Source organism: Hyperolius riggenbachi, chromosome 6 (assembly GCF_040937935.1).
Source record: "Hyperolius riggenbachi isolate aHypRig1 chromosome 6, aHypRig1.pri, whole genome shotgun sequence".
Classification (NCBI taxonomy): domain Eukaryota; kingdom Metazoa; phylum Chordata; class Amphibia; order Anura; family Hyperoliidae; genus Hyperolius; species Hyperolius riggenbachi.
Window position 1 is genome coordinate 335,588,865 of NC_090651.1, and position 144,179 is coordinate 335,733,043.

General features: G+C 47.1%; 4 protein-coding genes across 5 annotated transcripts; all 4 read left to right on the forward strand.

Moving 5' to 3' along the window:
• Nucleotides 1-42,168: 42,168 nt before the first annotated feature.
• On the forward strand, nt 42,169-95,131 carry LOC137521788 (E3 ubiquitin/ISG15 ligase TRIM25-like). Of its 2 annotated transcripts, XM_068241521.1 has the most exons (3): nt 42,169-42,616; nt 54,111-55,130; nt 91,767-95,131. In XM_068241521.1, the coding sequence occupies exon 3, from the start codon at nt 91,931-91,933 to the stop codon at nt 93,533-93,535; it is 1,605 nt and encodes a 534-aa protein (XP_068097622.1). In that variant the 5' UTR covers nt 42,169-42,616; nt 54,111-55,130; nt 91,767-91,930; the 3' UTR covers nt 93,536-95,131. The 2 variants fall into 2 exon arrangements, with proteins under 2 accessions (XP_068097622.1, XP_068097623.1); XM_068241522.1 differs by lacking the exon at nt 54,111-55,130.
• Nucleotides 54,113-55,679, forward strand: LOC137522216 (E3 ubiquitin/ISG15 ligase TRIM25-like). Its single transcript, XM_068242247.1, has 2 exons — nt 54,113-54,386; nt 54,442-55,679. The coding sequence occupies exons 1-2, from the start codon at nt 54,113-54,115 to the stop codon at nt 55,677-55,679; spliced, it is 1,512 nt and encodes a 503-aa protein (XP_068098348.1).
• Nucleotides 95,132-112,463: 17,332 nt separating the features above from the next.
• LOC137522217 (E3 ubiquitin/ISG15 ligase TRIM25-like) lies at nt 112,464-114,026 on the forward strand. The gene has a single exon (XM_068242248.1). It carries the CDS (start codon nt 112,464-112,466, stop codon nt 114,024-114,026), a length of 1,563 nt encoding a protein of 520 aa, XP_068098349.1.
• An 18,329-nt stretch (nt 114,027-132,355) lies between these two features.
• On the forward strand, nt 132,356-134,119 carry LOC137522218 (E3 ubiquitin/ISG15 ligase TRIM25-like). The gene has a single exon (XM_068242249.1). It carries the CDS (start codon nt 132,356-132,358, stop codon nt 134,117-134,119), a length of 1,764 nt encoding a protein of 587 aa, XP_068098350.1.
• The last annotated feature ends 10,060 nt before the right edge of the window (nt 134,120-144,179 follow it).

The window sequence follows — 144,179 nt, forward strand, 5'->3', positions numbered from 1 at the left end:
CTGATGTATTCTGTCCCAAGGCTGCAGACAAGTTACCCCCACATCGCTCTTTCGATTGCCCCATTGATATACGTTCAGGTTGTATGCCCCCTCGGGGTCATTTGTACAATTTATCTGGGCCAGAGAAATTGGCTATGAAGGAATATATCCGTGACAATTTAGCCAAAGGCTTCATCCGGCCGTCCCGATCGCCTGCTGGAGCAGGTTTCTTTTTCGTTAAAAAGAAAGACGGGGGCCTGCGGCCCTGTATTGATTACCGGGGACTAAATAAGATCACGGTAAAGAATCGCTATCCGTTACCCCTGATAGACGATTTATTTACGCAGGTCACCGATGCTAAGATCTTCTCAAAGCTGGATTTACGGGGCGCGTACAACCTGGTGCGCATTAGAAAGGGCGATGAGTGGAAAACGGCCTTTAACACGCCAGACGGGCATTACGAGTATCTGGTGATGCCCTTTGGGTTATGTAATGCCCCGGCCGTTTTCCAGGAACTCATCAACGAGGTCTTCAGAGAGGTGTTGGGGAGATTTGTGCTGGTCTATCTAGACGATATACTTGTTTTCTCCAACAACCTCTCTGAGCACAGAATACATGTGAAATTTGTACTCAACAAATTAAGACAAAACTCACTTTATGCTAAGATTGAGAAGTGTATTTTTGAAGTCACATCTGTCGCCTTTCTGTCAGAAACACTGTTGCTTCCTGCTTCACCTGCTGGTGCCATCACAAGTCACCAGTAGGTGGCTCTGTTTGCTTTTCATGGTTGCCTGCAGTTAACAGGCTCACCACTAGATGGAGTATCATGGATTACACATGTCTATTCCACAGGTGTCCGGGCAGGCTGCCAGCTCCTATTTAAGCTGGCCACTCCCTTCACACTTGGCAGATCCTCGTGTCAGTGTGACTACTGCTTGTTGGTCCACTTTCTTGCTCTGCATTTTCCCTTTGTCTGACTGCCTGTGTAAGCCTTTGGCTTACAACCTATCTTGCCTTGCTCTGTGATTCTGTCTGTCTGCCTGTGTGAGCCTTTCTGCTTGCAACCTGTTCTGCCCTGCTCTATTGCTCCTCTGTGTCCCAGATCAGCTAGGGTGTAGTAGGTATTCCTGTTTATACATACATAGGCTAGCTTAGTTGCAGCTCTGTGTATGTGTGTGTGTAAACCATTGGGGTTTCTGATTCTAGCGTGTATTGACCCTGGACTGTGTTTGATGTCGCTTCTGCTTGATGATTATGTACTGCGATTGTTATATTTGTATATATGTATATAGCACTGTTCATATTAACCTCCTTGCCGGTCTAAAAAATCCGGCAAGGAGGCAGCGGCGCACATTTTTTTAATTTTTTTTTTTTTTAAATCATGTAGCGAGCCAAGGGCTCGCTACATGATAGCCGCTAAGCGGCGGCATCCCCCCACCCACTCCGATCGCCTTCGGCGATCAGAGTATGCAGGGAATCCCGTTGAGAACGGGATTTCCTGCAGGGCTTCCCCGGTCGCCATGGCGACGGGGCGGGATGACGTCACCGACGTCATGGACGTCGGGACGTCATAGGGAATCCCGATCCGCCCCTCAACGCTGCCTGGCACTGATTGGCCAGGCAGCGCAGGGCTCTGGGGCGGGGGGGAGCGACTCGGCGCGGCGGATTGCGGCGGATCGGCGGCGAGCGGCGGCGATCGGAAGTTACAAGCAGCTAGCAAAGTGCTAGCTGCTTGTAACAAAAAAAAAATTATGCAAATCGGCCCAGCGGGGCCTGAGATATCCTCCTGCGCAGGTTACCCCGAGCTGAGCTCGGGATAACCGGCAAGGAGGTTAAACACTAATTCATTGCATATCTGTGTCCTGACCTTTTGTATACGCTACTAAATGTGATCAGCAAATACCCTGCTAGCAGGAGTCGTGACAGTAGGATCTGCCCAAACATTGATCACTGTGGCTATACAAAGGGTTCTGACAGTATCCTGTGTGCTGACTCCAGAGAATGGATCCTACTCAGGCGTATTTATATGTGCGCCTGGCTAAGAACCGCAAGGCTTGTTGTCGGAAAGTATTCTCTGGACATTCTAAAGACCAATTGCATGAGCTTTTTATTCTTATGCATAGTCATGTTGAGCAAGGAGTGTTTTGCATGGAGGAGGTCCGACCGTTGTTTGAGATATGGAGTGATTTGTTGTTTTCTGAACCTATTCCTGATGACTATGCATCACCCTTTGATCAGGATGATATAGAACTTAAAGATGAAATCTTTGCCCAGAAAATTAATCCCAATCAGGTGGATTCATTGGTGCGCCTGGCTAAGGCGCACAAGACTATTTGTCAGAAAACGTTTTCTGAATACCCTAAAGACCGATTGCTTGAGCTATATAATTGTGTGCAAAGTTTTGTTAAGCAAGGAATGTTTTGTATGGAGGAGGTTCTACCATTATTGGAGATATGGACTGAGTTGTTTTTCTCTGGTCCCATTATCCAAAATTATGCACCTCCTTTTGATCAGGATGACATAGTTTGCTTGCTGCGTTTGCTGAAGGATGATCAAGGTGAATTCTTTGAGCATTATTGTGATGAATCCAGAGAGTTAGTACAAGAATGTGTGGATGATGTACAATACCTTGTCGATATAGGAGTTTGTGTGTATGAAGAAGTTTCTCCTTTGCTGACAGCTTGGTATAAGATTTGTTCTCTCTTGCGTCCTGCTCTACAGGACTCTCAATCTTCCTCTTCTGTTTCTCACTCCTTGTCCTCAGCAGCAGTATGTCCATTAGTTTCTAAGCCAGTAAATGTAGCTGTTCCAGTTTCAAAATCCTCTTGCAGCGCAAAGTCTAAAAAGAAGAGGTTCTTTCCTACCGCTTCTATACAGCATTTGTCGCCTGTCCATACTGTACTTCCAACGTCGACTGTGGTTGTTCCAGCAATTTCTTCTTCAGCTGCTGCCTGTTCTTTGATCCAATCTGTGACCAACCAGCCTGCTAAAGATGGGGTAATACTTCAGCCTGCAGACAATTTACATGTGAAAAATTGCAATCTTGTCTTGTTCAACCTGCAAATGACCAGCATGCTACAGACTGTGTAACAATTCAGCTAACCAACATGCAGGAAACTATGTGTAACAATTCAGTTAATCAATATGCAGGGGACTATGGTAATGTTCAGCCTGTGACCAATACACATGCAATTTCATGCAACTCTGATCAATCTGCAACCAATCTGCTTACAAATAATGGTAATAATCTGTCTGCCAAGAACTCACATGCAGTTTCATGCAATCTAGATCAATCTGCAACCAGTCAGCATGTTGTAAACTCTGCTTCAATTCTGTTTGAAATTGCTCAGCATACAAATGTTTCCACAGACAATCCCTCTGCAACCAGTTCACATGCAATTCCATGCAATCTGAATCAATCTGTAACCAACCAGCATGCCATAGACTTTGCACCAGTCCAGTTTGAGTCCATTCAGCATGTTGTTTCTTCTGCTTCAATTATGTTTGAAACTGCTCAGCATACAAATGTTTCCACAGATAATCACTCTGCAACCAGTCCACATGCAATTCCATGCAATCTGAATCAATCCGTCATTAACCAGCATGCTATAGACTTTGCACCAGTCCAGTTTAAATCCAGTCAACATGTTGTGAATTCTGCCTCAACTCTGTTCGAAACCAATCAGCATACAAATGTTTTCAAAAATAATTGCTCTGAAACCAGTTCATATGCAATATCATGCAATTCAAATCAATCTGCAACCAATCTGTGTATCAAAAATTGTGTTTCTGCTCAGTCTGCAACTAATCAACATATAAATGTTTCCAAAGATAATCGCTCTGAAATCAGTTCACATACAATATCATGCAATTCAAATCAATCTGCAACCAATCTGTGTATCAAAAATTGTGTTTCTGCTCAGTCTGCAACTAATCAACATATAAATGTTTCCAAAGATAATCGCTCTGAAATCAGTTCACATACAATATCATGCAATTCAAATCAATCTGCAACCAATCTGTGTATCAAAAATTGTGTTTCTGCTCAGTCTGCAACTAATCAACATATAAATGTTTCCAAAGATAATCGCTCTGAAATCAGTTCACATACAATATCATGCAATTCCAATCTATCTGCAACCAATCTGTGTAACAAAAATGGAGTTTCTGTTCAGTCTGCAACTAATCAGCATATTGTTTATAAAGATGATAACTCTGGAACCAGTTCACACGCAATGTTATGTAATTCAAATCAGTCTGCAACCAGTCTCTATGCAAAAAATTGTACACCAATTCAGTCTGCAATCGATCCGCATACAGACGTTCACAAAGATGATCGCTTTGAAACCAGTTCTCATGCAATGTCAAACAATTCAAACCAACTTGCAACCAATTTGTGTTCTAAAAATTGTGTTTCTGTTCAGTCTGCAGCTAATCATCATATTAATGTTTTCAAAGAAAATCACTCTGGAACCTGTTCACATGCAATGTTATGTAATTCAGATCAGTCTGCAACCAGTTTGAATGCTAAAAATTGTACACCAATTCAGTCTTCAATCAATCAGTATACTGACGTTGACAAAGATGAGCACTTTGAAACCACTTCACATACAATGTCATACAATTCAAACCAATCTGCAGCCGAATTGTGCTTTGTAAGTTGTGCAACAGTTCAGCCTGAAGTTAACCAACATGTAATAAACTGTTCTACATTCCAGCTTGCAATCAGTTTGTACACAATAAATCGTGCTTTGATTCAGTTTCCAGTCAGTCAACATGATATACATTGTACTTCTGTCCAGTTTGCAACCAGTGAGTGTGCAACAGGTTGTGTTTCAAGTCCACCTATAGTTGATGGTGTATGGTCTCAGTCTTTCAGAGAGATGTTTGTTTTGGCACAACTACTTCAGCTCCTGCCAATAGTTCTGGCTCAACCATCTCAAATTCTTCCTGCTGTTCCTGTACAGTCATTACAAGCCTTGCTAGCTGTGCCAGAGCCTTCATTACAGACTTTACCAAATGTCCTTGCGCAATCACCACAAGCCTTGTCAGTAGTTCCAGATCAGTTATTGCAAAACTTGTCTGCTGGTTCAATCTCCTCACTGCAAACTGTTCTTGATCAGTCATCACAAATTTTGCCAGCAGCTTCTGCACAACTGCCATTGGAAACTTTGTTAGCTATACTTTTGGGTACTGTGTGCACTTCTGCTATACCCCCAGAGACTTTGTGCATACCTGTGGTACCCCCAGAGACTTTGTGCATACCTGTGGTACCCCCAGAGACTTTGTGCATACCTGTTGTACCCCCAGAGACTTTATGCACATCTGTTATGCCCTCAGAAACTGTGTGCATACTTGTTATGTCCTTAGAGATTGGGTGCACGCCAGTGTTACCCCCAGAGACTTTTTGCATTTTGTCTAGGTACCCAGAAATTGTGGACATCTTTTCTGTGCATTCAAAGATATTGTGTATTCCTGCCATTTATCAGGTGATACTGTTCAATTTTTTCATGTACCCAGATAATTCTTACATTATTGCTATGTATACAGAGACTATGTGTTTCCTTGCCAAACATCCAGAAAAATTGTTCATTTTTGTTCAGCAGGTTGTTGCTTCCAGTCAGCCTTTTTTCCCATGTGTTGCCTACAGGATTCAGCTGTCTGAAGATTGCTTTGGGTATACTGGGGTTTTGCTTATAGGGGTCCTCGTTTCTTGTTTTTGGAACAGAGCCATGTTTGTTACCGGCACTATCAGCAAGCTGCCGGAGCCACCTAACTCTGTCTGGATGTTTTTGATCTGCACGAGCGCTCTGTTGCTTAGTCATGTCCCTGTGTTACAGAACATTTGCTATTATGGTTCCCGCAGTCTTGGTATTCTTTCGGAACTGGGGCAAGCCTGTTCAAGGTTTCTCTCTCTTTCGGAGGAATTCACCTTACTCGGAGATTCTGGAAAGCACCCCGATGGGGTTGCCAGTGTCTTTGAGGAACCTGCATCGATACCTGTTGGCGAATGCTGTCTGGGTCAAGGCATCACTTGCAGTTTGTGGGTTTTCGGTCCAGTGCTCAAATGTGCAGTCATTAATTCCGGTGTCCTGGGGCTCTGGTTGGCAGCTGAGACGGTTGGTTATCGAAGTGGCTTAGGGGACCCTGGTGGTGGAATTCCTTGTTTTATTCAGAGTGATCCTTGGATTGGCTTGCTTCCCTCCGGATTCTATCTGGGGGGGCAGGTAACATTTTGGAGCATCCGGAGGCTGCTCTTGAAAGTGGGGGTAATGTCAGAAACACTGTTGCTTCCTGCTTCACCTGCTGGTGCCATCACAAGTCACCAGTAGGTGGCTCTGTTTGCTTTTCATGGTTGCCTGCAGTTAACAGGCTCACCACTAGATGGAGTATCATGGATTACACATGTCTATTCCACAGGTGTCCGGGCAGGCTGCCAGCTCCTATTTAAGCTGGCCACTCCCTTCACACTTGGCAGATCCTCGTGTCAGTGTGACTACTGCTTGTTGGTCCACTTTCTTGCTCTGCATTTTCCCTTTGTCTGACTGCCTGTGTAAGCCTTTGGCTTACAACCTATCTTGCCTTGCTCTGTGATTCTGTCTGTCTGCCTGTGTGAGCCTTTCTGCTTGCAACCTGTTCTGCCCTGCTCTATTGCTCCTCTGTGTCCCAGATCAGCTAGGGTGTAGTAGGTATTCCTGTTTATACATACATAGGCTAGCTTAGTTGCAGCTCTGTGTATGTGTGTGTGTAAACCATTGGGGTTTCTGATTCTAGCGTGTATTGACCCTGGACTGTGTTTGATGTCGATTCTGCTTGATGATTATGTACTGCGATTGTTATATTTGTATATATGTATATAGCACTGTTCATATTAAACACTAATTCATTGCATATCTGTGTCCTGACCTTTTGTATACGCTACTAAATGTGATCAGCAAATACCCTGCTAGCAGGAGTCGTGACACTTTCTGGGGTACATAATTTCCACCACGGGCCTGTCTATGGACCCCGCCAAAGTCTCCGCTGTTTTGGAATGGCCTCAGCCGGTTGGGTTGAAGTCTTTACAGCGGTTTTTAGGCTTTGCGAATTATTATAGAAGGTTCATAAAGGGGTATTCCACGGTTATCGCACCCCTCACCTGTCTTACGAAAAAAGGGGCAGATACCACCCACTGGTCTCCTGATGCATTAAGTGCTTTCTCCACTTTAAAAGATTTGTTTTGTTCCGCACCCATCCTGAGACATGTAGACACCTCTTATCCTTTTATTGTTGAGGTAGACGCCTCGAAGGGTTGGGGTAGGGGCTGTGCTGTCTCAGCGGTCAGGCTTGCAGGGAAGGCTACACCCTTGTGCGTATTTCTCTCGTAGGTTCTCTCCGGCAGAGAGAAACTACGATATAGGCAACAGAGAGCTCTTAGCCATTAAACTTGCCTTTGAGGAGTGGCGTCACTGGCTGGAAGGAGCAGAACATACAATTACTGTATACACGGATCACAAGAATCTAGAATACATCGAGGGGGCTAAGAGATTAAGTCCCCGTCAGGCTCGATGGTCTTTGTTTTTTTCGAGGTTCAGGTTCATAATTACGTATACCCCGGGTAGCAAGAACATTAAGGCAGATGCCCTGTCCAGATGCTTTGGGTTGGAGACAGCACAGCCTTCTGCCCCAGAGACCATTGTCCCACAAAATTTGGTGCTGGCCGTAACAGAGACTTGGGAAGACTGGACAGAGATCTTGAGTCCTTTTCAGCAGGATGTCCCTGAGGGGAAGCCTGAGGGGGTTTTATTTGTGCCTCTGCCATTCCGTCTCCGGGTGCTACAGATATTCCATTCACACAAGAATGCGGGACATCCTGGGGCATCTAGAACGCAGGATCTTGTGGCCAGGTGCGCTTGGTGGCCGTCTCTGGCAGCCGACTGCAAAGAATTTGTTAAGGATTGTGCGGTATGTGCTAAAAGCAAACCCTCCCGGCTGGCACCTGTAGGGAGGTTGCAGCCTTTACCCACCCCGAATGAACCATGGACCCACTTGTCCATGGATTTTGTGGGTGAGCTTCCCAGATCAGAGGGCATGTCGGTCATTTGGGTGGTAGTCGACCGCTTCAGCAAGATGGCCCATTTTGTGCCCTTGAAAGGACTCCCCTCGGCCCAGGAATTGGCCGACTTGTTTATCAAACACGTGTTCCGGTTACACGGCATTCCGGAAAACATAGTGTCCGATCGGGGAGTCCAATTCGTATCTAAATTCTGGAGGGCATTCTGTCATCAAATGGGCATGAAGCTGTTGTTTTCATCGGGCTACCACCCACAGACCAACGGTCAGACGGAGAGGGTCAACCAGTCGTTAGAGCAATTTTTGAGATGCTACGTTGCAGAGGCGCAGAATGACTGGGTCAAATTTCTGCCCTTTGCAGAATTTGCACAAAACAATTTGAAAAGTTCTTCCACTGGATTTTCTCCGTTCCAGGTTGTGTCTGGAAGATTGCCCAAATTTTCACCGTTACCAGTGGCCTCCACTCCGTTTCCAGCTGTGGAGGCTTGGCAAAGGTCTTTTAAAGACATTTGGCGGACGGTGAGAGACAGTTTGGAAAAGGCGTTTCTGAGTCAGAAGGGTCAAGCTGACAAGAAACGGTCTTTGGAGTGGAGATTCCAACCAGGAGACTTGGTTTGGGTATCCACACGTCACTTGGCCCTGAAACAGCCCTCAGACAAGTTGGGTCCCAGGTTTGTCGGGCCTTTCCCGATAGCCAGAAGGATCAACAACGTCACTTACGCTGTTGATCTTCCCGCTAGCATGCGTGGGGTAAGGTCCTTCCACGTATCCCTGCTTAAGCCAGCAGTCCATGTGGGTCCCACTCCTCCTCCTCCTGTGTTGGTGGATGACCAACCTGAGTACGAGGTAGAAAAGATTTTAGATTCACGTGTTGTACAAAACTCGGTACAATATCTCGTACATTGGAAAGGGTACGGCATTGAGGAGAGACAATGGGTACCGGGGAGTCGCATGCATGCGGACGAATTAAGGAGGGAATTTCACGCCTTACATCCCGAGAAACCTGGTAGGAGTTGTCCGGAGTCCACTCCTCGGGAGGGGGGTACTGTGAGGAAACGCGGAAAAGCCGCCGTCTCTCGAGGTGAGGCGGCTGTTTCCGCGTCCAGCATGGCGTCACAACGCGGAAAAAACGCCGCATGCCGCATGGGCAGTGCGGCGGAATCCGCATTGGTAACGGCGGAATACGCATCAGAGGCGGCCCCCGCACTAGATACATTGCATGACAGTACTGGTGTGGCTGGGACTGATAGTCCACCAGGATTCAGACTTACACGCGCGCGAGCACAGAGGCAGAGTTTAAATAGCAGTTAGAAGGGTGTCGGCTGACCAGCTGGGTCAGCTGACAAATTCCACTGCTCTCATTGGACCAGCAATTGGGGAGGTCCTGGAAAGGTCCTAGAGTATATATACTGCTGGTTGTTCACTTGCTCTTTGTCTGGCGTGCGATCACATATGTGGGAGCACTCAGACCTGTAGTCAGATCCTTAAGTGTGCCGGGACCAGCTGGAGCTGTAATCCTACACTTAGCTAGATTCTGTTGATAGCTAAAGTACTAGTTTGATTGTGATTATATGTTATGACTTTTGCCTGCTTTGATTATCCTCCTGAACTCTGATCTTGTACCTCGATATTTCTGATACTCTGTTGCCGAACCCCGGCTCGTTCCTTGACTCTGTTTCTGCCTCCTGATTTTGTACCCCGATATATCTGATACCTCGTTGCTGAACCCTGCCTGTACTTTGACTCCGCCTTTGCCTCCTGATCTTGTACTTTATCTGTCCGTGTGTGTACGACCTGGCTTGTCCGACCTCGAGAACCGACCTTACCGTTAGAGGCGGTTCCTCGCTCTGTTAGCGATCCTTCCTCCTGAGGGTCACTTTCAGATATACCTTCCTACTGTCAGTCTGACTCCTCCCGTCTTGGAGAGCTCAGGTCTGCGGAAGGAATCTGTGCAGTACTCCTTGCTGCATTGAGGCCTTGTCCTCTAAGTGTTACTGTTACACCAAACACTACACTCTACTCAGGTGAACAGAGGTTAGTTTGTATATCGGATTATCGGTGAGACTGCAGATCACTTATAATCTGGTATATATCTGTATTTCCGGTGATACTGCAGATCACCGGTAATCAGATACTCTCTGCGCCCACCGATCGTTACACCTGATAAATTTTCCGGCCACAAGTCTGACTTCCGGAATTTTAGGAGTAGAGTGTTGTCATACTTCGAGCTGAGACCCCGATCCTCGGGGACTGAGACCCAACGGGTCATATTTATTAAAACATTGTTAACCGGTGATTCCCAGACCTGGGCATACAATCTGCCTCCCACTGATACTGCTCTAACTTCGGTAGAGGGATTTTTTAAGGCCATGGCCGTAATATATGACGACCCCGACCTTGCGGCTACCTCTGAACGCAAGCTCAAACTTTTGCGGCAAGGCAGAGGCTCAGTCGAGGATTACGCGGCTGAGTTCCGCAGATGGTCTGTGACCGCCAGATTTGATAACTTTGCTCTGATGGATTATTTCCTGTCTGGGCTGTCGGAAGAGGTCTCTGACTTGATGTTAACCTTACCCGAGCCTAGAACAGTCGATGAGGCCATAGCATCGGCCATCCGAGTTGATCGTCGACTACGCCATCAGAGGCAGACTAGGGGCAGTCACCGTGCCAGGGGGACTTCGTATGCGGCACCTTATGCTGCGTCCTCAGTGACAGCATCTCCTCCTATCTCAACTCCTCCGGCCTTGCCTCCACCTGAGCCAATGCAAATTGGTCGATCCAAACTGACCCAGGTGGAGCGAAGGCGGAGAATATCAGAACAACTGTGCCTGTATTGTGCAGAAACAGGGCATAGGGTGCGAAACTGCCCTAATAAGCCGGGAAACGGGTCTGCCTAGGAGTAGTGGGGGGTGACACCCTAGGCACTTCATTCTCACCCCAAAAAGAGAAGAAGCTACTTCTCCCCTGTACAATTACATGGGATAATAAGTCTGTATCTACTGAGGCTTTTATTGATTCTGGCTCAGCGGCTAATTTTATGAACATTGAATTTGCTCAGGAGTTGGGTATTCCTCTCACTCCAGTAAGTCCTCCCATTCAGGTCACGGCAGTGGACGATTCCCCTCTGCAACGGGATCGTCCCCTGTTGCAGACTCCGCAGGTGAAGGTCACGATAGGGGTACTACATGGGGAACAACTACAGTTTTTTGTGTTGCACATGTCAACCTCCACTATCATCCTGGGCATGCCATGGTTACAAGTCCACTCTCCACAAATAGATTGGACTACAGGTCAGGTAACCAGATGGTCCGATCATTGTCACCAACAGTGTTTAGGGAAGGTGACATTGGGTCAGACCAAGATTTACGTGGAGGGTGTCCCCGAGGTCTATTCCGAGTTTTCTGATGTATTTTGCCCCAAGGCGGCTGATCAATTACCTCCTCATCGCCCTTTCGATTGCCCCATTGATCTCCGTGCTGGTTGTATGCCCCCTAGGGGTCATCTGTATAACTTGTCCGGTCCCGAGAAGATGGCTATGCAGGAATACATTCGTGACAACTTGGCCAAGGGGTTCATCCGGCCCTCCCGGTCTCCCGCTGGGGCCGGTTTTTTCTTCGTTAAGAAGAAAGACGAGGGTCTTCGACCCTGTATCGATTACCGGGGTCTCAATAAGATCACGGTGAAAAATCGCTATCCGTTACCATTGATAGACGATCTATTCACGCAGGTCACTACTGCAAAGATCTTCTCCAAGTTGGATTTGAGGGAGGCGTACAACCTAATCCGCATAAGAAGGGGCGATGAATGGAAGACGGCCTTTAACACACCCGATGGGCATTACGAGTATTTAGTGATGCCCTTCGGGCTGTGCAATGCGCCAGCCGTCTTCCAGGAACTAATCAATGAGGTATTCCGAGAGGTATTGGGTAGATTCGTACTAGTATATCTCGATGATATACTAATCTACTCCAATAACCTCTCTGAGCACAGAGTTCACGTGAAATTTGTCCTGAACAAACTAAGGCAAAATATGCTCTACGCTAAGGTGGAAAAGTGCATTTTTGAAGTGACCACGGTCACGTTCCTAGGTTATGTAATTTCCACCTCGGGCCTCTCAATGGATCCTGCCAAGGTCACTGCTGTGTTGGAGTGGCCGCAGCCAGTTGGGTTGAAGGCCCTACAGAGATTTTTAGGGTTCGCGAATTATTACAGGAGGTTCATTAAGGGGTACTCCACGTTAGTTGCCCCCCTTACCAGTCTCACGAAAAAAGGGGCGGATACCAACCACTGGTCTCCTGAAGCCGTGGCGGCATTTGTTCATTTAAAGAAATTATTTTGCTCAGCACCAATTTTAAGACATGTGGATACGTCCTTTGCCTTTATCGTGGAGGTAGATGCCTCTGAGGTTGGGGTGGGGGCGGTGCTGTCTCAACGGTCTGGGTTACAAGGCAGATTACATCCGTGTGCTTATTTCTTCCGCAGGTTTTCACCTGCAGAAAGAAATTACGATATAGGCAATCGGGAACTTTTGGCTATTAAATTGGCATTTGAGGAGTGGCGCCACTGGTTAGAGGGGGCAGAGCACACGATCACAGTTTACACCGACCATAAGAACTTGGAATACATCGAGGGGGCTAAGAGGCTAAGTCCCCGTCAGGCCCGGTGGTCCCTATTTTTTACGAGGTTCAGGTTTATAATCACGTACACTCCAGGCAGCAAAAACATCAAGGCAGATGCCCTCTCCAGGTGTTTTGAACCAGAGACAGCACAGTCACCCACTCCTGAGTCCATTATCCCGCAGAAACTGGTGTTGGCCGCCACGGATACTTGGGAGGATTGGACAGAGATTTTGGGTCCCTTCCAGCAGGATGTTCCTGAGGGGAAACCCGAGGGAGTAATGTTTATTCCATTGCCATTTCGTTTACAAATCCTGCAACTCTTTCACGCCCATAAGAATGCTGGTCACCCTGGGGCTGCCAGAACGCAGGATCTGATTGCCAGGTGTGCTTGGTGGCCTTCGTTGGCAACTGATTGCAAGGAATATGTCAGGGAGTGTGCGGTATGTGCCAAGAATAAACCCTCCCGGCTGGCACCTGTAGGAAGGTTGCAGCCTTTGCCCACCCCGAGTGAGCCATGGACCCACTTGTCCATGGATTTCGTAGGGGAATTGCCCAGGTCTGAAGGCATGTCTGTTATTTGGGTGGTAGTCGACCTGTTTAGCAAAATGGCCCATTTTGTGCCCCTGAAAGGACTCCCCTCGGCTCAAGAATTGGCCGAATTGTTTATCATTCACATCTTCCGGCTGCATGGCATTCCGGAAGACATTGTGTCTGATAGGGGAGTCCAATTTGTGTCTGGATTCTGGAGGGCATTTTGCCACCAAATGGGCATGAAATTGTCCTTTTCGTCAGGCTACCACCCACAGACTAATGGGCAGACTGAACGAATCAATCAGTCGTTAGAGCAATTCCTAAGGTGTTACGTTGCGGAGGCACAGAGCGACTGGGTGAAATTCCTGCCTTTCGCGGAATTCGCCCAAAATAATTTGAAGAATTCCTCGTCGGGGTTTTCTCCATTCCAGATTGTGACAGGAAGGTCACCCAAATTCTCTCCTTTTCCAGTTGTCTCGTCTCCATTTCCAGCACTAGAGGGGTGGCAGAGGTCACTCAGGGACAAGTGGGGAATTGTTAAGGGGAATTTGCAGAAGGCTTTCCAGAGTCAGAAGGGTCAAGCAGATAAGAGACGGTCCGTGGAATGGAAGTTTCAGCCAGGGGATTTAGTCTGGGTGTCCACACGTCACTTGACCCTGAAGCAGCCATCTGCCAAACTGGGTCCCAGGTTTGTGGGTCCATTTTCCGTGACTAAAAGAATTAATAACGTCACTTACACCATTGATCTTCCTGGCAGCATGCGGGGCGTAAGGTCGTTCCACGTGTCCCTGCTTAAACCAGCAGTCCAGGTGGGTCCCACTCCTTCTCCTCCCGTGTTGGTAGATGCCCAACCCGAATATGAAGTGGAAAAGATATTAGATTCACGCTTGGTACAAAACTCAGTACAATATCTTGTACATTGGAAAGGGTATGGCATTGAGGAGAGGCAATGGGTACCTGGGAACCGTATGCATGCGGATAAGTTAGTGAGGGAGTTTCATGCTTTACATCCAGAAAAACCTGGAAGGAGCTGTCCGGAGTCCACTCCTCGGGGGGGGGTACTGTGAGAAAACGCGGAAGAGCCGCCGCCATGAGCCAGCGGCAGGCGGCTCTTTCCGCGCACGGACGCGCCACACACGGAGAGGCAGCCGCCTCCCCTCAGCATGAGGCGGCTGTCTCCGTGCAAGAGTCTGCAGAGCACGGAGAAACCGCCGCGTGCTCATACCCCCACTGCGGAGACACCACAGAGCGGGGCTGCTGTGGCTGGGACTCGTAGTCCCTCAAGTTTCAGAGTGACGCGCGCGCGCGCACTCAGGCAGGATTTAATACACTTAGGAAGGAGTCAGCTGACCAGGCTGGTCAGCTGACTCTAGCTCCACTTCCCATTGGTCCAGCACTTAGGGAGGTGCTGGGAAGAGGGTTAGGTATATATACTGCTGGCTGTTCACTTGCTCCCTGTCTGGCGTTGCGATCACATATGTGGGAGCACCCAGATCTGTAGTCAGATCCGCAAGTGTGCCGGGACCAGCTGGAGCTGTAATCCTACACTTAGATTATTTGATAGCTAAAGTACTAGTTTGATTGTGATTATCTGTTATGACCTATTGCCTGCTCGACCATCCTCCTGAACTCTGATCTTGTACCTCGATATTTCTGATACTCTGTTGCCGAACCCCGGCTCGTTCCTAGACTCTGTTTCTGCCTCCTGATTCTGTACCCCGATATATCTGATACCCCGTTGCCGAACCCTGCCTGTACTTTGACTCTGACTTTGCCTGCTGTATCTGTACTTTATCTGTCCGTGTGTTACGACCTGGCTTGTCCGACCTCGAGAACCGACCTCACGATTGGAGGCGGTTCCCCATCCTGTTAGTGACACTTCTTCCTGAGTGTCACTCTCGGACTATCCTTCCTACTGTCAGTCTGACTCCTCCCGTCTTGGAGAGCTCAGGTCTGCGGAAGGAATTCGTGCAGTTCTCCTTGCTGCACTGAGGCCTAGGCCTCCTAGTGTTACTGTTACACCAATACACTACACTCTACTTAGGTGAGCAGAGGTTAGTTAGTATATCGGATTATCGGTGATACTGCAGATCACGTATAATCTGGTATACATCTGTATTTCCTGTGATACTGCAGATCACCGGTAATCAGATCCTCTCTGTGCTTCACCGATCGTTACACTTTGTATGCTGATACTAAGCATGTCAGTATTATATCAGACGCAATCACGTCATATACTTGGCAGTTCAGACAGAAATTGTGGCAGCATTGCTGTAGAGCAGTGGTTCCCAACCTTTTCCAGGTCGTGACACATCACGACAAACATTCAGATATCCGTGACACGTCACATCATGCCAAACATTCAGATATACATGACACGTCCCGTATGATAGAAAAGAGGGGCTCAGTAACAATCTGCTGATGCTGCAGGCACAATGAGGGGCTCAGTAACAATCTACTGATGCTGCAGGCACAATGAGGGGCTCAGTAACAATCTGCTGATGCTGCAGGCACAATGAGGGGCTCAGTAACAATCTGCTGATGCTGCAGGCACAATGAGGGGCTCAGTGACAATCTGCTGATACTGCAGGCACAATGAGGGGCACAGTAACCATCTGCGGATGCTGCAGGCACAATGAGGGGCTCAGTAACAATCTGCTGATGCTGCAGGCACAATGAGGGGCTCAGTAACAATCTGCTGATGCTGCAGGCACAATGAGGGGCTCAGTAACAATCTGCTGATGTTGCAGGCACAATGAGGAGCTCCGTAAAAATCTGCTGATGCTGCAGGCACAATGAGGAGCTCAGTAACAATCTGCTGATGTTGCAGGCACAATGAGGAGCTCAGTAACAATCTGCTGATGCTGCAGGCACAATGAGGGGCTCAGTAACCATCTGCTGATGCTGCAGGCACAATGAGGGGCTCAGTGACAATCTGCTGATACTGCAGGCACAATGAGGGGCACAGTAACCATCTGCGGATGCTGCAGGCACAATGAGGGGCTCAGTAACAATCTGCTGATGCTGCAGGCACAATGAGGGGCTCCGTAACAATCTGCTGATGTTGCAGGCACAATGAGGAGCTCCGTAACAATCTGCTGATGCTGCAGGCACGATGAGGAGCTCCGTAACAATCTGCTGATGCTGCAGGCACAATGAGGGTCTCAGTAACAATCTGCTGATGCTGCAGGCACAATGAGGGGCTCAGTGACAATCTGCTGATGCTGCAGGCACAATGAGGGGCTCAGTGACAATCTGCTGATGCTGCAGGCACAATGAGGGGCTCAGTAACAATCTGCTGATGCTGCAGGCACAATGAGGGTCTCAGTAACAATCTGCTGATGCTGCAGGCACAATGAGGGTCTCAGTAACAATCTGCTGATGCTGCAGGCACAATGAGGGGCTCAGTGACAATCTGCTGATGCTGCAGGCACAATGAGGGGCTCAGTGACAATCTGCTGATGCTGCAGGCACAATGAGGGGCTCAGTAACAATCTGCTGATGCTGCAGGCACAATGAGGGTCTCAGTAACAATCTGCTGATGCTGCAGGCACAATGAGGGTCTCAGTAACAATCTGCTGATGCTGCAGGCACAATGAGGGTCTCAGTAACAATCTGCTGATGCTGCAGGCACAATGAGGGGCTCAGTAACAATCTGATGATGCTGCAGGCACAATAAGAGGCTCAGTGACAATCTACTGATGCTGCAGACACAATGAGGGGCACAGTAACCATCTGCGGATGCTGCAGGCACAATGAGGGGCTCAGTAACAATCTGCTGATGCTGCAGGCACAATGAGGTGCTCAGTAACAATCTGCTGATGCTGCAGGCACAATGAGGTGCTCAGTAACAATCTGCTGATGCTGCAGGCACAATGGTGGGGAGCACAGTAACAATCTGATGATGCTGCAGGCACAATGAGGGGCTCAGTAACAATCTGCTGATGCTGCAGGCACAATGAGGGGCTCAGTAACAATCTGCTGATGCTGCAGGCACAATGAGGGGCTCAGTAACAATCTGCGGATGCTGCAGGCACAATGAGGGGCTCAGTAACAATCTGCGGATGCTGCAGGCACAATGAGGGGCTCAGTGACAATATGCTGATGCTGCAGGCACAATGAGGGGCACAGTAACCATCTGCGGATGCTGCAGGCACAATGAGGGGCTCAGTAACAATCTGCTGATGCTGCAGGCACAATGAGGTGCTCAGTAACAATCTGCTGATGCTGCAGGCACAATGGTGGGGAGCACAGTAACAATCTGCTGATGCTGCAGGCACAATGAGGGGCTCAGTAACAATCTGCTGATGCTGCAGGCACAATGAGGGGCTCAGTAACAATCTGCTGATGCTGCAGGCACAATGAGGGGCTCAGTAACAATCTGCTGATGCTGCAGGCACAATGAGGGGCTCAGTAACAATCTGCTGATGCTGCAGGCACAATGAGGGGCTCAGTAACAATCTGCTGATGTTGCAGGCACAATGAGGGGCACAGTAACCATCTGCGGATGCTGCAGGCACAATGAGGGGCTCAGTAACAATCTGATGATGCTGCAGGCATAATGAGGGGCTCAGTGACAATCTGCTGATGCTGCAGGCACAATGGTGGGGAGCTCAGTAACAATCTGCTGATGCAGCAGGCACAATGAGGGTCTCAGTAACAATCTGCTGATGCTGCAGGCACAATGAGGGGCTCAGTAACAATCTGCTGATGCTGCAGGCACAATGAGGGGCTCAGAAACAAAGACTTAGAGCATAAGTACCAAAGAGCCCCCCACCCACAGTAAGCCAGTGAGCCTCCTGACAGTTTTAGTGATAGAGAAGGAGACAGGAGCCAGGGACACCCCCAATACAGTTTGTAGGGTAGAGGAGGTTGATATATCTCACTCACCATTCTAGAGTTCTGCATTTGCAGGAAATAATTGCTCCCGTTTGGGGGCGGAGCTTCGCGGCAATTTGGGGGCGGGGCTTCGCGGCAATTTGGGGGTCGAGCTTTGCCATGATTTTGGCGGTGGTTCCTCCTGGGGTCCCTGCAATTCCCCCAGCACAGTGCATCTTCGGGCTGGGGGTGGAGTTTGGAAGCTTCAAGCCAGTGCAGCCAGCCAATGACCAATCTCGGGGCAGGCTCGGAGAGGAGCAGGAGTTCTCTCACCCAATGCCCTGGACTGCAGCCCGATATGAGTGAAGAGCTTCTGCTGGGGGCGGGGCTTTAGATTGATCGGCCACAGCACTGCAAAAGTTATTTGTGACGGCACAAATAAATAGTGCTGCGCAGCCGGCCCTGGATGCCTGAGGAGGCGGCGGCCCGGGGGGAATCCGCCCCCCGTCCTCCCGGGCCAGTCCCCCCCTGGAGACGAGCAGGGGGAGCAGAGAGCGGCGACACATAGCTGGTGCTTCCGCGACACATAAATGTGTCGCGGCACACCGGTTGGGAACCTCTGCTGTAGAGGAAAATGAGAGAAATGCAAGGAAATTGCAACACTGTTTCTCTTTCTTGTCCCGCTGTGGAAATCTATCTATCTCAGTGGCGGACACAGCCAGCAGTGGGCCCCTGTGCAAAATTGTAATTGTGGGCCCCCCTACGACCTGAAAATATGGGCGTGCTTCGCGCGCCGCGGCAAAAAATAGCGGACAGAACCTGCGGCAAAAAAAAATGGGCGTGGCAATGACCGGATGAGGGCGGAGCTAACTGTAACTTAAAGCGAACCCGGGCTGAGGGTTTATTTCCTTTTAAACAATACTAGTTGCCTGGCGGCCCTGCTGATCTATTTGGCTGCAGTAATAAACTGAATTACACCAGCAACAAGCATGCAGCTAATCTTCTCAGTTCTGACAATATTGTCAGAGACCCCTGACCTGCTGCATGCTTGTTCAGGGTCTATGGTTGAAAGAATAAGAGGCAGAGGACCAGCACGGCAGCCAGGCAACTGGTATTGCTTAAAAGGAGAGAAATATGGCAGCCTCAATATTATTCTCACCTCAGGTTCCCTTGAAAAGTGCAACGCAAAGACAGTGGGCCCAAGTTTTGGTGACCCTTTCCCCAGAAAATTCACATAATTGTGCAGGTTTTCTCAAGAAAATACACATCATGTCGGCAGATATGCCCAGAAAATACGTGCAATCATGTCAGCAGATATGCCCAGAAAATACGTGCAATCAAGTCGGCAGATATGCCCAGAAAATACGTGCAATCATGTAGGCAGATATGCCCAGAAAATACATGCAAACAAGTCGGCAGATATGCCCAGAAAATACCTGCAACCATGTCGGCAGATATGCCCAGAAAATACATGCAATCATGTCGGCAGATTTGCGCAGAAAATACATGCAATCATGTGGCAGACCTGCCCAGAACATACACCTGCTAATATAAATAAAAAAACAAAAACATTTACTCACCTGCAGCAGCAGACCTCCTGTCCCAGCCTCCATCCGGCGCGCAGCTCCCATGGGTGGTTGGGTGGATAGGTAGCCTGGTGGGTGGGTGAGTGGGTGGGTGGGTTGGTTGGTTGGTTGGTTGGTAGCCTGGTGGGTGGGTTGGTAGCCTGGTGGGTAACTAGCCCGCTAGGTAGGTAGGTAGGTAGCCTGGTGGGTGGGTGGGTAGGTAGGTAGCCTGGTGGGTGGGTTGGTAACTAGCCCGGTAGGTAGCCGGGTGGGTGGTTAGGTAGGTAGCCTGGTGGGTGGGTTGGTAACTAGCCCGGTAGGTAGCCGGGTGGGTGGTTAGGTAGGTAGCCGGGTGGGTAGGTAGGTAGCCGGGTGGGTGGTTAGGTAGGTAGCCGGGTGGGTAGGTAGGTAGGTAGCCTGGTGGGTGGGTGGGTAGCCGGGTGGGTGGGTAGGTAGCCTGGTGGGTGGGTTGGTAACTAGCCCGGTAGGTAGCCGGGTGGGTGGTTAGGTAGGTAGCCGGGTGGGTAGGTAGGTAGGAAGCCTGGTGGGTGGGTAGCCTGGTGGGTGGGTAGGTAGGTAGGTAGGTAGCCGGGTGGGTGGGTAGGTAGCCTGGTGGGTGGGTTGGTAACTAGCCCGGTAGGTAGCCAGGTGGGTGGTTAGGTAGGTAGCCGGGTGGGTAGGTAGGTAGCCGGGTGGGTAGGTAGCCGGGTGGGTAGGTAGGTAGGAAGCCTGGTGGGTGGGTAGGTAGCCGGGTGGGTAGGTAGGAAGCCTGGTGGGTGGGTGGGTAGGTAGCCGGGTGGGTAGGTAGGTAGGTAGGTAGCCGGGTGGGTAGGTAGCCGGGTGGGTGGTTAGGTAGTCGGGTGGGTGGTTAGGTAGGAAGCCGGGTGGGTGGGTAGGTAGCCGGGTGGGTAGGTAGGTAGGAAGTCCTGCTTATGGTTATATAAGGTGCTATGTGTGCAATTGATGTAGATAGTATGCACAATTTAGCAGCAAAAAAATGAGGAATGTGGTCAGTGCTGCTTATGGTGATGAGAGTTAGAAAAGTGCTCACTGCTTACATGGAATGAGTAAAAATCAGTGTGTGACCCCAAAAGGGAACACCTACTATTGTTCATTAAAAAAAAGTGCATCAAAACAACGGGCCGGTGAAAAATGGCGCCGGTTAAATAATGGCGCCCCCTTCTGCCCGATATTTGTTTAAAACGATATTTATTGTATTTTTATTTCATTTAACCATTTGTGGAAATGGATAAGGGGTACTTTGTAAAAGGGACTCCCAGATGCCACCATGAACCCCCTCCCCCCGGGAGTCATCGCCCCCCACCTCCTCCTGGGGCGCCGGAGGTGGGGAAGAGCCCCTTGTCCATGGATTGGACAAGGGCTCGGGGGGGGGGGGGAGGGGAAGGCTTTGCCGCCCCTCTCCCCTGGAGCCCCCTCATACCATGGACCATGCGGGCTGGTATAGCTCAGGGTGCGAAGCCCCAGTCGGACGGGGCTCCGCATTCTGGCTATTCCAGCCTGCATGGGGGACAAGGGGTTACAGAAGCTCGGGAAGGGGGACCCCATGCCATTTTTTTTTCATATTTCCCACACTCAGAACATTCCCCCAAAATATTTTTTTTTTTTTTTTAATATTGTTTCCCACTATCTTTTTTAACATATCCTGCAAATTTGGTGTTGCTAGGATGTAAGGGAGCTTTGCTATTAATTGCTGGGAAATATTTCCCATGATCTGTCATTGACCAGCATTTAAATGTATCGGTTTTCTCTTTGAACTTTTAAAATCGATTTTCTCAAAAAGTATAAGGTCTTTTTGAAAAAAAAAATTCCTCTTGCTCCTACTGTTCTTCTTTATATTCCCTGCAAACTTGGTGTTTTTAGCTTTTGAGGGGGCTGTGCTATTAAACGTTAAAATCGGAGGGCGGACATTTTCCAAACGCCAGCAAAGCAGGGCTTAAAACGATAAATAACGCTCAGGCAGGACAAAAAAAAACGATTTTTAAAACGATAAATACCGTTTTTAAGGTTCGGCGCCATTTTTTTTTACAGAAGAAAACGAACAATATCATTTTACAATGGTTCTCTATGTTGCGCCATTTTTATAGCTGCAGCGCCTGGCGCCATTTTTCACTGGACGCGAAAACAATGCTACATTATAATGCAGAGTGAAAAACTCATACCATAAAAAACTAGTGCTGTGACAGGGCAAATATCCTAACCAGCAATGAAGGAGTTAAGCTTGAGCTGAAGTGATAGAGGTTACAGCTCCAGTGATAGGGAGCAATCAGCACAGTTGAAAGTTACCAGAAAGAATGTCTGGAATGTGTTCAGACTTCAGAGCATCCTCATCCTGATCTGCCTGTTGTTTTCATTCTACCTGCCTGGCTGTGACTAACCAGTCAGAAGCAGCATAGCCAGGCAGCAGGTCACAGACTCACAGCATGAACTCTGGCTGGTGATTTGTGATGGAGTAAAAGCAGCATCTGTATGGGGGGGGGGGGGGGGGGGCAGGAGAGGAGAGAGAGAGCTATTCGGAGAGAGGAGGGAACCGGCTCTCCACCAATCAGGTGCCTGTAGGCTTGTGCCGCTGTACTTCAATGGTATATCCAGTGGCATAGCAATAGGGGTTGCAAAGGTAGCGACCGCATTGGGGCCCTTGGGTCAGAGGGGCCCTCTCTCAAGCACAATATTAGCTCTCTTTTGCCCCTGTGCTGTTAATATTCACTTCTATAGATGCTTTAAAGAGACTCTGAAGTCTCGGGAAAATACAGTTTTTATTATAAAAATGTGTTTAATGTTACTGTCCTACCTAAACCGCCGCATCTCCGCCGCTCTACGCTAACTAAATCCCCCCAAACTCCCCGGGGGGCAATCCGGGCAGCGCTTCAGTGTGAGGCAGGGCTAAGAGCCGCAGCCCTGCCTCACACGCGTCTATCAGCGGCCGATCTCCACCTCTCCCCCGCCCCTCACAGTCTTCCTTCGTTGAGAGGGGTGGGGGAGAGGCGGAGATCCGCAGCTGACAGACGCGTGTGAGGCAGGCCTCTCAGTGAAAGAAGACTGAGAGGGGCGGGGGAGAGGCGGTGATGCGCCGCTGACAAACGCGTGTGAGGCAGGGCTGCGGCTCACAGCACTGCCTCACTAGGAAGCTAATGCTGGCAGCAAAATCCCCGACCAAGAAAGTAGTGGATTTTGCGGGGGGTAGGGAGGGCGAGTTAGGGGGGATTTAGTCAGCGTAGAGCGGCGGGGATGCGGTGGTTTAGATAGGACAGTAACATTAAACACATTTTTATAATAAAAACTGTATTTTTCTCTTTAAATAGTAGTAATCATTAACACACTGTTTCCCATGCCCTACTTGTACCTCTGACACTGTGGAAATCCTTGGCAGATTTTGGTGCTCCGTATCAATTGTTATGTATAGAATGCTTGGGTGCCCGATGTAAAACTTGCACCAGGGCCCATAGCTCCTTAGCTACGCCACTGGGTAAATCCGGCCCTGCTGCATGTCCTGCAATTGTGATTTCCTAAATCACAATGGCTGTAGTTGAATCTGTCCCATCCATTTACAGTACATTGACAGAGTGTTTAGGGAAATCTCTAGCGATTTAAAGTGCTCCCTAATAGCTCAAAAACATGCTCTAGTCTAGTGCGTTCCAGGCCTCAAGCTGAGTACATCCATCAGTTAAAAATCTTGCAAACTTAGTAATTTATCTATCACGTAGGTTTGTCAGGGAGGTTCGAAAGACTGAAAGTTCTAAAGATGCTGTACACATGCAAAAGATCAGTTCCTGCAAAATACTTTCATAGCCAGTGGCGTAGCTAGAAACCTCTGGGCCCCGATGCGGAATCTGGATGTTATCGGGGAGCATTCACCAGAAAATAATCGCAATGTGGGAGCATTCACCAGAAAATAATCGCAATGTGGGGAGCAGTCACCAGAAAATAATCGTTAAAGGAATACTTAAGTCTAGAAAAAAAAATGACATTTACTCACCTGGGGCATCCCTCAGCCCCCCGAAGCTGGATGCTGCCCTCGCAGCCCCGCTCCGATCGTCCTGTCCCCGCCGGCGGCTACTTCCGGTTCGGCGACAGCCGCCGACAGGCTGGGAACGCGGCTGATTTTCCGCGTTCCCAGCCGCTGCTATCACTCTCTATGCTGCTATAGCGTCTATATATACGCTATAGCAGCATAGAGAGTGATAGCAGCGGCTGGGAACGCGGAAAATCAGCCGCGTTCCCAGCCTGTCGGCGGCTGTCGCCGAAACGGAAGTAGCCGCCGGCGGGGACAGGACGATCGGAGCGGGGCTGCGAGGGCACCATCCAGCTTCGGGGGGCTGAGGGATGCCCCAGGTGAGTAAATGTCATTTTTTTTCTAGACTTAAGTATTCCTTTAAGTGCGCAGCATTCACCAGAAAATGAACGCAATGTGGGGGAATTCACCAGAAAATAAACGCAATGTGGGGGCATTCACCAGAAAATAAACGCAATGTGAGGGCATTCACAAGAAAATAAACGCAATGTGGGAGCGTTAACCAGAAAATAAACGGTATGTGGGGGCATTCACCAGAAAATAAACGCAATGTGGGAGCATTCACCAGAAAATAATCGCAATATGGGAGCATTCACCAGAAAATAGACGCAATGTGGGAGCTTTCACCAGAAAATAAACGCAATTTGGGAGCATTCACCAGAAAATAAACACAATGTGAGGGCATTCACCAGAAAATAAACGCGATGGGGCATTCACTAGAAAATAGATGCAATGTGGGAGCATTCACCAGAAAATAAACGCAATGTGGGAGCTTTCACCAGAAAATAATCGTTATGTGGGAGCATTCACCAGAAAATAATTGCAATGTGGGAGCTTTCACCAGATAATAATCGCTATGTGGGAGCTTTCACCAGAAAATAATCGTTATGTAATAGCATTCACCAGAAAATAATTGCAATGTGGGAGCTTTCACCAGAAAATAATCGCTATGTGGGAGCTTTCACCAGAAAATAATAGCAATGTGGAAGATTTCACCGGAAAATAATCGCTATGTGCGCAGCATTCACCAGAAAATAATCGCAATGTGGGAGCTTTCACCAGATAATAATCGTTATGTGGGAGCATTCACCAGAAAATAATCGCAATGTGGGAGCATTCACCAGAAAATAATCGCTATGTGGGAGCTTTCACCAGAAAATAATCGCAATGTGGGAGCTTTCACCAGAAAATAAACCTGTACAAATAAAAAAAATTCACTCACCTGGCCAGCCTCTGACGTGAGCTCCCCGACGTGCAGCCATCCTCCCTCATGCAGCTCCTCCAGTGACGATCCTCCAGTTTCTCCCGCGCTGACAGGCAGAGTGCAGGGCTACGGGAAGATGGTGCTCGAAGCCCTGTACTGGGGACACAAAGGGCCATATGCAATTCACTTTTTCACCTGAGTTTTCTCCTAGGTGATATTTTTAAACTTGTCAATAAAATGCCTTTTAAGCCACCAGAAAGCAAAAAAAATACTCAAAATAATTTTGGTAGTACTTTTTAACTTGCTTTTTGGTACTTTTTTAGTTGAAAAGTGCTGAAAAGTAATTTTAAATTGAAGATGAAAACTTATCTCCTAGGAGAAAACTCAGGTGAAAAAGTGAATTGCATATGGGCCAAATAGTCTTTAGTGCAGGGCTTTGGCAGCCATCTTGCCGTAGCCCTGCTCTGCCTCCGGGAGCCAGTCCCCGCAGTGCGCTGCGGGGATTTCAACACCTGGGGGGTCCAGGCCCCCGGGCCCTTCCCCCGCCTCTTTAGGAGGCGGGCCCAGTCGCCACGGCGACCCCTGCGACTGCAGGCCCTATGCCCATGTTCATAGCCTATGATATCTGGAGATCTAATACACACCTTGTTTAACGGACAATCATCTGCAGATCAGATCCACCGAATCTTAAAGATCGAGAGATAAATACCTTTCGTCTGGATCTTTTGCAGTCTATTGTGAACTTTTTTTTTACAAAGATTATCTGCAGATTTGATTTTTGATCTTTCACGTTTCAAAGACGTAACTTGTGTGTACCCAGCTTTAATATTCAAAATCAGTTGACCCTCATACTACATGGAGATGGTGAAATTGGCCAGTCATCTGCAGATAAAAATTGGATGTGTGTATGGACCTTCAGGATAGTACCAAAAGATCCTAACCAATCTATGACCCTACTAAGCTGAGGAATTGGTTACCACAGCGACATAATTACTGAATGGGACCGTGAACAGTGATTAAAAAATGAAATTGGGACTCACTTGGGGCTTCCTCCAGCCCCCCATAGCCCACGAGGTCCCTCATTGTCCTCTGGGTCTCCACTGTGGTCCCACTGACAGCTCCAGTAGATGAGTGACCTTGGCAAAAGTCACGCATGCACATTACGGTCACCTGATCTTCCATCACCAGTGGCATCATCACACACATGGCTATAAGGCTCCCGCGCGGTACAGTCTTTCTTGTACCGCGCATGCGCCTTATGCCGACTCGTGTGATGATGCCACAGGTGATGGTCGGCCAGTTCCCTGTACTGCGTATGCGTGACTTTTAGCACAGGATATGCAGGACTGGTTTTAGACCTTCTGCTGCCTAATGCAAATTTTGACTATGGGGCTCTAGGTGGTGCCTCAGTATAGGTATCCTGGTATAGTTACCCCCAGCATACATAGCCAGCTATAGGTGGTTCCCCAATATAGGTAACCTGGTATACAGCTGAAATACATGTGTGCAGCCTGGCCGAGCGACGTCACCCAAGGGAATCAAGTCCTGACTTCCGACGGGCGACATCCGTCAGAGGTGGGTACATACCTTAGAGAATCTGTAAGAAACCCCCTTCCCCCGGGGGATACTTACCTTGGCAGGGGGAAGCCTGTGGATGCTAATGGATTCCCTATCCTCCTAACCCTCAGGGATGCAGCGATGGCTACCCCAAAACCACAGCCTATAAGGATGTCTGCTATGGTGCAGCGGCTTATGCAATACTTACCTTCCCTGCTCCAGGGACGGTGCAGTCGCGGCTTTCCGATCAAGCTCAGACAGAAATAGCTGAGCCTGATCGGGTCTGCTACTGCGCCTGTGCTGGATCATGGTAGGTAAAAATGTACCTTGCAGGTGTTTGGGGGCTTCCAGCACTGGATCGCCGAGGCTTAGGAGGACAGGTGAGGCCTCATAGCAGAGAATTCAGGTGGCAGAGGAGGACGGTGGGGGACCAATCTCTCTGGCGGCTGATGGACAGATACGCTGAGAGCGTACTTTTCTTGTGCAGACTGGCTGTGACTGGCTGAAGTTACGGGACCCGGTACCGACGATACAGAAGGCTGAGGAAGGCGGCATGGGAGTGAACCGTGCACATGGGGCTGGAGGAAACCCCAGGTATGTAAAAAACTTTTATTTTTTATTGTCTCTGGTTTCCTTTAAGCATATGATCAGCTTGAGTTGCTTTTGTTTTACAACCTTCAGGGTAGGAACACACTAGGTAGAAATGCTAGCGTTGTGCAGGGTCCCCAACCGCCCCGGATTCGGCGGGACGGTCACGGGTTGGGGGAGGGGTCCCGCTGTCCCGGGATACCCCCCCTTGTGTCCCGGCAGGCAGAGGAGAGGAAAAAAAAGACGGAGGCACCAGCCGCTGAACTACTCTGTACTAATGCGGCGGGGAGCAGAGCCGACATCACTCCTTCCTCCCTCTCCATCATGGCCCCCCTCGTGAGTCCCCATGAAATGACCCGTAGAGATCGTGCGCAGCGGGTCACAGTTTACATTACCGTTCGGTGACCGGCTTCCTACTTCCTGTTTCTGATGACGCGAAACAGGAAGTAGGAAGTCGACCGCCGGAACGGTATGTAAACTAAACACCCGCTGCGGACGATCTCTCTCTGCCTTTCATAGGGGACTCACGAGGGGGGCCATGATGTAGAGGGAGGGAGGAAGGAATGATGTCAGCTCTGCTCCCCGCCGCATTAGTACACTTTTGCGGCTGGTGCCTGCCTTGACCTTTTTTTTCCCTCTTCTGCCCCCTGATAACCACCCACCCACCCAAAGTGGCACCCTCTTACCCACCCACAGTGGAAAACACTAGCGTTAATGCACATAATGCAAGTCAATGAAGCGCATGAAAAACGAATATGTATGTGTGCTACAATGTGCTTTTTGAAAAAACGCAGCATATTTTTCCAAAATGCATCTAAAATGCACATAATAAATATTTATGGTGACGCAAAGGTATTGCATTTTAGTGGGTTTTTAATGCTTTTTTTTTTTTTTTAAACAAGTTTGATGATGTATTTCAACTTCCTGTTGACTTCCTAGTGATTAGCATAAAAAACACATATCAAAAACGCATCCAAAATGCATTCAAAACGCACATTCAACTGCTGTAGAATGTATACCCAATCCCACTGAAATAAACTATTTAACTCATGTATAATGTGAGCAATCAGTTTTTTTCAATCTGTTCCATGTCATTGTCAGGGAGGATTTCTATCACATCCTGTCCAGAAAGGATGTGAGAAAATTGTTTCAAGCGCAGCAGAGGTAGCAAGAATTAAGTCTGGTACACACTTTCAATTACGATCGGCTCATCACTGACCAATTTTATTTACCACTTACATGTAGTATGAGGGTTAAAAGACATTAAATACTATGAACAGATTGTGCAAGAAAATTCTCGTACTACATGGAGGTGGTAAAATTGGTCAGTGATTGACTAATCCTAATTGAAAGCGTGTACCAGGCTTAACAAAGCATAGAACATCCACAATTTATTATTCTCAAAAACCATTCCACTGTAGCACGCCCTGGGGTCTATTCACAATCATACATGAGGTAACGTTTTTTCACAGCAAAATTACCGGCAGCCAGGGGCATAACTAGAAATCACCGGAGCCCCTGCAAAAATTTGGATGGGCCCCGGCCCGCTCAGGGCCGTTTTGGTGGTCCGGAGGGGTCACAGGGGAGAGCTTGGCCACACATCAGCGAGGAGGGGGGACAGTCCCCCCCCCCCCCTCACCTCGGGTTCTCTTCCTTAGCGTGCTCCCCTCCTGCATCAATCATCAGCAGCAGCAGGCGTGGGCAGAAACACATACCTCTATTCACCGCGGAGGTCCATCTCTAAGTGCCTCACGCTAATTCCTGTTTAACCAGGAAGTAGCATCAGACACTTAGGGCCTGATTCACAAAGCGGTGCAAAGTGTTTGCACGCCTGTGAAAAGCCCCTTATCACGCCTAAACTCAGTTTAGGCGTGATAAAATAAAACTCGCGCGCAATCGCGCAGCGCACGGTGCAGTGCACACAATGCGCCCATTAAACGCGCGTAAAACTTTGCGCGCGGGACTTTGCACGCGATAAAGAGCACAAATCGGTGCTAACTCAGCCGTGCAAAGCTTATCACGCCTAAAGTCTTTTAGGCGTGATAACTGAGTTATCACCGCTTTGTGGATCAGGCCCTTAGAGAGAGGAACCTCTTGCGGTGGAGTGCATGAAGGTAATGTGTTCCTGCCCATCCCCTGCTGCCGCTGATAGCTTCTGGAGGGGAGAGCCCGAGGTGAGGGAGGAGGAGCACTGTCCCCCCTCCCTGCCAATGTGTGCCCATGCTCTCTCCTCATGCTGTGACCCATCCGGACCACCAAAACGGACCTGAGTGGGGGCCCTAGAGGGGCCCCAGTTTCCCCCCATGGGTGAAGGGGCTGCAGCCCAGATTGTTACGCCACTGCCTTCAGCGGTAATTTCCACATTTTTCCAAATTCTCGCATGCAGGTACATTGCATAAAAAAGTACTGAAACATGCAGAAACAGACAATAGACATGCAGGGAAAAAAGGTGCAAAAAAAAAAAAAAAAAAAAAAAGTCTAAAAAAGGTTTTAAAGTCCTGCAAAGGCTCTAGCGTCTAGCAAAATATATCACCACATACTTGTAGGTGATATAAAATTGGTAGAAATAATATACCGCTTTTTGATTATGAATTTTATTTTTTGCAGCTAATATTTCTTAAATATCGACTTTTGCTGCCTTTTTTTTACATTATTTGTGAACTTTTGTGGAAAAAACATGCAGAAAACTTTGTGAGGCTATGAACACACTTAGCAGAAACGCTAGCGTTGCGGAAAACGCAGCGTTTATGCGTATAATGTTAGTCAATGGGCCTTATACAAAAAAAAATGCATTTAAAAAATGCATGTGTTTTTTATGCGTTTTATAACATGCGTTTTTTTTAAAACACTGGTTTTGTTGCATATTTCTCAAAAATGCATCAATAACGCACATAATGAAAGTCAATGGTGATGCAATGTAATGTGTATGCATTTTTCATGTGTTTTTATATGCGTTTTTTTTATTTTTAAACTATGCTTTCTGATGTATTTCCACTTCCTGTTGATTGCATAGTGATTTGCATAAAACACAAGATAAAAACGCATGCAAAATACAAACACATTAAAACACACGCAAAACGTAAGAAATCCGCATGTGCAGGAAAAAATGCAAAACGCAAAAACACAAATACACAAAAATGCAAATGACAGAAAACTCACCCTTTTACGCGCTGACAAGTGTGCACGCAGCCTTAAATCTCAAGATGGTTTTATTTCAGTCGGGAATTTACCGCAAGTGGATTAATGGAAAATCACTGTAAATAGAGCCCACTTTATTATTATTATATTTTTTTGCTTTGCCTCTTTCTTTTATAATTGATGATTTCATTTTAAAGCATTCAGTTTTCGAATGAGTTAAAAACACATTGGGCTCTATTCTCAATCATTTTCCGCATGCGGAAATGCACTTGCGGTAAATCCCCGACTGAAAGAAGACCATTTTAACATTCACAAAATTTTACGCATTGTTTACCCGCATGCGTAAAAAGTGATTAATCAATGTGTGCCTGGGACGCATCAGCCGGGCGCACATGACAGGACGAGAGCGCCAGCACAGAGCCGGCCTAGCGTACTGCGTTAGGGTCAAAGGGCACCCTCACACATTGATTACTATGCCACCGGAGGAATTACTTGGAACAGAGGGGGACGCAGCCACAAGGGAGGTGCGGTAAGAGACCACACACCTCCCCATACACAAAGCGTCCCCCCAGCTAGGGCTTAATTTCGGAGTAGGTCTTATATTTCAAGCACGCTTGAAATATAAGGGAGGCCTTACTTTCGGGGTAGGTCTTACTTTAGGGGAAAGACGGTAGTATGTAGATATATTTTGCTTCCCACTGACTTAAATGGAGCCTGGAGCCTTGAGTGCTGTGTTTCCTGGGCTTTGGCCTAGTGCACACCAAGCGGTTTTGGTCGCGTTTTTACAGTCGCTTGCAGATGTGGATACGCTTGGGTAATGTATCTCAATGGGCTGGTGCACACCAGAGCGGTAGGCGTTTTGCAGAAACGCTTACTCCCGGGCTGCAGCATTTTTGGGATTTAGGAAGTGTTTCTGCCTCAAATGTTAAGTATAGGAAAAACGCAAAACGCTTGGTAAAACGCCAGATCAGAGCGGTTTTCCAGGCGTTTTTGTTACAGTAGGTATTCAGTAACAGCTTTACTGTGACAATATATGAAATCTGCTACACAAAAAACGCTACACAAAACCGCAAAACGCTAGCTTAAACGCTTCATGCTAATAAGAAAAACTGCTTCCGAAACCGCTAGCGTTTTGCGGATCTGCTAGGGGATTTTGGTGTGCACTAGGCCTCAAAAGTTTTTTATGCCACTTTTTTTCCGCATGGTTTCCGCATGTTTAGTATGTAATTACACGTTTGCCAAAATTTTTTACGCATTGTTCCCACATGCGGGAAACATGCGGAACATTTTAGTGAATGTGGAAAAAATGCGGAAATTATCACTGGCGGTAATACTGTATAGCGGTAAAAAAATCTCTTAGGCATGGTGCACACCAAAAACCGCTAGCAGATCCGCAAAATGCTAGCAGATTTTGAAACGCTTTTTCTTATTTTTCTGTAGCGTTTCAGCTAGCATTTTGCGGTTTTGGGAAGCGTTTTTGGTGTAGTAGATTTCATATATTGTTACAGTAAAGCTGTTACTGAACAGCTTCTGTAACGAAAATGCCTGCAAACCCGCTCTGAACTGCCGTTTTTCAGAGCAGTTTGCGTTTTTCCTATACTTTACATTGGAGGCAGAAACCCCTCACCAATACAAAAAATGCCTCACCCCGGGAGTATGCGTTTCAGCAAAACGCCTCCCGCTCTGGTGTGACCCACCCCATTGAAATACATTAACCAAGCATATCCGCAACCGCAAGCGGCTGCAAAAAAGCCTGAAAACCCGCTCTGTGTGCACCAGCCCTTAGGCCTAGTGCACACCAAAAACCGCTAGCAGATCCGCAAAATGCTAGCAGATTTTGAAACGCTTTTTCTTATTTTTCTGCAGCGTTTCAGCTAGCGTTTTGCGGTTTTGTGTAGCGGTTTTGGTGTAGTAGATTTCATGTATTGTTACAGTAAAGCTGTTACTGAACAGCTACTGTAACAAAAAACGCCTGACAAACCGCTCCTATACTTAACATTGAGGCAGAAACGCATCCGCAATCCAAAATCTGCAGCAGCCCGGGAGTATGCGTTTCTGCAAAACGCCTCCCGCTCTGGTGTGCACCAGCCCATTGAAATACATTACCCAAGCAGATCCGCTCCCGCAAGCGGATCGCAAACTGCAGCCGAAACGCTCTGGTGTGCACTAGGCCTTACTGCATGTGATTGTGAATAGAGTCCATTCAATCATTCACTGATTTGACTAATTAAAACTGAATTCTGATTGGTTAGTATGAACGTTTTGTACTCTGCACATTTGCTGGACAAGGGGTGGCTACTTATAAAGGGGTCAGAAAAAATAGTCTGATCCATGGAGGCTCCTCCTCACTGTGAATAGAGCCCATTGCATAAGTTTGCATTAATGCATTGGTTTGTGCTGTTTACCCCCATGTTTGTGTAATTATCCTTCCCAGTGAAGTGCATGACCACACTGCTTTCCAGCACGGTCAAAGCATATAATTAGGCAAGTTTGCATTTACTCCAGACCAGAGAATCCAGTTGGTAGCTGATAGAGGGATGTGGTGAGTTTAACTACAATCTATTTCTTGGGCCTTGGAAATTACTCCCATAATAAGGTCTCTTTTCCATGGACTGTTGAACTGTGTGCTCAACTAGCAGTTACCAGGCAGCAGTGAGCAGTTACCAGGCAGCATTGAGTACTTATCAGGCAGGAGCAAGCTACTACTCATAAGCCAGAGGTCCAGTGCACACCAAGTGTTTTTGGTAGCGGTTTCAAAACTGCTGCCACCTGTGAAAACGCTTGGCTAATGTATCTCAATGGGATGGTGCACACCAGTTGTTTGAGGTTTATAGCAAACCGCAAACGTGACTCCTTTAGCATTTTTGCCGTTTGCAGATGTGTTTCTGCCTCAATGTAAAGTATAGGAAAAGCTCAAACCGCTCTGAAAAAACCGCCAGATCAGAGCAGTTTTCCAGGTGTTTTTGTTACAGAAGCTGTTCAGTAACAGCTGTAACAATATATGAAATCTGCTACACAAAAAAAACTCTCAAAACCGCTAGGCATGTTTAGAAAACCTCTCTAACATACCTAGAATCGCGCTGAAAATCTGCTTCAAAAACCTTTAGCGTTTTGTGGATCTGCTAGAGGTTTTTGGTGTACACTGGGCCTAAGAGAGTGAAGATAGCAGCATTTTTGACTCTCTGTATGGGGGACACTTTGTTTTGGTGCAGTGGGTGAGCTTTTCTGCTGTGTGTTGCAACCACTTGTATCTATCTATCTATCTATCTATCTATCTATCTATCCTATCTATCTAGGAATCCAAGGATGCATGCATACATTGCAAAAGTTTGCACTAAATTAAACGCAAATGATTTATGCTGTTTACACATTGCTTTGTATGTACAGTGCTGCCTAGAATTCTACATACCCCCGGCAAATTTTGACTTCCAGAAGTGGCATCCTCCTTGGTCTGCATCTGTGGAACCCAGCAGTGTGCAGTGTCCGTTGGATAGTCTGCCTTGAAACATTGGGCTCTATTAACAATAGGCAGTTCGGTAAAAGCATTTTGGATGGTAAAATACAGGGGTGTCGCTAGCCCTATTTGGGGGGGGGCGTGACCCCAATGTATTTTCAGGGTTGCCCGCTGCCCCCTCCCGGCCACCGCTGTCCCCACTGCCAGACAGCCAGCAGCATCAGACCTTGATCAGCGGGCGACTAGATAGAGCGGGTGCTAGGACCTAGCGGACACCGCTGATATGCGGAAGTGACATCACTTCCACATATACAGCGTGGTGCAGCCGTCGCCCGCTCTTACTGGTCGGGTTGCCGACTGATCGAGGTCTGACTGGCTGCAAGGTGAGGGGGCGCCTGTCACTTACTAAATAACGGGGGGTGCCTGTCACTCAATACGTAACCTGGGAGGCACCTGCTGTCACTCACTGCCTAACTGGGGGTCCCTGTCACTCACTGCCTAACTGGGGGGCTCCTGTCAGTACCTGAGCTGGGGGGCTCCTGGTACTACCTAAACTATCCAGGCCAGCCAGCCCAGCATCACCACCAGCCAAACAGCCCAGAATCACTGTCAAAAAGGCCACAGCATCACCACCAGTCAGGCCAGCATTTACTTCAACCAGCCAAGCACAGCTCAGCATCACCGCCAGCCAACCTGGCCACAGCATCACCGCCAGCCAACCCGGCCACAGCTTCACTGCCAGGCCTTTCAGCCCACACATCATCCCCAATCCAGCCAAAAAAACCGTATTGCCAGGCACAGCAGCCAGTAGAGGAGAATTTAGAAGCCAGGTGAGAGGTGTCTACCATATTAAGGGGGCATCAGAGGCGTAACAATAGACCCTGCAAGGGATGCAGCTGCAGGGGGGCTCAGAAGCCACAGGGGGCCCCATCCTGAGAGACTGACAAGGGAGGGCAAGGAGAGAAAAACATTTCTGCTCTTTGCACAATTGTTATAATAATTGCATCTGCTCAGCCACTGATAATTAATCATACAAAGTTTTGTAGACAAAGGTGTGTGTGTGTGTGTGTGTGTGGTGTGTTTAAATTGCTGTTGGCACTTTGCGATAGATAAGTGACTTTTGGGTTGGGGTTTGGGCACTCAGCCTCCAAAAAGTTTGCCACCACTGTCCTAATCTAATGTCCCACCATTGCTAAGTTCATGTAATTTTGTCTCCACCTGTGACCACACCCACGTTCTGGTCCATGGCCACACCTATTTTTCAGCGTGGTGCACGCCGCACAACCCTCCCTTTTTTTTATTTTTTTGGCAAGCTAGCTGCAGTGTGCTGATCTCTACTGCATTGTGTGCTGATCTCTGCTGCACCGTGTGCTGATCTACCTCCAGTGTGTACAGTATAAGGTGTTACTCTGTGCCTTTACTGATTGTAAACCAGCTGTATTGTATACTGATCCCTGCTACTTTTAGTATGTACAATATTAGCTGTAAAGCCTGGTACACACAGTGGCGTAACAATAGGCCCTGCAGCCCCTGCGCCCGCGGGGGGGGGGGCCCGCTCAGGGCTGTTTTGTGGGAGCTGGAGGGATGGCAGCATGAGGGGAATGCCTTGGCCACAGTCGGTGGGGAGAGGGGAAGTTCAAGCCCCCCCCCTCTCTCCCTCACCTTGGGGCTCTCCCCTCTGTGCTCCTCTCCAGCTAGTTAGTGTGTGGGCAGCGGCGGGCAGATACAGTACATACCTTCTTCTATGCATTCCATCACAGACTTCTCGCTCTAGCGGCTGACATCACTTCCGGAAGTGACATCAGCTGCTAGAGCGAGAAGTCTGCGATGGAACGCACGGAAGAAGGTATGTATCTGCCCTCTGCCCACACACTAACTAGCTGGAGGGGAGCGCAGATGGGAGAGCCCCGAGGTGAGGGAGAGGGGGGGGGGAACTTCCCCTCTCCCCGCCGACTGTGGCCAAGGCTTTCCCCTCATGCTGCCACCCCTCCAGCTCCCACAAAACGGCCACGAGTGGGCCCCAGGGGAGGGGGGGGGGGCCCGGTGGGGCCTAGTTACGCCCCTGGGTACACACATATAATTTTGGTTAGTCAATTTTAGCTCTGTTCATCAAATTCAAAGTCTGTTGGCCCACTTATTGCACGGGGGTGGTAAAATTGGTCAGTGATTGACCTCTTTCATCTATGCCTATACTGATGGTTAATTATCTAAATAAAGGACAGAGGGCTCCATCCAGTATTTCGATAAGCAGGCCCGTTATCTGTAGCTTACACTGCTGCTAAGGTCATGTATGTTTGGCCCCACCCATGACCACGCCCACTCACTGCATGACGACGCCCGTTTTGCCACTGCGCAAGTGCCGCATGTCCCCCCCACCTAGTGCCCCCTATCTCCAAGGACCCTAGGAACGCCCCTGGTGAAATACCTTATGCAGTGTTTTACACATTTTCCAAATTCACTAAAGTTTTCCCCCACGAAGCAGAAGTTTAGTAATTTACCGAACAAACACGCCTCAGTTTACTAAGCCCTGCTCAGTAAGTGTCACTTACCAGCCTTCTAGCAGGGCAGCTGGCAGGCAGGGAGCTGTGTGTGTAACTTTGAGGTTTTCTGTCCAGTGCAGTTTGTCATCCCTTTAGATGTGCTGCAGCCACCGGGGGAGCTCTTCTGTCTGCAGGGCCGGCTCTAGACATTTTGCCACCTGAGGCAAATTTTGAAAAAATTATTGCTGCTGCCCCCGCCCCCCCCCCCCCCCCCACCTCTTCCTCGCTCGATCCAGCGTGCGCTCCACTGACGTCACTTGCTGCAACGCCGTCCACTTACAATACAGTGGGCGGCATTGCAGGAAGTGACGTCAGTGGAGCGCACGGTGGATCGAGGAAGAGGTGAGTCCTCCCCGCCCACTGCCTCTTACGAGTAGCGCTTCTGATCTATTCAAGGCCTTGTTTCCACTTTGTGCGCTTCTATCCGCTTCTGTCCGGTTTTTATCAGCACATCAATGTTACAGATTGATACATGTTGCTGAAAAGCGGACAGAAGTGCATAGATGGAAACGAGGCCTAAGGCTGGAGGGGAGCGGAGGACGGGGGACCCAGGCGAGGGAGGGGGGGTCCGACCCCCCCCCCCCCTCCCCGCCGCTAGGCCCAATACCCCCATCCTGCCCGCTACCCCTCCAGCTCGGCGGCCGGCTCCCCGCACCCACCGACGGGCGGATGCCGCCCCTACAAATGTGCTGCCTGAGGCTAAAGTTTCACCCCGCCTCATGAGCGGGCCGGCCCTGTCTGTATGCTACAATACAAATATGCAAATTTAAAGGGATGCCCACAGAATTGTCAGCTTCCTGATTTAATACAGTGAAAGACCCACCCGATACCCCATTGCATCAAATCGGTGAGAAGCAGGCTGTGTGGCTCTCCTTATTGGCTGCCTGGCTCTCCCCAAAGGCTTTCTGTCAAATCTACCGCAGGAGACAGAATGGGGAGAGCCAGTTATCAGCTGCTGGAGAAAAAAAAAACACTTTTAGCCAGTGAATTGCATGCGGAAATCTTTGTGAATTTACATTTCCCGAGGGAATTACCGTAGAAGTTGGTAATTTACCTCACTAGTCGGGAACGGTGATTTTTCTCTGCGGAGATAGTTTTAGTGAATTGTAACTTGGTAAGATCAGCTGTTTACAGCACTAGAGAATTAAGTAATTAGGGTTGCCACCCGGCCGGAATCTGGTCGGCCCGGCCGTAAAAACAGCTAAAAAGCCGGACCGGAATTTAATTATTTCCAGCTAGTGTTGTCCGGATCATGAACGATTCGGATCTTTGATCCGAATCTATTTTGTGAGTCGAATCATCCGAATCATCAAAATGAGTGATTCGGATTGCAAAAGGGGCGGGGCCAGGCAGGGTCGGACTGGGACACCAAGGGCCCACCAAGGAAGTTTCAGCCTGGGCCCCCCCCCCTCTCCTCCTTCCCCCCCCCCCCATTTTGGGCTCACATACACATGTACTCTAGAAATTTTGCATGACTTTATGGTAGGGAATAGATTGTGAGCAATTCTGAGGACAGTCTCCAATAGGGATATGTCTAAATGCGAAACTAAATGGGTGTCACCACGCACTGGAACATCGGCGTGGTCATGATGAGTCATAGGCAGACTTAAAAAAAAAATACAAAACACAAAATAAGTAGCGGCGTTATTCACAGAGATTAGGTCTGACCAGATACATTGTAGATAAAATATTCAAGTAGTTACATGCCTCATAATTCATCAAGTAGTCAAATGGCAGCAGATACCCCCACAAAATGCAATCAGGTTGACGGCAGATACCCCCACACAATGCAATCAGGTTGGTGGCAGATACCCCCACAAAATGCAATCAGGTTGACAGCAGATACCCCCACACAATGCAATCAGGTTGACGGCAGATACCCCCACAAAATGCAATCCAAAAGTCACTTATCTATTGCAAAGTGGCAACAGCAATTTAAACTAAATAAAAACGTTTTAACTCATACATGAACATTATGGAAAATCCAAGTTGAAAATAAACTGTGAAGATAAACAATTTCATCCATCCTACTCCTGAAAAATGTATTCTTTTTTTTTTATTTTAGAACCTCCTAGTTTGATTTTCTGTTTTAAAAAGCTAAAAAGTAGCTATTGTCTCATATGATGATGATTCAGCCTTTTCCATAGTCTCGCAGTTAGCAATCATGTGACCCCCAACAAGACAAATTCAGCAATCATGAGGTCCCCCGTCAAGACAAATTCAGCAATCATGAGGCCCCCAACATGACAAATTCAGCAATCATGAGGCCCCCAACAAGACAAATTCAGCAATCTTGAGGCCCCCAACAAGACAAATTCAGCAATCTTGAGGCCCCCAACAAGACAAATTCAGCAATCTTGAGGCCCCCAACAAGACAAATTCAGCAATCTTGAGGCCCCCAACAAGACAAATTCAGCAATCTTGAGGCCCCCAACAAGACAAATTCAGCAATCTTGAGGCCCCCAACAAGACAAATTCAGCAATCTTGAGGCCCCCAACAAGACAAATTCAGCAATCATGAGGCCCCCAACAAGACATTCAGTAACCATGAGGCCCCCAACAAGACAAATTCAGTAACCATGAGGCCCCCAACAAGACAAATTCAGCAGTCATGAGGCACATAAATAAACAGCATTTCACATAAATAGGCAGAATGCCCACTTAATATGGTATACACCTCTCACCTGGCTTCTGAATTCTCCTCTACTGGCTGCTGTGCCAGGCAATACTGTTTTTGGCTGGATTGGGGATGATGTGTGGGCTGAAAGGCCTGGCGGTGATGCTGTGGCCGGCCTGGCGGTGATGCTGGGCTGTACTTGGCTGGTTGAAGTAAATGTTGGCCTGACTGTTGGTGGTGATGCTGTGGCCTTTTTGACAGTGATTCTGGGCTGGTTGGCTGGTGGTGATGCTGGGCTGGCCTGGATAGTTTAGGTAGTGACAGGTGCACCCTAGTTTAGGTAGCACCAGGAGCCTCCCAGCTTAGGTAGTGACAGGACCCCCAAGTTTAGGTAGCGACAGGAGCCCCCCAGTTTAGTTAATGACAGATACCCCCCAGTTTAGGTAGTGACAGGAGCACCCTGTGTTTGTAGTGACAGGTGCCCCCCAGTTAAGGTAGTAACAGGTGCCCCCCAGGGTATGTAGTGACAGGAGCCCCCAGTTTAGGTAGTGACAGGGCCCCCCAGTTCAGGTAGTGACAGGTGCCCCCAGTTCAGGTATTGACAGGCGCCCCCCCCAGTTCAGTTAGTGACAGGTACCCCCAGTTTAGGTATGACAGGAGCCCCCAGTGTATGCAGTGACAGGGACCCCCCCCCAGTGTATGTAGTGACAGGAGCCCCCAGTTTAGGTAGTGACAGGGCCCCCCAGTTCAGGTAGTGACAGGTGCCCCAGTTCAGGTATTGACAGGCGCCCCCCCAGTTCAGTTAGTGACAGGTACCCCCAGTTTAGGTATGACAGGAGCCCCCCAGTGTATGCAGTGACAGGGACCCCCCCCCCAGTGTATGTAGTGACAGGAGCCACTAGTTTAGGTAGTGACAGGGCCCCCCAGTATAGATAGACAGGTCTATAGGTGTCCCCAGTTTAAATAGCCAGATCTATAGGTGTCCTCAGTGGCAGCGGAGAGAGAAGAGAAGCGGTGGGGAAGGGAGGACGTTTCCCCCTCCCCCTTCCCTCACCTTGGGGCTCCCCCTCTCTCGCTCCCCCCTTTAGAATTAAGTGATGCGGCAGACAGCGCCGCTGTGCCTGCCACTTCTTATCTCTCTCCGCTGCCACCCCAGGGCGGGCGGGCCAGCCACGTCCGGGTAGCTAGGGGGGGGCAGCAGCTAGCCAGGGGAGTGCGCATGCCCCATTTTGCCCTATGTAGGGACGCCCATGGCATGGTAGGCAGATAGGTAGCCGGGTAGGCAGTTATGTAGCCGGGTGGGAGGGTAGGCAGATAGGTAGCTGGGTGGGCAGTTAGGTAGCCGGGTGGGAGGGTAGGCAGTTAGGTAGCCAGGTGGGCAGATAGGTAGCTGGGTGGGCAGTTAGGTAGCCAGGTGGGAGGGTAGGCAGATAGGTAGCTGGGTGGGTAAATAGGTAGCCGGGTGGGCAGATAGGTAGCCGGGTGGGAGGGTAGGCAGATAGGTAGCTGGGTGGGTAGATAGGTAGCCGGGTGGGCAGTTAGGTAGCCGGGTGGGAGGGTAGGCAGATAGGTAGCTGGGTGGGTAGATAGGTAGCCGGGTGGGCAGCCAGTTAGGTAGCCGGGTGGGTAGATAGGTAGCCGGATGGGCAGTTAGGCAGCCGGGTGGGAGGGTAGGCAGATAGGTAGCTGGGTGGGTAGATAGGTAGCCGGATGGGTGGGTAGGCAGTTAGGTAGCCGGGTGGGCAGTTAGGTAGCCGGGTGGGAGGGTAGGCAGAAGGGTAGCCAGGTGGGAGGGTAGGCAGTTAGGTAGCCGGGTGGGCAGTTAGGTAGCCAGGTGGGAGGGTAGGCAGATAGGTAGCTGGGTGGGTAGATAGGTAGCCGGGTGGGCAGCCAGTTAGGTAGCCGGGTGGGTAGATAGGTAGCCGGATGGGCAGTTAGGCAGCCGGATGGGAGGGTAGGCAGATCGGTAGCCGGGTGGGTAGATAGGTAGCCGGGTGGGAATGTAGGCAGTTAGATAGCCGGGTGGGCAGTTAGGTAGCCGGGTGGGTAGCCAGTGGGGGCCCCGACTCCTTTGCTCCCCCTCACCTGGGTGTCCCCCCTCCTATTACAAGCTTCGGGGAGGGCAGCTCTTTTCCCCGGTGGGGCCCCCTCCTATCCTCCCCCTCCCTCACCTCGGACTCTCGGAGGGCCCACCTCCTATTACGAGCGGCGGGAGAGCGGCGGGTACAGCAAACTTCCGGCGAGGTAAAGCAGAAGATAGAGGTCCAGCTGCCTCCCAGTCGCTGTCTCCTTTGTAATTGCCGCGCACTAAACCAGGAAGCAGTGCGAGCGGCATAGAGGAGACAGCGTAGCCCGGGAGGCAGCTGGACCTCTATCTTCTGCTTTACCTCGCCGGAACTTTGCTGTAACCGCCGCTCTACCGCCGCTCGTAATAGGAGGGGGGCCCTCTGAGGTGAGGGAGGGGGAGGATAGGAGGGGGCCCCCCGGGGGGAAAGAGGTTTTTAATAAATTAAAAAAAAAACAAAAAAACCGTCACGACGCTAGTGCCCCCCTCCCTCTTAGCTCTGGGGCCCCCAGGAGGAGGGGCAGTCGGGGCCCACCGATGGGATCATCGGTGGTTCGGCGGCTCTGTCCGAGCCTGGGGCCAGGAGCAACACGCCCCCTCTCAGCGGGCGGTCCTGGAAGCAGAGCAGAGATGGATCGCTCTGTTGGAGGGGAGCCAGCCTTGCAGGGAGACAGGTAGATGAGAGAGAGGGGACATGGGTGCCACTGCCAGATATGTGTAGAGCACACATACTGGCTGAAATGTGCTGCTCATTATAGACTGTCTGTTCCTAGTTGTGCACAGTGAACACATTGGAAACTTTTGCCTCAGCTCAGCACAGCTCAGTAACTTTGCAGGCACTGTGATTGCAGCGCAATACGATCCTCCTAAACAGCTGCACTTATCTTCTGGGAATGCTTTCTTTCACTGTGCGACGTTTGCATGCAAAGTACACAGATGAGCATATAGGTGAAATACATGTAAAGCATATGATTGCAGCATGTGGGTATTGTGTGCAAGCAAACATCTCTGCTCTCTGCTTCCCTCCTCCCTTCTCTGTCCACTCCCTGCCCTCTGTCCATCTTCTCCCCTTTTCTGTGTATCCACCCCCCTCTCCTTCTCCTGCCCTGCTAGTCATTTCACCCCCCCAATGCTTCCCTTGTAAAATGATCCGAGATTCGGATCAAAGATCCGGATCTTTTCAATGATCCGATTCGAATCATCCGGATCATTGAAAAGATCCGAACTTCCCATCTCTATTTCCGGCACCTCATTTCCCGGAAAAAATAGCCCCAGGCTGATCTCCCTCACACAATTCCCTCCTTTCTTCTCTCGGATTGGCTGGTCAGGTACTGCCAGCCAATCACAGGAGTGGCTGTGTTTTCCCCACGCTGCTGAGGACTGTGGGAGGGGGAGGAGGAGCCAGGACTGCGTGTGAGTGAGAGAGAGCTGCCTCAGAGCAGCAGCCAGCAGAGCAGCACATGGCCTGACTTGCCACTGGTCTCAGCTTTCCTTGCCTCACACAAGCAGCTAGATTGTTCAGCTGAGTCACAGTCACTGGGGAGTGTATGGAGGAGTCACTTGCCAGCTGAGCCTGAGCCACGAGAGACAGAGCAACAGTCAGAGCAGCAGAGGACGACAGAGAGGCTGGAAATTTCTGCTGAGCCCAACCCCCAGGCAACTCGTGGAGAGCCAGGACTCCAGGAGAAGAGAGAGAACGAGACACAGCCAGACAAACTTCAAGAGACACTGCCCCAGCCCCCCAGGCAGCAGTCAGAAGTGTGGAGAGGAGTCCAGACGACTTGTCACAGCTTATTATGCTGTCACTGTGTGACAGCAAGGAGAAAGGAGCATCCAAATGACCTGACCCTGTCCAGCAGGTATGGTGGACACACACAGTCACTTTCTCTCTCTCTCTCCCCAAACCTCCATCAGCCCCTATCCTCCCTTTCAGACTTTTAAAGGGGAAACTAATCCGTTTGAATTAAATTTTATATTCACTTACCTGGGGCTTCTCCCAGCCCCCTGCAGCCGTCCTGTCCCACACCGGTCCTCAACAATCCTCTGTTCCCCACCGCGGGTTATTTTCGTTTTTCCTGACTGAGAATCAGCAGGCCACTGCGCCTGCGCAGCCCTGGCCACGCTTATCCTTCTTTGCGTTCCCCTTAAATTGCGGAGGAGAACGCGAAGGATACGCAGGCCAGGGCTGCGCAGGCATAGTGGCCCACTGACTCCAAGTCGGTAAAAACTAAACTAACCCGCAACGGGGTAATAGAGGACCATTGAGGACCGTCTGCAGGGGGCTGGTGGGAGGTGAGAGTCTCATTTTAGTTCAAACGGTTTAGGTACTTTTTTAAAGTGTACCTGAGATCTCAGAATAGGAAGATTTTATATTCACCCGGGGCTTCCTCCAGCCCCATAAGCACTGATGCGTCCCTCGCTGTCCTTCTGGGTGCCTCTGTTCAGCTGCAATCAGCCCAGGTAACTGGCTCAGTCGCATCAGTCGGGGTCTTCTGCGCATGTGCAGCCCCTCGGTTGTGAGCGCAGAAGAGCCGACTGATGCGACGGAGCCAGATTACCAGGGCTGATTGCGGCCAAACGGAGGCACTCGGGAGGATGTTGAGGGACGATTCGGTGCTCATGGGGCTGAAGGAAGCCCCGGGTGAGTATAAAATCTTTTTATTCCGAGTTTTCAGGTACACTTAAATGTACCAATTAATGATACAATTCTGTGGCTGATCGATCATTTCCACAGTAATCAGTCAGAAACAATTGGTCATGCCCATTAATGGCCAAATTCCTGCTAGCCAATTACCCTGGGATCAATCCGAAAAACAGGTCGATTCTATTAATCTGATCGACTTGGCTACCGGTAATTCGGCTGATAAAAGGGCACAACCGATCGATTATCATTGGAAATGATTGATCAGCTGTGGAATTGTATAATTAATGGGCACTTTTAAAGTGTGCCTGTAGGGGAAAAAAAGTGCCCCTTGGTGTATTTACCTCGTAAAGGGAAGCCTCTGGATCCTAATGGGGCTTCCCCTGTCCTCGGCAGGGGCGTTCCAGCGCTAGGACCCTCCAAGATCTCCTTCTTGACTGCTTGTTGGCATGTGTGCATGCGCACTAGCAGTTTCCCGCTCGGCTCACGCAGTAGAGCAGACCCGATCAGGCGTGGCTATTTTCGCCAGAGCCCAAGTGGGAAGCTGCCAATGCTCCTGCGCACAATGGCAACGTGGATTGTTTTTGTTTTCTTTTGTCCGGAGGTCCCAGCGCAGGATCAGGCTGCCTGAGGAGAAAGAAGGAAGCCTTAGGATTCAGAGGCCTTCCCTTCCAGAGGCAAGTACCACCTATGGCCACTTTATTTTACAGGGGTTCTTTAAACTTTTTAAAGGGATCCTAAAGGCAAGAAAAAAAATTAAGTTTCATTTATCTGGGATTTCTACCTAACCCCTGCAGCCATCCTGTGCCTTTGCCGGTCCTCAACTATCCTCCATCCCCCCCCCCCCCCCAAGGGTTAGTTTCATTTTTTGCCTGCTCAGGGTCAGCGGGCCATTGCGCCTGCACAGCTCTGTCCACGCGTATCCTTCTTCACATTCCCATCCACAATGGCGTCCTGCGCAGGATGCTATAGCAGACAGGAATGCGAAGGACCTGTTTGGACAGAGCTGTGCAGGCGCAGTGGCCCACCGACTCTGAATTGGCAAACACGAAACTGACCCACGGTGGGAAACCGGAGCATCAGTGAGTGGCTGGGCGGGCACAGGACAGCTGCAGGGGGCTGGTAGAAGCCCCAGGGATCCTTGCCTTTAGGATCCCTTTAACATTTGTTTCTATTTCTGTAAATATTCAACTTTCTTGTGCTATGTTTGAAAAAAGGTTGTAACAAACCCCTCCCACTTTTAGGCCACACCTCCAGGCCACACCCTAAAGCCGGTATTTTTTCAGGCAAAAGGTGGCAACCCTAGCAGTAATGCTTTGTGAATAGAGCCCATTGCCACCCGCAGAGCCTGAATTCACCACGATGGCCTTGTAGTAGTTGTTGTTGTCTTGCTGGGGATTGTGTGTGCCGTTGTGCGCGCATCCAAGCTTAAGTGACGGAGCTTAGCTCTGTCATAAATCTCCCAGCGTCGATTGCTGTTTATTTACATTGTGCACTGCTGCGATCTACGACAGCACTGTACTGGGGACAGCCGTGACACCTGGCTGTCCCCTAGAGAGGCTCAGAGCTATCTGCTCTCATAGGCTGATATCAGAGCTGATCGCTGTGATTGTGATCAGGGACACACAAAAGAAAAACCTGCTCATTTTTATCATACAAAAATGAATTAAATTAATAAAAGAAAAACTGCCTACAGCAGTGATCAGAGCCCACAAACAGAAATCTCTGGTGGGCAGAAAAGGTGTTTGTGTTTGAGGGGGGGGGGGTGATTAATTTGTGTGGCTCTGCAGCAATCCATTAAAGCTGCAGAACCCTAATTTGTATATTAAAAAAAAAAAAAAAGCCTGAGGTCCTTAAAGCGGATCCGAGATGAAAAACTAGCTATAACAGGTAACTTGTCTATATATCTTATCTAAAGTTTAGATGGTTTACACAGCAAAGCTAGCTGCAAACAGCTTTAATAGACTAGGGGCTTGATTCACAAAGCGGTGCTAACTGTTAGCACGCCTGTGAAGACCCCCTTAGCATGTCTAAACCAGCTTTTCGCACGCAAAACTTTACATGCGCGAAACTTTATGCGCATAAAACTACGTGCAGAGTGCTCCGCACAAAGTGCCCATTAAAGCCTATGGGACTTAGCGCGCGCATACGACTTTGCGCGTGCAAAACTTTGCACGCGGTACTTAGCACGCGATCTGATTGAGAAAACTGGTGCTAACCTACTTAGCACCCTGGTTAGCGCGCCTAAAGACTTTAGACGTGCTAAATAGGTTAGCACCGCTTTGTGAATCAAGCCCTATGATTATTTCTTTCTGTGATACAATGACAGCAGCCATGTTTGTAAACATTACACAGAGGCAGGCTTATCTGCATCTGAGCCATCAGCCTAATCCCCTCTCCTCCTCCCCTCTGCCTTTGAAATCAATGGCTAGTAACACCTCCCGCTCCTCCTGCCCAGATTGAGCTCCCATGAGCCCTTGCTACTGCTAAGGCTCTCTGAAAACCTGTGGGCGTGCCTTTTTTAGTTTATAGGGAATTGGAGTATTAAACCAAAAACAAAAAAGTATTTGGCTTCAGGAATGCCCTATAAACAATAGGAAAGGAACACAATTATGCAATGAGTAAAAGTTCTCCTCGGATCCACTTTAAAGGATACCACAACTGACATGTGACATAATGAGATAGACATGGGTATGTACAGTGCCTAGCACACAAATAACTATGCTGTGTTCCTTTTTTTCTTTCTCTGCCTGAAAGAGGTAAATATCAGGTATGTAAGTGGCTGACTCCGTCCTGACTCAGACAGGAAGTGATTACAGTGTGACCCTCACTGATAAGAAATTCCAACTATAAAACACTTTCCTAGAAGAAAATGGCTTCTGAGAGCAAGAAAGAGATAAAAAGAGGAATTTCTTATCAGTGAGGGACACACTGTAGTCACTTCCTGTCTGAGTCAGGACTGAGTCAGCCACTTACATACCTGATATTTACCTCTTTCAGGCAGAGAAAGAAAAAAAGGAACACAGCATAGTTATTTGTGTGCTAGGCACTGTACATACCCATGTCTATCTCATTATGTCACATGTCAGTTGTGGTATCCTTTAAGTGGTAAAACTTACTCAGTGTGGCCACACCCACTTCAGCTCACGGATAAAACCATCGCTGACAAAGTTTGTTTATGTTTCATTCCTACTTCAAGCCCATTCACACTGGCAAACGCAAAATGTTAGAGCCTTGAGCTAGCATTTTGTGTGGCTGATTTTTACTGTGATTAACTTGGTAAAATCTCTGTACACTCTCGTGATTTTTGAGCGATTGCGATTAGTGTTTTTTAGTATTGGCACTTGCGGCAGTTAGATCACTTCCATATAGTTAGCATTGTGCTTTAAATAGCAATATAGCTCGCTGGCAATTAGCAGCAATCTCCCCCGTGAGAACGGGCACTTATTTCTGATGGGAGTAGAGTGTTCTGTACATGCAGATAGGCACACACGGTATAACAACTCTTTACTGAAGGGAAACCTGCAGAGGTATACCATGCACAACATCAGGTAATACAGCTTACTTAGAACAAAGAGAGAATACAGAGTAAATACAAGAAATAACATTAAGATTACCATTTTACACAGTGACCTCTTGTAGTTGTTTTTACTATACTGCAGTTTAAGTTAATAGTGTTGTTAAGTCTCTAACAACCCTTCTCGACAGATTGGCCTCAAACTGCCAGCCCAATTTTCTTCATCCGTTCCAAGTGTCTTTGTGGGTAGAGACTTGAGAATGTCAGCTTTCATGTCTTCAGTTGGACAATAATGCAATTCAGCGTGTCTGTGTAAGGCTCTCAAGAAATGTATACTTCACATCTGTATGCTGGTTCTCAGATATAGGCTCAGTGCACACCATGCGGTTTTAGGAGCGATCCGCCAACCGCATTCGCCAGTGAAAACGCTTGGGTAATGTATTTCAATGAGATGGTGCACACCAGCTGTTTCAGGTTTTTAACAAACCGCAAACCTATCTCCTGCTGCATGTTTGCGGTTTGCAGAAGCGTTTCTGCCTTAAGTATAGGAAAATTGCAAACCGCTCTGAAAAAAACACTAGATCAGAGCAGTTTTCCAGGCGTTTTTGTTACAGCAGCTGTTCAGAAACAGCTTAACTGTACCAATATTTGTAATCTACTACACAAAAACGCTCCCAAAAACGCTAGGCATGTTTAGAAAACCTCTCTAAACATGCCTAGAATCGCTCTGAAATCTGCTTCAAAAACCTCTAGCGTTTTGCAGATCTGCTAGAGGTTTTTGGTGTGCACTGGGCCTTAGCCAAATTAGTTCTTGATTTGCTTGTGCAGCTGCTACATATTCAGCTTCAGTGGAAGACAGTGTTGGGCCCAGTGCATACCAAAACGCTAGTGTTTTTTTGGAGCTGATTTTAGAGCAATTCTAGGCATGTTAGAGAGGTTTTCTAAACCTGCCTAGCGTTTTTGGGAGCGTTTTTTGTGTAGCAGATTACAAATACTGTTACAGTAAAAGCTGTTACTGAACAGCTTCTGTAACAAATGCCGGGAAAACCCCTCTGATGTAGCTTTTTCCAGAGCGGTTTGCATTTTTTCCTATACTTGAGGCAGAAACGCTTCTGCAGCAGGAGGCACATTTGCAGTTTGTTAAAGAGTAACTGTCAGGCTGCAGAAGCTAATTTAAACCTCTAGTCTCCTGTGTTAAACAGTTTAGAAGGAAGCCAAAAAGACATTACTGAAGATAAAGATCTCTCTTACCTTTGATGTATGCTTATCAGCAAAGCTTAGAGCTAAGCTGGACGCAAGCCGCATAACATACTGCAAAGCATTCTGGGGCCCTCCCCTCGGCTGCTAAGGAGAAGACGGGATCAAGTTTCAGCAGCTTCTAAAACTCAGTCCAGCCACAGCACAGATAAATCTCGGGGCAGCGTACACTGCAGGAGTCCGCTATTGTTCCTAGCCACATGGCTCATTAATATTCACTGCAAACTAGTGTTATTCAGTATGAGCTGTTCTGTGATCAGAAGCAGGCAGGACATGACGACACATTTGGCTTCACAAACATGGAACCTGCCATGAGCTGTCAGGAGCATCATTCTCTGCATATACTATATACAAATTCTGTGAAATCCAAACGTGGACAGTGAAATGCATATGTAATGTAAGTACAGCCAATCTTTAGCTACTGATATATGTGTTTATTTTCTCTGAGACCCTATACCTAACAGCTCCTCTTTAAAAACCTGAAACCGCTGGTGTGCACCATCCCATTGAATTACATTAGCCAAGCGGTTACACTGGCGGATGCGGTCGGCAGATCGCTCCTAAAACCACTGTGTGCATTGGGCCTCACACTTGGCTGCTTTCTGCTTGCACAGTGGATTAGTCCATCACTGAATAGAAACCGATTACCACTGGTAGACTTTTGATCACTGGAATCGCCAGCCTAATCTGCAGCTACATTCCCAGTCAGACAATTCTTTCCAGTCAATGGTAAGTCTCAGTTTGAAGTGCATGGTGCCCTTCAATCAGCGTAGGACACAATTCCAGTCCATCTTGATTGATACACTTTTCTGCATAGGAATACTATTGCTCTAGCAATATCCGATCTTCCAATTGTGGCTATGTAGAGGCATTTTCCTACAGCTTTTCTGCACTGACAGTAGTTTGGTAGTAAATCACCTTTATTTTTCCTTCAGGTAATTTCTTTCTATTGGAGATAGAGAGCTGGCTTGGCATCCTTTATCCCTAAAGTTTCATCTTATAACTTTGGTCAAGAACTCCCATCTCCATCTCTCCCAAACAGTGGTGTAGATAGAGATCATGGAGAACCATAGCAAAACTTTCATGGAGCCCTCATATGTAGGCACTCCTAAAGAGACTCTGTAACAAAAAAAAAAGTTCCCCTGGGGAGTACTCGCCTCGGTAGGGGGAAGCCTCAGGGTCCGAATAAGGCTTCCCCCTCCGCTGTAGCTGCAGGCAGTCCAGCGCTGGCTCCCCCCAAAGCGACCCTGGCTCAACAAGCTAAATTTATTTACCTTCCCTGGCTCCAGCGGGTGGCACTATTGCGGCTCTCAGCACGGAGATAGGCGGAAATAGTCGATCTCTGTCGGGTCTGCTCTACTACGCAGGTGTAGGAGACTTGCGCCTGCGCAGTAAAGCTGGGCTGACAGCGATCAGCTATTTCCGCCTATCACCGAGCAGAGAGCTAATACTGCGCCTGCGCTGGAGCCGGGAAGGTAAATATTTACATCCCCGCTGTCCATAGGGGCACAGTGAGACTGCAGTGTCCCACAGGAGGAGGGTGGAAGCCTCGATGGGATCCGGAGGCTTCCCCTATCCGAGGTGAATACCCCCCAGGGGAACTTTATTTTTTTTTTTCTTTTTCCTTCTCCAGGTTTTCTTTAAGCAATGCCACCTGCCCCCTACCCTATGGAAAATGCATTATTTGGGCAATTTAAATTCTCATGCAATCTACACTGCGTAGTCCACGGGCAGTAAGGCAAAGTCAGAGGGTAGAGAAACGTAAAAGTTTATGTTGAATTCATTAAGTACCACATGGGCCACCTGTGCTCCAGGGCCCCATAGCAGCTGCTGTGGCCATTTCTACGCCCTTGCTCTCAATTGGCATACCAAGGAAATGCATCACATTACCTAGATCTTTTTGTTTCAGAGTTCCTATTTAGAATTTCTAAAACTCTGAAATGATCCCCCTTCTTGCTTGTAACGTAGTATCAGCTCATCCACATATATTAGTACAGAGATTCATCTGCCATTTTTCTTCTTTGTGTAGCCAGGGGTCTGCTTTACTTCTTTGAAAGTTCTCTTTTGTGAGCACATCATTTGATTTTCATGTTCCACGCTCTAGCTTTGTTTGAGACCATAGATTCCTCTCTAAAGCTTGCATGCTAGATATGGCTTTTGTGAGCCCACAAATCCTTTTGGTTGTTCCATGTAGATCTCTTCTGGTGTTGACTCGATGTTTAAGAAGGCTGTTTTGATATCAGTGTCGTGCGTGCATTTTCTTTGTTACTGCAACAGTGAGCAATGTTCTGATTGTGGTGTGCTCAACCACTGGAGCAAATATCTAGTCATAGTCTTCTCCATATTTTTGAGAATATTGCTTGGCTACTATTCTTGCTTTGTATCTCTAAAGTGTACCATCAGTGTTCTACTTTAAAGTCCACTTAGTCTATAGCTTTTGTTTGCCGGTAGTTCTGTAGCTAGTTAGTAGTTCTGTAGTTAGTTACCAGGCTTGGTTATTTACCAGAGACTTTCTTCTTCAGCTGCCTTTATCCACATGTCTTCCCTTTCTGGGAGATAAGCTATGTCATCCCAGGATGGTTCATGCTTGTGGGCTATATTCCCCTTCTATGAAAGTCTGATAGGTGGTTTTTCCTTCTATTTTAACTCGTGGAGCACCTTGATTCAGTCTCTCTCTCTCTCTCTCTCTCCCTCTCCCTCTCCCTCTCCCTCTCCCTCTCCCTCTCCCTCTCCCTCTCCCTCTCCCTCTCCCTCTCCCTCTCCCTCTCCCTCTCCCTCTCCCTCTCCCTCTCCCTCTCCCTCTCCCTCTCCCTCTCCCTCTCTCTCTCTCTCTCTCTCTCTCTCTCTCTCTCTCTCTCTCTCTCTCTCTCTCTCCTTCAACTTCCTGTTCTGTTGGTGTACTGGTTAACTGCTCAGGACCATTGTTCATTTCGATTATTAATTCATCACTGTTTCTCAGGTTTCATCCATTCAGTTCTTGTATGCTGTCAGGGTGTCTGTGACCTAGGCATCTGTGCCACACATGACTGCCATTATTATAGCCAAGTGTGCAAAGATTCGCTTGCTCCTCAACTGTATCAAGTTCATGTAGGTTCTTGCCCACGCTGGCTGTTGCATCCACTTCTTCTTCTCTGTGTTGGATAGTACAATTGTCCCCTTGGAATTTTGTGATCAATCCTTTGCTTGTCCACCATCTAATTTGGGAACATATGACAGATCTGTCACTAGTACAACTAGACTTTGAACATCTGTGTTGTGACCTATCTTACCATGACCAATGCCATCAGCAAGATGGCTAAGTCTATTTATCGTTTAGATCAAGTTCTGCAAAGAGATGTGAAGCTATATACCACTTCTGGCCTTCTGGAGTGCCTGTCACTTTAAACATTCCTTGCCACTGGTCTCTTATCATTTACTATAGCTGTCACTGACTGTTTAGAGTTTCTTGTGGGCTGAATTTACCATAAGGCACTGTAGGCATGTGCCTACAGGCGCCTGATGCTGGAAAGGTGGCTCGCCTCCCTAGGCAGAGGCACGTTAGTATATGCGAGGGGAAACTTTTCAAGATGGGTGGTGACCATGATGGCCATTTTTAAATCCAACTTTTGTTTTTTCAATAGGAAAAGGGTCATGTTAGACATCAAACTTATTGGGAATTTCACAAGAAAAACAATGGTGTTGTCAATGCAACCCTCTTCTCCCACTCTTCGCACACTGATAGCAACACCGCAGGAGAAATGCTAGCACAGGCTTCCAGTATCCGTAGTTTCAGGTGCCGCACATCACGTATCTTCACAGTACAGACAATTGTCTTCAGATGACCCCAAAGATAAAGGTCTTTAAGGGGGTTCAGATCGATAGAACTTAGGGGCCATTCAACTGGCCCACGACGACCAATCCACTTTCTAGGAAACTTTTTATCTAGGAATGCTCGGACCTGACACCCATAATGTGGTGGTGCACCATCTTGCTAGAAAAACTCAGGGAATGTGCCAGCTTCAGTGCATAAAGAGGGAAACACATCATCATGTAGCAAATTTGCATATCCAGTGGCCTTGAGGTTTCCATTGATGAAGAATGGCCCCACTATCTCTGTACCCCATATACCATACCATTGCCTCATCACTGAACAAAATCTTCTGTGTAAACTGAGGGTCCTGTTCAGGGGTTGAGTCGGGCGTGGACGAAGTCCACCTACTCTTTTCCTCAGAGTGGACGTCGTCCACCCAAGCATGGAAACAGTGGAGGGTAGGCAGTGCAGTGGAGGAGGAGTAGTGGGCACAGCGGTGCCCCCCCCCCTATACCTTGGGGCTCCTCCTCCCTCGCTCTCACCTCCAGAACTAAATATTTGTGGTGGCTGGCAGTGGGCATCAGTGGGCGGGGACTTGCCGCCTCCTCGTTCCAAGCGCCGGGAGAAGATGTACAAGCTGCTGCTCTGGTCTAGACCAGACTAGCTGCAATGCAGAGCTTTGCTGCCAGCCGCCGCAAAGGTTTAGTTCTGGAGGGGAGAGCGAGGGAAGGGGATCCACAAGGTGAGAGAAGGGGGGGGGGGGGGACGTCTCCTCCACTGCGCTGCCTATCCTCCTGGGGACACCTATAGACCTGGCTATACTGGGGGCAGCTATACACCTGGCTACCTATTCTGGGGACAACTATACACTTGGCTACTTATACTGGGGACACCGATAGACTTGACTAGCTATACTGGGCTATTTTGGGAAACCGCTGCTGCCAAATTACGTGTATTTTTGGTGAAATGCTATCAGATTGCATCTCTTTTTGGGGGATGCACTACGGCAGAACTCAAACTTCCCCGGCAGACCTTTTACACCACTGCTAAGGTCATGTACATCTGGCCCCACCCGTGACCACGCCCTTTTTTTTGGCGCGTGGTGCAGGGGGTGGACTCTCCTCTTTTCTCAGGACTAGACTCCTGGTCCAATTTTTGTTTTGCCCATTCTGCAAATTCAGTGCGCCGATATGGGTCATCCTCGTTGAGATGCTGCAGAAGCTGGAGTTTGTAGGGGTGCCATTTATGAGTAGCTAATATCCGCCGAAGGGATGTTCGACTAAGTGACATGCGGCGAGTGCTACGCTGTGGGCTCTTGCTGAATGAAGCTAGGACAGCCACTGATGTTTCACTGTAGCATGGGAGATGAGTAGTCTTGTAGGGTGTCTTGCATTGAAATCTGCTGCAATAACCCGGTTACTGCGTTCACCAGACATCAACACAATTTCTATCCGCTCCTCACGTGTTAATCTCGGTGACATGTCAATGGCTGTAAACAAAAATAAACTTTGTAAGTCATGAAAGTATAAAGTTGCGTTAAAACCAAGCCCACCATGTTTTTTTCTTGGGAAATTCCCAATAAGTTTGATGTGTCACATAACTTTCTTCCTATTGAAAAAACAAGTCGGATTCAAAATGGCCACCATGGTCACCACCATCTTGAAAAGTTTCCCCTTCACATATACTAATGTGCCACAAACTGGAAGTTAACCTTTTCACCTCCCCCAGCACGAGTATCTACGTCTCTGTATGTACACAAATACAAACAAATATAAACAGATGGTTCTGTTTCTATTTTTAGAACACACTGACTCTATATCTCCATCTTGTGGCCAAAAAGTAAAACCACATCCAAATACCTTTATTATACACCTTCCCATAGAAATATGAAATACATGTTAATTATTTTTAAAAACCCTTGGAGGTGAAAGGGTTAATTAATATCACCAACAATTCCCACTTTATTAAGGTGTATCCATATAAATGGCCCACTCTGCAGAGTGAATACAGGAAATAACAATCCCATAAAGATTGTATTTAACACACAGTGACATTTTGTGGTTTTACTATGCTGCAGTTTTTAAGGTAATAGTGTTGTTAAATCTCTAACACTACTATATACCCTTTTTTTTTTTTTTTTTTCCCCAGCAATGGCGTTTGCTAATGTCAGCGAGGAAGAGCTGAGCTGCTCCATCTGCCTGAATGTCTACCAGGACCCTGTTATGCTCCAATGTGCCCACAACTTCTGCAGCGGCTGTATTGGAGATGTGCTGGATGCACAAGAAGGATCTGGCTATTATTCCTGTCCTCAATGCCGTATGGAGTTTGCAGAGCGTCCTGCACTGCACAGAAACATCACTTTAAAGAACATTGCAGAGAGTCTCCAGCCTAATATTCCAGAGCAGGAGATACGTGGAATCCTGTGTAATTACTGCATTAACTCTTTAATGCCTGCTGTAAAGACGTGTGCATTGTGAAGCTTCTCTGTGTGAGGGTCATGTGAAAGTCCACAATAAAGCAGCAGAACATGTACTGATAGAGCCGACCACTTGCCTGGAGAACAGAAAGTGTTCCGCCCACAAGAAGATCTTGGAGTATTACTGCAATGAGGATTCTGTGTGCATCTGTGTGTCTTGCAGGCTGGATGGAGAACATAAGGGGCATCTGGTGGAGTCCATAAATGATGCTTCTGTGAAGAAGAGACAGAAGTTGAAAAACAATCTTGATGGGTTGTCCTCACAAAAAGCACAGGCCAAGAGTCATATCCAGTTGCTTCTTGATCATGAGAATACAATGAAGGAGGAGGCTACTTTTGTAAGGCAGACAATCGCCACCTTGTTCATTGAGATCAGGGGAAAGTTGGATGCTCTGGAGCAGAAAATCCTTCATGAAACTTATCTACAGGAAGGGCTGGTCTCCAGCTCTGTATCTGATCTTATCAAACATCTGGAAACAGAAGTGGACAAATTCTCCAAGACGATAATGAAAGTGGAGAAGCTTTGCAGTATGACAGATCCATTAAATGTATTGCAGGAACATGGAGAAGACAATGACCCTATAGCAGAGGAACATCAGGAGTTAGATGGGGCAGCAACTGGTGTGAAACCTTTCCATCAAGAAGAGACTTTTATAACATTGCTGCATGGCCTGTCCCATATAATGAGCGAGGTTAGTATAGATATGTTTGCCCAGACTGATACAGACATTGTACTAGACAGAGATACAGCTGGAAACACAGTGACCATCTCAGAGGATCTGAAAACTGTCTCTTATGCAAAGCAGCTTAATAATTATCCAGAGAATGCGGCACGATTCATAAATAATCAGGTTTTAAGTAAAACTGTTTTTTCATCGGGGCGACATTACTGGGAAGTGGAAACAGGTAAAACAGGGATTTGTAGGATGGGTGTCGCTTATTCCAGCATAGACAGAAGAGGAGATCAGAGAACTATTGGGAAAAATAGGAAGTCTTGGTGTTTGCGATGCTCTGGAAACCTGCTCAGTGTTCTCCATAACAATGAGGAGATCAGTGTTGCTGCACCGGCCTGCACACCCAGTTTTGGTGTATATTTGGATTATGAGGCTGGGCGACTATCGTTTTATGAGCTGTGTGATCCCATCAGACATATCCACACCTTCACCACCACCTTCACTGAGCCCCTTCATGCTGCATTTTTAATATACAGAAGCTTTGCCAGAATCAAGGACTTTAAATGAATAATCAGGCCTAGCACTATGTCCCCCATCCAGTGGCATAGCTACAAACCTCGGGGCCCCGATGGGGAATTTGGACCCCCCCCCACCCTACATTAACTAGCCAGGAGTAGGTGCTTCCAGTATAGGTAGCCAGGAATAGCTACCTCAGTATAGTTGGCCAGTATTAGGTGCCTCTGTGTAGGTAGCCAGCCAGGGGGACGCAGCAGCACGGACCAGCAGCCATCAGATACTGGCTTTGCCATGATCCATGCGCTACATCTACAAACATCTTCGTTCCATCTCACAGTAAGGGTGCCCCCCCTCAGTGGCAGCACGTAGGGAGGGTGGGGAGACGAAAGGGCCCCAGCGGACGACTGCTGCGACCCTGGCCCCTATGCCCCTGCCCCCACACCGTTCTAAAGTAATTTAACTAATTAAGTAAACATCAGAAGAAATTTTCTAGTAACTTGTACCAATATGATGCTAGTGTGGCTTTATCACACTGTTACTCTACTTTTACGGATTGGACACACTGCAGAGTGCTTTTCAAACAGTTTACTTTTTTAAAAAGGAATGTACATCCATTGATTTGCATTAAAATCGTAGTTAAATTGCAGTGATCCCAATTTAACAAAAATCCTGATGGGGCAACTTTGCAATTTTACTGAAATTTTAATGCAATCCAATGGTACGTGGTTTAAAACAAAAATGGATTGAAAAGCGCTCAGCAGTGTGTATCTGTCTTAAGAGTAAATGCAACCTCTGTGTTATGTCTGCTGTTAGCTGGTAAAATATGCATCCTTTGCCTGAGTTTAGAGCTGGATTAAGACCAAGCAGGGCCCTAGGCAGGGTGGCATATATGGGCCCCCTAAACATATACATGTAATAAGTGCATTTTTTTTTTTGTGGGGGGGCAGATTGATCCCCCTCTTACGTTTCCTGATGGTTAGTCAGTCAGCCGCCAAATCACTAGATGTGTGGTCACCTTAGGACCATGCAAACCACACTTAGACTAGATCACAGTAGGTCATAAAGGCAGTTTAGGGTACTGGAAATGTGATACTCACAGACAGTAGTAAGCTGTTTGGGAAATACCTCCTCTAAGCACTTAAAGAGACACTGAAGCGAAAAAGAATTATGATATTATGATTTGTATGTGTAGTAAAGCTAAGAAATAAAACATTAAGATCAGATACATCAGTCTAATTGTTTCCAGTACAGGAGAAGCTAAGAAACTCCAGTTGTTATCTCTATGCAAAAAAGCCATTAATCTCTATGACCAAGTTAGTCATGGAGAGGGCTGTTATCTGACTTTTATTATCTCAACTGTTTTCTTTTTATCTGCTAGAGGAGAAGTCATTACTTCAGACTGCTCTGAAAGACTCATTTTGAAAGCTTAGTGTTGTGTAATCTGCACATATTAGAGAATGATGCAATGTTAGAAAAAACACTATATACCTGAAAATAAAAGTGAGAATATTTTCTTTGCTGCTAATCTTCTAGTAATTATTCATAGTACACAACCAATTCATTATATCCTTTTTTTTTCCGCTTCAGTGTCTCTTTAAGTGGGCTTTAAAGTCTTTAACCAGTTCGGCCTATCTGGACGAGCTTCCTCGTCCAGATAGGCACTGGTGCTGCCGCCGGCTCGTGCGCGCGATCGGGCGCGCCCCCGCGCGCGCTCCCGCTGCCCGCCGCTAGCCCCCCGATCAGTGAATGGGAATATAATTCCCATTCACCGATCTAACTTCCCCGCAGAAATACCGACGCTTTCTCTCCAGAGAGCGCGGTATTTCTGCCCCCAGGAAACAACTTCTCAGCATTTTAGTTCCTAGATGCGAGCTGGTTCGCATCTAGGAATTTTTTCACTGTGGCCATCTTGTGGCCAAATAGTAAACTGCACCCACATACATTTTTGATAAAAAAAAAACATTATTTTACATTTAAAATTAGCAGTTTCCCTCCCACACCAAAAATTACCCACATACACTTTTTTTATTTAAAAAAAAAAAAAAACAACAATTAAAAAAAAAAAAAAAACAACATAAATAGTTACCCAAGGGTCTGAACTTTTTAAATATGCATGTCAAGAGAATATGTTATTATATTATTTAAAATTATAAGCTTATAAATAGTGATGGACGCAAATTGAAAAAATGCACCTTTATTTCTAAATGAAATATCGGCACCATAAATTGTGATAGGGACATCGTTTAAATGGTATAATAAGCGGGACAGATGGGCAAATAAAATACATGCGTTTTAATTACGGTAGCGTATATTAATTTCAAACTATAATGGCCAAAAACTGAGAAATAATGAATTTCTTCCGTTTTTTTTCTTATTCTTCCTGTTAAAATGCATTTACAGTAAAGTGGCTCTTAGCAAAATGTATCACCCACAGAAAGCCTAATTGGTGGCGGAAAAAACGAGCTATAGATCAATTCATTGTGATAAGTAGCAATAAAGTTATAGGCGAATGAATGGGAGGTGAACGTTGCTCGGATGCATGAGATTTTCGGACCGCGGCGCTGAACCGGTTAATTGCTCCCTCACCGCCAGACCTCAAGATCCGCGCGGCCACCCGGGGGGTAGTGCAGGACAAGATGCAATTGTGTGGAAGCTGCCAATCCTCTTGGTCATCCATAAGAAACTGAGCGCCAGGCAGCAGCGACTTCCTCTTGCACTGACTTCAGCGCTGCCCCATAGAGACAGACCCGCAGCTACCTGGTGCCCAGCATCAGTGAACAGCTCCTGCGTTTTATGAAGTGTAACTTCCTGTGTGCTAATGATGGAGCTGCAGCCGTTCGCTTCCTCTGCGCTGTACTTGTTGCCGGGCCCCACGTAGCCGCTGGGAGCTGCGGGTCGGTCTCTTATCGGGGAGCACTGAAGTCAGTGCGAGAGGAAGTTGCTGCTGCCTGGCGCTCAGTTTCTTCTGGATGACCATGGGGATTGGCAAAATGGCAACTTCAACACACTTGCATCTTGTCCTGCCCCAGTAGATGCAAATAACTTCGAGTTGATGCAAAATGTATGCAGGTTGCAAATAAACCTATCAAATTTTACCTCAGCAGGATTTGAATGGTTCATTTTTAACAACAACAAATAACATTTGTAGAGCGCTTTTCTCCCATAGGACTCAAAGCGCAGAAGCATGGCTCAGACCATTGTGGTACAGAGGAAGAATTTTATAAGTCCGGAAATGCCAGGCTAAACAGGTGGCTTTTCAGTCTGGATTTGAATAGCTCCAGGGATGGTGCTGTCTTTACTGGGTGTGGCAGGGAATTCCAAAGAGTAGGGGCAGCATGACAGAAGGCTCTATCTCCAGATTTTTTGAGGTGCACTCTGGGAGTGACCAAGTTTATAGAACTAGCTGATCTGATGTTGAGAGGTGTGGTGCAGCTTCAGCAAGTCCTTCATGTATCCAGGGCCCAGATTGTGCAGGGATTTGAATGTCAGCAGTCCAATCTTGAAGAGTATTCTCCATTCTACTGGTAGCCAGTGCAGTGAGCGAAGGATCGGTGTAATGTGACAGTGGCGAGGCTGGTTTGTTAGCAATCTGGCAGCAGCATTCTGCACTAATTGCAGGCGACGCAGGTCCTTTTTGGGGAGGCCAGCATTGCAGTAATCCAGCCGTGATGTGATGAAGGCGTGAACTAGGGTTGGAAGATCCTCTGGGGGAATCAGATGTTTAATCTTTGCAATGTTCTTCAGATGTTTAATCTTTGCAATGTTCTTCAGATGAAAGTAGGAAGATTTAACTACAGATGAAATTTGGTTTCTGAAACTTAAATCCCCATCGATTAGTACGCCAAGGCTGCGCACAAGGTTGGAGCTGTTTATGTCTGTTTTGATGGCGAGCACTGGCTTTGGACAAAGAGGACCTCAGTTTTGTCAGCATTCAGTTTCAACCAGTTATCATTCATCCATGCCTGTAGCTCAGCTAAGCAAGAGTTTATTTTTGGAGTAGGGTCTGTTCCACCAGGTTTGAAGGACAGGTATAGCTGTGTGTCATCGGCGTAGCAGTGGTACGTCAGGCCATTTTCAAGCTGCACAAATTCTCACTGGGCCCTAGGCAAGTGCTTGTGTTGCCTGGTGGTTAATCCGGCCCTGCCTGAGTCCTATCAGGAGGATATAGTGTGACTGAAAGGTTAGGGAATTGGGGGGTTTATGGTAGTTCCATGCAGCACCCACAGCAAGAATCCTCACCATTCCAAAACAGACATTGATTTTAGTAGACAAATAAAGGTTCTCATTGTGTGGCATCACATGACTGCATAACACAGACTCTAGCTCACTAACCTTTTAATCAATATCCACTATGTTCTGATATGTTCCAGGCAAGAGCTGCACATGCTGCCTTTTGTCACATTTTGGAAAAAAAAAATCCACTCTGAGCAAGTTACATTTGTTCCCCAGCCTTTAGTAAACTGCACCCTCTTGTGTTCACAAGCAGAATTGCTGCTGGCAATCTTCAAACGCAGATCATTAGGGAACCGGACGTGAGAGGAATATTGAGTAAATACACATGTATTTCTGTTTAAACAATACCAGGCTGTTCTGCTGATCCTCTGCCTCTCACTTTAGCCATAGATCCTGAACAAGTATGCAGATCTTGATTTGCTGCTTGCTTGTTTCAGGGGTGTGATTCAGACACTACTGTAGCCACAGGGATCTGCAGGAGGCCAGGTAACTGGTATTGTTTTGAAAGGAAATAAATATGGCAGCCTCCATATAGCTCACTTCAGGTTCTCTATAAGTGATATAACGGGGGCAGGGGAAATATTTTCATTTAAAGGACCACTATCACTGAAAAAAATGTAAAATACATGTAAACACATACATTTTTTCCAGAGCTATAAATTACTTTCCTCCTATATTATTGTCACTTACAGTAGCTCATAGATATTTGTTTGGGACTGATAGGTTTTTGGCTAGTCCATCTGTTCATGGGGGATTCTCAGTATTTGATTTATTCTTCACAAAAGCACTCCCATTCGCAGCCTTTTCTAAATGCTAGTGATTTGAAAAAGCTCTTGCTAATGCAATGGCATACCTCCCAACTTTAGAAGATGTGAAAGAGGGACACTTAAGCCACGCCCCCTGTGCGGCCTTAAGCCACACCACTGCTTTTGATAGAGGGTGACAATGGAAGGGAATTTGCGGGGAGGGTGACACTGGGTGTAAATGAGGGTGCTAGTGGGTGGGGGAGGAAGGTGCCAGTGGGTAGGAGGGGGGTGTCGACAGGGTGCCTGGGACAGGGTGCAGGGACTGGGTGCCTGGAGCAGGGTGCAAGGACAGGGTGCCTGGAGCAGGGTGCTTGGGGCAGGGACAGGGTGCAGGGACTGGGTGCCTGGAGCAGGGACTCGGTGCCTGGAGCAGGGACTGGGTGCCTGGAGCAGGGACTGGGTGCCTGGAGCAGGGTGCAGGGACTGGGTGCCTGGTGCAGGGACTGGGTGCCTGGAGCAGGGTGCAGAGACTGGGTGCCTGGTGCAGGGACAGGTTGCCTGGTGCAGGGGCCAGGGTGCCTGGGGCAGGATGCAGGGACAGGGTGCCTGGGGCAGGGGCCAGGGTGTCTGGGGCAGGGACTGGGTGCCTGGAACAGGGTTCAGGGACTGGGTGCCAGGAGCAGGGGCCAGGCACTGGGTGCCTGGGGCAGGGTGCCTGGGGCAGGATGCAGGGACAGGGTGCCTGGTGCAGGGGCCAGGGTGTCTGGGGCAGGGGCCAGGGTGTCTGGGGCAGGGTGCAGGGACTGGGTGCCTGGGGCAGGGACTGGGTGCCTGGGGCAGGGACTGGGTGCCTGGGGCAGGGACTGGGTGCCTGGGGCAGGGACTGGGTGCCTGGGGCAGAGACTGGGTGCCTGGAGCAGGGGCCAGGCACTGGGTGCCTGGAGCAGGGGCCAGGCACTGGGTGCCTGGGACAGGGGCCAGGCACTGGGTGCCTGGGACAGGGGCCAGGGTACACTGACACTGGGGAAGGGTGCAGGATGCCTGGGGAAGGGTGCAGGGGCCAGGGTTCCTGGGGAGGGGTGCAGGGTGCCTGGGGCCAGGGTGCAGTGACACTGGGGGAGGGTGCCTGGGGAAGAAGGGTGCAGGGGCCCTGGGCAGAGAATGGAGGCGGAAAAACTGATTAAGGCTCCAGCAGCGGTAATGAGGGATGCGGGAGCCCAGCTTCATTACTTCCTCCCTCCCTCCCTCCCTCCCTGAATGCCCCCTAATGTATGTCCGTGTGCCCCCCTCTCCTCCCCTCTCTATAGGCAGAGTGAGCGCAGCGGAGCGGGCAGTCGGGTCCTCTTACCGCTGATGCACGCGTACACTGTCTCTGGCATCGGACCTCCATGTGCTTCCTGTTTACTATGACGTCACAGGAAGCACATGGAGGTCCGATGCCAGAGACAGTGTACGCGTGCATCAGCGGTAAGAGGACCCGACTGCCCGCTCCGCTGCGCTCACTCTGCCTATAGGGAGGGGAGGAGAGGGGGGCACATGGACATACATTAGGGGGCATTCAGAGAGGGAGGGAGGGAGGAAGTAATGAAGACGGGATCCCTCATTACCGCGGCTGGAGCCTCGATCATTTTTTCCTCCTATATTCTGCCCAGCCGTCGGGATTCAAGAGTGGGGCCTGGGATAGCGGGAGGGCCCCCCCAAATCGGGAGAATCCCGACGAAAACGGGATGGTTGGGGGGTATGCAATGGTGTTGTGATTTTATAAAAGAAAGAAGGAAAAAAAAACGCTCAAGTGGGATCACACCCATAGCATTACATTAGTAAGAGCTTTTCAAACCACAAAGTGCTCAGAAAAATCGCTCCTAGTGGGTTTCTGGCCTAAGGCTGGGAGCACACTTTGCATTTATGGATTTTGGTTGTGCTGTTTGTTTGGTTTTTTGGTTTTTTTTTTGTATGCATTCGCATTTTTGTTGAGGGGTTGTTTGTGTTCTTGTTTTGTTTTTTTTTGTGCATTTTCATTTTGTCTTTGGTTGTTTTTTGTTGTTGTTTTTTTCCCCCCATGCAAATAGCCTATAATGAGCAAAAATACGCAGCAAGTTGTGTTTTAAAAACCTACATTGAAAAATGCAGTGATAGGCATTTTTATTATGCAGCCCATAGATTTCTATTGTGTGCAGTATTACATGCGTTTCCCGCTCTCCTGAAAAACGCATGCAGTTCTGCAGAGTGTGCTCCCTGCCTCAGTTACTGTCTAAGTAGAGATTTCAAGATGACACAAATTTCTTTTACATTTATTAATGTAATGCTGGGAATACACCATACAATTTTCTGTTAGATTTTGTGTTAGAATGCATAATTAGATTACAGAATGGTCATTTTATCTCTGGTGCATTGTCTTCTGTTTATCTCCTGCTGAGTAGAACAATGCCTAATTGCTCAGCAGATAGATGGTAAGATAGATACATTTCCAACATGTTAAACTTTATCTGGCAAGTAAATATAACTGAAAATTGTATGGTGTATTCCCAGTATTAAGGTGCATACACACGCACTACAGCAGCCAACGACGGGTCCGTCGGCACCTCCCCGCTGGGCGGACTTTCAGGTGACAGTAGCGCGTGTGTACACACTGTCGGCGGACTGATCCGCCCAGCGGATCGTTCAGGAACAGCCTTATCAGTCCGCTGACAGTGCATACACATGCATTACAGTCTGCTAAAAAACCCGCCCAGCAGGAGGTGCCGACGGACCCGTCGTTGGCTGCTGTAGTACGTGTGTACACACCTTAATACTGGGAATACACTACCGTCTTTCCCCTAAAGTAAGACATCCTCAGAATATAAGACCTAGCTAATACTTTGCTTATTCTGTTAATATAAGGCATCCCCCGAAAATATGACATCCCCCGCCGAGTAGGCGACACATACCACTAATGGGCTGCGGTGTCTGTGAGGTCTCTGGGACACTTTCCGTTTACTACAGGCTGTGTGCTGTCAGTTTGTGCTGCTCGTCGTCTTCTTCCCTGTTAGTTTACACAGCCGGTTACTGATTTGACGTGATGTCTTGGAGGCGGAATCATGCTCCATTTTTGGACCAATCACTGCAGTCGCTGCTATTCATTCAGCGAGTGCATTGATTGGCCCAATCACGGAGCCATGATCCCACCTCCCAGACTGCGTGGACCGGTGTACAGCAGCTTAAACTTGCCGTATACTGGCTGAACACAGGCGGACAGCGTGGGGGACACATCGTGCAGTGCCGATCAGGCACTTGTCATGTCATCCTTGCACACAGCAGATTTATCAACTGTGTGCAGGGATGACATGACAGGTGCCTGATTGGCACTGTAACTGTACAATGAGCAGCAGGCAGAGGCGGCCAGCATGGGGACACATCATGAGTTGCAATATAAGACATCCCTGAAAATAAGCCCTAGCACACTTTTTGGAGCAAAAATTAATATAAGACACTGTCTTATTTTCGGGGAAACACGGTATATACAATTTTCAGTTAGATTTACTTGCCAGATAAAGTTTAACATGTTGGAAATGTATCCATCTTACCATCTATCTGCCCAGCAATTGGGCATTGTTCTACTCTGCAGCACAACATGGATATTGTATAATTATAAACACCAGTCAGCTTATTCCAGGATGTATTTAATTTTTCCATATAGTACATTTGTAGTCAGAGTAAAATTTCAGATGCAGACAAAAATGGAGTCTGTTGTCTTAAAGGACTTACGAGGGCAGTCCGCCTGGCCGCTAGTGCGGCTGCGCAGCTCTACGGCCAACCCCTCCGATTCACGCTACAGTGCGTGGTTCGGGGGGTTGGCCGTAGAGCTGCGCAGCCGCACTAGCGGCCAGGCGGACTGCGCAGCCGCGGCCAGAGGAAGCGGCCATATTGGGAGCGGAACGAGAGCCCGACCCGGCCTGTGGGGTCGCGATCGGCACGGGGGGCGATCACAGGAAGGGGACCCGGCGGAATTGCATGGAGGGCGCGGACGGCGTCCTCCGTGCATTTAAACATCTTAAAGGTACTTGGCTTTTTTTTAGCCATTTTGGCCTCGTAAGTCCTTTAAAAGGAATTGATGGAGAATTCCAAAGCTGTTTAGAACATCCACAAGTGATCATTCTAAGAAACCTTCCATTTTAATATGCCATGTGGCGTTCTCTTACTTTTATAATTTTACTAGAAAAAAATGTAAGCCTTTAAACAAACATTTAATCATTCATTGATTTGACTGTTTTACTTGGATCTATCTGAAAATGGCGCCTGCGAATAATGGCGCATGGTGTTGCCGCTTATCGCTATTTAACGTTAAAGCCTTATTGTTGTTTAGCGTTCACACAGAACCCTCTCTGTGCCTATCCCTAACTCCTAAACTCCCCCCCTGGTGGTGCCTAACCCTAAGACCCATACCCCCCCCCCCCCCCCCCCGGGGGTGCCTAACCTTGAGTGCTACATTAAATCCATTGACCGTTTTGCAGTTAAATAACGTCTGCAGTTTGGCTTATGTAGGGCGCTATTGATAAATAACGTTACTGTGGGCAATAACGTCTGCTGTTTGGCAAATGAACGGCACTATTGATAAATAACGTTAGTGTGTGCCGTTTTTCTTTTTTTTTTTTCCCCTGTGCGTCATTATTATGCAGTACTAACGATAAATAGCGATAAGCGTATCTTTTTAATGCGGCGCCATTTTTATGCATAGGCGCTGTGCGCCATTATTCACTGATCTGGTTTTACTTTGTGCATCACTGCTGGACAAGGGGTGGCTATTTGTAAAGGGGGTCAGAAAAAAAGTCTGATCCATGGAGGCCCCTCCTCACAAAGTACAGGTAAGGGTCTGCTGCTGATATCTTGTCTGCACAGGGCAGAGATGCTCTCATGAGTAATAATGTGTGTAAACACTCAAATTCATAAATTAAATGAGCATTAATTAGCTCAGGTGTCCAGCGGGGACAGAAGGGGATACCCATAATTCCGCATCCTCCCTGCGCTCCAAATAGCTTGCATGTGTCCTATTGGAGACGTTGCAAGACTCCTCTCCACGCACTTCCTCCTTCCGGCTTGAAGGTGGAAGTGCCCATAGTGAGGCTTGCAATGTGTCCAATAGGACGCGTGCAAGCTATCTGGAGCGCAGGGAGGACACGGAATGATGGGTAACTAACCCTTCTGTCCCTGCTGGACACCTGAGCTAATTAATGCTCATTTCAATTATGAATTTGTGTGTACATACTCATTTATTACTCGTGAAAGTACCTCTGGTGCAGGATATGCCATACTCCTCCCCTGTGACCATCAGACACTGATATCGGGCAGCTCCTCCCCTTGTGAACACCAGACACTGATATCAGGCAGCAGGGGATGGGAGGCAAGTGTAGTATGAGGAATGGGGACATCAGTGGAATAGGAACCAGCAGGGAAGCCATGATGAGTATTTAAGTGTCTCTATGCTGTTATTTAACATGAGGTTCCTCCCATACACGAAGTGACATAACAAGCCAACATCCTTCAGGAAAGATACTTCAACAGAGTATGTAGAAGTATGCACTGCTTTCTACCAGGTCTGCTTCTATAGTGGCAGCCTGGATAACTTTATATCTATGCCCATAGTGCATTGCATGTGCCTGTATGTTGCCAAGTCCTCACATGCAGGGCTGGATTTGTACTTTCCCGTACCCTAGGCACCCCCACCCCCCAAAAAAACAAAAATTTTGTCCAACACTCTGACTAGCAATGATTGGTTTAAATGGGCTCACTTCAGTTGTGCTGCTCTGCCCCCCATTCAACAAATAATTCCTGTGAATTTGCGCTTTTGCCCAAATGTGCATAGCAGCCAATAGTGTTCTGGGCATGCATACTTGACAAGTACCCGTCTTACATCAGTGTCATTTCTCAAGAATGCATAACACTGTACCGGCCATGGGCAGGAGTGAGAAATTACAGGGAGCGTGAGTGGCCAGAGCATACGCTGCTTCTTTGTCCTGTGCGACTGGCTGCAGTCAGAGCCATAAACAGGTGGCAGGGCAGTGCAATGGAGAGAAGCCCATCCAAAACAGAGAACAGGTAAGTAGCAAACATCCTATCAAGACCCACTTTGGATGTTCTGTTGTAATTAGAGTGGACCTGAACTCAAAACTTCCTCTCTGCTCTAAAAGATATGCAACAACATAACCTTAACCCTCCTGGCTGTCTAATAAATTCCGCCAGAATATCATGTAGCGAGCCATGATAGCCGCTGCTCAGCGGCATCCCCCCGCCCGCTTCGATCCCCTGCGGCGATCTCCGATCAGGAAATCCCGTTCAAAGAACGGGATTTCCTGAAGGGCTTCGGCGGGATGACGTCACCGACGTCGTGACATCATTGGGAGTCCCGATCCATCCCTCAGCGCTGCCTGGCACTGATTGGCCAGGCAGCGCACGGGGTCTGGGGGGGGGGGGGGCGGTGCGATGGATGGCGGCGATCGTGCGCGGGGCAGTGGCGATCAGTGTGCAAAAAAAAAAAAATTAAGCAAATCGGCCCAGCAGGGCCAGGAAGGTTAAATAAAAACATTTCTTTGTTACAGCTGATGCAAATCCTGCAATAAATCTGCACTGTGTCTACTTCCTGCTTTTATTGAAGCAGCCATATTTTTAACATCTTGTGCTTTCAAATGAGCTTAGATGTTGTGGCAGTCAGGTGACACAGTGTAGAGATAAATTACAACTTGTGATTAGACAGAGAGGAGGGGGAATTAGACAGGCTCTCTAAATACATACATGGTACATTTCTCTGTTTTCCTTCTGTCTTGTGCAAGAGTTTAGCTCCACTTTAAAGCATCTGAATGACATTTATTTATATTTGCTGCAAAATCTATGCATCTCTTTTGAATGTTGATGGTGGTGTGCTCTAACATATTGACAGTATACAGGAACAAAGTCTGAAGAAGGCTTATTAGCAGAAAGCTTACTCTTTTTTTTTTTTTTTTTTTTTTCTTTTAAGCCAATAAATGGTATCATGATGCCTAAGATGGTACAATGCTCTACTGCTACAGGAAAGGAGAAGGATGCCAAACCATACACACTAGCATAGAGGTAGTAACAGCTCAGGTGTACTTTAAAGTGACAGTTTAGCAATGAAAGGGAAGCAAACAGCATTTTTATTCCCGCAGTTCTCATAGATGGTAGGAGATGAAGGACCGCAAATGAGCCAGGAAAGAGTTAACTGAAGCAGACACTGCTAGCTAGGAAAAAAAGAGAAAGTCATAAATTGGGGTTAGATAAAGTAATTAACAACTGCTGGGGTCAGTGTCAAAGCTGTAAAAGAGGTGAAGAAACTAGCAGAGCTCACTTGATGTTTGTGAATGCCTGCATTAAAACTCAGCGAAACGTAGTTCTATCTGCATTGTAATGCAAATCTCTGGTATTTCTCACATCATCTGTATGTCCATCATACAGAGGAATGGATTATCATGTGACAGTTATGATTGATCCTGATTGTTATAACACCAGGAAATGTGAGAGAGAATCAGGGATTGGGGAACTCTGGCATTCAGCTATTAGTGCAGGGAGCTGGCTGGCTGTGCTGCGGGACCAGAAGGTGATTTACTTTGACATATGACCTCTTCTCTCTCAGTCATGCCGCCCTTCTTATCTTATCTGATTTTATCGCTCTAGGCCATGGCCTTTCTGACCTTCCCAGAAATCCAGTCCTGCTCACATGTGTATAAGAAGGAGAGGATGTAATCCCACAAATGTGCTACTTCCAGGCCCAGTTCGCCTATGATGCCAAGTGAGGCGGCAGAAGTCTGGGGGCAGCACCAGGCAGAAACAGTGAAGAGTGCCTGGCCAACCTATACTGGGCACAACTGTACCTAGCTACCAATACTGGGGGCAACTGTACCTGGCTACCTACCTGTAATGAGGGTGTTTTTTGCGGCACTCACCACAGCTATAATGTGCGGTGCAAATTGTCAGGTGCTGTGCGATTTATTCCAACTTGTGCATCCTCACAAGTTTGCATCAGCAGCAAAAAAATCTAGAACCGGCCCATGCTACTTCCAAATGCCACAAATATGCCTGGGGTTTGAGTCTCTATCATGAGCAGCTTCACCTCTAAAGATGCCCATTAGTGGTACTTTTTTTTTTTCATTAGATGTGATCTTTTAAAACTTTCTACGATCATAAAAAATCAGAAGGTAATTATCAATTGTTCCCATAAACTGGTCAATTAGTGCATTTTCTCTCTTCAGATATGATCGTAAAATCCAGCTTTTGGATCAATCAACTTTTCTGTTCCAATTGGCCACAGAATCATTTTACAACAATTTTTGCCACACACTGCACAATTTTCTGTGCAATTCAATCAGAAAAGGAGTGTTAAAAGATCGCATTAGATGGGGGGGGGGGGGGGGGGATGGTACCGTTAATTGGCAACTTTAGTCATATCTCCCCTCCTGTAGTGCTAATAGGGCTGAGTTTATACTTTTTTCCTAAGGCCAGTTTCCTGCACTGAAGCTCTCTTCTAATAGCAGCTGAAGTGGCATATTTAGCAATGTCCCAATGTGAGGCACACATACTTGCAGCCCACATGTGCTGCCCCCTTTTTCATGTATGGTAACTCATTCTTCTACGTAGACAGCTCCGCCATGTGGGCAGCACTTCTACTCTTCTAAAAACTGCTTTCCTTCAACAACCTTAAAGGGAACCTAAACTGAGAGGGATATGGATTTTTCATTTTAACCCTTCTGGCGGTTTGCAAAAAAATCGCCAGGGGGCAGCAAATCTTTTTTTTAAATTTTTTTTTTTTTTTTTTTTTTTTTTTTTCATGTAGCGAGACAAAGTCTCGCTACATGATAGCCGCTGCTCAGCGGCATCCCCCCAGCCCCTCCAATCGCCGCCGGCGATCGGAGATCCGGAGATCCCGTTCAAAGAACGGGATCTCCCGGAGGGCTTCCCCCGTCGCCATGGCGACGGGGCGGGATGACGTCACCGACGTCATCGACGTCGTGACGTCAAAGGGGATTCCGATCCACCCCATAGAGCTGCCTGGCACTGATTGGCCAGGCAGCGCACGGGGTCTGGGGGGGGGGGGGGCGGCTGCGGCGCGACGGATAGCGGCGGATCGGCGGGTAGCGGCGGCGATCGGGCACTGCACGCAGCTAGCAAAGTGCTAGCTGCGTGCAGCAAAAAAAAAATTATGCAAATCGGCCCAGCGGGGCCTGAGCGGTGCCTTCCGGCGGCTTACCCCGAGCTCAGCTCGGGCTTACCGCCAGGAAGGTTAAACAATACCAGTTGCCTGGCAGTCCTGCTGATCTTTTTAGGTGCAGTAGTGGCTGAATCACACACCTGAAACAAGCATGCAGCTAATCCAGTCTTCCTTCACAGAGAGGGGCGGGCGGAGGCGGAAAAACCGCCGTTGACAGACGCATGTGAGGCGGGGCTGCTGCTCATAGCCCTGCCTCACTGGGAAACGAAGCCCGGATTGCCCCCTGGGGAGTTTGGGGGCAATTAGTTAGATTAGAGCGTCGGGAATGCGGCGGTTTAGTTAGGGCTATTAGGTATAACACTATTATTAAATAAAACAAAACTTTTACAATGGCATGTGACGATGACAATTGAAACTATAAATAATGTTTTATAAACAAGAAGAGGTTTAAAACCAAAAATTTCGTACAGACATCCTGCGCCGTTATTTAACCATAAAAACGATAAATATCGTTTTTATAATAAAAGTGTATGAGGCACCGTTTTTATACCATTGGCGCTAGGCGCCGTTTTTCACTGATTCGAAAACTTTGACGTCTATGAGGGAGATTGGCTGATAAGAGCTAGTTTTGTTCCAGGTTTCTACCTTCCTAGGGAATGATCTTGTTGTGAGCCAAATGACCTGTGAGAGGATATGATTGATTATGCAGAATATCATTAAATACCTTCACCAAAAAGGGCAAGACATGAGGATGTAAGAGCTTAAGGCAGCCAGGGACAAGGGCTTAGCCTAAGGCAAGTGATTCTATTGCCACTTGCACTTCCAACAAGGAAACATCTGCATTCAAAATATCTAATCTAACTCTTCAGTTATTAGAAGTTTTGAATTTGAGCAAGTCTAAAAATGCATCTAATCCTAAGCGTGTGCCAGAATTAGATTGATACAGTTTGGCCTCGATTCATAAAGCATTTCCGCATGAGGAAATGCTGAAAACGGCTCACTTTACCGACCACACAGCCAAATCTGTATTCATAAAGGCTTTTTCCGCATGAAAAGCCGACATCCACGAGCAGAGTGATAAATCACCGCCTTGCGCGGTGATTATCACAGCAAAAGTAACAAATGTCAATTCATAAAGATTAGAGGTAGCGGTATGCGGACGGGTATTACCGCTACCTCTGATGTGGCGAGAAGCGTGCGGAATCCGTTGCAGTGAATGGGACAGACCTCCCAAGCAGCTGCAGAGAGAACACCGCACGGAGGGATTCCGCCTGCTTCTCCTGTTTCCGCATGTCTCCCGACAGCCTAACGCCTGCCTACAGCGGAGTATCTCCGCACGCCTGTCACAACTAGCTAAATTTTTATGAATTACCACCCTGAAGGCGGAAATACCGACAGCGGTGTTTCCCCGCTCGACTTTCCCAGCTCGCAGGCACTTTTATGAATCGAGGCCCTTGTGGTAGAAATTCTCAGAGCTTGTAATGGATAGCGGAGATACCGCCGTAGCGGTGAGCGGCAGGGCGGCTATCTCCGCGTATCAGCCGGCGGCCTTTGCCACGCAGTCACATGCTGGAGTTTTGCCTGGTCCTTCAGTTGCACATCGACTGAGGGCTATGCGCGCGACAGGACCTTTATGCGACTAGAAGGGAAGGCAGCTGATCGGCCGGCAGCTGACTCCAGCAGTGCTTTGGATTGGCTGAGTGACTGGGGCAGCACTGTGGAGCACTTTCAGTATATATAGGACCTGCCTGTCAGTTGCTCCGCGTCTGCTCTTGCGAATGCTACGTGTTAGCACTCAGACCTTAGTCAGATCCCAAAGTGTGCTAGAACCAGCAGGAGCTGGGGATCCACACTTAGTCAGACTCTGTTGATAGCTTAAAGTACTAATTGAATTGTATTTGTTATGACCTTCTGCTCGCTTTGACTACTCTTCTGCTTACTGATTCTGTGCCTTTGCCTATCTGATCCAGTTGCCGACTCTGCCTGAATACTACTCTGATTCAGCCTTCTGTCTTTGTACCGTATCTGTCTGCCTGTTACCGAATCTGCTTGTCTGACTATCCTGTCCTCACCAGTGAACCTAGTCACTGGTGAGGGATTCTCTGTTTAGGAATCACCTGCTCCTCAGTGACAGGTGACCAGTAGTTGCAGCACCGTCTGAATCACCTGCTCCTCAGGAGATCTGTAGCTGCAGTACAGTCTGAATCACCTGCTCCTCAGGTGATTAGTAGCTGCAGTACAGTCTTAATCACCTCCTCCTCAGGTGACTAGCTACTGTAGCACTTTCCTCATCACCTGCTCCTCAGGTGATCTCCTGCTGCAGTGCAGTCTGAATCACCCGCTCCTCGGGTGAACTGATTACTATTGTTGTCTACATCTCCAGCTTGCTGGAGGTTGTATTCCTGAGTTCAATAGAGATACCTCTCTATACCAGCTCCTCTGGGGCAGTGAGTATCCCCACACATTACTGTTGCAGCAAACACCTATCTTACATCTGGTTGTCCTGTGTCTCGCTATACTCGCATTATTGGTGATTCTGCAGATCACCATATAATCAGGTATAGCATCTGTATTATTGGTGATACTGCAGATCACCAATATTCAGAAAATCTGTGCTTGCTGACACTTATCGTTACAGAGCTCACACACTTCTGCTGGATGATGAGTAAGCACTCCTAGGTTGTTTTTAAGTATAATAGGCTTTCTATTTTTTTGGGGGGTAAGGAAGGCCAGCAGTTTGCCCACCTTGTCACCACGCTTGTAATACTGTAGATGGACATCAGGTCTACAGAGTTCCCCTCGCATCCTAAACTGTGTATCACTATACAATTTATGCCTAATCCACACCTCTCTGTTTTCTTCTCTGGGCTGTGTTCTATACAATCCACAGGAGTCCCTAACAAATTTAACAGCTTTCACCTATTGCTGGTTTTCTTCTCTTCCTTGTCTTCATATACCTATGGTTTTCCCCCTTAGACCCACTTTAGAGGTTTCCCAGAATAAAATTGGATTAATTGTCAGTCCATGTACTTGAGCCACCAACCACGTAAGAGGTTTGTAAAATGTTCATCCCCATACCGTTGGGATGGTAATCTCCATATAATGTTGGGGTCTTTGGCGGTGGTGTCAACGAGTTCTATACTAATCGGTGAGTGGTCTGATATGAACATGTCTTCTATGGTGGCCTTCTGAAGTCTCCCACGTAGACTACTTTTGATCAACAGCACATCAATACGTGAATGAGCTTTATGTCTCAGGGAATACTAGGTAAATTCCCTTGAAGGATTAAGGAATCTCCATGTGCCTACAAGGCTTCTAACAGTATGACAATTCTCTTATCATGCATTCTATCCTGAGTTTCCTTGGTTGATCTGTCTTCCCAGGCATCTACCACTAAGTTTGTCTCCACCCACAATAAGGTTTGAAGATTTAATGTTTTAAACTTTAGAGAACAAACAGTCAAATAGGGTTGGTTATTCTCATTGGACCTGTAAATGTTGTATAACACAATAGAGACACCTGCTGTCTTAAGGCTCTGACTAACCCACCTGCCAAGCTGATTGACTTCACATGCTTCAGCTACAACTTGAATTCTCCTATGCAACAGTATTAGGACCTCCTACTTTTTATTAGTCGCTGCAGTCCCATTAACTTCCCCTACCCACTTTTTCTTCACATATGAACATTGGTGCTTTTCCATGTGTGTCTCCCGAAGCAGACACACATCTGGGGACAATGTCTTAAGGTGATTCAGAATGCGAGAATTCTTCCCAGATGATTGCAACCTATTCACATTCCAGGATACGATTGGCATACTAAAGCACAATCCGCATAACTGCCTGACTAGCTGGACAGACTTCAAACCATACATAACAAACATATATTTAATAAGAAATGTATTGCTAAGGCACAGTGGCAACTCGTTCTCCCTCCCCATTCCAGCAATGAAACCCACAATCAGAAAAAAAACTCCTTACACTCAGGGAAGAAAAGCATGTTTCCTGTAAGAGGTCTTCACTTGCTCCCTGATGGACCTCCTCTCACTTCAGTGCTCCACAGCAGCTAGTCTAGTAACAGACCCTGGGTTTAGACTGATGGCACATCAATAATAACAATGGTGAGAAAACATGATTCTTAGACAGGTTCTTTTTCAAGCAGAGCTCCTGCGCGAAGACAGCAATGTTTGGCTTGGGCTCTGGGATCTTTGCAGGTAATGTTGGACCTCTTCAGGTGAGGTAAAGCTCAGTTGTTTGCCATCATAGTCCGTCATGCTAAGCGTCCATAAAAATCAGGACAGTCCATTTACCCCTAAAAGCCGCTGTCCGTATCTGGGAACAGGTGTCTGTCTAATTAGTGTGATATTCCCAGCGCTGGCTACTGTGCATTAGTGATGGTCCGGTTCATGAGTGATTGGTTCATTTGAGCCGGTTCTTTCCTGTGAGTTGAGTGATCCGACTCATCACACTGAACCAAATCAGTTCAGTGGATGAGACAGGAACTGCATCTGCACAGTGTCCTTTTCCACTGCAAAACGCAAAACTGACCAATTTTGATGTGCGTTTTTTATACATTTGCGTTTTTGACCAATTTTGATGTGCACTTTTTATGCATTTAAGTTTTTCTGATTGCCAAAGGTTGTCTTGATTTTTGAAAATGGATACTAGTGGTTAAATCAATACAAAACGCAAAGCTTTTTAAAAATCAGAATGCAGCAGTGGAAAAGGCTTCCCAGGATTATTATTTTAAACAGGTTGCAATTAATCAGCAAATGCATGCGTTTTGCTCTTTTAGCAAAAACGCAGTTAGTGGAGGAGGGCCCACACACACAGCTGAAGGAGGCAGGAGGAGGAATAATAGATGTCTGGGCCAATTAGCAGGGGTGGGCAGTGACTAGCTAGGCGAGTGACTGCTAGGCACACCCTCTCCAGTGAAAATCAAATTATTCGGTCCATGATCCGATTCTTTTTAATGCATTGAATCAAATGAATCAATTCATTGAATAATCAGAATCAATTTATGATCGCCAAGCACGACTGGGTTATGCCCGGAATTGGGTTTGGCGCAGAGCAGGGCTAAGTGAACAGTAAGGAAACACAATGGTGATAACAGAAGACAGACATGGTAGTATGCAGCCAACAAATATAATACAATACAGCACTTTCATGACAGAAAACATTTTGCAAAAAGAAAGATGTAGACATGCTTAAGACCATTCCAGCTGGTAGAGGGAGAACGACCTAAGGAGAGGGGGATGAGAGTGAGTCAAGAGTTCAGTAATGTGACCGCTGAGGGGAAGAAGCTGCTCCTGTGCCTTGAAGTCCTGGTATAGATGGACCGATATCTCAGGCCTGAATGACGCCGGCTGAAGAAGCGGGAGCCCAGGTGTGAGGGATTGTTTGCAATCCGCAAGGCTCTCGAGCGCAGTCTGGTGTCATAGAGGAGATCCAGAGGGTAGATCAGTGAAAAATGGCGCACAGTGCCTATGCATAAAAATGGTTCCCTATTAAAAAGATACGCTTATTGCTATTTATCGTTAGTACTGCATAATAATGGCGCACAGGGAAAAAAGAAGAAAAACGGCACACACTAACGTTATTTATCAATAGCGCCGTTCATATGCCAAACAGCAGACCTTATTGTGCACAGTAACGTTATTTATCAATAGCTAATCTACATAAGCCAAACTGCAGAAGTTATTTAACTGCAAAACGGTGGATGGATTGAATGTAACACTGTGAAGGTTAGGGTTAGGCACCACCACGGGGGTGGTTAGGGTTAGGCACCACCAGGGGGGTGGTTAGGGTTAGGCACCACCAGGGGGGTGGTTAGGGTTAGGCACCACCAGGGGGCTGGTTAGGGTTAGGCACCACCAGGGGGGTGGTTAGAGTTAGGCACCACCAAGGGGCTGGTTAGGGTTAGGCACCACCACGGGGGTGGTTAGGGTTAGGCACCACCACGGGGGTGGTTAGGGTTAGGCACCACCACGGGGGTGGTTAGGGTTAGGCACCACCAGGGGGGTGGTTAGGGTTAGGCACCACCAGGGGGGGCCTTAGGGTTAGGCATCACCAGGGGTGTTTAGGGGTTAGGGATAGGTACAGAGAGGGTTCTGTGTGTTAACGCTAAATAACGATAAGGCTTTAATGTTAAATAGCGATAAGCGACGAACGGAATAGCGGCAACACCGTGCACCATTATTCTCAGGCGCCATTTTCAGATGGATCCCCAAAGGGGGCAGTGGTTTACCTATGATTTTCTCCACTGATCTGATGACCCTCTGTAGTCTGTGTCTGTCGCTGGCGGAGGAGCCAGCGTACCAGACCAGGATAGAGGAACAGAGGACAGATTCGATTGTGGCTGAGTAGAAGCTTGTCAGAAGTTTCTGGTCCATACTGAAATTCCTCAGTTGGCGGAGGAAGAATAATCTCTACTAGAGGTGTCGCGAACCTCCAATTTTCGGTTCGCAAACGGGGTTCGCAAACCTTCACGGAAGGTTCGGTTTGCATAAAAGTTCGCGAACCGCAATAGACTTCAATGGGGAGGCGAACTTTGAAAACTAGAAACATTTATGCTGGCCAGAAAAGTGATGGAAAAGATGTTTCAAGGTGTCTAACACCTGAGATCTTTCAGTGACTACAAGAGGGGGGGAGGGGGGGGGGAATCAAAAATACCTTATCGTTTTTGAGAAAATCAATTTTAAAGTAACTCCTTCTGACCGTGGGAAAATTAAGCGCCTGCCGAATTTAGCAGTTAATAGCAAAGCCGCTTTAAAAGCTAGAAACCCCAAACTTGCAGAAAATGTTAAGAAGAATAAGAGGAAATTTTTTTTTTTCAAAAAGACCTTATAGTTTTTGAGCTTAAAGTTTCAATGTAAATTCTCCTTCTGACCGTGGGAAAATATACCCCCGCCAACTTTAAAGGGAAGGTTCAGGGAGGGAGGTAAAAAAATAAAAATCAATATCCACTTACCTGGGGCTTCCTCCAGCTCGTGGCAGGCAGGAGGTGCCGCTCCGCAGGCTCCCGGTGGCCAACCCGACCTGGCCAGGCCGGCTACCAGGTCCGGCTCTTCTGCGCTCCAAGGCCTGGCACTTCTGCGTCCCACGCGGTCACGCTGACGTCATCGGATGTCCGCCAGGCTCTACTGCGCAGGCGCAGTAGTTCTGCGCCTGCGCAGTAGAGCCTGGCGGACGTCCGATGACATCAGCGCGCCCGCGTGGGACGCAGAAGTGCCAGGCCTTCGAGCGCAGAAGAGCCCGACCTGGCAGCCGGCCTGGCCAGGTCGGGTTGACCACCGGAGACCACCGGGAGCCTGCGGAGCAGCGGCGAGGGCACCTCCTGCCTGCCACGGGCTGGAGGAAGCCCCAGGTAAGTGGATATTGATTTTTATTTTTTTACCTCCCTCTCTGAACCTTCCCTTTAAGAGGAAAAAAAAAAGACCTTATAGTTTTTGAGAAAATCGATTTTAAAGTAAAAAAAAAATGAGTCAATTCATAAAAAAAGAACCGATTCATTAAAAAGATCTGGCTCATTCATGAGCCGTTAGTATAGCAGAGAATGCGTCCTCGGAAGGACGTGAAGCTGCTGGCTCCCGCTGCTGTCTCTCCCCACCTGCCTGCACCTGTCAACCCCCACCTAGGCTGGCACCCAGCGCACCCATGGGTGCACTTTGTGCCAGCCTAGGTGGGGGTTGACAGGTGCAGGCAGGCAGGTGGGGAGGGACAGCGGGAGCTAGCAGCTATGCATCCGAAAGGACGTATTCTCTGCTATGTGGGTGGGGGGCGTCGGAGATCTTCAATCAACTTAATAGAAGATCGCAACATAAGAGGATATATTTCGTTGGATCAATTACCGTGGATATTGGCGTGGGAAATTTTTTTTAAAGGTACAGGTGAGTATTTCTGGTTAATTAAGAAAATTAAAGGACTTTTTTCCTGGTTGTGTTTTTATTTCATTTAACCCTTTGTGGAAATGGGTAAGGGGTACTTTGTACCTCTATACTCATTTCTCCTGGGAGGGGGGTGGGCATCTGGGGTCCCCTTCTTAAAGGGGACACCCAGATGCCACCATGAACCCCCCCCCCCCAGGGAGTCGTCGCCCCCACCTCCTCCTGGGGCACCGGAGGTGGGGAAGAGCCCCTTGTCCATGGATTGGACAAGGGCTCCGGGGGGAAGGCTTGGCTGCCCCTCCCCCCCCCCCCCCGGAGCCCCCCATACCATGGACCATGCGGGCTGGTATAGCTCAGGGTGCGAAGCCCCAGTCGGCCGGGGCTCCGCATTCTGGCTATCCCAGCCTGCATGGGGGACAAGGGGTTACAGAGGCTCGGGAGGGGGGACCACACGTCATTTTTTTTTCAGATTTCCCACACTCAGCACATAAAAATAATAAAAAAAAGTGTGTGCGTGTACACACACACACACACACACTCTCTTTTTTTTTCAAAGGACTTACGAGGCCACAAGTATGAAAAAAGTTAAATACCATTTCATAATCCAGATCCATGGAGGACGCCATCTGCGCCCCCCGTTCATTCTGCCATGGCACCCGCAGTAATACCGGCCACGGTCGGGTCCCGACCCTCCAAACGGGTCGGGTTCACATTCCCCCCTCAATATGGCTGCCACAGATTGCCGCGGCTGCGCAGTCCGCATAGATGCGATTGTGGCTGCACAGCTCTAGGTCCTCCTCCCGATGCGTCCGATGTATGCACGCATATTGATGATGCGGCAGCAGGAGGCCCTAGAGCTGAGCAGGTGCAATCGCGTCTGTGCAGACTGCGCAGCTGCGGCAATCTGTGGCGGCCATATTGAGGATGGAATGAGAACCCGACCTGTTTGGAGGGGTCGGGAGTCGGGACCTGACCGGGGCCGGTATTACTGCGGGAGCCATGGGGGAATGAACGGGAGGGTGCGGATGGCGTCTTCCATGGATCTGGATTATGAAAAGGTATTTAACTTTTTTTCACATTTGTGGCCTAGGAAGTCCGTTAAATATTGTTTCCTGCTTTCTTTTTAACATATCCTGCAAATTTGGTGTTGCTAGGATGTAAGGGGCCTTTGCTATTAACTGCTAAAGTCGGCGGGTGATGATAACCAACCAGAATTATAGGGGTGCAAAAGTGCTGAATTCTGCCATATGTGCATTCATTCTGAACATGACTGGTGAGTTTCGGGCCCCTAGGCCGAAGAGGTCATAGCCTAGGGTCACAAAAACCTGTTTATTTGGGCAATTTCTATGGTAGTGATGCTAACGTACATAAATCGCAGCCATGGCCGTTAGCAACGTCTGAATCTCACGAAATGTCTCATGCAGGTAGAAGACATATTGTTAGACTTGGGCTCCAAAGATGGGGTCCCTACATCTCTGCAAACCAGAGTTACAGGGCTCCAAAATTGGTAAAATCCCCCATAGGCTTTCATTGGGCCTCCTATTTACAGTTCCAAAATCTCACATCTTTTCAAAGGGCAATTGCTCAGCAGTGGCAAATTTTCTAGCATTGTAGGAACTGTTGAGGGGATAATAACTGGTAAATTTCGGGCCCCTAGGCCAAAGAGGTCATAGTCTAGGGTCACAAAAACCTGTTTATTTGGGCAATTTCAATGGTAGTTATGCTGACGTACATAAATCTCAGCCATGGCCGTTAGCAACGTCTAAATTTCACGAAATGTCTCATGCAGGAAGAAGACATATTGTTAGACTTGGATTCCAAAGATGGGGTCCCTACATCTCTGCAAACCAGAGTTACAGGGGTGCAAAATTGGTAAAATCCCCCATAGGCTTTCATTGCCTCCCTATTTCACTTTCCAAAATCTCACATCTTTTCAAAGGGCAATAGCTCAGCAGTACCAAATTTTCTAGCATTGTAGGGACTCTTAGGGGGATCATGACTGGTGAGTTTTGCCACTGCTGAGCCATTGCCCTTTGAAATGGTGTGAGATTTTGGAACGGTAAATAGTAGGCCCAATGAAAGCCTATGGGGGATTTTACCAATTTTGGAGCCCTGTAACTCTGGTTTGCAGAGATGTAGAGACCCCATCTTTGGAATCCAAGTCTAACAATATGTCTTCTACCTGCATGAGACATTTTGTGAGATTCAGACGTTGCTAACGGCTATTGCTGCGATTTATGTACGTCAGACTCGCCACCATTGAAATAGCCCAAATAAACAGGTTTTTGTGACCCTAGGCTATGACCTCTTCGGCCTAGGGGCCCAAAACTCACCAGTCATGTTCCCCCTAAGGGTCCCTACAATGCTAGAAAATTTGCCACTGCTGAGCAATTGCCCTTTAAAAAGATGTGAGATTTTGGAAAGTGAAATAGGGAGGCAATGAAAGCCTATGGGGGATTTTACCAATTTTGCACCCCTGTAACTCTGGTTTGCAGAGATGTAGGGACCCCATCTTTGGAGCCCAAGTCTAACAATATGTCTTCTACCTGCATGAGACATTTCGTGAGATTCAGACGTTGCTAACGGCCATTGCTGCGATTTATGTACGTCAGACTCGCCACCATTGAAATTGCCCAAATAAACAGGTTTTTGTGACCCTAGGCTATGACCTCTTCGGCCTAGGACTGCATTGAACGCGACCCACGCATTGTGCGCATTCTGGACAACACCAATTACTGCTTATTGTTTATTGAACCTCTCATCTGTATTACATTTATGACTGCATGGCGACAAAATGCAAATTGCTATCCGCACGCTTCTTGTCCTCATGCAAGGCCTGGGTTGTTGTGTCTCAAAGCGTGGCCTTCTCCTCCTGCGCCGCCCTCCTCCTGTTCCATCACGTGTGCTGCTGCTGGGTTAGCGTTACCGGTCCCTTTTCCTGGAACCTCTTATCTGTATTACATTTATGACTGCATGCCGACAAAAAGCATGTTACCTGTGCAAAGAAAACAGACATTTCCCGCATGTAAAAGACAGTTTTCCCTTTGAAATTTTAAAATCGATTTTCTCAAAAACTATAAGCTCTTTTTGCTAAAAATTTTTCCCTCTTGTACCCACTCCCAAGGTGCACATACCCTGTAAATTTGGGGTATGTAGCATGTAAGGAGGCTTTACAAAGCACAAAAGTTTGGGTCCCCATTGACTTCCATTATGTTCGGAGTTCGGCTCGAACACCCGAACATCGCGGCCATGTTCGGCCCGAACCCGAACATCTAGATGTTCGCCCAACACTAGTTCCGATTAAAAAAAAAAAAAAAAAAACGCAAAGCATGTCTGTGCATTTCAATGTAAAGTATAGGAACGCATGAAAAACACTTTGTGTTTTGTATTGATTTAACCACTATTATCTATTTTCAAAAATCAAGACAACACGTGCCAATCAGAAAAACGCAAACGCACAAAAAAAAAAAACACATAAAAATCGGTCAAAAAATGCAAACTCCTAATGAACTCATAATGAATGCTGACAAAACCGAGGTCCTGTTTGTTCACCTCACTCGCCATCAAAACAGCTCTATCCTAAAGCAACACCAACCAGGATTGGGAATTCAGACATAAACAGCTCCAGCCTTGTGCGCAGTCTTGGCGTACTAATCGATGGGGAATTGAGTTTCAGAAATCAAATTTCATCTGTAGTTAAATCTTCCTACTTTCATCTGAAGAACATTGCAAAGATTAAACATCTGATTCCCCCAGAGGATCTTCCAACCCTAGTTCACGCCTTCATCACATCACGGCTGGATTACTGCAATGCCCTTTATGCTGGCCTCACCAAAAAGGACCTGCGTCGCCTGCAATTAGTGCAGAATGCTGCTGCCAGATTGCTAGCAAACCAGCCTCGCCACTGTCACATTACACCGATCCTTTGCTCACTGCACTGGCTACCAGTAGAATGCAGAATACTCTTCAAGATCGGACTGCTAACATTCAAATCACTGCACAACTTGGGCCCTGGATACATGAAGGACTTGCTGAAGCTGCACCACACCTCTCACAGCAAGTTCTATAAACTTGGTCACTGACAGAGTGCACCCCAAAAAATCTGGAGATAGAGCCTTCTGTCATGCTGCCCCTACTCTTTGGAACTCCCTGTCACACCCAGTAAAGACAGCACCATCCCTGGAGCTATTCAAATCCAGACTGAAAAGCCACCTGTTTAACCTGGCATTTCCAGACTTATAAAATTCTTCCTCTGTACCACAATGGTCGGAGCCATGCTTATGCGCTTTGAGTCCCACGGGAGAAAAGCGCTTTACAAATGTTATTTGTTGTTGTCATAAAAAACACACAAAAACGCACATCAGAATTGGTCAAAAACTTTGCAGTGGAAAAGGACCCTGTGCAGCTTCAGTTCCTGACTCATCCACTGAACTGATTCGGTTCAGTGTGATGAATCGGATCACTCGACTCACAGGAAAGAACTGGCTCAAATGAACCAATAACTCATGAACCAGAAAACACTACTGGCTAGTGGCTGAGGCTCCCTCCAATTAGTAGAACTGCCAGTGCCTCTCTCCTGCCAATTAGAGAGAGAGAGAGGGGCAGCTGGGCCCGCCCACACATTCCTGTCCAGCGGCAGCATCCTGCAGGAAAGTGAGCAGTGCAAGTACTGCACCACATGAGTCCAGAGTCCAGGAGTCACTGTCAGAGGTAGGCTGATTCACCCTCTGTCCTCCTAACCTGTTCACAGCTCTCCCACACAGGTAACCAGTAGCACCACACTAATGTACTAAGAGAACTGAACTACTAGCTCCTTGCCACATCCAGCTGGGTGGAGGTTAAATGGACAGATCGCAGGAGAGGTGATGTGGCTGGAGAGCTATGCACAGTAGTTTACATTCAGTTCCTGAGCAGATAAGAGACAAGCAGTGCAGGCTCAGTGACAGGCTGTGTTTGAAGCAGCATGCTGCGTCTCCTCTGCTGGGACCCATAGTAAACAGACTGTGCAGTCACATCATCACTCCTGCTGTTTCTGTCTCCCCCAGCTAGATGTGGCAAACAGCTAGTTTTACCCTCTATGTGCATTGTGCTGTAAAGGCTAGGATTTGAGTGCATACATTTGAAATCGGCGCCGGTAGACTTGGGCACAGGATACAGCCAGTATATGACTGATCCTGCTGTTGCACAAGTCCCGGCCGTGTTAATTACTATTCCCCCTCCAGGTCGCCATGGATGATGGGAAATGATATAATTCAGCTTCCAGCTATTGCTGGAGGCAGCCCTGTGTGTGGAAGACCTCTGCGGGGCAGCCCTGTGTGTGGCAGACCTCTGCGTGGCAGCAAGGTGTGTGGCAGACCTCTGCAGGACAGCCCTGTGTGTGGCAGACCTCTTCGGGGCAGCCCTGTGTGTGGAAGACCTCTGTGGGGCAGCCCTGTGTGTGGCAGACATCTGCGGGGCAGCAAGGTGTGTGGCAGACCTCTGCGGGGCAGCACTGTGTGTGGCAGACCTCTGCGGGGCAGCCCTGTGTGTGGCAGACCTCTGCGGGGCAGCAAGGTGTGTGGCAGACCTCTGCGGGGCAGCAAGGTGTGTGGCAGACCTCTGCGGGGCAGCAAGGTGTGTGGCAGACCTCTGCGGGGCAGCAAGGTGTGTGACAGACCTCTGCGGGGCAGCAAGGTGTGTGGCAGACCTCTGCGGGGCAGCCCTGTGTGTGGCAGACCTCTGCGGGGCAGCACTGTGTGTGGCAGACCTCTGCGGGGCAGCCCTGTGTGTGACAGACCTCTGCGGGGCAGCATTGTGTGTGGCAGACCTCTGCGGGGCAGCATTGTGTGTGGCAGACCTCTGCGGGGCAGCCCTGTGTGCGACAGACCTCTGCGGGGCAGCCCTGTGTGCGACAGACCTCTGCGGGGCAGCAAAGTGTGTGGCAGACCTCTGCGGGGCAGCAAGGTGTGTGGCAGATCTCTGCAGGGCAGCAAGGTGTGTGGCAGACCTCTGCGGGGCAGCACTGTGTGTGGCAGACCTCTGCGGGGCAGCCCTGTGTGTGGCAGACCTCTGCGGGGCAGCCCTGTGTGTGACAGACCTCTGCGGGGCAGCAAGGTGTGTGGCAGACCTCTGCGGGGCAGCACTGTGTGTGGCAGACCTCTGCGGGGCAGCCCTGTGTGACAGACCTCTGCGGGGCAGCAAGGTGTGTGGCAGACCTCTGCGGGGCAGCACTGTGTGTGACAGACCTCTGCGGGGCAGCCCTGTGTGTGACAGACCTCTGCGGGGCAGCACTGTGTGTGGCAGACCTCTGCGGGGCAGCAAGGTGTGTGACAGACCTCTGCGGGGCAGCAAGGTGTGTGACAGACCTCTGCGGGGCAGCAAGGTGTGTGGCAGACCTTTGCGGGGCAGCACTGTATGTGGCAGACCTCTGCAGGACAGCCCTGTGTGTGGCAGACCTCTGCGGGGCAGCAAAGTGTGTGGCAGATCTCTGTGGGGCAGCACTGTGTGTGGCAGACCTCTGCGGGGCAGCAAGGTGTGTGGCAGACCTCTGCGGGGCAGCAAGGTGTGTGGCAGACCTCTGCGGGGCAGCAAGGTGTGTGGCAGACCTCTGCGGGGCCGCACTGTGTGTGGCAGACCTCTGCAGGACAGCCCTGTGTGTGGCAGACCTCTGCGGGGCAGCAAGGTGTGTGGCAGACCTCTGCGGGGCAGCATTGTGTGTGGCAGACCTCTGCGGGGCAGCCCTGTGTGTGACAGACCTCTGCGGGGCAGCCCTGTGTGCGACAGACCTCTGCGGGGCAGCAAAGTGTGTGGCAGACCTCTGCGGGGCAGCAAGGTGTGTGGCAGATCTCTGCAGGGCAGCAAGGTGTATGGCAGACCTCTGCGGGGCAGCCCTGTGTGTGGCAGACCTCTGCGGGGCAGCAAGGTGTGTGGCAGACCTCTGCGGGGCAGCAAGGTGTGTGGCAGACCTCTGCGGGGCAGCCCTGTGTGTGGCAGACCTCTGCGGGGCAGCCCTGTGTGTGACAGACCTCTGCGGGGCAGCAAGGTGTGTGGCAGACCTCTGCGGGGCAGCCCTGTGTGTGACAGACCTCTGCGGGGCAGCCCTGTGTGTGACAGACCTCTGCGGGGCAGCCCTGTGTGTGACAGACCTCTGCGGGGCAGCCCTGTGTGTGACAGTCCTCTGCGGGGCAGCAAGGTGTGTGGCAGACCTCTGCGGGGCAGCCCTGTGTGTGACAGACCTCTGCGGGGCAGCCCTGTGTGTGACAGACCTCTGCGGGGCAGCCCTGTGTGTGGCAGACCTCTGCGGGGCAGCAAGGTGTGTGGCAGATCTCTGCGGGGCAGCCCTGTGTGTGACAGACCTCTGCGGGGCAGCAAGGTGTGTGGCAGATCTCTGCGGGGCAGCACTGTGTGTGACAGACCTCTGCGGGGCAGCACTGTGTGTGACAGACCTCTGCGGGGCAGCAAGGTGTGTGGCAGACCTCTGCGGGGCAGCACTGTGTGTGGCAGACCTCTGCGGGGCAGCACTGTGTGTGGCAGACCTCTGCGGGGCAGCACTGTGTGTGGCAGACCTCTGCGGGGCAGCAAGGTGTGTGGCAGACCAATGCGGGGCAGCAAGGTGTCTGGCAGACCTCTGCAGGGCAGCACTGTGTGGGGCAGACCTCTGCGGGGCAGCACTGTGTGGGGCAGACCTCTGCAGGACAGCACTGCAGACAGCATGGGGAGAGCAATTTATCGGCTGCTGTGAGCTGGAAAAAAAAAAAAACGAACACTTTTGGCTGGTAATTGAAATGCGGAAATCTTTGTGAATTGACATTTCTTGATATTTCCAAAGGTAATTACCGCACAAGTCGGTATTTTACCTCACTAGTCGGGAACTGTGATTTTCTGTGCGGTAGCAGGTTTATTGAATGGTAACTTGGAAAAGTGATCGGTAAAATCAGCTGTTTTCAGCATTACTGAATGTGGTAAGTAGAGCCTATTGTGTGGGGCAGACCTCTGCAGGACAGCAGTGTGTGGGGCAGACCTCTGCAGGACAGCAGTGTGTGGGGCAGACCTCTGCAGGACAGCAGTGTGTGGGGCAGACCTCTGCAGGACAGCAGTGTGTGGGGCAGACCTCTGCAGGACAGCATTGTGTGGGGGAGACCTCTGCAGGACAGCAGTGTGTGGGGCAGACCTCTGCAGGACAGCAGTGTGTGGGGCAGACCTCTGCAGGACAGCAGTGTGTGGGGCAGACCTCTGCAGGACAGCAGTGTGTGGGGCAGACCTCTGCAGGACAGCAGTGTGTGGGGCAGACCTCTGCAGGACAGCATTGTGTGGGGGAGACCTCTGCAGGACAGCAGTGTGTGGGGGAGACCTCTGCAGGACAGCAGTGTGTGGGGGGGACCTTTGCAGGACAGCAGTGTGTGGGGGAGACCTCTGCAGGACAGCAGTGTGTGGAGGAGACCTCTGCAGGACAGCAGTGTGTGGGGGAGACCTCTGCAGGACAGCAGTGTGTGGGGCAGACCTCTGCAGGACAGCATTGTTTGGGGCAGACCTCTGCAGGACAGCAGTGTGTGGGGCAGACCTCTGCAGGACAGCATTGTGTGGGGGAGACCTCTGCAGGACAGCAGTGTGTGGGGGAGACCTCTGCAGGACAGCAGTGTGTGGGGGGGACCTTTGCAGGACAGCAGTGTGTGGGGGAGACCTCTGCAGGACAGCAGTGTGTGGAGGAGACCTCTGCAGGACAGCAGTGTGTGGGGGAGACCTCTGCAGGACAGCAGTGTGTGGGGCAGACCTCTGCAGGACAGCATTGTTTGGGGCAGACCTCTGCAGGACAGCAGTGTGTGGGGCAGACTTCTGCAGGACAGCATTGTGTGGGACAGACCTCTGCAGGACAGCATTGTGTGGGACAGACCTCTGTAGGACAGCATTGTGTGGGGCTGACCTCTGCAGGACAGCAGTGTGTGGGGCTGACCTCTGCAGGACAGCAGTGTGTGGGGCTGACCTCTGCAGGACAGCAGTGTGTGGGGCTGACCTCTGCAGGACAGCAGTGTGTGAGGCTGACCTCTGCAGGACAGCAGTGTGTGGGGCAGACCTCTGCAGGACAGCATTGTGTGGGGCAGACCTCTGCAGGACAGCAGTGTGTGGGGCAGACCTCTGCAGGACAGCAGTGTGTGTGGGAGACCTCTGCAGGACAGCAGTGTGTGGGGGAGACCTCTGCAGGACAGCAGTGTGTGGGGGAGACCTCTGCAGGACAGCAGTGTGTGGGGGAGACCTCTGCAGGACAGCAGTGTGTGGAGGAGACCTCTGCAGGACAGCAGTGTGTGGGGGAGACCTCTGCAGGACAGCAGTGTGTGGGGCAGACCTCTGCAGGACAGCATTGTTTGGGGCAGACCTCTGCAGGACAGCAGTGTGTGGGGCAGACTTCTGCAGGACAGCATTGTGTGGGACAGACCTCTGCAGGACAGCATTGTGTGGGACAGACCTCTGCAGGACAGCATTGTCTGGGACAGACCTCTGTAGGACAGCATTGTGTGGGACAGACCTCTGTAGGACAGCATTGTGTGGGACAGACCTCTGTAGGACAGCATTGTGTGGGGCTGACCTCTGCAGGACAGCAGTGTGTGGAGCTGACCTCTGCAGGACAGCAGTGTGTGGGGCTGACCTCTGCAGGACAGCAGTGTGTGGGGCTGACCTCTGCAGGACAGCAGTGTGTGGGGCTGACCTCTGCAGGACAGCAGTGTGTGGGGCTGACCTCTGCAGGACAGCAGTATGTGGGGCTGACCTCTGCAGGACAGCAGTGTGTGGGGCTGACCTCTGCAGGACAGCAGTGTGTGGGGCTAACCTCTGCAGGACAGCAGTGTGTGGGGCTGACCTCTGCAGGACAGCAGTGTGTGGGGCAGACCTCTGCAGGACAGCAGTGTGTGGGGCAGACCTCTGCAGGACAGCAGTGTGTGGGGCAGACCTCTGCAGGACAGCAGTGTGTGGGGCTGACCTCTGCAGGACAGCAGTGTGTGGGGCTGACCTCTGCAGGACAGCAGTGTGTGGGGCTGACCTCTGCAGAACAGCATTGTGTGGGGCTGACCTCTGCAGGACAGCACTGTGTGGGGCAGACCTCTGCAGGACAGCACTGTGTGGGACAGACCACTGCAGGACAGCACTGTGTGGGGCAGACCTCTGCAGGACAGCACTGTGTGGGGCTGACCTCTGCAGGACAGCACTGTGTGGGGCAGACCTCTGCAGGACAGCACTGTGTGGGACAGACCACTGCAGGACAGCACTGTGTGGGGCAGCACTGTGTGGGGCAGACCTCTGCAGGACATCACTGTGTGTCAGTTCAGTAAGACTGTTTCACATGAGCCTTATGCAGAAATCACCTGCTTCAGCTATGTTACTCTCCTCCCAAAATTCAAAAGTTTACTAAAATGCCCACTACTGACTCCGCCCCCTGTCCGTCCAAACCTTGGGGTGTCCAGATTTTTGGACCATTTTGTCCAGGGAAAATAAGAAATTGGGTTGGCAACCCTGCTTAAAGAGAGTCTCAAGCCATTATAAAATCTTTTTACCTTCTATTTATCTTAAGCAGTATAGGTAGAGCTGAAACACCGCATTCCCAAGGCAGAACGAGGGCTTTATACCCCCCCAAATCCCAGGGAAAACATCCATGACTTTCAAAGTCATGGATTTTGCTGTCCTGGGAGGCAGAGCTTAGTGCTGTAGCTCTGCCTCTACTGAAGTCAATCTGCGTGCGGATCTCTTCCTCTCCCTGCCCCTCTCTGTGAAGGAAGACTGAGAGGGGCAGGGAGAGGCGGCAATTGACAACAGTAGAGGCAAAGATACGGCACAAAGCTCTGCCTTTTTCAGGAAGCGCTGCCTGCATTTTGCCCCGGGGATTTGGGGGTGATAGAACCTCATACTGCCACGGTAATGTGGTGTTTCAGCTCTACCTATACTGCTTAAGAAGCTTGAAGCCAAAATAAAATTTACTTTTTACCTTCTGACTCTCTTTAAGGGGCCCACTGGTTGTGTACACAATCGCCTTGTAAGAAAGAGTCTATTCCTAATGCCACTGGTATTTCCCTGGCACAAATTTCAAAGAGCTGGCTAAGAGGGATATCTTTCAGGAGGCTGACCACTCTGAGGTTGTAGCGCCAGGAGCGATTCTTCAGATCTTGGCATGTGAAATGGCATTATCTTTAGATAGGAAGTCAATCAGCAAGTTGGCCTTATGCAGCTCATCCTCACAACTGCTGATTCCCTATTCCAGTGATGGCTAACCTTGGCACTCCAGCTGTGACAAAACTACAAATCCCATCCTGCCTCTGCCTTCCCGAGTTATGCTTAGAGCTGTCAGAGTATTGCAATGCCTCATGGGACGTGTAGTTCCACCACAGCTGGAGTGCCAAGGTTAGCCATCACTGCCCTATTCCAATTCTACCTTTTTTTTTTTGCATGTTGCTGTAGATCCTGTTATATGCCCTGGAGATATTTTTGTTTTATAGCCTACTGTATGGCGGCCTGTATATCTGGTGTGAGTGCGCTTCCCACCTTCTCCTCCAGTCTTTTGCAATTAATGTGTACTTCAGAGTGCTGCATGCTTCCACCCAGTGATTCATCATCAGATTCCCCCCTTGGAGCTTGTGTGATGCCTCTGCGAACCTCCCACTCATGCACACTTTGTGGCCTTGCACTTTCTGCCCACCATCTTAGAGGAATCACTCCCATACTTGTGGCGCTGTTTTTTTTTTTTTCCAGGGCTGGAATGAATTTAAACTGTAATTAAAAGAGAAAATATTATAACGTTCTATTTCTCAGATAATAGTCATCATAAATAATTTATATATACAGTAATAGTTGTGCTTAGTCCACAAAATGAAATAAACCAATCAGGGGCGTAACTAGACATCACTGGGCCCCCCTGCAAAACTTTGGAAGGGGCCCCCACCCCCTCGCTTTCTGCACAGGAAAACTGAAGACCAATGTGTTTTCCCCATGCAGATAAAAACACTTAGAATTAAAGGAAATGTCAGGCAATCTATGCTACCCCCAGATCTACTTACCCGGGGCTTCCTCCAGCCCCTTGCAGCCGACAAGTCCCTCGTCGCAGCTCTGCTCCCAGTACATACATACACATACACACACAGCCGTATTATTTTACTACATGAGAGCACATGCTACATGGAGGAACAATAATGACATGCTGAACAGAAGATATAGTATTCACTGTAACTTTGGCAAAACATTCAGAATGTCACTGATTGATACTCTTATTAGAGGATCTTAGACTCAGTATGAGACAACAAGCTATTAATGAGGCAGCAGTCAGACATCAATCTTACCCATTCCACTTTGTCCAGTAATTAGACACTATAAGGTCACTAGCCTGTGTGCGATAAGAATCTAGGAATCTCTCTAAGGGAAGGTCTACAACTTTTTTTCAACTGTGACTGCTTTGTTTGTAATGTTGTACATGAAGTCATCAGAACTCTGCTGCAGTGTGAGACAGATGTTTTTTTTACGAACCCTAGGAAGCAGGGACAGTGTACAAATTCCAAAGTGAGTATGATTCCTTATCTGTGTAGTAGACACATGCAGTCAACATAACAATGGTACGAGAGTAGAATACGTTTTCTCTCCATGCCCTTAGTTGTCAGTCTCTCAAACTTTTACCCCCACAGGGCCCCTGTGGCTTCTGGGCCCCCCTGCGGAGGCATCCCTTGCAGGGTCTATGGTTACGCCCCTGAAACCAATCAAAAATAAACCAATCAAAAAATAGTTACTTGTGCTGCTTCAATAAAGCAGTCCCTGTATTTTTAAAGTCAGATACTGTATACATATCTGATTGTGACTGTATATATAATGTGTACACGGGAATCTCTTTTATATATACTAAATAACATCTATGCTGTAAGAATAAAGCCTGATGTGTAGCTGTGTCACTAAAAGAGATGGTCAATGACATGCAAATAATTCTGCATTGATGCTGATTTATGCAAATGTATGCACTCTCTTTGCTCATGAAATCAAATAATTTGATATGTTTTTAACATTTGGTTTGATGACTACGAATTAAAGGGTACCTGAGACGGATGAAAATAAAAGTTTTATACATACCCGGAACTTCCTCCAGCCCCCTTCAGGCCAATCAGTCCCTCACTGTCCTCCTCCGCCACCTGGATCTTCTGCTATGAGTCCCGGTAATTCAGCCAGTCAGCGCAGTCTGGCTGTGTGCCGCTACCAGAGCCAGGAGCATTCTGCACCTGTGCAATAGTGCTGCGCAGGTGTAGTACGCTCCCGGCAGCGGAGTGTGTGCATGCACACTACGCCAGACTGGCTCAAGTACGCGGGCGCTGTAGATAACGACCTGGTGAGGTCGGCCTCTGAACTTTCGGGGACCGGGAGCCAGCGGCTGAGAGCGGAGCTGTGGCGAGGGACATAGCGGCTGCTGGGGGCTAGAGGAAGCCCCGGGTAAGTAGATGTTGTTTGATTTATTTTATTTTTTTGCAGCCTGGATATTCCTTTTTAAAGAGACTCTGAAGCAAGTCTAAATTCACTTTTTTAGCTTGTAGCCATATTAAGAACCATAAACCCTGCTAAACCGCCGCTATCCCGCAACAAAACGAGGGGTTTATACCTCCAAAATCCCCCCTTTAAAAAAACACGACTTTCTTGGTCGCGGATTTTGCTGCTCCTGGAGGCAGAGCTTTGAGCTGCAGCTCTGCCTCCGCGCGTCTCAATCGCTGCGCTGATCTCCGCCTCTCCCCACCCTTCTCAGTGAAGGAAGATTGAGAGGGGCGGGGAGAGGTGGCGATCAGCATGGATTGTCGCGCTAAAAGGCAGAGCTAAAGCCCTAAGCTCCTGCCTCAAACAGGAAGCGCTCTCCGGACTGAGCAGAGGGGATTTGGGGGTTATAAACCCCTCGTTTTGCCACGGGATAGTGGTGGTTTAGCAGGGCTTATAGTTCTTAACATGGCTACAAGTTTTTAAAAAGTGAATATTTAGACTCGCTTCAGAGTCTCTTTAAGTGCTGCCTAGGCATGTACAGATAGAATTCTCTCAAATTCTTATTTGAATGCTCCTTGTTTTTGCTTGAAGTATGAAATCTTGTGTTTTATTCTTCACATTTTCAGCGTACCATTGCCCACTGAGGTGTGAAAAGTTTCACAGCAGTTGTCAAGAACCAGAAATTCAAGTATGCTCAGCCCTGCCACACCTTCTATAGTACAAAGAGCAAATACTGTCTGATAAAGCTGAACTTCTCTTTTGCTGTATTTCTACTTCCTTGTTCTCAGCAATGGCGTTAGCTAATGTCAGCGAGGGGGAGCTTAGCTGCTCCATCTGCCTGAATGTCTACCAGGACCCTGTTATGCTCCAATGTGGCCACAGCTTCTGTAGCAACTGTATAGGAGATGTGCTGGATGAACAAAAAGGATCTGGTCTTTATTCCTGTCCTCAATGCCGAACAGAGTTTGCAGAGCGTCCTGCACTTCACAGGAACATCGCTTTAAGGAACATTGCAGAGAGTCTCCAGCCTAATATTCCAGAGCAGGAGATAAGTGGAATCTTGTGCAACTACTGCATTAACTCTTCAGCACCTGCAATCAAGACGTGTGTCAATTGTGAAGCTTCTCTGTGTGAGGGTCACGTGAAAGTCCACAACAAAGCAGCAGAACATGTCCTGATAGAGCCTACCACTTGCCTGGAGAACAGGAAATGCTTTGTCCACAAGAAGATATTGGAGTATTACTGTAATAAGGATTCTGTGTGCATCTGTGTGTCCTGCAGGCTGGATGGAGAACATAAGCAGCATCAGGTGGACTCAATAAACACTGCTTTTGAGAAGAAGAGACAGAAGTTGAAAAACAATCTTGAGCGATTGTCCTCACAAAAAGCACAGGCCAAGAGTCATATCCAGATGCTTCTTGATCATGAGAATAAAATGAAGAAGGATACTGCTTGTGTAAGAAAGACAATTACCACCTTATTCGTGGATATCAAAGAAAAGCTGGATGCTCTGGAGAGGAGAATACTTCATAAAATGTCATTAGAAGAAACTTTGGTCTCCAAGTCTGTCTCTGATCTAATCCAATATCTGGAAACAGAAATGGACACATTATCCAATAAGATAAGGAAAGTGGAGAAGCTTTGCAGTATGACAGACACATTAAATGTATTGCAGGAACATGGAGAAGACAATGACACTATAACAGAGAAACATCAGGAGATAAAGGGAACAACAACTGGAGTAAAACATTTCCATCAAGAAGAGACTTTTATAACATTTCTGCATGGCCTGTCCTGTATTATAAGCGATGCTAAGACTGATATTTTTGCCCAGACCGCTACAGACATTGTATTAAACAAAGATACAGCTGGAAACACAGTGACCATCTCTGAGGATCTGAAAACTGTCTCTTATGCAGAGCAGCTGAATAATTATCCAGAAAATCCGGAACGATTTAGCAGGAATCAGGTTTTAAGTAAAAATGTTTTTTCATCAGGGCGACATTACTGGGAAGTAGAAACAGAAGTGGAAACGGGTAAAACAGGGGGTTGGAGGTTCGGGGTTGCTTATTCAAGCATAGACAGAAAAGATCAGAGAATGATTGGGGATAATCAGAAGTCTTGGTGTTTGCGATTCAATGAAAACAAGCTCAGTGTTCTCCATAACAATGAGGAGATCAGTGTTGCTGCACCGGCCTGCACACCCAGTTTTGGTGTATATCTGGATTATGAGGCTGGCCGATTATCGTTTTATGTGCTGTGTGATCCCATCAGACATATCCACACCTTCACCACCACCTTCACTGAGCCCCTTCATGCTGCATTTTTAGTAAACAAAAGATTTGTCAAAATAAAGGACTTTGAGGCCTCTTACACAGTAAGACGTTGCGTTTGATGCGACGTTAAGGTCGCATAACGTGCCGATAATGCAACACATTGAAAGACTACAACTTGGACGTTATTTAGCCCGGCGTTTGGTGCGCCGTTTTCATTGCAAAGTGGTGGAACGAAAATGGCGCATGCGTACAAAAAACGACTGAGCATGTGCAAAAAGTTTAATGCAGCTAAAAACGTGTATAACACACTGCATGCAGCACTTTCATTTAACGTGCAGCGTTAGACACCAAAGCAACATCTGCACTGTGAACAGCCCATTGATTTTTCATTGCTGTAAGTTATTGTGCGTTACATGTTGTTGTAACGTGCGACTTTAACGTCGCACTGTGAAAGAGCCCTTAATGACACAAAATTAGGTCATCAGTCATTTCAGGCCAAAGTGCCCACCTCTAACCCTCCAATCAGTTCTAAATTAATATAACATTAGCTATTTTCTAGTATATCCTGTCAATGTGGTTGCAGTGTGTGGCTTCACCACTCAGTTCGGGTGACCATACATCAGGCAATGTATGGGCAGATCGACCAAGAGATGATTCTCTCTATGATCGCATCTGATCAGAGAGAGATGTGTTGCCTGCCCATACACCAGCATACCAATTACTGAGAGGTTTCAGCATGAAATCCCTCAGGAATAGGCCTTGTGATGCTGAATCCACTGCTTCCCCGCCTTCGTTGTTGCCCCCTAATGTGAATGTGTCCACGCCCGTGCATTTAGTACTTTACCTGTCCTCTGTCTCCCGACGTGGTCCCCATTCATCTTCCTCATTGTGGGTTGGCTTCTTACATTTAGCATATGGCGAGTGTGTCATGTCACACACGTGCCTCGTCCTCTACAAAAGCCATGCGGCGATGCAGACATTGATGGAGACTGTGGATGGGGAGACATCAGACATGTAAGGTATTAAATGCATAGGCGGGGGCACAATCACATTAGGGTAAACAGCGCCGGGGTGCTATCGTGTTTATAGCTCATCCCAATATCAAATGCCATTACCGCCGCGCACCTGATCAATCACGTCCACCCGACATCTTGCAGGATGCTTCTAAAATACATTCAAAATTGGTCGACTCGTTGATCAGGCAGGCTTGTGGCAGCACTGATTTGCTGCTGATTTGATAATAATTATCGAATCGGATACTCGATCGGCCGCCAGGTTAAGGGATGTAGGGGCACCATTACTTTAAGCACAAACCTCACTCCTACTGTTGATAAATACTCTGATGTAATTAAAGAATGCTGTAAATAATTGAATCAGTTACCTGGTAGTAAGACCGCCTTACCCATTCAGTAAGCACTGCCTGCTGTCACTATTAGAGCTTGGTGTGACCTAAAGGAGGCAAACTTGGGCATTTTTTTTTTAATTCTAAGGCATATACCCAAACTGTAAAGCGAGTGCCCAGTCACAGTCATGGCTACTCTTTATGTGGTATATTACCCTGTGGTGGGGGAGGATTTGTGTACATTAATTGGTCTGGGACGTGGTGGTTGGACAAAATATTACTGTTCTAAGGTTGTATGTTACATTTAATTGACAATAAAGAACAAATCTGTTTAAAAAAACAAAAAACAATAAAGGGACTGTGGCCATTTCAATCGCCTATGATTGTTGTAGAAAAGGATGTCCGCTCAATGTCCAAAGACGAGTTTATTCAGGACTTGTCCCAACACAGTAAAAGGAGCATGCCATCTATGATTGTTGTTTGAATGTATTTATATTTAGGTGTTTAATAATTTTTGTGCCTGCCTACCATTCCATAATTGTGGCCATGCACAAATAAGCATTATACACAGCACACTTCTGATCCCCGCTGGTCGGGTGCACAGCCCTGGTCCATGGAGCACCAGTAGGGTTGGATTACAATAAGGGTAGGATCACACAAGGCAGAAACGCTAGTGTTGCTTAAAATACTAGCATTAACGTGTTTAATGTAAGCCAATGGGTGCATGAAAAAATACATTTGTTTGCGTTCTGCAATGTGTGTTTGTGAAACACAGAATTTGCTGCATATTTTTCCAAAACGTATCTAAAACACACACAATGTATGCCAATGGTGACGCAGAGGTATTTATGCAATTTTTTTTTGTATAAAAACCAAGTTTGATGATGTGTTTACTGTGCCAAACACAGGGTTTTCACTGCTTTACACATTGCCTGTATAGCTATTCTATTCCTGTTGTGTTAGCTAGTGATTGATTGATTGATTGATTGATTGATAAGTCAGACAGCCAGTATCGTGTCAGTCCATGAGTGCATAGGGATAGGAGTTCAGTTAGGTTAGCTTAGTAGTGCAGGGTAAGCTAGGCCTGTAGGTAGGGATTGGGGTGAGCTTTTAGTGTTGTTAGTTTAATAGATTCAGTCAGTGTTATGCTGGGCATACACGAGTCGACCCGGCGGCTCGATTAGCCACTGGATCGACCCCCGCGCGTCCCCGCGGGCGGCTGGATTGATTCCCGCTCGTCCCCGCGTGCGCTCCTTATCCTCCGCTCGATCCCTCGCTATTGTCCGCCCGCGAGTATCAATCCGATGGGTCATCGGACCTGTCGGAAATTATCAATCGAGCCATCAGCGGCTCGATTGATAAGGGCGCATCGGCCCGTGTATGCCTAGCATTAGACTATTTAATAGATTCTGTCAGTGTTAGACTAGTATAGCCAGCAGCAGCAGCATGAGGGCTCAAACCAACTGGAAGCCTTTTCTAAACGCTAGTGATTTGAAAAAGCTCTTGCTAATGCAATGCTATTTTTATAAAATCACATCCCTCTAGTGCATACATGTCAAACACCGGCCCGCGGGCCAAATCTGGCCCTCGGAGCCATTAAATTTGGCTCTCGAGTGGTTTCGCCACTTTGCATTATGTTTGGCCCACTCTAGACCACAAGGGAAGCTATACTGGAGGTGAAGCCCTAGGACACCAGGGAAGCCATATGAGGGAGGTAGGGTGTAGCACTAAACACTAGGAAACTGTATAGGGGAGGGTCTCTAGACACCAGGGAACTGTATGGGGGTTGGAGGGGAAACCATTAGAAAACAGGGAACTTTGTAAGGGAGTAATGTGGCCAGTAGACTTTGAGGTTGGCCGTGACGAGGTCCCAATGTACAATTTCGACCCACTTTGTATTTGTATTTGAGTTTGACAACCCTGCTCTAGTGGGATCACACCCCATAGCATTGCATTAGCAAGAGTTTTTCAAATCACAAAGCGCTCAGAAAAGTGCTCCTAGTGGGTTTCAGGCCTTAATGTGTCTCTTGTCAGTTTCTGCTGCTTGTAGTGACATGACATGACAGTCTCTGTGCTCTCTAATGACCAGGCCATTTTTTTATAATGCAGCACTTCACAAATGTAACGGTTTATTGCTCGGTCATACAACTTTAACAGGGGCGTAGCAATAGGGGGTGCAGAGGTAGCGACCGCATCGGGGCCCTTGGGCCAGAGGGGCCCTCCCACAATTACAGTATTAGCTCCCTATTGGTACTGTGCTCATCATAATGACTTCTATAGATACTTTTCATATTGGTAATCATTAACAAACTGCTCCCCATCCCCTTCTTGCACCTCAGACACTGTAGTTGCCATTGGCAGGTTTTGGTGCGCCGTATCAATTGTTATGTATAAAGTGCTTGGGGGGCCCCATGTAAAACTTGCATCGGGGCCCAGAGCTCCTTAGCTACGCCACTGACAACTTAGCACCCAAATAAATGTTCCCTCTTTTTCTTCTCACTAATAGAGCTTTGTTTTGGAGGTTTCTGATTACTCCTGCCATTTTTATTTTTAATAACGAAAACATAGCAAAATTGTTGCCTATTGTATCTCCCCCCCCCCCCCCCATAAATTGGCTCTACACTATGATGCATACACTACACATTATGTCAGGGATTAGATTGTGAGCCCATCAGAGGGACAGTTAAGTGACAAGCCTATCCTCTGTGCAGAACTCTGTTAGATGTCAGCACTATATAAATAATTTTTTTAATGTAAATAACGTTTGCAGTCTGACGGGAGAGCGTGCTCATGCGAGCTCCTGTCTAATACCTCCTTTACTGTACCTGTTTTAAATGCAAGTTGTATAATGTTGCCCATTATTGGAGCTCAGCACATCCATGCAGTTAGTTAATTCAGGTGCAGTCCCTGTCTGGAAGCGCTGCCAGTGTTCCCCACTGTACATGTAAGGATATATTTGTGGCTAGCTTCATCCATGTGCTCCAGTTTGCATTTAAATTCTTAGAGTTGAGATTATCATATAATGTGTATTTGATTTGCATTCAAGCAAAGTGGTAGGTCAGGAGTGGCACACCTTTTCAAACATCAAAGATGGGTGCATAATCTGGGTGTCAAGCCACACCCAATTCATAGCAACAAAGTCCAGGGTCGGTTAGCATACTGTGATGAATAGCGGAAAAGCTGCCGCATGTTCTGACAGTAAGGCGGCTGATTCCACGTCTGCTGCGGCGGTTTGTCCGCGTCAGCATGCGGCTGGAACTGAGGGTACACGTGGAAAGAATGGCGTGGGGGCCGCCACGTGTTCTGGCAGCAAGGCGGCGGATTCCGCGTCCAGTGCGGCGGTTTCCCCGCAGCAACATGCGTCTGGTTTAGCTGGACCTAGTAGTGCACACAGATGGAGAGCTACACGCGCGCGCGCGCTGCAAGACAGGCTCTTTATACCAATAGGAGGAAGATCAGCTGATCAGGGTGGTCAGCTGATTCCTGCTCAGTCAGTGATTGGTTGATGGGAGCTGGGCGGCGCTGTGGGGCGCTTTACTATATATATCTCCTGCTGTTCAGTTGCTGGTTGTCTGGCGTTGCGAATGCTTATGTGTTAGCACTCAGACCCTAGTCAGATCCTTCAGTGTGGTGGAACCAGGAGGACCTGGGAATCCATACTTAGCCATTTACTGTTTATCTTCTGTGTTATTCTCTAGCATAGTTCCAGGGTGTTGAGATCAAGGCCCTCACACCCCAGACTAGGAATACTGTATATCATCTGTGTTATTCTCTAGCATAGTTCCAGGGTGTTGAGATCAAGGCCCTCACGCCCCAGACTAGGAATACTGTATATCATCTGTGTTATTCTCTAGTATAGTTCCAGGGTGTTGAGATCAAGGCCCTCACACCCCAGACTAGGAATACTGTATATCATCTGTGTTATTCTCTAGTATAGTTCCAGGGTGTTGAGATTACGGCCCTCACACACCAGACTAGGAATACTGTATATCATCTGTGTTATTCTCTAGTATAGTTCCAGGGTGTTGAGATTACGGCCCTCACACACCAGACTAGGAATACTGTATATCTGTTACGACTTGTTACTTCCCTGACTACGCTACTGCTTTCTGATTCGGTACCTTTGCACATCTGATCTCCTGTTGCCGACCCAGCCTGTCCCTGGTTACCGAATCAGCCTATTGTCTCTGTACCTTATCTGCCCGTGTGTTACCTACCCGGCCTGTCCGACCTTCCTGGCTGTTGCTCACCCCTTGGGGTGTCCAGCCCTCTTGCAGGGTCCCCTGTCTCTCAGAAGGGGCCTTCCTGCAAACCAGTCAGGGACTCACTCTCCTGGAGTCCTTGGCTGCAGTAGAGTCTCACTCTACTTATTTGGACCACCTGCTACCCCGGTGGTCCAAAGTTACTGTTGCACCAAAACACTCACACACTCAGGTGTCTAGAGGTTAGACATATCTGATTATTGGCGATTCCGCAGATCCTCAATAATCAGGTATATCTGTATTCTTGGGGATACTGCGGATCGCCAAGGATCAGATTCTCTCTGGTTGCTGACACCTATCGTTACACATACCAATTTATAAATTCCAAAGTGTTTTATTCTTCACATCACAAGTCAACCCACAGATTGACAATTGTTTCGGGGGCCCATGGAGGTGTCTAGGATGAAAACTGTGCAATCCGAGCTGTGGGGAGGCCCCAACTGCAGCTGCACGACCGCTTCCCAGAACCTCCGGTGTTATTGTTTTGGTTTATTCATGCTGTGGTACCACAGCCAGGTTCCATGGCCTACCCCACTCTGCTGCTGCCCCATGCTACTGCTGTTACTAGTGTTTGAATAATAGCTCTGCTGTTATTAAAAAATATTGAGGTTGAAAATATTGATGTTGAAAACTGTGCTGTTCCAGTTGTGTATTGGACACAATATGGGCTTCACGACTGCTGCCTGGTGTTATTGTTGTTTTTAATTACTTTACAGCTGTGTTCTCACCCTCAGGGGCCATGGCCTATGCTGCTGCCACAGACTACTCCTCTTGTTGCTGAATTTCCCTCCTGATGTCTGTGCTCTCACTGCCAGGGTCTACAGGCTACGCTGCTGCCACACACAAATGCTGTTGCTATTGTATTTACAATAGCTATGTTGTTTAAAAAAAAAAAAAAGGAGGTGCCTGGGTTGAAAACTGTGCTGTCCCAGTTGTGTATTGGACGCAATATGGGCTTCACGACTGCTGCCTGGAACCTCCTGGTGTTCTTGTTGTGTGAATTTACTGCTGTGCTACCACCGCCACGGTCCACAGCCTGAGCTGCTGTCGCAAATTCCTCCTCTTTTTGCTTTCTTGGAATTATTACTGTGGTACCATCGCCACCTCCATGGCCTACACAGGGCTGCCTACAGCCTATCAGAGACATAACTTTAGGGAGGGGCCTAGTTAATTCTGGGGTCCAGTGAACACATAGCCACACACTCCGGGCCCCAGCAGCCTCATCCCTGCATTCCCCCCTTCCAACCTGATGTGCTACAACCTCACCTGCCTACCCCTTCGCTCGCATCGCATGTACTTTAGTCCTGTAGAAATCGCTATGGGACTACAAGAAAATGGCCATCGGAGTCCACAATTTTAGACATAATTTTGTACAGTGGCCATTTTCTTGTAGTCCCATGGGAATTTCTATAGGACTACAGCACATGCGAGTGGAGGAGGAGGCAAAGCCGTGGTATATGGCACATCAGGTTGGAAGAGGGTCTCGCTCTCAGACACCCTCCCCTTCAACGACTCAATCCAATGAAGTGCGGAATTATAACAAAAAAGGCCTGCTCACTAGAGAGCAGAGAGACTCAGACTGTCACTTCATTTCACTACAGGCTGCATAATCTGACAAGAAACACATTAAGGCCTGAAACCCACTTGGAGCGCTTTTCTGATCGCTTTGTGATTTTAAAAGCTCTTGCTAATGCTATATGGGGCTATGGGACAGTAGATAGACTTCAAAGGGTGGGGAGCTGTCACTTGTCAGTGAGAGATTAGTGTAATTCTATCTCTTGCTGTATTTGCTCTCTCTCTTTCTGCCCACCCCCCTCTCTGAAACTTTCTTTGAAACTTTCTCAGCTTAACAATGCTCTCTCACGCTCTCTGCTAACCTAAAGGTGCCCATACACTCGTCAGATTGGCAGCAGATAGATAAGAAATGCATCTGATGATCTATCTGATGCGTTTTTAGAACATTTTTTACCAGGATAGAATTCCAATAGATTTCAGTTTGAAATCTATTGAAATTCGATCTGATGGCATTTTTTTGCCATCAGATTTCCATTAAGGCCAATGCAAACTGATAAGCAATCTCATCAGATCGACCTAAATGTTCCACCCTGCCAGTTCGATGGAAATCCATCGAGATCGGTCGATTGGCCAACTGATTTGCAAACGATCAATCGATCGGGATCGATCGGTCGGCCAGAAAATCGGCTGAGTGTATGGGCCCCTTAACCACTTAAGCCCGAAGGGTTGAAATTTTTTTACATCCGAACAACTTTCACCCCTCATTCATTTGCCAATAACTTTATCACTACTCATCACAATTTATTGATCTATATCTTGTTTTTTCCGCCACCAATTAGGCTTTCTGTGGGAGGTATATTTTGCTAAGAGCCCCTTTACTGTAAATGCATTTTAACAGGAAGAATAAGAAAAAAATGGAAAAAATTCATTATTTCTCAGTTTTAAGCCATTATAGTTTTAAAATAATACATGCCTCCATAATTAAAACTCACGTATTGTATTTGCCCATATGCCCCGGGTATTTCACGGTTAAAATTATGTCCCTATCACAATGTATGGCGACAATATTTTATTTGGAAATAAAGGTGCATTTTTTCCGTTTTGCGTCCATCACTGTTTAGAAGCCCATAATTTATTAAATCATATTGATATACTCCTTTGACATGCATATTTAAAAAGTTCAGACCCTTACGTAACTATTTATGTTTTTTTTGTTTTTTTTATTATTGTAATTTTTTTTTTTTTTTTATTTAAACTTGTATGTAGGTATTTTTTGGTGTGGGAGGTAAACAGGGTTTTTTTTAATATATTTATATGTTTAATTTGAAAAAAATTTTTTTCAGGTGTAATTTGCTATTTGGCCACAAGATGGCCAGAATCAAAAAGTCCTGGGAGCGATCGATCTCGCTCCCAGGCAGAAGAAAGGAGCCCAGAGCTCAGAAAAGCCGCAGCATCTGAAGAGACGCTGTCGGCTTTTCTCCGGGGGGGTCCGATCAGCGAAAGGGATTTATAATCCCTTTCACTGATCGGTGGGCTAGCGGCCAGCAGCGGGGGCGCGCACGGGGGGGCCCGCGGGAGCGCGCGCAGCCCAACTGGACGAGAAATCTCGTCCAGTTGGGCTTAAGTGGTTAAGATGGCCATACATCAGGCGACTTGGCGGAAGATCGACCATACGATTAGATTATTATAATTGTATCGGATAAAACTGGTGCTGCATAGTGCATCCCTGATCGATGATGCAACCAATTTAGGGCTGGATTTGGTTGCATGAATCGGTCGGACATGCTGCAAGATGTATGACTTGCTTGATTGGGTGTGCGGTGGAAGGGACAAATGCGATGAAACCTCCAGCGCTGTTTCTCCAGTGTATAAATGTACATCTGTGCATATTTGTGTTTATACATTACCTGTGCTGTGTCGCGGTGCCCTTTAGGGATGGTTGGAAATGCCAATTTCCGATTCTGCGGTGAATCCGCATTCCGCCATTGCCAATTACCAATTCCGCTTTCCGCTACCGATTTCCGCATTCTAATGCGGAATTTCCGCCGGAAATCGCGGAAATTCCGCCCGACTTTAACATCGATTTTCTCAAAAACTATTAGGTCTTTTTGAAAACTTTTTTTTGCATCTTGTTCACAAGATTCTGTTTAATAAACCTTCTAGGACTTACGGGGGCTTTGCTATTAACCGCTAAAGTCGGCAGATTTTTACTGTAATGTAAAATGCAGAAAATGGGAGATGCGGATTTTCTGCATTTTACATTACAGTAAAAATCCGCCGACTTTGATGTTAATAACAAAGCCCCCATAAGTCCTAGAAACACCAAATTTTCTGGGTTTATTAAACAGAATCTTCTGAACAAGATACAAAAATAAGTTTTCAAAAAGACCTTATAGTTTTTGAGAAAATCAATGTTAAAGTTGGGTGAAATTTCCGCGATTTCCGGCGGAAATTTCCGCGATTTCCGGCGGAAATTTCCGCGATTTCCGGCGGAAATCCGCCTACCGCACTTGTATTACCGATTTCCGCATTCCGATGCGGAAATGCAATTTCCGATCGGAATTTCAGAAATTGCATTTCTGTGGAATCCGAATGAGCATCCCTAGTGCCCTTCCCTCGTCCAAATCCACCACTCTTCCATCAGCCCCACAGCGCATAGCACACGCCACGCTGGTGGAATACGGATTTGGAAGATGGACCACCACACAGGACAGGTAATGTATAAACTCTCACACGTGCACAGCAGCACACATGTACCCGCTGTCTGGGTGTCACCCTGGACTCCGCACTCTCCTTCACTCCCCACATCCAAAACCTCACAAAGTCCTGCAACTTCCACCTCCATAACATCTGCAAGATCCGCCCTTTCCTGACCTCTGCCACCACCAAACTCCTCATCCATGCCCTCATAATTTCCCGCCTTGACTAATGCAATGCCCTGCTGTCTCGTCTCCCTATGACCCGAAATGCCCTGCTGCAGTCCATCATGAATGCGGCAGCCAGAGTTATCCACTCCTCCCATTGCTCCACCAGGGCGGCTCCCCTCCGTGAATCTCTCCATTGGCTTCCTATCCAGTCCAGAATCAGATTCAAGATACTGTGTCTGACCTACAAATCCGTCCACAAAACCTGTCCAACCTACATTTCCGATCTTACTCAGAGGTACACACCTAGCCGCTCACTCCGCTCCTCCAATGAACTTCGCCTGACCGCCCCCGTATCACCCAGTCCCATGCACGCCTCCAGGACTTCTTAAGAGCTGCTCCAACACTATGGAACTCCCTACCTCCACCCATTAGGGCAGCCCCCAACTTCAACATCTTCAAGTAGGCCCTCAAAACTCACCTTTTCACTCTGGCCTACTACCTCTCACAAGTGCTCTAAACCCACAGCTGAACTCTGGTCCTCTACCTTTCATGTCCTTACCTCTCCCTCTAGATTGTAAGCCTTTGGGCAGGGTCCTCCTCCTTTTGTGTCTGACCTGATCATGCACCTCCATTACTGTACACCCATGCTATGTATCTGAGTGAACCTAACTTGCCTAATCTCCATGTTCCCCTCCAGTGACTAATTATTACCTTTGTGCTGCGTGATCTGGTTTATCTTGTATTCCTATATTGTCTTATTGCTGTATGTCACCCCTAAATATTGTCTGTAACCTAAACTAATGTCCAGTGCTGCATAATATGCTGGCGCTTTATAAACGCAATAAATAAATGTACATTTATAGATTAGTGAACAGCAGCAAGGCATCGAATGAGGTGGACTCAGACGATTCCCGATAGATTTCATGCTGACATCGATCGGGAATTGGCCTGCAGTGTATGGGCAGCTTGACAGATCTCTCTCTAATCAGATGCGAGAGAGATCAGAGAGAGATTTGTCTCTTGGTCGATTCTGCCCATCATCGCTAGATGTATGACTACCTTTACTCTAAATCCTCTCTTTGCCTTTCTGTGCACCACCTCTGAGTTGCTTTTTCTGCTCACTCTCTGTCTGTCCATTCTCACTTTCTAAGACCATCTGCCCACTTTTATACTCTCTATTCCTATTTCTATACTGCCTCGTTCACATTATATCCGTTGCTGTGCACATTTCAGCAATGAAAGTACATCAGAAGTGCATAGAGTGCGCTGTCTAATGTTCAGACTATATGCACTGTGCAGCTGAGTGATGCACTATTGCATGCATTTTCAACAAAAGTGCAACTCTGATCCATTCACTGTAGTACTAGTGAATGGGATCCACAGCGCAATACATGGCAGCGCAGATGGTGTGTGATCAGGAACATTTTGTTCCGATTGCACTGCCATCTGCACTTGTAAGTGTGAACAAGGCTTGCTCACTCTCTCTGTTTCACTTTTCCTGTTTCTGTACACTTGCATTTTTTCAGTAACAACCTTCTCTCGTTGCTATCTCCTTTTCACGCTCATTGTTTGTGCATATCTACCATAGTTTGTCTATTTTCCTACCACATTATGTATTTATGCACTGCACTGACATCTTCTACTGACATCTACTTGCACTGAGATCTTCTGCAGCACTACAGAGTATATAGTCATGTCACTTACGGTGTTCACTGGAGCTCGCAATCTAATCCTACTATAGTCATCATCTAATGTGCTACCTTATTATTATTATTATTTTGTATTTCTAGAACACTGACATCTTCTGCAGCACTTTACAGAGTACATAGTCATGTCACTTACTGTCCTCAGAGGAGCTGACAATCTGATCCTACCATAGTCATAGTCTAATGTCCTACCATATTATGATTGTATTTATATAGCACTGAAATAATGCTTCTTTTATGAAGAAACCCTGTTTTTTGTTGTTGTTGTTTTTTTTTTTTTGGGGGGGGGGGGGGGGGTGAAGAGTGGCCCAGTAAGTTTGCCCAGTGTGGGGCCCACACATTTCTGAAGGTGGCCCTAGGCCTGCTCTGCTACCAGCTAATCTTTCTGCTACTTATGCCAATGTTACATGCCACAGAGAAGAAGAATAAGATTAAGAAGAGCAAGACTGAGTAGAAGAAGAAGATTTAGAAGAAGGAGAAGATAGAAAAGATTAAGAAGAAGAAGTATTTAAGAAACGAGTTCTCTTTAAGCCAACTTACATGCTAAAGAGAAGAAAATGAAGATCAAGAGGAAAAAGAAGAGCGAGAGAAGGAGTATTCCTCCTGCTGCTGTAATCATTTTTGATTATTATTATTTGATGTGGTACTACCACCAGGTTCCACACAATGACCCTACCTGCTTCTACTAATTCCTGCAGCTGCTAATGCCAAAGTTACATGGCAGCCATTCAAACAGAACAAATAGGTGGAGGAGGAAGAACAGAAGGTTAGAGTAGGACTCACCGTATGGAGGACACTTTGGCGCAGTCGGTGAGCTTGAGCGCAAGTAACATTGCGGGACCAAGAGCCTCCCTTTTTAATACATTTTTGAGGTAGTTGCATTAATCATTTTCAGATATATATATATATATATATATATATATATATATACACTATATATATACACACACGCACATCAGCATCACAGTGCTGACTAGGCAAGGGCCAGGACCAGCACCTAGGCTCAAACTGCACCCACACTCAGGCCATTCATCATCATCACTAAGTTTTACCTGTAGTATACAACCTGGATATATAAAACACAGATAGTTTTTTTTATATGTACACTAGCTGATAGCCCGGAGTTGCCCGGGTATTTGGCTGGTGTCGGCTCCACCCACTTTTTCTAACCCTAACACACAATTACTCAATGACCAAGTTTGTGAGCTTTGCGGTCTTTGGCATCAATAATTTGCATTAAAAATGAAAAAATCTGATGGGTTGTTTGTGGCTTCACCCCCTTTTCTGAACTTGAACCCCAGTCACCCAATGGCCAACTGTACCAGGTTTGAGGCCTGTGCCATTAACAGTGCAAGAATGGTAGCAATTAAATATTCCCTTGAAAAGCAATAGGTGAAGCTTAATACACTTTTGTAGACTCCACCCACTTTTCTGAATATTAATCCCATTCACTGAGTGACCAACTGTGCAAAGTTTAAGAACCCTCCCATTAACAGTGTAAGAATGGCTGCAGTTTACATTTTCCCAGTGAAATTTGTATTTGTCTCCACCCACTGAATGCCCGGGTATGTATTTGACTTGTGTTGGTTCCGCGCACTTCTTCTAACCCTAACGCACAAACACTAAATGACCAAGTTTGTGAGCTTTGGTGTCTTTGAATCAATAATTTGTATATTCCCATAGAAATTAAACAAATCAGATTGGCTGTTTGTGGCTCTGCCCCTCTCCAGCATTTGAACCCCAGTCACCCAATGACCAACTGTAGCAGGTTTGAGGCATCTGCTATTACCAGTATAAAAATGGCAGCAATTTCCCCTTGAAAATCAACAGGTGAATTTTGATTGGCTATTATAGGCTCCACCCACTTCCCTGAATATTAATCTCAGTCACCCAGTGACCATCTGGGTAAAGTTTGGGAACCCTGCCATTAAGTGTAAGAAGGCCCGCAGTCTACATTTTCCCAGTGAAAAGTGTTTTTTGCTCCGCCTACTTTTTGTAACCTGGACATACAGTCACTCAATGACCAAGTTTGTGAGCTTTGGGGTCCTTGGCATCAATAATTTGTATTTTCCCAAGACATGAAACTGTTTGTGGCTCTGTCCCCTTTTCTAAATTTGAACCCCAATTACTAACTGTACCAGGTTTGAGGCTTGTGCCATTAACAGTGCAATGAATGGTAGCATTTTTAATATTCCCCTTGAAAATCAACAGGTGATTTTGATTGGCTTTTTTAGGCTCCACCCACTTTTCTGAATATTAATCCCAGTCACCCAGTAACCAGCTGTGCAAAGTTTGAGAACCCTGCCATTAACAGCGAAGAAGGGCTGCAGTTTACAATTTCCTAGAAAAATGTGTTGTTGACTCCACCCACTTTTTGTAACCTTGACACACAGTCACTACTCAATGACCAATTTTGTGAGCTTTTGGGTTCCTGGCATCAAAATTGTGTGAATGGAAGCAGTTTATCCAAAAAAAGCAAATCTGATTGGCTGTTTGTGGCTCCACCCCTTTAATGAATTTGAACCCCAGTCACTTGATGACCGACTGTAGCAGGTTTGAGGCCTCTGCCATTAACAGTGTAAGAATGACAGCAGTTTCAATATTCCCCTTGAAAATCAATAGGTGAATTTTGATTGGCTCTTGTATGCTCCACCTACTTTTCCGAATATTAATCCTAGTCCCCCAGTGACCAACTGTGTCAAATTTGAGAACCCTGCCATTAACCATCTTAGCGGTATGGACGAGCTCAGCTCGTCCATCACCGCCGATGGCTGCCGCTCAGGCCCTGCTGGGCCGATTTCCATCAAATAAAGTGCAGCACACGCAGCCGGCACTTTGCCAGCCGCGTGTGCTGCCCGATCGCCGCCGCTCTGCGGCGATCCGCTGCGAGCAGCGGTGAAAGAGGGTCCCCCCAGCCGCCTGAGCCCTGCGCAGCCGGAACAAATAGTTCCGGCCAGCGCTAAGGGCTGGATCGGAGGCGGCTGACGTCAGGACGTCGGCTGACGTCCATGACGTCACTCCGCTCGTCGCCATGGCGACAGGAGAAGCCAAACACGGAAGGCTGCTCATTGCGGCCTTCCGTGTTACTTCTGGCTGCCGGAGGCGATCGGAAGAACGCCTCCGGAGCGCCATCTAGTGGGCTTTCATGCAGCCAACTTTCAGTTGGCTGCATGAAATAGTTTTTTTTTTATTTAAAAAAAAACCCTACCGCAGCCGCCCTGGCGATCTTAATAGAACGCCAGGGTGGTTAACAGTGTAAGAATAGCTGCAGTTTATATTTTCCCATGTAAAAAGTTAGTTGTTTTTCTGCCCACTATTTCTAACCTTGACATACAGTCTGTCAAGGTTAGATATAGTGGGCAGAAAAACAACTAACTCAATGACCAAGTTTATGAGCTGTGGGGTCTTTGGCATCAATAAGTTGCATTTTACCATTGAAATTAAACAAATCTGATTGGCTGTTTTGGCCCACTCCCTTTTCAGAATTTAAACCCCAGTCTCCCAGTGACTGACTGTACCAGATTTGAGGCCTCTGCCATTAAGAGTGTATAAATAGGAGCAATGTAAATATTCCCCTTAAAAATCAAAAGGTTAATTTTGATTGGGTGCTGTAGGCTCCACCCACTTTCCTGAATATTAGTCCCAGTCACCCAGTGGCCAACTGTGTCCCATTTGAGAACCCTGCCAATAACAGAATGGCTGAAATCAATCTAAAAAATCAGATTGGCTGTTTGTGGCTCCACCCACTTTAGTGAATTCAGATCCCAGTCACCCAATAACTGACTGTATCAGGTTTGAGAACTCTGCCATTAACAGTGTAAGAATGGTAGCAATGTAAATGTTCCCCCTTGAAAATCAATAGGTAAATTTTGATTGGCTGTTTTTAGGCTCCACCCACATTTCTGAATATTAATCCCAGTCACCCAGTGGCCAATTGTGTCAAGTTTGGGAACCCTGCCATGTAAAAAATTAAGTTGTTGGCGCCGCCCACTTTTTCTAACCTTGACATATAGTCACTCAATTATCAAGTTTATCAGCTTTGGGGTCCTTGCTATCATTACTTCCCATTGAAAAATAAACAAATCTGATTGGCTGTTTGTGGCTCCGCCCCCTTTCTGAATTTGAACCCTAATAGTAATCACCCAGTGACCAACTGTACCAGGTTTGAGGCATCTGCTATTAACAGTATAAGAATGGTAGCAGCTTAAATATTCCCTTTGAAAACCGAAAGGTGAATTTTTATTGGCTGTTGTAGGCTCCACCTACCTTCCAAATTCTTAATCTCATTCACCCAGTGACCAACTGTGCAAAGTTTGAGAACACTGCCATTAACGGTGTAAGAATGGCTACAGTTTATATTTTCCTAGTAAAATTTGTTTTTGGCTCCACCCACTTTTTGTAACCTGGATACACAGTCACTCAATGACCAAGTTTGTGAGCTTTCAGTTTCCTGGCATCAAAAATGTGTGAATGGAAGCAGTTTATCCACCAAGGAAATCTGATTGGCTGTTTGTGGCCCCGCCCCTTTTGTGCATTTTGACCCCAGTCACCCAAAGACCGACTGTAGCAAGTTTGAAGCCTCTGCCATTAGCAGTTGTAAGAATGGTAGCAGTTTAAATATTCCCCTTGAAAATCAATAGGTGAATTTTGATTGGCTGTTGTAGGCTCCACCCACTTTCTTGAATCTTAATCGCATTCACCCAGTGACCAACTGTGGCAAGTTTGAGAACCCTGCGATTAACAGTCTAAGAATGGTTTCAGTTTACATTTTCCCATTTAAAATGAATGGCTGAAATTTGATTGGCTGTTTTATGCTCCGCCCACTTTTCCTGGATTCGTAACCTCAGTCACCAAGTGACCAACTGTGCCAAGTGTGGGGACTCTGGCTTGATTACTTTGAGAATGGCAGCCTTTTCCATTTTTTCCATTGACTTGAATGGGTAGAATCTGATTGGCTGTTTGTAGCTCTGCCCAGGTGTGCAGGGGGGGCGCGAGACCCCCAGAACATATCATCCCAGGTAGTAAGGGATCTGTGTACCAAGTTTCGTTCAAATCGGTCAAGCCGTTTTCGCGTGACACACACGCACGCACGCACGCACGCACGCACGCACGCACACACACACACACACACACACACACACACACTATAAAATAGTAGCCCATAAATACATACACTTTTTTTTCTTTTTAATTATATACAATCACACATATACAATTATTTTTTTATATCTTTCGCATACAGGTATTTTATTTATAGCATGTATGCATGCATAAAAAAGGGTGTGGAAGCAATATAAACACAGTCGTAATTCCGAATCGTAATTATAGCTTCAATGTGGAATTCTGATCTATATCAAAATGCCATTTGATCTGAAATTTGAAATCGGGTCCATCCTAGCAACACTAACAAGAGCTTCTTATTTGAAATGTGAATGCTCCTTGTTGTTGCTTCAGGTCTGAAAAAAAATTTTTCTTCTTTTTTATCATCTAGTCCAGTGGAGTTGAGACAGGCGGAGTTGCGGCTGCATAGCTAGCATAGTTGCCCCAGTGTAGGGAGTTTAGTTGCCTCAGTATAGCCAGTATAGTGCCCCAGTATAGCCAGCATAGTGCCCCAGTATAGCCAGCATAGTGCCCCAGTATAGCCAGCATAGTGCCCCAGTATAGCCAGCATAGTGCCCCAGTATAGCCAGCATAGTGCCCCAGTATAGCTAGTATAGTGCCCCAGTATAGCCAGTATAGTGCCCCCAGTATAGCTAGTATAGTGCCCCAGTATAGCCAGTATAGTGCCCCCAGTATAGCCAGTATAGTGCCCCCAGTATAGTGCCCCAGTATAGCCAGCATAGTGCCCCAGTATAGCCAGCATAGTGCCCCAGTATAGCCAGCATAGTGCCCCAGTATAGCTAGTATAGTGCCCCAGTATAGCTAGTATAGTGCCCCAGTATAGCCAGAATAGTGCCCCAGTATAGCCAGAATAGTGCCCCAGTATAGCCAGCATAGTGCCCCAGTATAGCTAGTATAGTGCCCCAGTATAGCCAGAATAGTGCCCCAGTATAGCCAGCATAGTGCCCCAGTATAGCCAGTATAGTGCCCCAGTATAGCCAGCATAGTGCCCCAGTATAGCCAGTATAGTGCCCCAGTATAGCCAGAATAGTGCCCTAGTATAGTGCCCCAGTATAGTGCCCCCAGTATAGCCAGTATAGTGCCCCAGTATAGCCAGCATAGTGCCCCAGTATAGCCAGCATAGTGCCCCAGTATAGCCAGCATAGTGCCCCAGTATAGCCAGCATAGTGCCCCAGTATAGCCAGCATAGTGCCCCAGTATAGCTAGTATAGTGCCCCAGTATAGTCAGTATAGTGCCCCAGTATAGCCAGAATAGTGCCCCAGTATAGCCAGAATAGTGCCCCAGTATAGCCAGCATAGTGCCCCAGTATAGCTAGTATAGTGCCCCAGTATAGTGCCCCAGTATAGCCAGCATAGTGCCCCAGTATAGCCAGCATAGTGCCCCAGTATAGCCAGCATAGTGCCCCAGTATAGCCAGCATAGTGCCCCAGTATAGCCAGCATAGTGCCCCAGTATAGCTAGTATAGTGCCCCAGTATAGTCAGTATAGTGCCCCAGTATAGCCAGAATAGTGCCCCAGTATAGCCAGAATAGTGCCCCAGTATAGCCAGCATAGTGCCCCAGTATAGCTAGTATAGTGCCCCAGTATAGTGCCCCAGTATAGCCAGAATAGTGCCCCAGTATAGCTAGTATAGTGCCCCAGAATAGTGCCCCAGGATAGCCAGTATAGTGCCTCCCGCCCGTCCCCACGGCCAACGCTGTTATTACCTTAACAGCTGCCGCTCACCCCTCTCCAGCGCGTGTATATTCTAGCAGCGTATCTCCGGCTGCTCTGTCTGTGTGATGCGGAAGGAAGCATCCGGGCAGCGGCTTCCTGTAACGGCGATATGTATCGCCGTTACTATGGGAACCGAGCCCTCCCTCCTTCCGCATCACACAGACAGAGCAGCCGGAGATACGCTGCTAGAATATACAGGCGCCGGAGAGGGGAGAGCGGCCGCTGCTATGCTAATAACAGCGGCGGCACGGGCGGGAGGGGGAGAAGAGGACGGCACACCAGGCAACGTTCCGCGGCACACTAGTGTGCCGCGGAAGGAACACTGGTTGAAAAACACTGATCTAGTCTGCAGCCAGTGTCCATCAAATTGTAGAAACCACTTTCAAAGCAGTTATTTATAGGAACCAGAAACTGGAGTTTGCTCATTCCTGCCACACCTTCTTCAGTTCAAAGAGCAAATACTGTCTGATAAAGCTGACCTTCTCTTTTGCTGCATTTCTATTTCCTGCCTTTCAGCAATGGCATTTGCTAATGTCAGTGAAGAGCTGAGCTGCTGCATCTGCCTGAATGTCTATCAGGACCCTGTTATGCTCCAATGTGGCCACAACTTCTGCAGCAGCTGTATAGGAGGTGTGCTGGATAAACAAAAAGGATCTCAGTGTTATTCCTGTCCTCAATGCCGAACAGAGTTTCCAGAGCGTCCTGCACTGCACAGGAACATCACTTTAAGGAACATTGCAGAGCATCTACAGCTTAATGTTCCAAAGCAGGTGATAAGTGGAATATTGTGTAACTACTGCATTAACTCTTCAGCGCCTTCTGTAAAGACCTGTGTGCTTTGTGAAGCTTCTCTGTGTGAGGGTCATGTGAAAGTCCACAATAAAGCAGCAGAACATATACTGATTGAACCTACCACTTGCTTGGAAAAGAGGAAATGCCCCACCCATAAGAAGATCTTGGAGTATTACTGTAACAAGGATTCTGTGTGCATCTGTGTGTCCTGCAGGCTGGACGGGAAACATAAGGGGCATCCGGTGGACCCAATAAACACTGCTTCTGCAAAGAAGAAAGAAAAGTTGAAAAACAGTGTTGAGGGATTATCCTCACAAAAGGCACAGGCCACGAGTCATATTCAGATGCTTCTTGCCCATGAGAATAAAATGAAGAAGGATACTACTAGTGTAACAAAAATAATCACCAACTTGTTCTTGGAGATTAGGAAAAATTTGGATGCGCTAGAGAAGAGAATACTTAATAACCTTTCTGTAGAAGAGGGTTTGGTCTCCAAGTCTGTATCTGATATTATCAAACATCTGGAAACAGAAGTAGAAAAATTCTCCCAAAAAATAATGCAAATTGAGAAGCTTTGCAACATGACGGATCCATTAAATGTTTTGCAACAACCTAGAGAAGACAATTACACTAAAAGAGAGAAACATCAGAACTTAGAGGGAACAACAACTGATGTGAAACATTTCCATCAAGAAGAGACTTTTATAACATTGCTGCATGGTCTGTCCCGTATTATGAGGGAAGTTAGAATAGATATGTTTGCCCAGACTGATACAGACATCATACTAGACAGAGATACCGCTGGGAACAGCATAAACATCTCTGAGGATCTGAAATCTGTCTCTTGGGCAAAACAGCTCAATAATTATCCAGAGAATCCGGCACGATTTAGCTTTAATCAGGTTTTAAGTAAAACAGTTTTTTCATCAGGGCGACATTACTGGGAAGTGGAAACAGGTAAAACAGGGATTTGTAGGATGGGGGTCGCTTATTCAAGCATAGACAGAAGAGAACAGGCAACCATTGGAAATGATGAGAAGTCATGGTGTTTGGAGTACTGTGGAAACAATCTCACTGTTCTCCATAACAAAAGGGGGTTCAGATTTTCTGCACCAGCCTCCAGACTCAGTTTTGGTGTATATCTGGATTATGAGGCTGGGCGACTCTCATTTTATGAGCTGTGTGACCCCGTCAGATTTATCCACACCTTCACCACCACCTTCACTGAGCCCCTCCATGCTGCGTTTGTAGTGAAGGAAAGTTTTGCCAGAATCAAGGGCTTCAAATAACATATTGAATAATCAGCTCTCCAGAGATGTTCCTCTACTTAGTAAAAATAGATGGAAGCCTTTGGATCCTTCAGAGGCTTCCCACGTCCTCCTCCCAATCACCACGGTGCCCTGGGACAGTCCTGGAGATCATGACCCTGCTCCTATTTATGCATAAGGGTGGCTGTGCTGCACCTGTGTGAGCATGGCCACTCCTGCATGAAGAGGAGCATGGCCGCAATCAGAATTCCAACAAGCTCTTATTGGATTTCTTGTTGGATTTTTTTTCTGGGTGTCCACGAGTGGCAAAGGTTTGGTAAGCATTTTTGACCTGAGGTTCACCTCAGGTACACTTTAAGAGCAAATCCCACTTGTGCAATTAGCAAACAACCTACTCTAGTTAAATCAATGTCGTGAACAGCTGCATTAAGTTAGTGCCCTTTCACACTGTGTAAGTGATCACAATGCAACTGAGTCAAAAGTAGTGTTGCTGCGCGACCATACAGTGAAGCATGCAGCACAATGAAAGTATGCCTCACAAGCGCGCAACGCACAAGCTACCCTGTTAACATACAGCGTTGTGTTCGTCACTGCACCACATTAGGTGTGAAAGCTCCATAGGAATGTCATTGCATTTGTCTGTTGTGACACAGTGCAATGGACTTAGACTGGGGACTCACTAGCAGTGCTTTTCTAAACTTGTGAATTGTAAAGCTCATGATAATGTATTGCTATCGAGAATGTTTATCCCCTTTACCTCCAAGGTATTTTCCAATTAAAAAACCAGAGCAATTTTCACCTGTCAGCGCTCCTTCCATTCATTGGCCTTTAACTTTATTACTACTTATCACAACAAAACAATCTATATCTTGTTTTTTTTTCACCACCAATTAGGCTTTCTTTGGGGTGGGGGGTACTTTTTGCTAAGAATTATTTTATTCTAACTGCATTTTAACCTGCTGAGCGGTCTGGACGAGCTCAGCTCGTCCAACACCGCCAGAGGCTGCCGCTCAGGCCCTGCTGGGCCGATTTTAGTCAAATAAAAAGCAGCACACGCAGCTGGCACTTTGCCAGCCGCGTGTGCTGCCTGATCGCCGCCGCTCTGCGGCGATCCGCCGCGAGCAGCGGCGAAAGAGGGTCCCCCCAGCCGCCTGAGCCCAGCGTAGCCGGAACAAAAAGTTCCGGCCAGCGCTAAGGGCTGGATCGGAGGCGGCTGACGTCAGGACGTCGGCTGACGTCGATGACGTCACTCCGCTCGTCGCTATGGCGACGATATAAGCAAAACAAGGAAGGCCGCTCATTGCGGCCTTCCTTGTTTATTCTGGGCGCCGGAGGCGATCGGAAGATCGCCTCCGGAGCGCCCTCTAGTGGGCTTTCATGCAGCCAACTTTCAGTTGGCTGCATGAAATAGTTTTTTTTTAATTTAAAAAAAACCCTCCCGCAGCCACCCTGGCGATTTAATCAGAACGCCAGGGTGGTTAACAGGAAAAAGAAGGAAAAAAAATGTAAAAATCATTATTTCTCAGTTTTTGGCCATTATAGTTTTAAAATAATAACTGCTACTGTAGTTAAAACCCACACATTATATTTGCCCATTTGTCCCGGTTATTGCAACGTTTAAAATTTTTCCCTAATACAATGTATGTCGCCAATATTTTATTTGGAAATAAGGGCTCATTCACACTGGAGGCGCTTTTGGAGGGTTTTTTTTAGCGCTGGCGATTTTTCCAAATTGTCCTGAAAGCGCTTGTGCAATGATTCTCTATGAGAGAGTTCACATCTGAGCAGTTTGTTTCCGGTCCGCTCAGAGAAACGCTGCTTGGGCCATTTTTTAGGTGATTTGCCTCAATGGAGGGTATAGGAAGAACACAAAATGCTCACAAAATCGCTTTCTGCAGCGATTGCGTTCGTGTTTTTAAGAATAAACACATTGTATTTTTTCGTTTCCATATCACTGACATCAGGAAGTTAAAAAAACTAAATCACTCTGCAAAAGCGTTTACAAAAGCGCTTACCAAAACCACCCAACTCACAGAAATCGCCAGAAAGGGGGGCGGGGGCTGGGTTGAAGCGTGAAACACCCAACGCAAAAGCAATCGTGATCAGAACGCAATGTGAATGAGACCTAAAGGTGCATTTTTTTTTCCGTTTTGCATCCATCTCTAATTACAATCCGATAATTTATTAAGTAACAGTAATATACCCTTTTGACAAACATATTAAAAAAAGTTCAGTCCCTAAGGTAACAATTTATGTGTTCTTTTTTAATTGTAATTTTTTTTTTTTTACACATTTTTTTGGGTGGTAACTATTGGGGAGTGTGGGAGGTAAAGGGTTCATTCCAGATGTTAGGTAATGTCTTTTAATGGAAAAAAGAAAAGTGTGTAGATGTAATTTTACTATTTGGTCACAAGATGTCCTCGAACATAACTTCCATATGCGTAATATTATTATGCAAAGCGGAAGTAATGCATGGATGTGTAAGTATCAGTTTTGTGAATAGCAGCGCCGTCTAATAGATGGCTGCGGTCATTCACACGAGGACTGTGTTCCCATTCATTGATCTCCTAGCTAACAATCTGCAATGGTGATGAGTGCTGGGGGGGAGGGGCCAGTGGGTGTGCATGGCGGGGAGGGACATAGTAGCTATGGCCCTGCAAGAAGATATGGGAATTTGCAGGGACTTAATTACTCGTCCCTGGGAGGAGAACTGGTTAAAAAAAAAATATCCCTCAAGTGGGATCACACCCAAAGCATTACATTAGCAAGAGCTTTTCAAGTGCTTAGAAAAAGCTAATGGGTCCTGGCTTTAGTGAGAAAAGGCACTAACTAGTAAAACAACCAGTGCTGCCAGCTGTCACGAACAGGTCTTGAATTTTGCTTGATCTCACTTTTACATTGCCACAACTCTTAATTGCTATAACACACCTCCATCAACCTTACCCTCCATTCTATTCATGCAGTTTCACTCTCTGGCTTAACACCTCTCTAACTGCATCCTATGCATAGCTCCCAACTGTCTCTCTTTCGGAGGGGCAGTCGCTCTTTGGGAACGTAGTCCCTCTGTTCCTCTTTCTTCCTCATTTGTCCCTCTTTTAGGACTGATGTATATATCCATGTACTTATATGTATTTTTGTTCTGAAAAATGTGTTTAATAGACTTTAAACTTTATTCCCATTATTTAAGTTGATATATTTCTTATTTTCAAATGTTAAAATGAAGAAAAACTAATCGTGATAGAGCCGACCAGTATGGTTTGAATGATAAAACTACATGTTGGGAGGTATGTCTTATGCTTGCCTCTGATGCAGAGCTGGATCATTCACAAGGCAACTTAATGTGCCCCTGAACTGAGTGTTGGTTTTCATGCTTTTAATAATGTTTTATGTGTGGTGCTATGACATGAGTCACAGCAATATCTTCACCATCCAGTGTCCACTGTGGTCCCAGCACTGCTCCGCTTTATAATATTCAGCTGAGCAGAGTGTCAGTTATGGGCACGGATGAAATGGCAGTTTTCCTCCTCTCAGTCTGCTACTAGGAGCTTTTCACCCCCCATTTATTGTTCCAAATATTACTGTCTCTGTTCACAGTGCGAAGGAGAGCTGCGATGTGTGTTTCGGGAGATTGAGCTCAGAGTCTTGGAAAGATATGTCACACCATAAGTGTCAGGAACCGGCCCCGCGGCAAGCCTGCAGATACGGTACCCAACTGCGGTTTTGACCAGATCGAGAGGGGAAGTAGCCTTAGTCGAGCTAAAACAAGGCTGGGACCCCTCAGAACACTTCTCACTGTCACCACTAACAGTTGCTAGACACTTCCACTCTGTTGTCAAGTGATCTGCACGCAATCCACGTTTACGTATTCGGGTCAGCTTTGCGCTTTAGGCCGAATACGCCACACACACACACACACACACACACACACACACACACACACACACAACAATCGTACAGTAGCAAGGCAAATCAGGCACTGACTTTGTAACGCAAGTTACACTGCAGTCTCTTCTAGGCTATGAGTGTTAGCTTAGTACATCAGAAGTCAAACTTATTAAATAACGATTTAATATTTCAGAAGAAAGTGGAACAATGCAGAAAACAATATATACAAAAGATTTACAAAAACAAAGTAAAAATTACAAAATAAAGGTTACAAAGGTACACAACAAGACAAGTTGCAAAAATAAAAGGGAAATAAACGTTACCAGCGTATACAGAGCGTTGTTTGCGGGAGAACGCAGCTTCCGACCAGTAGTCGGGGCAGCTCTAGCGTCGTTGCTATCTCCGAGGAGCTACAACTCTAAGTCTTCCTAGCTGAGGTTTTATAGCCAGAATTGTGGCCCAGGGGTACAATTCCAGATATACTTTTAATTTCTTCCGAAGGTTTTCACAGAACGCGTGTCATATCCTTTCTGGCTGTGACATGCAAACTTCAAAGGTTTTTCCTGTCCCACCTTGATCTTTGAGTAAGGCTGTCATATGTAAATTCCTGGCTCAGGCTGGTGTGGTCTGCAGCCAGTCTAGGTGACTCATCTGAGACAGTATTTCCCAGCAAATCAAAGGTGGGGACATGACTGCTCTTGGCATAATAAGCCATTTCCTGGCCAGAGGCTAGCCAGTCAATTAGCAGTTCCTGCTCCTATTCACAATCCTTCACCTTCAGATGCAAATGTAGTTGTCATTGGCATACAGACAATCCCAGCTTCCCCCAAAGCCAGACTAGGTTTTAGCAGACATACACATGGGACACAGACAGAAAATGTGAACATATGGATTCTATGGTTTGCATATTAGCGTACATATCATCATCACCACATAGATTCTCTCAATAAGGAATTATGCTTCACAAGTATTTACAAGCATCCACACCTCTGCTATTAGTACACTATCATTTAAGGCTCCGAGCTCAATCTTCTGAAGCGCACACATGTCACAGCTGTCTTGCACACTGAAAACAAACACAGTAATCAGAACGGTAAACAGGAGGTAAAAGGAATCCTCCTAGGGGTGGACTGAGAGGAGGAGAACTGCCACTTCTTCCTCGCCCTTAATTGACATCCTGCTCAGCTGAATATTATAGAGCAGAGCAGTGCTGGGACCACAGTGGGCACTGGATGGTGAAGATATTGCTGTAACATTTGTCACAGCACCGCACATAAAACATTATTAAAAGCATAAAAAACAATACTCAGATCAGGGGCATTTTAAGCAAGGCCTAGAGCTCAGTGTGCATCAAAGGGCCTGGTTGGCATCTACCCAGGGACGTAGCTAGAAATCATGGGGGCCCCTAGCAAAATTTTAATTTTCCCCCCTCCCCCCTTTTTATAAGGGGCCAAGACCACCAGCCCCCCCCCCCCCCCCCTTGGCTATAGGTCCCTGCTATAGGTCCCTGCTATAGTGATTCCCATGCATATGAATCTACCTTTCTCTTCTTAAAGGACCACTATCACCAAAATCTTAAAATGTAAAATGTATGTAAACATATACAGATAAGAAGTGCGTTTCTCACAGATTAAAATGAGCCATGTATTACTTTTCTCCTATGTTGCTGTCAGTAGGTAGTAGAAATCTGACAGAAACGACAGGTTTTGGACTAGCCCATCTCCTCATGGGGGATTATCAGGGATTTCTTTATTTTCAAAAGCACTTAGTGAATGGCAGTTGCTCCGTCCAACCGCCCAAAAAATGTACAGCAAGCGGGGAGGAGGCATCCTTGTATAAACCTTTTTCAGGGAGTGTCTTTATAAAGAATAAAGGCCATGCTGAGAATCCCCTATGGAGAGATGGACTAGCCCAAAATCTGTCAGCAATGTCAGATTTCTACTACCTACTGTAAGTGACAGCAACATGGGAGAAAAGTAATTTATAGCTCATTTTACTCTGGGAGAAATGCACTTCTTATTTGTATGTGTTTGAATATAGTTTACATTTTAAGATTTTTGCAACAGTGGTCCTTTAACAAAAAGGTCAGACCACAGAGTATTTTACCTGCTCCAGAACTGGGTTGAGTCCACTCTTCTCTTCAGTGCAGCTGTTACAGGCAGGGGCACTTACGAGTTGTATGGAAGCATGTGGCAGCTCAGTGGGCAGTACCAGTGACAGGAGAACTGACCAAACCTGGTGCCAGAGTAGGTGAACTACTTTGCTCTGCTGCACTATGAGCAGGAGTTAGCTGGTGGAGTCATGGCAGCAATGCTAATTGGATAGGGTGGGGGAGGGGTAATTATACTTTCCACTCTAGCTGTGGGGTTCATTATTGTTGCGGTTGGGGGAAAGGGAGTTACACTGGGTCATTTGCTGTTCGGTCTCGTTAACATTGGGTGCGTTGAGAAATGTGTAGAAGCGCATGATAAAAAAAGCATGCACTTGTGCGCGCTTTAGTATGTGTTTCAGTGCATTGCGGTGCACTTTTTTTTAAGCATGTTTTGCTTATTGTTATTGTCAACAGTAGCAGTTGACAATAAAGCTTTGTTTTCATATGAAAATGTATTTTTTTTTCAATTGGGGTAAAAAACGCATGCGCTTCTATGCTAAAAAAAAACACACACCCATTCACTTGCATTGATGTGCGCTTTAGAGCTCAACGCACAGAAATGCATGCAAACGCTACGTTTTTGTAACGCAGCTCAGCGCAGCTCATAGATGTGAACCAGGCACATTTGTGTACATGGGAAAAGCAATACCTTGCAGAACGCACAGGGCAATACACTGTGAAAAGTGCACAGAAACAACCCTAAAGTGAATGAGGCCTTAGGGAAAGTTATAAATGACACATCAGTCATGGTCAGGGAGGTTATGTAGCTACACTTACTGGTCACACTCATGGGGAATGGTGCCTGCGTCTCATGTGAGCAAAGGGGGAAGGGTTATGAAGGACACACTTGCGGGTGAGTGGCTGCACTTGCTAAGAAGAAAATGGAGGGGGAGTTGAGGTTGATTACTTGAGTAAGGGTCACTGTAAAAAGTGGGGGAAAGGGGGGGGGGGCATAGCCGGCCTTTGATATGAGCGACCGGAGCGGTCGCTCAGGGCGCCAGCTTCCAAGGGGGCGCCTATAGCTGGTTACCTATACTGAGGGCACCTACACCTGATTTCCTATACTGAGGGCCCCTATAGCTTTACTGAGGGCTCCAACACCTGGCTACCTTTACTGAGGGCTCCAACACCTGGCTACCTATACTGGAGGCATCTACGCCTGGCTACCTATGGGTGAGATGGAGACCTTCAACTGACTTCCTATACTGGGGGCACCTATGCTTGGCAACCTATGTTGAGGGCACATACACATGAGATCCTATACTGGGGGTACCTATACCTGGCTACCTACCTATACTGAGTCTGAGAGCTGGGGGGGCGCACTGCGGCTATAACGCGTGGTGCAAATTGTCGGTGCTGTGCTATCATTCTAAATGGGGAGAAGGCGGCTAACTGTCCCACTGGTTGTTTTTATTAATATTCCTGAAAGGTTCTAGCCTTCATTTTTATGTGTATTCAGGATAATGCACTCTTTCCATCCATTCGTGGTTATTAATAGTATTTTTTCTATTATACATATGTGACACAGAGATCTGAGCATTTGGCGTGATGTGTCACAACGTCAAAAAGGTTGGGAACCACTGTTCTAGGAGATATCTCAGGAGAAAAGGGGAATTGCATATGGGCGTGTGTGTGTGTGTGTATACGTGCGTGCGTGTGTGTGCGCGCACATGGGAAGAGGATGAAGGGGGGGGGGCACAAAAATCAGGTTTCGCTCAGGGCGCTGTGAAACCTAAGGCCGGCCTTGGGGGGGGGGGGGGGTAAGCCTAATGGGGCGGGGGAGGCATGGTTTGTATATTGCTTATATATGTAACAAATTAGCATTGGAAAATGATTGTCGCTCAACTAAAGTAATTTTCAAACTTTTCCTTCTTATGTATAGATAGTAGCAGTGTATTGGGCTATGTTAGTAAATGGTAGAAGACATTGTAATATTAGATTTTTAGATTACACTTTTTACTGGCTTCATAGATTAGAAGCTTTTCAGCCTTCTCAGGGGTTTCTCTCAGGTGTGATGCAATAAACCTGGGGCTTGATTCATCTAGCTGCACAGACTGAGGGTACAATCAATATAATTGTATGGCTGATTGTTTAATAAATTGTATCGGTAATGGGTGCTTTTAACATTTTTTAAATCATTACAACATACAAAACTCAACAAACATAACATTTTTGACATGGGGCTTGATTCATCAAGCTTCATTGCTACAGCAGCACAGCTTTACCTCTGTGTGACCGCCTCACGCCAATTGGCAGTCGTAGAGTGGCTCCCCAGGAATGTGGGAATGTGCACACATGCCTGATTGTTCCCTGCCAGAGCTCTGTGATCAGCCTGCCAGCCCGTGATCGGAGGCTGCTACGATCTAGTGCAGCACTGTATGGGCGACAGCTCTGTCACTGAGCTGTCCCCAGGAGAGGCTCACAATCTCATCCCTCTCATAGGCTGATGCCTATGAGAGGTGTTTCTATTGGTGGATCTTGGGGGAGGAGGGAGGCAAAATAAAAAAAAAATAGACATATTTATTTAAAATTAGAGTACTATAAAATTTTATAAAAACAAAAAAAAAAGACATTGCAGCATCAATCAGATCCCACCAACAGAAAGCTCTGTTGGTGGGAAAAAAAGGAGCTAAAATTTATTTGGCTGCTAAGTTGTGTGGTAAAACAATAAGCTGTTAAAGCTGCAGAGTGCTAAATTGTAAAAAAAAATCACCTGGTCACCAGGGGGGGTCCTCTAGGACGTGATCCCGACGCTTTGACTGGCCCAATAGGCTGCCTGTCACTTGACAGGAGCTGATTGGGCCAATCAACATGTGGGGATCACGTCCTATAAAGTCACTGGACCCGCAGGGGCTCAGTGTGTGACAAGTGGAGCGGCCGTTAGTTACAAGTAGTGTGTGTAAGTTACCAGTGCAGGCTACACTGCACTACCGCATCATAGCATGCACTGAGCTCGCGCTCCTCTCATTAAGCTGTGCTGCTGTAGCAGCGCAGCTTGGTGAATCAAGCCCCATGTCAGAAATGTTACGTTTGTTGAGTTTTGTATGTTGGAATGATTTTAACAAATGTTAAAGCGCCCATTACCGATCCCATTTACCTAACAATCAACCATATGATTCTATCGATTGTACCTTCAGTCTGCATTTCTGAACTTTTCTTTTAGCTTCATTGGATTGCTTATCATTTTCCTCTCAATTGTTTCCAATTGATCACAACAATTGGAACAGACAGGTGATCATTTGGGAAATTGGACCATTAATAGGCAACTTTATTTGTATGTGTATATACTGGCAAAAACTACTGCAGAGCAGATTCAGTTTAGTAAAAAAAAAAAAAAATGTACATGCAACACCATATGTATACTGATCCTGCACCCTATGGCTCCCTTATCAAGGGCAGCAGCCCTCGTCCCATTCTGTGTGCAGCCCCCTGTTCATGTGTATCATATATGTACAGAAGACCCTCTGTTTTTATATACAGCTCCCGTAGGCCTCTTTGAACTGTGAATTCATATGTAACCGGGGCTTCCTTCAGCCTCTTTCAGCCTTATTGCTCCCACACCGTCGTCCTTCACCTACTGGAACCTCTGTAATCCTCCTGGTAATGTCGGCCAGTCAGGGCTTACTGCGCATGCGCAGCCTGGCTGCATCCAGTTACGCTTCTGTGGCCGGGAGCCTTCTGAGCCTGCACCAACTGGCCCCCACTGGCCGACGTTACCGGGAAGATTGCGGAGGATCCTGGAGGCGGAGGACAATGGCGAGGGATCGATCAGGCTGAAGGGGGCTGAAAGATGCCCCAGGTATATATGATTTTTTACTTTTATTTCATCTCAGGTTTACTTTAAAAAGACCGCATACACAAATCCCAGATATGTCATCTGATATTAACTGCACAATCTATGATTACTAAAAACTGGAAATCTGCTGAGCCTCTCTTATTTTCCAATCTCCTTAGCACATACAAGCAAAATATGATGATGGAAACACGCTTAAGGTCGAGACTACTAGAATTTAACAGAACACCCAGTAAAAATGCCTTTAATTAAGATCAATCAACGTAGCCATATACATGTAATCGAATGTACAGCTAAGTGTTCTCTAATCATAAAATGAGTGAGTCACCTGTTCACCTGTTTATATGTTACCTAGTTGTTGTTGCTATAATCTACTAGTATGATTAGTCATAAGGTTGAAAACAACTCAAATCACCTTTAAATATCACTTCAGCCTCATTAGATTGTAAACATCGGCCTGCTAAAACGTGTCCATCATAACAATTGGTAGATCGCCTGATCACCGCTCCAATTGTCCAGTTCAGCTGGGCGCCTGGTCTAATCAACCAGCCTTATAGGTTTGTGGTTGCTCTGAGATAAGGTAAACCCGGCAATAAGCCGATATTGCACCTACTCCATCTACTCCAAATTTGGTTACTCTAGGAACGCTTGTTAACTATCTCACTGCAATGTAGAATTATCCTCAACTGTATTCTCTGTATTACTGCTTCTGAAAATATAATAAAAATACATTGTTGGGAAAAAAAAGGTTTACTTTAAAAAGGGGTTCACACATTTTGATGCAACATTTTTGGAATTTGGAATATGTGTGTATGTATATAACTATGTTAATTATATTAAAGCTTGTTTTTTTTTAATGATTAAAGTGCATTATAGATGATTGATGTATAACACCTATGGATATAAAATTGACAATGATCAGTAGTGGTCATTTATGATTATACCACAGTAAGCTCATTTATTTGTTCTCAGTTTTATCCTGGACTCGTAGTTTGATTCTCATGGGATGTGGATAAATATATGATAACACATTACATTACCACTTTGCACCTAGACCTCTTATGGACTACAGCAATTTGGACGTTTCATTTCAGCTATGCCCTTGTTTAATCAGCAATAACGTTATTACCATGTATGACACCTTAGTAACTAGACTTTCTCTGGCTGCCTTTTTTTCCCTGGAATCATTGTACTTTGTATGTATTAAGAAAACAATAATACAAAAATATGCAGTTTCTCAGTGTTCACCTAATATTTGTTTGTTGTAAAAAGGCTACTATAGATAATAAACCTTAATTGCATTTGACTATTTATCCCATGTATCATAAAACCTAAATCTTGTGGCTGCTACAATATATGGTGGTGATATTCAATCATGTAATAAAAGTATACGTTTCTGCATTATGTCGTTTTTCTTCTAGGGGAAAGGGGGGGGGGGGGATAAACTATTTATAGAAAAGCATAATTAGTTGCTTTATATGCAAGGGGTGTGGTTTACAAAGCGGACTGAGCTATAAAATATGGAAGATAATATTTTTTTTAAAATAATAGCCCCCCTCTTTTTGTTATAGCTTGTCTTGCTAAAGTAGTGGTTTTCCCTTTTATTTCGTTCTCTGGGGTTTAGTAGAACTTTCCCTTGGTCTAGTAGTCCTCCTCCCCTTCATATATTTTTCCTGTGTAACCTAGTTACAACCATTCTACGTTAAAGTAGGCCCTGGCAGTCTAGTGCCCCCCCCCCCTCCTCCTAGTTAGGCAACACTAGTTAGACCCAACTACAGTTGAAAATGCCAATTTCCGATTCTGTGGCATACCAACAGTAATCTGATTCCAATTTCCGACTCTACAAAACTTCTGAATAGTTACTCTAATTGGCTAAATACTTCCAACTCAGAAGCATTGGACCAATTAGAGATTGCAAATTTTTTTCTGCAAAAATTGGATTGCTGCGGTAATTATAGACCAATCAATATAAACGTATACTACCAAATATCTTTCAAGTCTTCTGGTTGACCTATGATTTCCATGGTTTTCCGATTTTCACAGTAAATCACTGCATTCTCTGATTGGTCCAATACTACTGAGTATTTCTGAATTTCCAAATTACAGAAATTCGGAAATATTTTGTGGTATTGGACCAATCAGAGAATGTGGAGATTTACCGCGGAAATAGGAAAACCATGGAAATCATAGGTCAACCAGAAGACTTGAAAGATACTCGGTAGTATCCAAGTCTTGTGATTGGTCTGTAATTACTGCAGTAGTTCATTTTTCATGGAAAAATTCTCGATTCTCTGATTAGTTTAATGCTTCTGTGTTCTGTAATTGGGCTACAATTACTGAGTTGTGGTAAATTGGATTTCTGCAGAAATTTGAATAACAAATAACAATTACTGCAGGGGCGTAACAATAGACCCTGCGAGGGATGCAGGCGCAGGGGGCCCCAGAAGCTGCAGAGGGCCCAGTGGGTGAAGAAGTTTCTTTTCCCTTTCCTGATAGATTGACAACTAAGGGCACAGAGAGAAAAAAACTTTCTGCTCTCTGCACAATAGTTATACTGACTGCATCTGCTCAGCCACTGATAAGGAATCATATTTTGTAGACAAATATATGTAGAAAGTCCCTATTCAGTGTGCAGCATGGTCTTGTGTACAACAGCCCTGTCTCCAGTCTCTCCACCACCTGCCCAAATGCTCTGTACTGTTGTTCTCACCCAAGTACTCACTGTCTGCAGAGTTAGTGAGGGTAATAAGCTGAGGCTGGGAGCACACTCGTCTGTTGGTTTTCAGTATGCGTTTTCCGCACACCGTGTGTCTGTATGTGTGAAAACATGCACGCTTTATCACAGAAGCCAATGTAATTGATAGAGAAAATGCTCCCAGTGCTTTACTGCTTTCAGTTTTTATTTGCACGGAGAAAACACATTCAAGTGTGCACTAGCCAAATGATTAACATTGGCTCTCGGTTTACCTGTGCAGAAAGCGGAAAAAGGGGGCCCCACCAAATATTTGCAGGGGGCCCAGTGATTTCTGATTACACCCTGCTTGGCTCCCAATTATTGTATTAAGATTGGGGGAGAAAGTGACTTGGGTTAGCCTGCCTGGAGAAGCAAATAGGTCAGAATGAGCAATGGTTGTACAGTGCCTTAGGCCCCGTTTACACTTAAAGGGAACCAGAGAGGACGAAGAAAAGCTTGTGTACATACCTGGGGCTTCCTCCAGCCCCATACGCCTAGATCGCTCCCACGCCGCCGCCGTCCTCCGCTGCCTGGATCCGCCGGTACCAGGTCCCGTCATTGCCGCGAGTCAGCCAGTCGGCCGGCGGACGCGGCCAATTCTCCGCATCACAGGGGGCTCCCTCCATACAGGTACGCGTGCGGCTGCGTACTGCGCAGCCGCATGCGTACGGGTATGGAGGGAGCCCCTGTGATGCGGACAATTGGCCGCGTCCGCCGGAAGTGACGGGCCCGTTAGCAGCGGATCCAGGAAGCTGAGGATGGCGGCATGGGAGCGATTCAGGCTTATGGGGCTGGAGGAAGCCCCAGGTATGTATAAAAGCTTTTTTCTATTTCAAGGAAGCATTCCTCTCTGGTTCCCTTTAATCAGTTGGTACGCGTTAGTGCGCGTTGGTACGCGTTTTTTCCATAGCAGTGCATTGGGAAGAAGATTTCAGTTAAAACGCGTTAAGTGTGAAAGGTGCCATAGGAAAACATGGGCATTACTTTGAAAATCAGTTTTCTTTACGTTTTAACTGAGAGCGACTGATTAAGTGTAAAAGGACCCTAAGTGTGGGGTAGGAAAAAGTCTATTAATGATTATACTATTCAAAGCACATACAGAGGTTATCACTACCACTAAACCTCTATGACCCCAGGAAGACCCTGTGGAGCTGAGGCCCAGCTGCTGTAACAACCACTGCAACCCCTATTCCAAAGCCAATGCTTTTTTTCCACAAAGTGTTATTATTTTTTTTCCCCTCAATAATTCTAATTGGTTTTCCAGTCATCGTTAAAAACTATTTATACAGCGCAGCTTAATGAGTGGAGCGTAAGCATGCTATGCTGCAGTAGTGCAGCATAGTGTGTGCTGGTAACTTAAAGAGAAACTCCAATCAAGAATTTAACTTTATCCAAATCAGTAGCTGTATGACTGATATTGTGGTGAAACCCCTCCCACTAGAAGCTCTGAGGACCGAGGTACTGTTGGCGCGTACGTACAAAAAGTGCGCCCGGACAAAAAGGGCGCGGGGTGTAAACTCTAATTAATAATTAATCATTAATAGCGTTTATAAAAATAGTGTGCTATATTTCGTTTACAAATAATGTTTTACAAAATTATAAATCATTAATGTTTATGAAATCGACAATTGTGAAAACGTTAATCTTCCCTGTTTCAAAAGTTAAACTTATAATTACGTTTATTAAAAAAACAATAATATATGTTTAATTGTTATAATTGTATATTATTGTGAATAACCTTCATTTATGGTTTGTTATTATAATTTAATCTGAAAATATTCTTTATAACGATGATATAAATATAACTACGTTCATAATAAGTGTTGTAAAACATTAGTAAGTATTACTAAAATTTTACTAAAACTATACCTAAGCCTACTCTTACACAGAACCCTCCCTCTACCTATCCCTAACCCCTAGACCCCCCTGTTGGTGCCTAAACCTAAGACCCCCTGGTGGTGCCTAAACCTAAGACCCCCCTGTTGGTGCCTAAACCTAAGACCCCCCTGGTGGTGCCTAAACCTAAGACCCCCCCCTGGTGGTGCCTAAACCTAAAACCCCCCTGGTGGTGCCTAAACCTAAGACCCCCCTGGTGGTGCCTAAACCTAAGACCCCCCTGGTGATGCCTAAACCTAAGACCCCCCTGGTGGTGCCTAAACCTAAGACCCCCCTGATGGTGCCTAAACCTAAGACCCCCCTGGTGATGCCTAAACCTAAGCCCCCCCTGGTGGTGCCTAAACCTAAGACCCCCCTGGTGGTGCCTAAACCTAAGACCCCCCTGATGGTGCCTAAACCTAAGACCCCCCTGGTGATGCCTATACCTAAGACCCCCCTGGTGGTGCCTAAACCTAAGACCCCCCTGGTGGTGCCTAAACCTAAGACGCCCCTGGTGGTGCCTAAACCTAAGACCCCCCTGGTGGTGCCTAAACCTAAGACCCCCCTGATAGTGCCTAAACCTAAGACCCCCCTTTATTATGTGGATAATAATGTTTTACAAATTGTGGCTGCAAAAAATATATTGCAATTTACGTTACGTACTGATCGCTTTATTTTGTGAATAATAATGTTTTACAAACAGTAAGGGATAAAACTTTAAATAATGTTTTAATTAGTTAAATAAGATAAATATGTTTAGTATTTTTATAAACGTTATTCGGCACGGGTGCATTTTATAAACGTAAATCACCACAAGCACACTTAGAAATCATTAAAAATCTCCGGGCGCCGTTTGTAAACGTTATTTATGTCCGGTGCCCTTTTTTCCTGCTCGGCGCCCATTAAACGTTATTTATTATGAGAGTGAATGGCGGCGCCCTTTTTTTCCACTAGCTGCCTGCGCCCTTTTTTCCCAGCTCCACTGTTGGCAGTTTCCTGTCTGTGAACCTTGCTGCATTGTGGGAAATAGCTGTTTACAGCTGTCTCCAACTGCCAAAACAGCATACAGCAGCTACATCACTTGCCAGCAGTAAAACTGTCACCATGTAATAAATGTCGGGATGTAAATCGGGGAGAGGAAAGATTTTACAATGAGCAAACACTGACTAAATCATTTATACATAATTATTGTAAAAATTAAGCACTTTATTACATTATTTTCACTGGAGTTCCTCTTTAAGCGCTCCTTGTAACTAACGGCTGCTCCACTCACCGCACTCTGAGCCCCATCGGGTCCAGTGTCTTTATAGGATGTGATCCCAGCACTCTGATTGGCCCAATAGGCTGTCGATTGGGCCAATCAAAGTGCGGAGATCACGTCCATTAAAACCAATGGACTCCCTGGGGCTCAGGGCGGGACAAGAGGAGTGGCCGGCAGTTACAAGGAGCGTGCGTAAGTTACCAGCACTCACTATACCGCATTATTGCAGCATAACGTGCACTGAGCTCCCGCTCTATTCATTAAGCTGCGCTGCTTTAGCTTGATGAATCAAGCCCTTAGTCCTTTGCTCTTTGGCCTGAAGCGTGTTGAGCTTTGCCATTGTAAACACATAGGAGAGTTCCTTTTGCAACAAGGATAAGTCCAGTAAAGTAGGTTCCAGCCTTTTGCATAGTATAGTCCTACGTGCTGCAATCAAAATGGTGTGATATAATTACAGGGGGACTTCGAGGTTTGTACTTGAAGAAACATCAAAGAAACATCAAAATAATTAAACAACAACATAAGCCTTTGTTTGGTAAACTTTCACTTACACATTCTATTAGCATATTTTACCACCTTATCCCAGAAGGACTGAATCTTGGGACATGACCCCATGTAATATAGGAGATCTGCATCTCTCAACTTACACTTTGGACACCATGGATTGTATGTTGGAGGGTATGTTTTATACCTGGTATCAATTGTGTATTTGGCTCTATGAATGAAAAGCAAGACTTTAATAGCCTTCATAACAACCATGTTACTTTCTACAATGTGTTCCCCCATCCTCTCTTCCTGAAGTAGATCCTCCCACTTTTTCATGGCACCATCAGCTACCTTTTGGGAATCAAGATCTCTCAAGGTCTGATAGAAATCTGCTAGAGATCTACTAGGCAGGGCCGCCTTCAAGAATTTCTGGGCCCCATACTGGACAAACCAGCTGCTCCCCCCCCCCTCCTCTATGTCAAAAGAATCTGTAGAAAAAAAAAGAATAAGTCTTTGCTATGCAAGCACAGATGGTGTATTGTGTATTGTGCACGCACAGTTTGATTGTTCAGGATTCGGTGGCTGCTTTCCCGACAGCCTCCTAAGCATGGCTGTGTGCTCACAGCACTGGCTGCAGAGCATGAGAAGCTGAACTGCGCATGTTCAGCAAAGAAGTCTTCTGGTTCAAAGGCCCTGACCCTAGGGGGTCTGAACCTAGTCCGGGCCGAAGTGGACACAATGACCACGCTGCTTATTTAAAGGATAATGGATGTGACATAAAAAGTTCAGCTTTAAAACTTACCTGGGGCTTCATCCAGCCCTTAGAAGCCTATATCAGTTCCAGTGCTGCAGTTCCGTTTCCCCCCACAGTGCTGCAGTCATGTCTAATATCGCTGGCCCATGCACAGAATGCTCCTAGTCACAGGAGCGTCATTGCAAGAGGTGCACATGTGCAGAAGCCCGCGACCCAGCTTGGGTCGGCAATGTTATGGATGTAGACCAGCACCATGGAGGGTAGCCAAACTGCAGTGCTGGAAATGATAGATTAGTAGGGGCTGAAGAAGCCCCAGGTAAGTAAAGTTTAACTTTTTTATGACACTTTGGATATCCTTAAAGGACATAAGAGGTTACAGAATGGCTATTATGCTTTACTTACCTGGGGTTTCATCCAGCCCCAACAATCTATGAAGGCCCCTTACCGCAGTTCCACTGTACTGTAGTGCAGCACTAGGCCCTCTAAAAGGGGCTACCTTTTGGGAATCAATATCTCTCAAGGTCTGATAGAAATCCGCTAAAGATCTACTAGTCAGAGCCGCCTTCAGGAATTACTGGGCCCTGTACTGGGCAAACCAGCTGCCCCCCCCCCCCCCCCTCCTCCTCTATGTCAAAACAATCTGCAGAAAAAAAAAGAATAAGTCTTTGCTATGCAAGCACAGATGGCATATTGTGCACGCACAGTTTGATTGTTCAGGATTCGGTGGCTGCTTTCCTGACAGCCTCCTAAGTATGGCTGTGTGCTCACAGCACTGGCTGCAGTGCATGAGAGGCCAAACTGCTCATGTGCGGCAAAGACGTCTTCCGGTTCAAAGGCCCAAGGTCTGAACCTACTCGGGCCGAAGTGGTCACAATAAACCTTTTCTTGCGCTAATACACTAGCGCAACTTAATGACCCCATTGCACTCTACGTGCGTTATTGGCAGCAGTAGCATGCGTAACTAAGCAAGGGCCGCTGCTTACAATAGCCACATGGTAGTGATGTATAGCTACCACAATACCTCACTAGCTCAGCCACTACTATGTTAATTAATTCAACATCAAAAGAAAAAGCATCTGTGGGCACCAGATCATGAAGCTGCAATTTATTCCAGGAGTGTTACATATGATTTATGCAGATGTAAGTTCAAATATACATCACCGTTCCAGGGTAGCTGACAGTTACAGAGATGATGGTGTTGTCTATGTTGATAAACCTGCTAGTTAATTAACATAGTAGCGGCTGCTCTAGTGAAATATCGCTGTAACAATATATGACTACCTTGCAGATTTTGTAAGCAGCGGCCATTGCTTAGTTACACATACTACCACTTCCACTAACGTGCAGTAGCGTGCAAGGGGAGTCATTAAGTCGTGCTAGTGTATTAGCACGAGAAAAGGGAAATTATTAATGAATCAACCACCTTGTGTTTTATTCTTCACATTTTCAGCATACCATTGCCCACTGAGGCATGACAAGTTTCACAGCAGTTGTCAAGAACCAGAAATTCAAGTATGCTCAGCCCTGCCACACCTTCTTCAGTACAAAGAGCAAATACTGTCTGATAAAGCTGACCTTCTCTTTTGCTGTATTTCTACTTCCTTGTTCTCAACAATCGCGTTTGCTAATGTGAGCGAGGGGGAGCTGAGCTGCTCCGTCTGCCTGAATGTCTACCAGGACCCTGTCCTGCTGAGATGTGGCCACAACTTCTGCATCAGCTGTATAGGAGATGTGCTGGATGCACAAGAAGGATCTGGCTATTCCTGTCCTCAATGCCGTACGGAGTTTGCAGAGCGTCCTGCACTGCACAGGAACATCGCTTTAAGGAACATTGCAGAGAGTCTCCAGCCTAATATTCCAGAGCAGGAGATAAGTGGAATCTTGTGTAGCTACTGCATTAACTCTTCAGCACCTGCTGTAAAGACATGTGTGCATTGTGAAGCTTCTCTGTGTGAGGGTCATGTGAAAGTCCACAATAAAGCAGCAGAACATATACTGATAGAGCCTACCACTTGCCTGGAGAACAGGAAATGCCCCATCCACAAGAAGATATTGGAGTATTATTGTAACAAGGAATCTGTGTGCATCTGTGTGTCCTGCAGGCTGGATGGAAAACATAAGCAGCATCAGGTGGAATCAATAAACACTGCTTTTGAGAAGAAGAGACAGAAGTTGAAAAACAATCTTGAGCGATTGTCCTCACAAAAAGCACAGGCCAAGAGTCATATCCAGATGCTTCTTGATCATGAGAATAAAATGAAGAAAGATACTGCTTGTGTAAGAAAGACAATCACCACCTTATTCATTGAGATCAAAGAAAAGTTGGATGCTCTGGAGAGGAGAATTCTTCATAAAATTTCATTAGAAGAAACTTTGGTCTCCAAGTCTGTCTCTGATCTAATCCAATATCTGGAAACAGAAATGGACACATTATCCAAGAAGATGATGAAAGTTGAGAAGCTTTGCAACATGACAGACACATTACATGTTCTGCAGGAACATGGAGAAGACAATGACACTATAACAGAGAAACATCACGAGATAAAGGGAACAACAACTGGAGTAAAACATTTCCATCAAGAAGAGACTTTTATAACATTGCTGCACGGCCTGTCCTGTATTATAAGTGATGTTAAGACTGATATGTTTCCACAAACTGATGCAGACATCATACTAGACAGAGATACAGCTGGAAATAATGTAAACATCTCAGAGGATCTGAAAACTGCCTCTTATGCAGAAAAGCTGAATAATTATCCAGAGATTTCGTCACGATTTAGCAGGAATCAAGTTTTAAGTAAAACTATCTTTTCATTGGGGCAACATTACTGGGAAGTGGAAACAGGTACAATAGGGGATTGGAGATTGGGGGTCGCTTATTCAAGTATAGACAGAAAAGATCAGAAAATGATTGGAGGTAATAATAAGTCTTGGTGTTTGAGATGCTTTGAAAACAAGCTCAGTGTTGTCCATAACAATGAGGAGATCAGTGTTGCTGCACCATCCTGTAGACCAATTATTGGTGTATATCTGGATTATGAGGCTGGGCGACTAACGTTTTATGCGCTGTGTGATCCCATCAGACATATCCACACCTTCACCACCGCCTTCACTGAGCCCCTTCATGCTGCCTTTTTAGTAAGCAGAAGCTTTGCCACAATCAAGGGTTTTTAATGAAAGACAATTAGGCCATCAGTCATTCCAGGCCCAAGTGCCCACCACTAATCCTCCAACCGGTTCTAAAATATTACTACTAATGTCAGCTATTATTTTTTAGTATATCCTATCAATGTGGTGGCAGTGTGTGGCTTCATCACTCTGTTAAGGTGCCCATACATCCAATGTATGGGCAGATCGACCAAGAGACCAATTTCTCTCTGATCAAATCTGATCGGAGAGAAATCTGTTGCCTGCCCATACACGAGCAGACCTATTCACGAGGGATTTCAGCATGAAATCTCTCAGGAATTGACCTTGTGACTCTGAATTTGTCGCTTTCTTGTCTCCGTTGCTGCCCCTAAAAGTGAATGTGCCCCCACCCGTGCATTTAATACTTTACCTGTCTTCTGTCTCCTGACGTGGTCCCCATTCATCTTCCTCCTTGCGGGTGGGCTTCCGACATTAAGCATGTGGAGAGTTTTTTTTCACACACACGCTTTAAAGAAGTCCAGCTGTGATTCGGACATGGATGGGGAGACAGCGGACGGGTAAAGTTTTAAATGCATGGGCGGGGGCACATGCACATTAGGGTAAAAAGCACCAGGGGTTGCGTTGTGTTCATTACTGCTCCCAATATTGCATGCTGTTACTGCCGCCCACCTGATCAACCACGTTCACCGGACATCTTGCAGTATGTCTGAATTATACATTCAACCGATTCCGGGCCGAAATTGTCCGATTCATTGATCAGGCATGCTTGTGGCAGCAATGATTTCCTCCGATTTGATAATAATTATCGAATCAGATACTCGATCGGCCGCCAAATTGAGTGATGTATGGGCACCATTACTCTAAAGCTGGCCATACACTGGCCCGATTTGCCGCCGTTCGACAGCAGATTTGATCACTGGGATCGAATCTGCTGCCAATCGTTCGCGCTATACGCACCCGCTGATCCGATTTCCTCCCAAAATCTGATCGGTCCGTCGATCGCGCCGTGCGGGAAATTACCGTCGATCGCCCGCGGGTAGGGAGCGCGTCGCTAGCGGCGGCCGATCCAATACAGGTATACATTACCTGACGCTGGCTCCCGGGCATCTTCTCCACGCTGCACCACTCTGTTCCTGCTTCCATCCCAGCGTACATTAACTACATTAACTCACTCCAGTGACCAGGAAGTTCAAATAGAGGGCGCTCTATTTGAACTTCCTGATCACGGAGTGACACAGTGTACACTGGGATGCGGTGCCATGCGGGATGCTGTGCAGTGCGGAGAAGAGGACCCGGAGCCAGCTTCAGGTAATGTATACGGGGGGGGGGGGCACAGGCGGCAGGAGCAGCTCAACAGATTGTGATCGGTTTCAGGCTGAAATCGATTCACAATCTGTTTGCAGTAAAGGCAGACATATGATCCCTCTCTGAGCAGATTCGATCAGATAGGGATCTGTCAGTTGGTCGATCTAATGGCAAATCGACCAGTGTATGGCTATCTTAAGAGCAAACCTCACCTCTGCTGTTGATAATTACCCTGCTCTAAAGAATGCTGTAAATAATTGAATCAGTTACGGTTACCTGTTAGTAAGACTGACTTACCCATTCAGTAAACACTGACCACTTTTTAAGTTTTAAGCTATTATTATAATTATAAGTATTTAGTATTTATATAGCGCCACATTTTCTCTAGTGCTGTACAGAGTATATATCTAATCCCTACCATAATCAAATGTCTATGTATGTACCATGTAGTTTATGTATTGTAGTCTAGGGCCAATTTAGGAGGATGCCAATTAACTTATCTGTATGTGTTTTGGTATGTGGGAGGAAACCGGACTGCCCAGAGGAAACCCACACTGACACAAGGAGAACACACAAACTCCTTGCAGTTGCCGTGGAAGGGGTTCGAACCGGGAATCCAACGTTGCATGCAAGAGCGCTAACCACTACGCCACCGTGCTGCCCCATCAGCCATACCCCCTTCTTACCGGGCCACACCCTCTCTTGCCTATGACACTCCTCCAAGCACTTTGAATGTGTCGTCCTGCTGTCCATGCAGCCTCAGACCCCCTGAACAATTCCTTTTATGAACCGCACAGCCATCTATAGGAGATGCACTGGTCCACAATAGCTGGTGCTGTCACTCTGTTTATAAAAACAGTAAAGTGAGGATACAGTCACAGTTACAGATTAATATGCATCTTTATTTTTCATGCCATCCCCGTAGCTGTAATAGACGATCATTTCAGAGCCTCACAGGACACTTTCATCAAAGTAAATGCCCCTCTGTCCACATCACAGCCCAGTGCAGAGGCCAGTCACACTTCAGTCACACATCTTATCTGCAGATCTGCAGCCGCCCTCCACTTCATGGACAGGATTTATTCTATTCATATTCAAGGCCGGAATTTGGCTTTTTCTGCCGCTAGGCCAAGTATGTTGTCACTCCAGTTCCATCCCATGTGCAGCCCCCTCTTCTATGTGTATCATCCATGTATGCAGTCCCTCTACTTCATGAACAGCTTCCTTGGGCATCAGCTTCCCTTTTTTCTTTTGATCCTCATTTTCAACTTCCTGTTTCATAAGTAGCAACCCCTTTCACATGCAGGTGCCCCCTTGGGCTTTATCCACCCAAGGCCGGACCTTTGAGGTGTTGACTGATGATGACTGTTTTTATAATCATTCGTAATCGATTGTGCCCATCAACGGAGATTATTTACAACCAATCTGATCACATCCGACCAGAATCATCTGATCGCTTGAATGATTTTTCGCTAGAAATTGGACCGTTTCTGGCCACCTTTAGGCTGCACGTTGTACATTAATACTGGTTGTTTTTACATGGTTGCTAGTCTACTGTCTAACAAGTTGACTTTACAATAAAAGTTATGTTTTAAACTCATGTAACAAAACCTGGGCCTTGAAACCCACCTTATCTTTTTGGTTAATTGTCTAGCAATCCTACTAATATTATAAGGACCCATTCACACCTTAGCGATTAGTGGGCGACTCCCGCTAATCGCTAAAGTGCTATAGCTTTTTAAAGTGCTAGTGCTTTGTTACCCTATGGAAAGGTTCTCACTACCATGATTAGCGCGGATCGTCTGCGGTTTGCGATTAGCTCCAATTGCAAACGCGTTTCCTGCAGCAGTTTTGAGGCAATTCTGGAGTGATCGCGGTACAGTGCTTACAAAGCGCTGACCGCGATCGCTCTGAAATCGTGGAAGTGTCCAGTGATTTTTACCATGCTAATCGTGGTAAAATCACTTACGCAAACGTTTGGCGATTTTAAGTGTGAATGGGCCCTAAATGTTTGGATGTTTGTTACTCGTTTACGCAAAAATGGCTGAACGGATTTGAATGAAATTTGGCACACTCATAGTACATTACCTGGAATAAAGTATAGGATACTTTTTATTCCCATAACCAAAAAGGGGGTGGAGACAAATACACATTTCACTGGAAAATGTAAGCTGCAGCCATTCTTACACTGTTAATGGTAGGGTTCTCAAACTTTGCACAGTTGGTCAATGGGTGACTGGGATTAATATTCAGAAAAGTGGGTGGAGCCTACAAAATCAAAATTCACCTATTGATTTTCAAGTGGAATATTTAATTGCTGCCATTCTTGCACTGTTAACCTCCTTTTTTTTTAATTTTTTTTTTTGTTTCATGTAAAGCTACCAGAGTGGTAGCTACATGAAACACCACTAGAGGGCGCATGTGTCCCTCTAGTGCGATCGTCGCCGGCATCTATAGCAAACAGGGGAACGCGTATACAACGCGTTCCCCTGTTTGGCTTCTCCTGTCGCCATGGCGACGATCGGGATGACGTCATGGACGTCAGCCGACATCCTGACGTCAGACACCTCCGATCCAGCCCATAGCGCTGCCCGGAACTCATTGGTCCGGGCAGCGCAGGGCTCTGGCGGGGGGGGCCCTCTTTCGCCGCTGCGTGCGGCCGATCGCCGCAGAGCGGCGGCGATCAAGCTGTGCGCGCGGCTAGCAAAGTGCTGGCTGCGCGCACAGCAATTTACAGAATAAAAATCGCCCCACCAGGGGCTGAGATCTCCCCCTGCGCGGCATAGCCCGAGCTCAGCTCGGGCTTACCGCCAGGGAGGTTAATGGCACAAGCCTCAAACCTGGTACAGTTGGTCATTGGGTGACTGGGGTTCAAATTCAGAAAAAGGGGTGAAGCCACAAACAGCCCATCAGTTTTTTTTTCATTTCAATGCAAATTATTGATGGCTCCTTTCATGCAGGACGTGACATTACGAGTCAAAACCCTCTTCAGGAGTGGTACTTTGGTATAGTATTTAGAAGATATACTGGGCCAGATTTATCAAAGCATTACCAACAGTTTTTTCTTCTTAAACATTTCTAACCAGTAGGGGGAACTGTTCAGTATGATAATAAGTAACTTCTTAAAGAGGAACTCCAGTGAAAATAATGTAGTAAAAAAAGTGCTTCATTTTTTACCATAATTATGAATAAATGATTTAGTCAGTGTTTGCTCATTGTAAAATCTTTCCTCTCCCAGATTCACATTCTGACATGTATTACATGGTGACATTGTTACTGTGGGCAGGTTATGTAGCTGTTTCTAGCTGTTTTGGCTGTTACAGACAGCTGTAAACAGCTATTTCCTGTCTGTGAACATTGTTACATTGTGGCAGTTTGCCCAGAGTACCGCGGTCCCAGAGCTTCTTGTGGGAGGGGTTTCAGCACAAAATCAGTCATACAGCGCCCCCTGATGGTCTGTTTGTGAAAAGCATTATATTTTTCATATAAAAGGGGGTATCAGCTACTGATTGGGATAAAGTTCAATTCTAGGTTGGAGTTTCTCTTTAAATCCTAATTAATAGTGGCAGTTTAGCATGCTTTTCTGGAACTGCGCTACAATTAATAAAAGTGCAAATCCATTGATAAACTGCCGCAGACTAAGAAGTGTTTAAAAGCACTTCTACAGATTTTGCAGTGTAGCCTAGGCATGATTTGTGAAGTGCTCCTCCCCCTGCTGAATTCCTCACTCAGAGCCTACCAGTATCAACACATCAAGTGTGTTGGTTATCTCAGCAACAGCAGTTTTCCTTACACACAGCACTGTCTGAGAAATCTTCCTAACTCTTCCTACCTTGCAACAGTTTAAGAAGGAAACTACACTATCTAGTGATTTTTGTATGAGACAGTTCTGCGCGGATTTCTAAAAACCGACCAATATTTTGTCTCAGACACTCTTGATAAATGTCCCCCATAGTCCATCAATGCTTTCTACTGGCTCTGCTTCTATAGTGGCAGCCAGGATAGCTATACATCTTTGTTCATTGTACGGTACTCGCTGTATATTGCATGTGACTGTATGTTGCCAAGTCCTCATGTATGTATGGGAGTAGGAGGGTGTAATTCCACAAATATGCCCACACAGTTTTTATTGGTGTAAACAAATAGGTGAACTGCTACCAATGTCCTAGTGCTTAGAGTTCAGATGCAGGTGGTGCAGATGAACGTGCCAGAAGCAGGAGAGATGTATTTATAAACAAAAGGTCCACAACACACCATCAATGCCAAAAATGGCTTCTTTTATTGTACAAATCGCAAAACATAAGTGAAAGAAACGCTTACATGTTTCAGGCCTCAGTCTTCTCCTTAGTCATAGACTCATGACAAAGAGGCAGACTGAGAGCCAGATTTATCAAAGCATTACGGTACCTATTTATCAAAGCATACTGTTTTTTCTATTTGAAGTGGATCCGAGGTGAACTTTTACACATTGCATAATTGTGTTCCTTTCCTATTGTTTATAGGGCATTCCTCAAGCCAACCAAACCCCCCCCCCCCCTTTCTGCTAGGTGTCCTGCAAAGCTCTTTGCTGATTGAGGGCCCGTTTCCACTTCAGCCGCACATGTCTGCGAGACGTGTGGCGGCACTTCCGGGTCTGCGGGTACGCAGACGAATCCCATCAGCCGTGCCATACACGGCTATGGGATTCGCAGCCTCCTGCATCCATTCGGATGGAGATGCCGGCCGAATCGCTAGCGCAAGCAATTCGGCCGGCGGTGCCATTGTTCCCTATGGCAGAGTTTCCCCACGTGATTTGCCTGCAGGGAAACTCTGCGTATTTGGCGCGGAGACCACGCAAGTGGAAATGCGCCCTAACCCTTCCAGTGCTAAGCATTGACCCTCTGTTTCAGTTCTAATACATTTATGTTATATACTTATTTACATTACATCTTGTCAGTTAACCTAAAATAATCTACCGTAAATAATATATTTATGCTATTATAACTTCTATTTTCTGCACCAATGCAGCAGATGTATTGGTTAACACAGCAACAGCAATTTTCCCTATACACTGCACTGCCTGAGAAACCTCCCTAACTTCTCCTATTTTAGAACAGCTTAAAGGACCTCTGTCGCGAAAATCTTAATTTTTAAAAAGCATGTTAACATATACAAATAAGAAGTACATTTCTTCCGGAGTTAAATGAGCCATAAATTACTTTTCTCCTATGTTGCTTCACTTACAGAAAGTAGTAGAAATCTGACATTACCGACAGATTTTGGACTAGCCCATCTTCTCATGGGAGGCGGGGGTTCTCAGTTTTTTTTTTTTTAGAAGCACTTAGTGAATGGCAGTTGCTCTGTCCAACTGCCAAAAAAGTGTATGATGAGCAGGGAGGCTGGCCAGCATCATTGTATAAATCTTCTTCAGGGAATGTCTTTATAAAGAATAAAAGGCCATGCTGAGAATCCCCCATGAAGAGATGGACTAACCCAAAACCTGTTGGTAATGTCAGATTTCTACTACCTATTGTAAGTGACAGCAGCATGGGAGAACAGTCATTTATGGCTCATTTTAGTCTGGAAGAAATGTACTTCTTATTTGTATATGTTTAAATTTTAAGATTTTCGCGACAGTTCCTCTTTAAGAAGAAACCTGCACTATCTGGTGATTTCTTAAGATGTTTGAGACAGTTCTGCATGGATTTCTAAAAACCTACCAATATTTTGTCTCAGACACCCTTGATAAATGTCCCTGAGACCTGTAACATGGGAACCTTTCTGTCACCGATGTTTTGCAATTTGCACAATAAAATAGACATTATTGGCATTACTGTTTTTTATTGTGTTTTGGCCCAGTTCACACTGGTGGTAAAAAAAATGGTCCGTTCGCGGATCGAAATGAACAGATCCTAACGGATGCGAATGGATCCACTGTTAACCTATGGATACATTCAGATTGGTCTGTTAGAACGGATCCGTTCAGCATTATCTGCTGAACGGAGCACAAATTTGGTTCTGTAGCAATGTTTCCAGACTGCTGAGTCCAGCGGAATGGAAGCTGAAGCCCTACATTGGCTATCATTCATAAAGCATTCCCGCATGCGGAAATGCGTAATACCGCTGACTTTACCGAGCACTGAGCAAGTTTTGTATTCATAAAGCCTCTTTCCGCATGCGGAGCTGACATTCCCGTGCAGAGTGACAACGTACCGCCTTGTGCGGTGTGGATACGCAGTTATCCAGAAAAAGTATCAAAATGTTCATTCATAAACATTTCCGCATAGCGGTATGCGGAAGGGGATTACCGATCCCCTGGATGTAGCGGGAAGCTTGCGGAGTACATGTAAGTGAATGGGACGGACCTCCCACACATCAGCAGAGAGAGCACCGCATGGAGGGACTCGGACAGCTTTTCTGTTTCCGCATGCCTACCGCCCGCCTGCCGACACCATTCTCCAGAAAACCTCCGCACTGCTACGGCCCCAGGCACAAACTTTATGAATGACCACCCAGAAGGATAAACTACCGACGGCGGTATTCTCCCGCACGGGTTCCCCTTACCGACAGCCTGTTCATGAATGATAGGGGTGATGAGAAAACGGAACGTTTCTTCACACTAGTGAAGAAACAGACCGTTTAAACCTTCAAAATTCACTTTGGGGATGGGGGTCTGCGCAGATGAGGGGAAACAGAATGGAAGCAGCTGGAGGGCAAACGGATCCGATCGACCGGTATTCAGATCCATTTTCACAGATCCGTTTGCCACTAATTGCCAGTGTGAGCCGGGCCTTTCAGTGTTTTCTTATGGCAGCAGGGGCGCCTCTAGCATTTTTGGCACTCCAGGCAATGAAACCTTTGGCACCCCCCCCCCCCCCCTCTCCTCTCCAACTGTATGGAGCTTAAAATGTATTTTCTTAAAGCACTGAGCACCTTTTAGGTCAAAATATTTAAAACAAACCTAAGGGAGGTTCGTAAATGACGCATGCTTTGTGAGGTCATCCATCTTCTTTCTGTTAATGCTGCAGACTTGCAGGTTTCGAAATGCCCGCAATGACAAACGCATATCCAGGCGCTAGTGCATGCTGGGAGATGTAGCATCCCCATCCAGCATATGTAGCATCCCCAGGCCGCTAGTACATATGCTAGCATGCACAAGTGGCCAGGGACACACACAACATCGTGGGCACTTCGAACCTGTGGGTCTGGAGCATTGACAGAGGAAAGATAGATGCCATCGTATAGATAGGGGGAGGGGTATACAGAGCAAACCCCCTCCCTGTAGGTAAGTAAATGAATATGGCCCCGATAAAGCACGCATAAATTACAAATCTCCCTTAGGGGGAGGTCCATTTTAAATATTTGACATAACAGAGGTGCTCAGTTCCCTTTAAGAAGCATTTTCTCTATGTTATGTGTTTTTTTTTTTCATCAAATACTTATCATTTTCTGTTACACAGGCTTGTCATACATTTTCTGTTGCACTCATGTATTAGTGGAATCATGAATAAACTCATAACATCTGCATCTTTCCCCACTCATTTTTTTTACAAAGGGGGTTTGTCAGAAAAGTAACATTTGCCCTGCTATTGGCTGAAGCTGCTACCAGTCATTCAGCAGAGGTGCAGGTCCATTCATTAGAGGTGTCACAAAGATTTAAACTCAACTGTCAGCACACACATAGCACAGATCTGATAAGAGCTCTCACCTGTAGCCTTGACACTTGTCTGTGCTTACATTTCTGTGAGTCTGTTTCACCTCATTCCGGTAAAAGCTGTCGCTGCACGCGGGTCTAGGATCATAAACTGCTGACCTGGGCTCACGGCTGCCTCGCTCACACTGCATGGCTCACTTCTCTCTCCTCTAAGCTGCTGCTCAGTCACGACTGACAGCATACTTGAGACGCAGTATATCAATGGGGAATGATCTAAAGATCAGGCAGTAGCTACTAGGTAGTAGTGTTGTCCGGTTCATGAACGATTCGGATCTTTGATCCGAATCTCTTTTGTGAGTCGAATCATCCGAATCATCAAAATGAGTGATTCGGATCGCAAAAGGGGCGGGGCCAGGAGCAACACGCCCCCTCTCAGCGGGCAGCGGGGTCCTGGAAGCAGAGCAGAGATGGATCGCTCTGTTGGAGGGGAGCCAGGGACAGGTAGATGAGAGAGAGGGGACATGGGTGGCACTGCCAGACACACATACTGGCTGAAATGTGCTGCTCATTATAGGCTGTCTGTTCCTAGTTGTGCACAGTGAACACATTGGAAACTTTTGGCTCAGCTCAGCACAGCTCAGTAACTTTGCAGGCACTGTGATTGCTGTGCAATATGATCCTCCTGCACTCGGCACTAAACAGCTGCACTTATCTTCCAGGAATGCTTTGGGGAATGCTTTCTTTCACTGTGCGACGTTTGCATTCAAAGAGTACAGATGAACATATAGGTGAAATATACGTAAAGCATATGATTGCAGCATGTGGGTATTGTGTGCAAACAAACATTTCTGCTCTCTGCTCGTCCCTCCTCCCTTCTCTGTCCACTCCCTGCCCTCTGTCCATCTTCTCCCCTTCTCTGTGTGTCCACCCACCTCCCCTTCTCCTGTCCTGCTAGTCATTTCACCCCCGAATGCTTCCCTTATAAAATGATCCGAGATTCGGATAAAAGATCCGGATCTTTTCAATGATCCGATTCGAATCATCCGGATCATTAAAAAGATCCGGACTTCGCATCTCTACTAGCTAGATGGTTTCCTGAACTTCTTCCTGGTAGGAGGCTGAAATAGAGGCGGGGCCAGGGAACAT

What these genes read in the sequence shown, in the direction of transcription:
- LOC137522216 (XM_068242247.1), top strand. Translation starts at nt 54,113, where the DNA reads ATGGCGTTTGCTAATGTCAGCGAGGAAGAGCTGAGCTGCTCCATCTGC. An exon ending in GGAGATACGTGGAATCCTGT is followed by an intron (nt 54,387 to 54,441) that starts GTAATTACTGCA and finishes TGCATTGTGAAG; the next exon opens with CTTCTCTGTGTGAGGGTCAT.
- LOC137521788 (XM_068241521.1), top strand. Translation starts at nt 91,931, where the DNA reads ATGGCGTTAGCTAATGTCAGCGAGGGGGAGCTTAGCTGCTCCATCTGC.
- LOC137522217 (XM_068242248.1), top strand. Translation starts at nt 112,464, where the DNA reads ATGGCATTTGCTAATGTCAGTGAAGAGCTGAGCTGCTGCATCTGCCTG.
- LOC137522218 (XM_068242249.1), top strand. Translation starts at nt 132,356, where the DNA reads ATGAATCAACCACCTTGTGTTTTATTCTTCACATTTTCAGCATACCAT.